Source organism: Xenopus laevis, chromosome 1L (genome assembly GCF_017654675.1).
Source record: "Xenopus laevis strain J_2021 chromosome 1L, Xenopus_laevis_v10.1, whole genome shotgun sequence".
Lineage (NCBI taxonomy): Eukaryota > Metazoa > Chordata > Amphibia > Anura > Pipidae > Xenopus > Xenopus laevis.
In genome coordinates, this window is record NC_054371.1 from 118,544,767 (window position 1) to 118,648,754 (window position 103,988).

At 37.7% G+C, this 103,988-nt stretch overlaps 1 protein-coding gene across 3 annotated transcripts; it reads right to left on the bottom strand.

Annotated features, from left to right (window-relative positions):
- Positions 1–5,280: 5,280 nt before the first annotated feature.
- frmpd1.L (FERM and PDZ domain containing 1 L homeolog) lies at positions 5,281–86,510 on the bottom strand. 3 transcript variants are annotated; one of them, XM_018256490.2, is made up of 16 exons: positions 86,106–86,510; positions 33,772–33,876; positions 28,297–28,451; positions 26,154–26,256; positions 24,652–24,697; positions 23,440–23,544; positions 22,212–22,307; positions 21,610–21,735; positions 19,009–19,128; positions 18,411–18,547; positions 16,536–16,662; positions 15,199–15,294; positions 13,694–13,876; positions 12,785–12,929; positions 9,693–10,577; positions 5,281–8,695 (listed from the first exon to the last, which is right to left on the bottom strand). In XM_018256490.2, the coding sequence occupies exons 2-16, from the start codon at positions 33,870–33,872 to the stop codon at positions 6,621–6,623; spliced, it is 4,500 nt and encodes a 1,499-aa protein (XP_018111979.1). In that variant the 5' UTR covers positions 33,873–33,876; positions 86,106–86,510; the 3' UTR covers positions 5,281–6,620. The 3 variants fall into 3 exon arrangements, with proteins under 3 accessions (XP_018111979.1, XP_018111971.1, XP_041418570.1); XM_018256482.2 differs by having other exon boundaries at positions 28,297–28,454; XM_041562636.1 differs by lacking the exons at positions 28,297–28,451; positions 33,772–33,876; positions 86,106–86,510 and having other exon boundaries at positions 23,440–23,519; positions 26,154–26,194.
- Between the last annotated feature and the right edge of the window lie 17,478 nt (positions 86,511–103,988).

Sequence of the window (103,988 nt, forward strand, 5' to 3'; positions counted from 1 at the left end):
AATAAATAATACAATTTTTCTTAAAGGGGACATATACCATAATTTCTTTAAATTGTGCCCTTTTATAGTAAATATCCTAAAATAGAAGGAATCGTTGCGTTTATTATACAGTTGAGATCAAGTTTCTTAAATAGAGTAATGGAAAGCACTCATGTTCAGCCCCCTTTCCTTTCTTCCAGTGTTACTTGCCTTAGTACTTCTGTGAGTGCTGCTGGCCCTTCACATTTCAATTCTCATACTGCATCCAGTGGGAGCAGGCAGCAGAGGAGGGAGCAGGCAGACTTAGGAGGTGCTCCTGAGCTTTGGCATGCTCATCTCCTGCTGACCTCCCCGCCCTGCACAGATCACACAAAGAAATTGAAACGTTCCAGCATGTCATGTGTGTTTAACCCATGCGCTGCCATCAACTTGCTTCATTTTTATGTGCAGTTCAATTAGTTACTGCATCTGTTATGTAACAGCACAATTTCTAAATATTATATACAGTGTCTGAGCATTAGTTCAACCTGCTTAATTGTTCTATGTTTCAAAGCAAACTTCAAGACTATACTTTTAGTGTGCAGTATACTGTTCCCATAAATGGACAGTGTATACATATTTTTTTGGTTGGTGGAGAGTTGCTTTACTTTTCTGTCAATTAAGTGACTAGTGTTTAACAGTTTAGTTATTAGTTAGTATTTTGTTATTTATTAATAATTAAACATAGAGTAATACAAGATGCAGGGAGTTACTGATGTTCTTTCGTTGTATACAAATAAAGACTAATGTTCAGAAACGATGTCAGGTCTTGACTGGGATTCACAGCCACCCACCAGCCCAATAATTAATGACAGTCTATGGCAATTTACAGCAGCCCCTCTGGCATTTGCCAGAACTCACAGGTTGCCAGTCCGGGCCTGAACTACAGGGCCAGAACTAGGGGTAGGCAGAGTAGGCACGTGCCTCTGTCGCCTACCCCAAGTCTGGTTCCCTTCTCTGCCTGACTCTCTGCATTTCTTCTCACTTTTTGCGCTTCTGCGCACACGCGCGAATTCACTTCAATTCACGCATGCGCACTATATCTCAAATGCGCGCATGCGAGCGCAGATTTGCGCATTCACACGCTAAACAGGTGCGGCGACTGCTGTACATTTTGCTGTACTTATATTTAGTATAATGAATAATACATATTTGCAGCTGTCATTGTGTTTCTTTTCAATGTTTCTTTTTTTGCCTGTGAATTTAGATGCAGTTATGTTTTTGCTCAATGTACTACACCACATTTGCAGATGGACCTGAGAAAGTGGCCTTAAAACTGTAGCAGTTACTATTGTTACTGATGTCTGGAGTTTGAAGAAGACATATGTAAAAAACAAGAATATACCAGTGCATTAAACTCTTTTAGATCAGGGCCGGAACTAGGGCTAGGGCAGAGTAGACACCTTATCTGCCTCTCCTACTCGCTAGTCCGCCCCCTGCTCGCTGCTCTGGTCGGCATGTGTAGTCCTTCCGCATCTTTGTTTCGCGTGCGCACGTCTTTTTCACGCATGCACGCTCGCGTTGTTACACACATGATTGCTCGCAGTTTACAAAACCTGCCTGGGCTTTAAATTACTAGCCTAATTTGGCTGGAAAACAGACAACATGGCAACCCTGGGGTAAAATACCCAGCATGCCATGCCAGCCCCGTTAGTCTAACTTGCGCCCCTTGTGGTCAGTGCAGGTACTACAGGCAGCACATTACTGAGTCCCTCTAATTGCCCTGTTGCACAGTACCCAGCCACTGTCTGGATAACCCAGAAAAACAAGCCCGGGCTGCTCACGGATTACGGGGAATTTACCACTTTCAGGTCGAGCACCCCATCCTTCGCCTCCTGCAACAGCGACACAAACTTACTAGTGAGCAGCCCAAGGCTCTTCTCGTGCCGGCTGGACGCTCCCGCTGCTTCCGCCATGGTATCCACCGACCGCAACTTAACTCGGGGCGGGCCCTTAAGCCCGCCCCCCAACTCGGAAAGTGATAACGAGGAAACTCGGTGAGACACGCGGCCCGCCCCCCTCCCTGACTCTCTCCTCCTCCAACACCACTAGCAGCAGCACGCCTTGCAGGGAGCGCGCACCGCGGGCACACACACTCCCTAGCCTGGGAGTCAGGGGCGGCAGCCAGGCAGCAGTCAGCAAGAGAGGGAAGGCGCAGGCGCAGGCGCAGCCATCAGCACGGAAGAGGCAAGGAAGAGGCACGCGCATCAAATAGGTAATTTTTTTTAACTGACCCGCGTATAAGCCGAGGCAGCATTTTTCATCTTATTTTGGGAGCTGAAAAACTCGGCTTATACGCGAGTATATACGGTAGGGTCTTTTTTTTTTATAAATATATATCCTATATGTTTTCTTTAAAGGAGAACTAAACCCACCTTTAGCCAAAAGTCTCCACTGGCCCCCCTCCCTGCACAGTCTTACCCCTGAATTGTGTCCCCTCTAGAAATACTGACCACACATGCAAAGTCAGCGCAGCGGAGCTCACAGGCACCATCTTCCGCCCTTCAGTATTCTTCCTAAAGTGAGCGACGTATTGTCATGTGTGCAGTTGGCACAATCTTCTGGGTTCATCACAACTGCGCATGCACCATAAGTAACGGAAATTGCAGAAGGGGGATACAATTCAGGGAGAGTGCAGGGGGAGGCAGGGAGAGGGCCACTGGGGACTTTTGGCTAAAGGGGGTTTAGTTCTCCTTTAATGCAGAATGTCTCTGAACTCATCAGCACAAAACAGAGAAAGCTGTCATTATAGAGTAAGTGCTATAGATGCTATAGGGACTACGGGGTTAAAAAAAACGATTCAAATACAGATTAGTGTGAACTTCCCATTTGAATTAGTTCTCCATTACAACTGTTTACTCCAAAATGGTTCTGGCAAGGAATCAACCTAGGAGGTGAAGTTTTGAACAGCCTGGAGCCTGACTAATATGTGAACCGTAGGACGTAACTAATCAAGAATCCACTTGTTTGGTCAGCTACTGTGACAGGTTACCTAGGAAGGCTTGCCCTATCAGTGGCGCTTCTAAATGTGCTGCCTACCTCACACATCCCTCCTCTTAACTCCAGTGCATGGGACAGGGTGGGGTTTGTGAAGACTTTTTATTAGGTGCTGATTTATTGGGAGTTGCATCCATTCAGCCACAAGATAAAGAATGAGGTTTGGCACTAATGTTGGAGCAATTCTATACAGACCTTGCTGGAGCAAAGTCGCCTTCTCCAAATGGTTGCCACAAAGTAAGAAGCACATAATTATCAAGAATGTAAGGTTTGTTTCTTTTTTTTCGTTTTTTTTTGCAATGACATTAGCCCAAAGCCCAAAAACTTTATTTCTCCTGTATGAAACTTTACATTTGGCAATACACATTTAGGCAGAAGGGTACATTGTATGAGGCTTTGTTCCTATATCTCAAAGCATGTCTTGCAATATTTGATTCCATCCTTCGTTTCTTAAATTCATTTTTAACTTGACATATACAGTAATTTAAAGGGCATAGGTTCCCAAACAAGCAGTAAATGAGGGGGGGGGGTTCTGTCAGGTCTGGATTTTGCCAAATGAGTATTTGCTGTCCTATATATTCTTGGATCTAAAGTAAAATGATTACATGGCAATGTTTTCATATATCTGTAACAATATTGTGAGGTAAGAGGGTCCTTGGAACAAAGGTGGCCCTACTGCTAATAATTAGGGATGCACCGAATCCACTATTTTGTATTCGGCCGAACCCCTGCAAAAGATTCAACACATGCAAATTAGAGGTGGGAAGGGGGAAAACATTTTTTACTTCGTTGTTTTGTGACAAAAAGTCACGTGATCCCCTCCCTGCCCCTAATTTGCATATGCAAATTAGGATTTGGTTCAGCCAGGCCAAATCCTGGATTTGGTGCATCCCTACTAATTATGTTCTTCTGGCCAGTATCACAAAGTACAATCTTACATACCTGTAAACTAATTTGTATTTACATTTCATCCAATGTCCAACTGTAAAAAAAGTTTGGGTCAGAATATGAATCGATTCTGCTGAAGATAACATCCTTTTCTCCATCAACTTTTGTAAAACAAAATCACTCACAACACTGATGCTTTCCATGAATTCATGATAAACATATGATGGGTCAAGGTATGAATATTAAATATTGCTAATGGCATGTAGGCACTGTAAGACCCAGGTTTTACATACTTCCTTCTTTTCATTCTTATCAACAGCTTTCTTCCATGTCTTTTTGCACAAAATATAAAATATATATTTTATTCATTCATTCATTCATTCATTCATTCATTCATTAGAATTACCCTGCAGTACTAAGAATATCATAATGCCCAGATTTAATGCAAAACTAAGGGCCACAAAAGTAACACTGATTTAAAGGGTCATATATGACCACAAGTGCAATATATATTTGGGACACAATTTGCCATGTTTTTAAAGAAGAATTTTTCCCCACAATTCCAGCAAAATTGCAGCCGCTTGGAGGAATTGAAGCTAATACAACCTAATACAATACAATACCTTATAATAGTTCTGTTTTTATGCAACTGAATCAATTCATAGTCACAATGTAATTTCCAGCATTCATCGCCACAACCGTACGCAGTGGCGTAACTAGATATTACTGGGCCCCACAGCAAATTATTTTTCAGGCCCCCAAAATGTTTAGAGGTTGACTTGTTTCTCCAATATTTATTGAAATTGTATATGAATTAGGGCCTCGTGGGGCCCCTATACCTCCTGGGCCCCCCTGCAGCCGCAGGGTCTGCTTCCTCTATAGTTACGCCCCTGACCGTACGTTATTCTATAGGCGCAAGAGCGTTTTGCAAATTGATGTGGCCCACTTTGGAAACTCCACCAACTTCATGGTGGTAGTAGCTAGAGTAAATGAGAGTTTTCCTCCATGAACTTTTCCCTTTGTGAATTCAAGAAAAATGTGAATTCTCACATATCCCTCTCTAAATATACATTTCATGCAATTTAACTTAAAAATGGCATAAAGTATTGCAAAGTGTAACGATTGTCCTTGATTTACTGATTTCTGATGATTACAGTACTGCATGGTCATTTATGATGACCCGGGATACAACTGCTAGTGCACTAAAGGGTTTAAATTCACCTACATGCCTTCTCCAGAAGAAAAACGTTTAAAAAGAAAACTAAGAAACATACAAAAACACAAGTTGGTAGTTAGCAAGCTGATGGCACTAAGTAAGACTCTTTTATGTAAAAGGTATATAATAACAAGAAGAATCATTTAGCAGACAACATTCAGGATATTTAACATGCTCCTGCCCTTTTATTATGCATCGTACTTCCATGCTCCATCGGAACAAGGTAACAACAATAAACGGAAGGCATGGCGTACCTTTTTAATTATATATAACAGCATATAAATATATAGAATTCCAAATATGATTGTTCCAGACACTTGAAAAGATTTTTTTTACCCTGGAGTCACAACTAACACATTTTATTTCATGTTTGATATAATAGTGCAACATCTTTTCGCTTGAATATGTTGAAAAAATACAAATGCATATTAGGCATATATTATAGTTTTATCTAATATATAGCAAAATACAATCATTCAGCTCTTGAATTTGCAAGATAAAACAAAAAAAGAAAACCTAGATCTTAGATGAAAATATACTGTAGATAATTATAGACAAGTATATTTTGTTGCCTAGTTCTTTGGTGGCTATATACAAATAAATATTTCTACTTTAGAGGAAGCTATATATAGGGCAAATGAAAAACACATACAGTGTCCATTATACTGGTGTAATCTTATAATTGTACATTGAGGGGGTTATTTACTAAACTCCGACTTTATCTGCTTTTTGCATTTTTATTTTTTAAAAAACTTGAATTTTTCAAGATTTATTATAACCTGATGCTGCAAAAAGACTTGCCAAGGTTGTGTCAGTATCCTATTTGGAAGTTTCCGTGGTCTGCTCTGGAATTAGCCATAAAATCTAACCATTTCGGGAAAAAATCAGAAAAATTTTGAGTTTTGGGGAAAAACCTAGATTTTATCTGGTTTTTACCCGAAGCGATTAAATCAAGCTTTTTTAATGATAAATAAGTAATAGGGTATGGGAGTTGGGTCAAGGTTTTTTATCTAAATAATGAGTTACATTCGGATTTTAGTACATAACCCCCTGAGTGTAGAGTAATATATTTGATGCCTCATTCATCTAAATCTCCATTCATCAAAGTATAAATAATCATAAGGCAATATTGATATCTTTGTGCTAAGTAATTCATACAGACTAAATATTTTTTTCAATCTGACATACACCATGAAACATTCATTTGGTCTCATCAAGACAACAAAAAACTAAACAGATGGACCAGTTGGAGAAATATATATCTATATATATCTATCTATATATATATATATATATATATATAGATAGATATATATTTATGCCCAGGCAGATGTGACAGTTTGGCGTTGAATCACCCTTAACCTGGACCCTTCTATTGTCTACCTAGCTACTGCCTTTAGTAACGGATGTGCAAATTTTAGTTTCAACTGAATTCTACTGTTTCCAAGTGCCTTTTTGGAGCAGACACATTCTGGGTAACAGCTCAATGTCTATGTGCATTTCATGGAGATATCACTGTTCTAAACTGCTGAGTTAAACAAAATACAGCTGCAGTAAGAGACGTGCACTGCCGAGACAGGAGTTTCAAATGTAAGTCTTGAGTATCACACTGTACAGCCTGTTTGGCAGCCTGAACAAACTGACGATAGGTACATATAAGATCCCGAAGGTTTGACTGGACATCATTTTGCCTTTTGTCGCACTGATTGCATCTTGAAAACTGTAGGCACATTTCTGTCATCTGAAGAAGGCTGAAAAAAGTTTCTGTCATGACTTTGCACATTTCTACTGATGACTGGTCCAATCTTAGAACCTTCTGAGAGACAGAGACCAGATTCCGAGAAACACTGCAAAGAGATGACTTTTGTTCTGTAAAAATAGCTTCACAATTATCTATTGAATGCACCCCTGTATTGTTTTGGTTTTCTTCTAAGATTTTTTGAAGGTCCAACACACTGTCTTGTAATTTGTCAAAACCAGTCAGAGCATCATATACTCTGTCTTTTAAATGGTTAAATGCTTCACGTTGTTCTGAATAGACAGTGCTGTTCCTGGTGCTGTCCCCTTCCACAAACTGTACATTATATGATGCAGGAGGTCTCGTCCTCGGTAATTCTGATACGGTTACTCCATTGGTAATGGTTTCATCATCTGTCTCAGTCTCTCCACCACGAAAACAACTTGTATAAGATAACTGGCAGCTGCAGTTTCCAACTTTAGGAACCACAGGCCTTTTCTCTGAATTTTCACGTTCATGACACCCGTTTTCCACAAAGGATGAATCATAACTTAAATAGTCATTGTGTTGGAAGTCTGTTGCACTTGATTTCGATATTGGTAAGTTGCTCTTTTTAGCAGTTCTGGTTTTCTCAGATTTTTGTGAGAAATTCCCATGCTGTTCCTCATCCTCATCATAACACAATTTGAGAGAATTCTGCTTTCCTGGTGATGTACAGGGTGGCATCAACAGAACTGAACAATTACCAGGTATATAAATATTTTCCATAGTAGGTGCTTCAGTGAATGTTGGTGATGATTCTCTGCCATTTAATTGACCTACTTCACAAAAAGCAGATTTATGTCTGTTGGATAAATCAGATAATACACTGGTCGCTTGGAAAGCATTTTGTGTTTCAGTATTTTGTGGCTGAAAATCACTTTCATCATTAGCTTTATTGTTCTGGTGTACTTTTAATCCATTTGTTTCAGATTTGTGTTCAGTGGGTATTGGAGAGACCAGTTTATTTTCCAATTTGGCAATGTACAATGACTGTCTGCCTATAGGATCTATATAAGGTTCTAAACTACAGTTTTTATCCTGACCTTCCTGTTGGTCTCCGTCTTCAAATATGTTTTTAAATGTAGTTGTAATCTCTGACTCAAAGCCTTCTCTACTATATAAAAAGCCCTTTGAAGTGCTAGTGTCAAAACTAAACCTTTCCAAGCAGAGATCATTTTGTCCACTGATATTTATTTTGTCCATCTGTATGGATATTTGGGAAGGACTAGCCCGATCATTGCCTTCCATTGTGTTCTCTGTAGGGGAATGCTCTTCATTACAACTATAAAGTGAATAGAGTTTTTCAGATTGTTTTATCTCGTCCATGTTTTCATCATATCTATAACGAAAAGCAGAAATGGAAGATACAACTGAATCAGTCACAGACTTGATTTCCATGGTGTCAGGCTCCATTTCCATTAAATTTGGAGAATGTGTTCTGTTTTTTGTTTTTGCTGTAGATTTATGCTGGGCAAGTGATTTTGTTTCTAGTAAAGCAGGTTCCCCTTCAGTATCCTTTAAGGAGGAAACAGTTGGAGAGTGTGACTCGATAGACACGTGAGACTCTTTTTCATAGCAACATACATGATCCATAGTTTCCAGTGAGCTGGAAGGTGATAAAGGAAATGTGACCTGAGAAGTATAGTCAGTCTGTAAGAAAGATCGCCTCTTTCTTAAAACTTTGTCAGCCTTTTTTGAAAATAGCTTCTTTTTGAGTTTCTCTGGTGCCTTTGAGTTTTTAAATCCTACATTGTCTGGATAAGGAAATTTACTCTCTTCCAAATTGGATTTTGAACCTAGATGGGTAAAGAACAATAACTATTAGGCACAGCATGAGAAAAAATGTATAACCTGTAAATACAACACTCATAATATCATCTTTCAACTTTTTTAATGATTGAAATTACACCTCTCTGTAGTAAAACATATAATTAATCAATGAAAATAAATATAATACATGGCTCTACATCTGATAGAATTAATAACCAATAATGAAACAGGGATTTGGTAATCAGACACATTTATCACTTGTCATTTATGATCTGGAGGGGCAAAAATTCAAGAGCACTAAGTGGCCTGCCTTAAGGCAGACGGTAAGGACAAGACCCCAATGCGGGCTTTGCACCCTGACGCTCCTACCTTGCACCTCAGTATGACATGACACGCAAAGGTAGGCACGGAGGATGCCTGCTTTCATCAATCTGTCCACCCCTTTAGAATGAAGCAAGGCCTAACGCAAGCGGCACGGAGTGCATAGGCATACAGCTATTTAAGAATTCTGAATGTGCACTATATTTTAAAATACTGAAAAGTATTTATTCATATTTTTATATTGTACCATTTTAGCTGTTTAAATATTTGTTGGTCTTTTCAACACAGTTTGTACATAAGGGCAGAAGCTGCCAAATGAAGGCTTATCCTGAAAGTGTGAGATGTGTGTGTTTTTGCCTTCCTAGATACTGCATTAAGTTCTGCCTAAAGGCCATTAAGAATTTAGAATTTAGCAAATGTATACAGTATGCCCTACAGCAATTCCATGCAGGGTGAGTACTGAGGCTCATTGTCCTAGAAGATGCACTTGTGATTTACAGACTATAATAGGAGGCACATGCACATTTACAACTCTGGTCTAAGGTTTTACTTTCCTTTAAACTGCATCCAATATGGCTTCATTAAACGTTAATGAGATGCACCAACTATGTAATTAATATATTATATGGTTTAAAGATGTGAAATAGGCATTTACAGAAAAATGAGTATGTACAGAAAACAAGTATATGTGTATCGTTATACCTGGAGATGTTTGTGTTGGAGTAAAACGATCTGTGGCATCAAAAAACTCTTCTTCTGAGCTACTGTCACCAAAACCAGGCGGTGGGTCTAAAATAAGAGTCTCTACCTCATTGTTCAGGCCAAGAATATACATGCGTCTCTTTGCTTCTGCTGTTTGATCTCTCACAGAATTGCTCTCTGGACTACTGGCAATATATTTGTCCACGCTGCTAGCTGGTGATACATTAGAGCATAGGCTGTAGTATTCCATTGAACTGTTTTCTATAAGTTGACATCCAACTGAAATGCCTTGTAGTACATTGTCTTCTTGGTATTCTGTGCCTCTGGGTGATCCAGAACGTTCCTTTGTATCGGCTTCACTATCTGCCCTGCTGTTTGAAAGCTGCAGAAAACAAAGCAGTGGATCAGATTCTATACTTCCATCACTACTAACTTTCACTTCTGAACATCCATTAAAGACACCATTATTGTCTATGGCCATATCTTTAAAACTGGGTGTGAAAAACTGGAAAAACTCTGGACGGCTTGAAGAACATGTTTCTAGATCATCTTCCTCCAAAGCGTCAATGGAATCACTTGACCAGCTAATTTTGTATCCTTGACTTTCTGTGTCAGCAGAGTCAGAAGCTTCAGAAATACTGTCTGTGTCATTATTTCCCCCATCACAACACCCTCTTTCTCCAACATCACAACTATCGATTTCTCTATCTTCTTTATATTCTTTAACATTTTCTCTTTCTTCTTCGTCTTCCTCCACATCCTCCTCTTCTTCATGTAGTGGTTTTATTCCATGGTATTTCAGAATGTGGAGATCAGATGACAGTTCTAGAGAGGAATCAAAATCTGAAGATTCGTCAGAGTCGCTGCAGACCCTTGATTCATAACCTTTAATGCAAATAAGAAAAAATAATGCAATAGTATCTTTATCATAGCTTAGTATGTACATGTGTTTGCAAAGTTGTGATGTTGACAAGTCATTTTAAACTAACCGTTAAATCTTCAGGACAATACCTTAGGCCAGTGCTGTTCAACTGGCAGACCAAGGGCCACATTCATTCTCTCCCTTGTGTGGCCCTCCACATGAAAGTCTGCCTGCTCTGACTGCTTACCATGTGTAAACTTTAAAAGGTATCAGTACTGAGATTAATTGGCCCCTGCATTGTTTATGCCTGAAATTCAGACAGCAAGGTTCACACCTGTAATCCATTCACACCTGTGACACCTCTATTGTTCACACCCCTAAAACCCTGTACTGTTCATATATCAAACCCAGAAAGAAAGTGCCTACATTGTTCACCTGTTCACATCGCATACAAACTGTTGGAGGGGCACCAGCATTGTGTCACTGTATGTAGCACAGTACTGTTCATCTTAGAGTGGTCCTGATAGGTTTCCCTGTATCCTGCTCTTTGTATGTACCATACTCTGCCTGTGAAATGCTCCTTGTGTGTGCCATATTCTGCCTGTCCTATGTTCCTTATGTTTGCCATACTCTGCCTGTCTTATGCTCCTTGTGTGTGCCATACTCTGCCTGTCCAATGCTCCTTGTGTGTGCCATACTCTGCCTGAACTATCCTCTTTGTGTGTGCCATACTCTGCCTGCCCTATATTCCTTGTGTGTGCCATACTCTGCCTGCCCTATGCTCCCTGTGTGTGCCATACTCTGCCTGCCCTATGCTCGCTGTGTGTGTCATAATCTGCCTACCCTATGTTCCTTGCGTGTCTTACTTTGCCTGCAGTGCCCAATGCTTTGGTTGCATGCCATACTCTGCCTGTCCTATTCTCCTTGGGTGTGCCATACTCTGCCTGCCCTTTACTACCAATGTGTGCAATGCTTTGCCTGTGGGAGATGAACCTGGTGGGGTTTGTTAGCATTTAGAAATACTTGTGTTTAATCATGTGGGTGCTGTACTATCAACAGGGGGGGTGAGGCATATGGATTTAAGGGCATGTATTAATACAACTTAATAAACTTGTTTCAAATATGAGTGATGAGGGATATCCTTGCAGTGAGCACCAACCATTGTTTTTATTGGTGTGCTACCTACCACCATTAATGTGGGCATGGTCATAAAAGTTATTATAGTTACATTGGTGTGGCTTAAAGTTGGTGTGGTTTAAAATCAGGGAGTGGGCAACATTGGCTTTCATTATCGGCCCTCCACCATGTAGGCCAGAAAAATTCTGGCCCTCGGTACCACAGAAGTTTTACAGCACTGCCTTAGACAAAATTGTAAAACCTTTACAGAACAAAATCATAGAGGGGCCAAGGGGCTTTAACGCCCAAAGCAAGTTCAGCAATCTTTGGGCAACCACACATTTACACCTTGTTGAGAAAAGCTAGTGATGGCCAAAGACCACCTGACACAGGAAGTATGACGAGAGACAAGGATCTGATATATTGATGAGCCTTTCTAACCATGCCCCCTTCCTTCCCAAAATATTTGTGCCGTAGACAGATGGCTACCCCTACTCTAACCCTGAAGCTAATGCCTTCAATTAATTACTGTTTGTATAATGCAGTGTGTGAGAATAAGGTTTACTTCATAAAGTCAAATCTATGAGACTTGGCATTTTTAATGGGCTGGGCTGAGTGATACAATGGCTCGACATGATGCAAATGTAAGATTGTACTTTGGTATTAATTAGTATTGAAAACTTTCACTCTGTGGGGTACAGTGATTTTGAATGGATTGTATGGCCACTTTACTGTACACTAAGTTGATTTTGTTTATTTCATCAACAAATTAAAGAAAGGCCTATGTTATAAAAGGTGAAAATGAAACTATGTTTTTATGTAAAAAGCTACAAAGTTTGCAGGTTTAATAGCCATTCATCAGGTAGCATTTACTGGTCACCTGTTTAAAAGCAAACATCTTACAATTTGCCATGGGTTACTTCACCTGTGCAAATGTTGTGCCTTTTATTACATATGGGGATTGCATTTTTTTTCAATCAAAATGTAAACAACTGTTGAACACTGCAGTGATCTTGGGTTCCTCAGACTTGGGTTCCTCAGACATGCCCCAAGTTTCCCTTGTTTCTTTCTGTGGCCTAAAACATATGAAATATATTCTACACCTCTATATTACCTTCTTCTGCAGACACTCGATGCAATTGGCTGCTTCCAGGCCATCGAAATATGATAGTAGAGGAATCGACAAACAACTTGCAATATCCAGAAATTAGACAAGCGATATCCTTAGCATTGTGTGATTCCAGCAGCAAAGTAAGGGGCTGCAAAATAAAGACATGTTTTAATCACTAGAGCAAACTACATCAGATTGGCTGATCAATTTTTGTTGCTAGCTAGCTGTAAGAAATACATATAGGACAGCGGGACCATGCTCTGTTTATCATAACATTATCAGTTCATAGATTTCCAATCGTTTTGTGTTTTATAAAGGCATTATATCTTTCTAGACAGCATTAATGAATGTCAAATACTCTTGCACTTTAACTGTTAAAATGCTGATATGTTGTGGTGGTCTACAAATTGTGCAATAGCAAGAGTAATTCCAGTGGCCCATGTATTATATTCCATTGTGATTCAAACCCACTGTTGAATGGCTTATTCAGAATTGATCTGCCAAACGTAAGACCACTTCCTAAAACAGAAAATATTATAATATTATAAACTATAACAACTTTGTCCATATAGCAAGTTGTCCAGGTGTAGGTTCCTTAGCAGTCACTTCTGACCAGCCCAATAGAGTTCCATAAACTCCAGAGTACTCCATCTCATACATAGATTCCAATCCCCAGCAACATGTCAGGCCTAGAATTGATGGAGGGCTCCTTCATTGGTCTGCACCATTAATAGTGTCTGTACCAATAGGCATTTTCATTTTTCCAGTGAGACAGAGTGCTGTGCATATATGGCATTTACTTGGCTCCACACGTGGGAAAATAGTCAGTTTGCGTGTGCCAGCTCATGTAATTCCAACTGAGGAGTGAAACAAATTATTTTTATTACTTTCATCTGCATTTATACTAATTACCTTGACATCTTGTAGGTAGACTTTTACCATGCTCACTTTCTCTGACTCAGGGTTTAGCTCAATTCGGCTGATGTTGGAAAACTCTGCTAAGCATGTCATGATGTTCAGTTTGTTGTTAATTATCTGACTGATGCCATACTTGGCTCCCACAAGTAGGGTGACATAAGATTCTCTGTCCTGCAGCTTCCAGAGAATAAACAAACAAAGCAGACAAGAAGGAATACAGGTGGTCATTGTTTCAAGAACAAGTTATAAACACATTGTAATGTACAGAGAAACTCTAAGCTATTTTTCACAAAAAGGACAGCATGAATCCTGATGACAAAAACTAAAATAAATGGAACATTTCAGTTATAAAACCAGAAGGGTCTATTCAATTAAATAGATATTGAACAAAATGACAGAGTTCATAATTAATTTGTCCCAGACCAGTCATTTTTTTATTTCTCAATATTTGAATTTAGCAAAGTTTTAAAAACTTTGTTTCTTAAAACAAGGAGTAATTTTCTTTTAAATATGTGTTCAGGGGAAAGTATAGGTTGCATGATAAACATGAGCGATGCAGTTGGTCACGCTATTTCAAATGTATATCCTTTATTGATGGGAAGCTGGGTTGCTGAGTACAGACTTAGATCCATTGGCATCAATCCCTGATCAACATTCACAAGAACATTCATCACTTGCTAGGGATTCAGCCAAATCCAAACCGTTTAAACTCTGGACAACTGATTATTTATATACAACCAATAGCTCCTTGTTAATGGAGAGGCTTACTAGTAATCCTAGTATTATCAGTATTAAGGGTAATATGGAAACCTTGAAAGAATAAACATAAAAAAATGATATGTCAAATTGCACTTTTGCAAATTTCATTTTTTTTTCCATTTCATAGTACAGCAATATTAGAACACTTATCTGTTTTTCTTCTGGAGAACTTTGATTGTACAGTTACAGTAAAAGAAAAGCAGGTGAAGTTGTTACAAAATTCCTAATATTGGCAGTTAATACATACTTAAATAGCTCTGGAGAGGACAAATGAATAATTAATGTAAATTGCAAAAGTGCTTAATAAACACCATTAGCAATTTTACATTACATTTTTTTTAAGGTTTACTTATTCTTTAAGGAAATTTGGTGATTACGGATCCAGTACAGAGGCCTTAGTCAAGATAATCCCTGAAATTTTAATTATATACACATCCAATCGCTTCACCCACTTGTAATTGCCCACATATAAAATCAATCAATGTTAAATGTACTGTTGACCTACAGTTTTTATTTCTTTTTATATTATTTATTATATATAATGAGCCTTTTGCAGATGATTTAGCATTCAGGCAAATCCAAAAATATTATATTTGGTGAATCTCAAATTGCTACCTTACAAGCTACGTTTTATTGGTTGTGGTATTATGCAATCTATTTTAGGATTTACTGCAGTATATAGAGAAAGTAACAGTACAAATATTATTTCAGCCTTTTCCCTTACTTCAACAAACATTTACCATCAAAGTTGCACTGAATATTTTTCCTCCATATGTCTTCAGATCTCCAAGTATCCTTAAATAGTTTAGCCTTACTTGCGAGGAAGATACTGGTTGCTATAAAAAATAAATTGCATTAATACTGTAAAATAAAAATTTACTTATTGTACTGAAATAGAAGAATATTAGAATTCATGGAGACATTTCATGACCACATGGCTAATGCTAAGGTTATGTAACCACTCATATTTTTAAGTGGGGGGGTACGTAAGTTACAAACAAAGGGGCAGAAAATGGAAAACCAGTAAACACAAATGCCACAGAATGTGGTGGTCGGCATTTTAGATTCCACAAATCAAGCATTTGATTTAGCCAAATCCTACTAGTTTTTGCAGGATTCAGATTGATGAGATTTATTTTTATTTCTATTAAGTCTTAATATAAAGAAAAAGAATAATGGATTTGAAAAGACAAAGAATAATTGATTTGATACATACCCAGTGGACATTTAAGAAATCAAAAACACTGAAATCCACTTTAGGTGCTGGTATGGTTTTTAAGATAACTTTTAAACAAATTATTTTAGGACCTGTTAATAATTGTATATTTCTCTGCTGTTTTGGAGTTGTTTTTCCACCTGTCAAAAATGGCAATTTATATAGTACCATCATACGAAAAGAACAACTATCCCTATTAAGGGACAATTATCATGTACTACAAGTTGTGTTGTTTATTATTAAATGCCGCAGCTTGATGTACATAGGGCAATTGTCCACAACCGTCAGAATGCTTTTCAAAGGAAAACCTAAAGACAGTTTCAGGTAATTTGACTAGATTTGTACATGTTCATCAAGTTAGATTTCATGTTAATCAACTTAGATTTTAAATAACAGATTCCGTTTGTAGGAGCAGGTGTGGTCATAACATTAAATAATTACTTTATATACTTTATAAGGAAGCAAAATGGATTAGGAATTAACATCCTTAACACCTTTATGTCTAAATAAATGACACCAGCTGAACGATTCACTTGCCGTAAGGATTTTTTCAATGAATGGAACGTTCAGAACATTGCTTGTTGGATTAATATGCACATAAAACTAAGAACGTAATCTATCTATTAGCTAGAATATTGCAGAATATTATAATATTATATTGCATAAAAAAACCACCTGCAAAATCAGTGTCTTACTTATTTACATGCATGCTACTGGCTAAAGTGGTGTGATATATGGGTTATAGTGAATAATGCATGGATTAGAAAACTGTCATTTGAAAACTATACGATAAAACACTTGACTATAAAGATCAGTATTTGAATAGAAAAAAGGTAATTTTCTGGAAAAAAATGTTCTTACTTTTTGTCTTGGCTCAAGAATGCACTGGTTTCGCTTCATATGGAAACTTATGGCTTTTTTTATGTCTTTTCCTCTCATACTGCGGAGCAGAGTTGGAGATAAAAAGTTATCTATTCCCCAGTCCTTCCTGTGGACAAAATATAAATTTTACACCTAGTGATGTCAATTTAGTACATCTGCATCATTAATAATCAGAAGCGGACTTCCCTGAACCCCAAGGTACATAATATTTGTGTATGTCCCCAAAAATTTGCATGTTACCACCACATCCTTCTATACATCTGTTAGTGAGGTCCAGGGTAGTGTTTTGGGTCAGTGACCCTTACTAGGTCTCCTCTAACCCCAACAGGGAGTTAGAGAGGGTCTAGTACACTGACAATTAATCTATACAGCCAAAAAGCAAAGAACCAAAATGCCAAAAAGTGAATTTCTATGTAGTAGCTGACAGTTGTATGGTGTGCCAAAACAGAAAAATATTGGGTAGATGATACCTTTTATTGGCTAACTTTTTTCAATATCAATATCAGATCCAATATAGTTTCTGACCACAGAATTGATGACTTTCAATGAGCTCCCAGTCACAACTTTAAAGGATAATGAAAGCTCCAATCCAATGTACAACTTAGCCGAAATGGCATGGGCCTGGTGCACTTGCGAGCTATCCTCATCCTCCCTTCTTTCATCAAAATCCAGTGGCCAACCTTTGCACAGTAGTGCAAAAAAGTTGGCTTTTTGTTGAAGTCCAGCCTTTAAAACGATACATGAACAAAATCATAGGAATGTGTCCGTATCAAAGAGGTGCTGCGCTCTAAATATATACATCCAAAAGCCCCCAAAGCCACCACTAGCCCCGCGAACCTTTGCAAAGCCGACCCTCCTACACTGCTAATGGATCTTCTGCAGTTGTTTCAGTCACGCTTGACTAGGGGCAGCGGAATCCTTGCATAGGCTAATTACAAATGAAAACAGGACTCCAGCCTATGGAAGGATCATGCTACCCCCAGCCCAGCGTGACCCAGCCCAGTACCCTAATTTTATTCTAGATTTACCCACAGAATTATTTGCGTTTTCAAATAATAATGATGAGAAAGGTTTTTCTAAGAAAAACAAATCTGCCCATTTTTGACATATATGTAAATATCAGCATGATTTAAGTCTATCATTCCATAAAATTAGACATAAATACAAAATTAAATTTACATTTTTGAGATTTGATATAAATTTAATGTGATAAATCAAGTAATATGCTATGGTCCATCATTCAATATTATGAAATGGAACAGAATCGGAAAATCAATGATCTATTGACATCAATATATAGGGCCTCTCTTTCCTGTATATTGTTACTTTAGCAATGCATCACACTGTCACAAGTTCATTCACATAATCTCGTTAATGTTCTTTGTTCTTTGTTATCAGAGTAGCTACATTTAAAAAAAGTCTAACTTTTCAATAAACCTAATACTGTAAAGTGAGATTTCTGGATGACAGGTTTCCAGATAAGGGATCCCATACCCTGTAATAGATTCACATGCAGCCCTCCAAATGTAGGAGCAGTGGTGTAACTAGATATGACTGGGCCCACAGCAAATAATTTTTTAGGCCACCAAAACGTCTAGAGGTTGACTTTTTTTTACCAATATTTATTAAAATTGTATATGAATTAAGGCATCATGGGGCCCCTATACCTCCTGGGCACCCCTGCAGCCACAGGGTCTGCTTCCTCTGTAGTTACATTGCTGTGTAGGAGGCAACTGGGGTTACAAATGTCACTAGGCAAGGAAGTTTTTCTATAACTTTTGATATGCATGGTGCTCTGCAGCCACAGATACTATAATTTCTATAACCATTTACATTTTTGAATCCAATACTTACTCTATGTATTTGAAAGATATCTTTTGTGGTTGGCCACATGTATGAATGCGCTCTTGGATATGCAGGGCAGCCAGACGCAGAGCTACACTACATTTCATTTCCACAGCAAATCTTTCATGAAGCACATCGCTGCAGCTCTGCAGTAAACAAAATGGTACCTGATCAGACAACCACTTCCAAACTCATTTTATTATAATTACTATTTATTTAGCCCATCATTTCCCACAGCACTTTACAGTGAAATAACAGGGTACATTCTACTGTAGTTCTTGATAATAATTACAAAGGTGTGCCATTAAGATGTGGAATTTGCTGAAAATTTCTTACAAATATCCATATTTTTGAATAAATGATTACATTATTTTTTGTTTTTATGCAACATTAATATTTTTAATCCATACTTTAAAATATATGCACAGCATTATATCAGAACTCAAGTCAAAACTGACTTTAAAATCAGAGGCACCAGTGAATACTGCTCTATTCCTACCCTATTGGCTGTATAGAAGAAACAATTCATATTGGTTCTTACAAACAAATGAAGTCAGTTGCCATAATCGTTCCTGCATACATTAATTGTAAAAAACAAACCTGTTACCTGTAAATAGAGGTATTCAAAGGCAACTGGATCCTCCTGCAATAGATTTAACGGGTCCTTGGGTACAAAACAGACTCTGAAGAGGCACCTGTAGTCATGAGATTCCTTTTTTTGCACCACCTAAAATGCACAAATGTTTTAACCTGGATGAATTCCTTCAGATAATAGTTGTGCCCATTATGTTATTATATTTCCCATACCCTCTATCTTGCACCCCAGAGTTCAGTCTTAATCAGGGAAGTGAGTGTTATTCAATACATTGTCTCTATGACTGTCTGCAAGCTAATGTTTTAAAAACAAAATTAATTTTTCCATAAAAACATTGCAGTTTTTAACAGAGAATAGATTTTGATATGAATTAGTATTCTTAATTCTGATGGTGCTGCAATATGTATTTTATTGGATGGTTTTGACATGTGATTTGTACTATGTGCTATTTATTCATATTTGGGGCTGGACAATATGACTATGACTAATGGCCTGATTGGCTTCAAACACATCAGGCATTTTTTTAGCCCAATTGTTCTGACTGTACAATATTTTAATGCTGCCAAAAATATAAGTTAAGTTTTACAAACTGGAGGTGCAGTTTTTAAAACTTACATAACACCAACACCCAGTGCTTATCACCCATTTAAATAAAACAAATGATAGCATTGCTTAGGTTGTGGATATATGTTTAGTTGGGAGGCCTATTTATCAAATTTGAATTGATGAATTTTTGAGTTGGAAAAAAGTCAAAAACTCAACAAACTCAAATGTGAGCTTATTTATGACATAACTGGAATTGAAAACTTGATTGACTATAAATGTGGGGGAAAAAAGCTTGATTGCAGCAAATTCACATTCTCCTTCGATGAGTCGATGAGCAAATTTAAAAAATCCCTTCCATTTTGTTGCCCCACTGACTTCTTCATGAATTTGTCAGCTTTTAGATGTTGGAAATCCCGACCCCCACATCACTACTCTGCATCATGAAGTGACTATGAATGCTGGATGTCTGATTGTCTTAGGTGTATTTTGTACACTATATATTAAATGTAGTTGTGAGCAATGCTATCTTCAGGGATATACATATTTTTACTATTTTCCACTATGCCTGTATTACACTAGTCTTGGTTATAGCGTGTGATGTCTAAATAAAACCATATATAGATTTGGATGGCTCCACAGTCAGGTTTTTATTGCATGTCAAGAGCAAACAGTGGTGCAGTTTAGATCTGATATCACACATATATCCCATTCACATATGATGGTGGTATGCAAATTGGTTGGAAATGCAGTTAAGAAATGCAATTTCTTACTATGTTCCATTTACAGGTGCCCCTTCCAAAATACATAAAAAGGACCACATCAAAGTGCCGATGCAGTCCTTGCATAACAGATTTTTAAAAGCTGTTTTATATATATATATATATGGATGATTTCTGTCCACATATCTTTCAGGGAGGACATTGGGTAGGCTCCATACATCTCAGATAAGCTTTTGACATTATCTGAAGGGGCCAAATTGGCAGCTTCAATCTGCGTCCGTATGGCTAGCTTTACTCTATTCACTCACATTTATCTTCATACATTGACCAATTTTTACAACCATTAGTGATCTACTTGTCACTATCTCTTCAGGACACCAGTTTGGTTCTTCAGGTCTTACGGACATGCTTGCAGGCAGTATTGGAAACAGACATTTTTGTAGTGTCTTTGTTCCCCATTTCAGAGGTATTGGAGCAGTTAATTTATCTTAGCTATGTAATGATCACGCCAAAAGGCATCAGCAATTGATTCTGGATAGAATAGCCTGTATTCATAATTATTTATCTGTTATATTCTGATGGTTTGAACTTTAGTCAGAAGGTTGGCCTGGAACTGGGAAGCATATTTGCTTGATTCTTTTGACAAGCTAAATACTTGATTTGGGGAACAGAAATGTATATTTTAAAAGCGATTGAAAGGTGGTTTCTAGCCTTGATACATAGATGATATACTCTTGATTTGAAAAGGTCAAAAGAGTGATTTCAGATCTGATATAGATGTTAAATTCTGATGAATTTAATTTTCCACATTTCGTCAATCATTTCCTCTCTCCACTCTATGGCAAGTAGAATACTCAGAGCATGCATCCACATCACAGAGTGTATTATAGGCCATATGGACAATTTTTGTCAACATGGCCAATTTCATATGACTGTAAGTATATAGAGTATAAGAGCATGATTGTTAAAAAATTGTAGGCATTTTACAGAAAGGAGTGATAGGTAGCAGTTACTTAGATCTAGGAATTAGAGAAGCAATTGAGATTCATGTAATTTGTAACACAGTTATTATGCAATGTCAAGTAAATGGATACACAATGGAGGTTTGTTACAACAGACCCAATTCTGTCATTGGTCCTACCAGGAACCCCAATTGGTTTATTTTAAAGCAACAACACTTAAAAGCCTTGTTGCCTTAGGTTTGAAATTGAATACTGCCTAAGAAAAGTAACAGTTAGATGTAATAATTGTAATTCATGCAAGTCATGACCATTGCTTATATAGACATGCAAATCAAGGCAAAATCATCAAATATAGAATTTCCAGTGTTATATCTGACAAATCTTACCTGTTCGATAAGTTCATCCTCGTGGAGAAGAAAAACCTTAGAGATGTTGTACTGCTCTTCCAAAGCTAGTGCAAAGTGCTCAATGCTATTGATTGAAAGCTTCTCTTTCAGGGTCAAGATGATATCCTAAATATATATATAAATATTTTATTGACAAGTTTATGGTAATATAATAATGAATAAAATTATAATTATAACAATATAATATTATTTTATCCCTTCTCCTTTTATATTTTAAGTGCTTTTGGGTAGGGACTCTTTATCTCTTGTATCCGTTATTAGTTGCTTTGTATGTAATTCTGTATGTTTAGTGTATACACCCATCTATTGTACTGTAGAATATGTTGTCACTATATATACATGGTATTAATAAAATAATAATTTAATATTATTTTATATTGTAAATAAAATAATTATAATGAAAATAATGAATAGATAAATTATATAATGTGACAACGAATTTGGTTTTGCCATTTCTCTTACAACCTGTTCTAGACAAATTATTTCTTCTTTGAATATTACTCAAAATGTATTTGTTATATAATTATAAACAACACTAGTTTAGAACATAAGTATTGAAGAGTTGAATGCAATAACTATACCTTTACTGTTGTTTTTTTCTCAAATTTAAATGCCTTTGTTTGCCCATTCTCTAAATAAACCTTGAGTACATTGGGCATGAAGAGAAGAGAGTTGCCCTGTAACAGAAACACATAAATGTTACATCCAGTAAAATACAACAGGAAGAATGGATGATTTTTGTTCCATTGCTCCAGTCTGTGAAATCCTTGGGGAAGAAGATAAGCAATTACACAGATTAGAGCTGCATCAGAAAACGAGGTAGCAGAGAATCAATTTTACTCCATAATTCAGCTTAGTTCAACGGCAAGCCGATCAAAATAAAAGCAGGCATCAATTTTCTTCAGAGAGATAAAGATAAGTCAGTCTGTATCTACAGACATGTGGCTGTGGAAATGTGATTACGAGATCCTGAGTGACACTGTACAAAGAACAAAATAAGAAAAATATTTCATATACAGCTACATCTAAATTAATATGTATGAAATAATCAGCAAACAATAGCCAGATACTTTAATAAGTGGTGCCATGTTTGCCCAAGTATAGTAACACATAACAACCAATGTTTATTTTCACAGCTGATCAGTAAATGCTACCTGCTGAATAGTATTATGGGTTTCTAGAGATTGACAGATTTGCACCATTTTTTTGGATTATCTATCAAATATAAACTCAATGGGCAATGTTTGTCCTACTTCAATAAGCAATTTCTTATTTGCTCAGATGTTTCCTTTCTTTAGTCTGACTTCTCAAGACATTCAAAATAACAACAGCTCCTATAGGTTGATATACAAAATGTTATATTACTCAGGACTGAATAATATAATATGTATTCTCTATAACAATGCAGGATGAATATAGCTGCCTTAAATAAGCATGTGGGGCAGCACAAATGAGTCAGTAGTCTTTTAGTTCAGCTGAATATTATTGCTATGCATGCTCATTTCAAACAGAAGCTGTAGTGTGAGTAGGTTTAATGGGGTATTAACAAACTTTCAATATTTCTGCAGTGTCATATACAGGACCCTAACATCTAGGGAAATTGACTTATTGCTTTTTAAATTGCTCAGAGCTAAAGGGGGCCAAAACACTAACTGGATTGTCTGTGTTGAATGGATAGCAACCTGCTGCTTGTGGTCAGAGTGATCTTATTTCGAATGTAAAGGGCCAAATTGGCAATCTTCCAACTGATATCTGATCTCTTATATATTTCTTGATCATGCCAGATTCTTAACTCTTCAAGACACCAACCTGGGTGTGACCATTTACAATTACTTCCTCTGCAAACCTCACTTTCACAGGATTGCTTCTCAGCCTTGCTCGTTTCTCCGCTGTAAGAAAGGATGATTTGGGGCTCTATAAGACAGAATAATAGCCATGTTCACAAACAGTGCAAAATAGTCTCTTATCTTGAGGCTTCTCTGACTATACCTTACTTTCAAAAGTGAAAGTGTCTCCAAATAGTTTTCAAATAGTACATTACAGAATTTGGAACTGGTCCATGGGTATTTTATGACCATGGTGCATTCGTTCTCCAGTCAAGACTTTGTTTGGACCATGCAGAGGTTATTACTTTAATGTGTCTTTTATGCACTTTATAGAATGTTTAGCTTTGGTTAGACTTGATTTGCTTCATGCTAAGATAAGCATATATAAAAACACAAACTGCACGATTTGTCTCCTATATAAAATGAATTGTTCAATGTTAAAAATAAAAATTGGGTAAATAAATAGCCTGTGCAAAATTAAAAATGTTTTCAATATAGTTAGTTAGACAAAAATGTAATCTATAAAAACTGGAGTAAGCGGATTTCTGATATAATAGCCAGAACCTAACTTGTGGCATTGTAGCTCTCTGATTAGTTACCAGGCAGTAACTAATCAGTGACTTTAGGGGAGGCCATATTGGCCATAATCATTTGCTTTTGAAACTGACATACATGCTGAGGATGAATAGCAAATTCACTGACTAACTGAGAGTTAGAGAGATGTAAAGCAGAAAGTTGGGTTCTGGCTATTACAGTATACATCATTTCACTCCAGCCTTTATAGATTACATTTTTTTCTGTAACGAACTATATTAGAAAATTTTATATTCTGCACAGTCTATATGTTTATCTGGTTTTTATTTTTACACTGAAAACCCTCTCTGCTGTAAAGATGGTGAATTAGACTGGGGAATCGGCGGGATACTTATTTCAAACTCATTTTCTCTTAGCCTACATTGCCACTTTCTTGGGGTGGCTATCCACAATATTACTTTTCATCTTCTGAAACTTACCTTTTGTGTATGCAATACCATTACAAGAAACTAAAGGGAAGCAGTCTAAAAAGGATAGTTTGCAAATTAAATATTTCATAGTGTTTTTTAGAGAAATGTGTGTATAATGACTTTTGAAGAGTGTGTGTGTGTGCCTTTCTCCATCCATTTCTCTCTCAGACCCAAAAAGTATTCATATTTACCGAGGTATTTCGAAGAACAGTCATGGTAATAGAGTCCACAGATTCCCTGTAAAATTAAATATAGATGCCATCAAATTGCTACATTATGCAAATATACAATAACAATATCTATGCTTCAATAAGTCTCTGTATAACAGATTTGTTTTTCACCTGCTATGGGTTTCGGATATTTTCATTCGGCTGCAGAATGCAGACACAGCATTTGCCATGATAGAACAACAACATTCTCATTTCAATTATTGTTTCTTGGATAAGCTAGAAAGATTATTGCCAGTGTCACATGTATTCAGGAATAGCATATTAAAATACTTTCAGTTAATTATAAATGAAGTAAAAAAATGCCGGAGAAAATGCTTCCACCCTATTAACCATTTTACTAGGACTGATTTTGGAGTGTTATGCTCTGGGCATCATGTGTGAATTAAGGGGAGCTAAATTTTGGAGGAGAAAATCGTTCGCCAAAGGTAATAAAAAAAATAAAAAAAAGGCAACAGAATGGGCAGTTTTAATGAATTGCAACCCAAAAAAATAAAAGCATTGTGACATGTTTAAGGCTGGTTCCCTTTTTTAACTTGAAGTAGATTAGAAGTGGGTAATATTGCATTAGTTGACTGGTTATTAGTATCAAGTTTTATTATGCTTGTTATTCCACATAAAATCCAATTGCATCTACAAAGCTATTACTCTGGTAATAGACACATTAGTATTAGTATATTAGTGTATTTCCTCAACTGATAAGTAACGGTGATTTTACAAATAGAGTGGCACAAGTTTATAGTATTTGATTGTGCTCTTTCCCTAAATCAAAACTATAATTTGCTCATCCCTTCTTTGCTTTTTCCTGAAGCTTTAAAATTCATGAATACCACATTTATTAAAAGCAATTTTAATAAAAAATGACAAGGTTTTTTAGAGTAAAGGTCCCCATAGACGCAAAGATTTTTCTTTGGTTATTATCGTGAAGTTAGTGGGAATCGAATGATCGTACTTCTTACTATTTTTCGTCTGACATCTGTCAGGTTAAGAAATTGTCACAGAGAAATCTATCGATGTTTGCAGGGCCAAGCAGGCAGCCACCCTCAGTTTTCCTGGCTTCAACTAGACAACATCGCTTGAAATGGTCTTTTTAGTTGATGGACAAATCATACATTTAAACGATCATTTCAAAATAATCTTGGTCTCACGATGACAAAAAGATCTTTTAAAAATCTTTACATCTATGGCCAGCTTTAGTCAATTCAAGGTCTACCGTCTTGGAAATTGATTGAATTATTGCTTTAATTCCTTCTATGAAACTTTGCAATTAAATGTTGAGCACCTAGAATAAGGAATGAGCACCCCAACACACTTCTAATGCGGGCGCATGTCATATAGGAACAGGAGACACAGCCATTTTTTTTGTAGTTTGCTCATGACGCAGCAAATGTGAAAGAGAAAATAAATAAATCTGCGCCCAGTCTCCATTCTTATAAATAGAAAAATAGAAAAAATACATGTATTACCTGACAATATTTGCCGCTTGCTCAGCAGGCATATTTTCCACATTTTCACCATTTATCCTGAGTATTTGATCACCTGGTAAAATTTTTCCTTCAGCTGGACTGCCTGCAGGATGTAAACAGTTGCATACATTATATAATTGAACAAAGAGAGGGAAGGGTTAAATAAACTGGTTTTTTTTTAACTATGCACAGCGCCTTTGTCAAATTGCCACAGGTACAATTATTTTCAAGTCAGTGACTAGTGCCTAGGAAATAACACTGCCTGTGTTTGGCAACATCTGTGCTCCTGCCCCCTACCTGTCCCATAATTTTTTGTGGCAGACAAACTTTAAGAAGCCGCATACTATTTGAGGTCCAATGGAGCCCAGTCCTTACCATTTACCCTATGGCAGGCAGTAAGCACAGGGCTGGCTTGTGCCCCCTTTTTTCAACCAGACCAAGGGAAGTATTGATCTGAAAAAAAAGATTTTGTTCCTATTCTTTCCTATTGACTCTTATTTTTATTCCATGGTCATTTCCTTTTCAACCTTCTACATTTTCTCTTCTGCTATTCTCTTTTTTTCCTACCACTTTCTGCCCTGTATTCTTTTCTCAAACTCATTTTGCCTTTTCTGTATTGTACTCTACACTTTTATGTGCTTCCCATTTTTCTGCTGTTGTTCACTCTTCCCTCCCCTTACTTTTTGACCACCTCTACCCTTTACTTTGTTCTTATGCTCTTCATTTTGGTGTTTTGTTTTTGTTGGATTATTCCCTTTGATGCTCCCTAGTGATAGTTTGCTGGAAAGCAGAGATTATCAGCACTAAGACCAGTGCAAAAAATTGGTGGAAAAAACACAGATGTAAGTCTGTTACCACTCACGAATGCAGTGTTGCCAAACACAGGAAGTGCTGTATTCATGCTGTATTCAGAGGAGCAAAGGTCAGGTCTATGCACTCCATTTTGGACCACAAAGATTTGTTTCTATGTGCTCTAAAAGCATATCAGGGTGCAAACTGAAGAAACATGGCAAATTATGTCTTTCCCACTATTGCGTCCTACTATTTGCCAACTACATTGGCAGTAATGTAAATAGAGGGGGTGGGTCCTGGCGCGGGAGGAGCAGCTGGGCCCCCGCCCCCCCTCCGTACACCCGGAATTCATCCAGAGTCAGTGGCGCGTGAGCTGCCGGGGGGCCCTGGGGGGTGCGGGCCCTGGCCCGATTGCACCCCCCTGCTCCCCTGAGAGTTACGCCACTGTACATTGGCCACTGTGCCTTTTGCATGCCTTTTCTTCCAACACAAAGCCAGATTGAAGCAGCCCTTGACACTTCTCTCACTGCAAAGTGACTGTGACTATTTTTGGATTCTGTGAGAATGAGGTTCATATGGGTTACTCCTCATTCCTATATTTATCAAAGAGTGAAGTTAGAGATTGCCACAGTCCACAGTGACATTCCGCCACTCTCCATTCATTTCTATGGGATTTTTAAAAGAGTTTATCAATGGGTGAAAGTGAAAGTTCACGCCTTTTTGAAAAACCCATAGAAATGAATGGAGAGTGGCGGGATTTCAGTTTTGAGGACTGTGGCTAACTTCCCTCTTTGAAAAATATACCCCCAAATCTTTAAAAATAGCTTCAGTCATTATAAATATAGGCCATAATGTCTATAAACAAGTACGTCATGTCAATGGTTTTTGCATCATGAATTGTCCTCTCAGGAACTTCTTGGAATCCTGCTATTATTTTCTGAGCCCCATATAAATATGGGGTCCTACATTTAGTCAGGAGACCTTTTAAAATATGACTGGAAGTCCTTTATGTATGTATGTAGGTATGTCAATGGCTAGTGTCCAGTGATAGATATATATAGTGTAACTGTTTCCATTACTTAAAGATATTTTTGCAGATTTTTTTTTTCAGTTATCGCTATAGTACTATTAAGGCATACATTAATGCTGGTTGTTTACAAGCTGCCCATTTTTCCTTGTTATAAGAATGTAAAAGGCTAATACAATGTTCTCCAGAGTTTTTTAATGTTGCATTTCCGCTATGTAACCCAGACACTTTTATCTACCACAATGAGAAATCTATTGATAAGTCAATAAATGGAGAAAGTAAAATATCCTAATGTAAATAGTTAGGTTAATATGGTTCTCTTACCTGTAGTGACAGCTGTGACGGTAAGGGGAGGGTTTCGAGATATGTCAAAGCCATAATTGCCGAGAAGCAGATCTTTCTCTATCACTACAGTAATCTTTAAGGAGCAGGAGGATTGATTGCGTATTGCAATTGGGCTATCCCCTGTAGAGTTCCTGCTGCTTTTCAGAAAAAAAACAAAAACAAAGAAACAGCATGGAAAAATCTTATAAACAGCAGAAGGTAGGAGCAAATTAATTGTTTAAGCAAGTCTTCAAAATATCATATATAACATATGCAATATATGTTTCCATGAAGGCAATGGAATTGTTGTTTTCAATAAATAAAAGAAGACTGATTTACTAAAATACATGGAAAATTGCACCAGTGCAGTTGCCAGTTTCTCTTGTTCCATAATTTTTTCTGCATACCTTAATTCTGCTAAAAATCATTTATAAAATAAATACATCTAATAAGATTGCTTTGCCTACACTAAGGGGCACATTTACAAAGCTCGAGTGAAGGATTCGAATTAAAAAAACTTCGAATTTCGAAGGTTTTTTTTGGCTACTTCGACCATCGAATGGGCTAGTTCGACCTTCGACTACTACTTCGACTTCGAATCGAACGATTCGAACTAAAAATCGTTCGACTATTCGACCATTCGATAATCGAAGTACTGTCTCTTTAAGAAAAACTTCGACCCCCTAGTTCGGCAGCTAAAAGCTACCGAACTCAATGTTAGCCTATGGGGAAGGTCCCCATAGGCTTGCCTGCGTTTTTTTGATCGAAGGATATTCCTTCGATCGTTGGATTAAAATCCTTCGAATCGTTCGATTCAAAGGATTTAATCGTTCGATCGAACGAATAATCCTTCGATCGTTCGATCGCAGGATTTGCGCTAAATCGTTCGACTTCGATATTCGAAGTCGAACGATTTTAGTTCCTGGTCGAATATCGAGGGTTAATTAACCCTCGATATTCGACCCTTAGTAAATCTGCCCCTAAGGATTAATAATGTCTTAGGAACGAGTACAAGCTAATGTTTTATTATTACAGACAAAAAGGAAATCATGTTTAAAAATTATTTGATTAAAATGGAGTCAATTGGTGATGGCCATCCTGTTATTCTGAGCTTTCTGGGTAACGGGTTTCAGTGTAACAAATCCTACACCTGTACACCTAGATTGAAATGTAGGACGCATCATTATTAAGACACATCATTATTTAAATTGGTATGCCAATGTGTTGATCGAGATTAAGGCATTCAATATTTCTTGTAAATTTTAAAATTGAGGAAAAATATGAATAGAAAGTTTTTCTGTGGTAAACTTTAATCTCACAGTTTGATAAATCTGACCTTTACTGTCAATGTCACTGGTCACACTTAGTGCCCCCTTATGTTTTCTGCACCTAAGTTTCCAGGTTGAAAAACAACAACAATATTCATACTTATCCACTTGCTTTATCCACTTGTGGGAGAGACTTTTATTCCTCTCTTAGTATGGGTTCGTTGAAAATTGCTTTGCAGAAAGGCAAAACAGCACAACTATAACTTATGAAAGCTACACAATGTTAAAGGTGGCTGTATATCACATATAATACACAAAAGCCATGAATATCTTGTAAATTATATCCTTATAAACGGTGAGTAGTGATGTCATCAGTTATAAACGGTGAGTAGTGATGTAATTTCTGTCACATGACTCACTAAAATTTGTGTATTATAATTAATAAAGTACCCCCAGTTGTAAAATATGAGGATATTAGAAGTTACCTCGGAGTTCCATGACCTGTATAAAAACACTCGGCCTTCGCCCTCGTGTTTTTATATGGTCATGAAACTCCTCGGTAACTAATAATATCCTTATATTTTACAAGAGGGGGTACTTTATTCACTATATTATTTATATGTGGGACTCCTTTTGCAAATGCAACTTCATAACACACAGGTAGTGTGACATTAACACTGGACAGGTGCAGACGTACCTTCTATTGTACCCAAAGAATAATGTGATGTCATTATACTTCTTGCATCTCATTGCCATCAGAGAAATGCATCATTCAGCACCGGACGTTCATTTAGAAACACACATACGATGCAAGAAACTGTTTTCCATTTTGTAAGTTACTGTAAGTGAAAGCCTCACCCCTAGGACACTTTCTTTTCTTTTTACATTGAACTTTCATCAATCCTGGCACATCTCTGTTCCTCAAAGATCAGAGAACTGGCTGCCTCGTATTCAGTTAAAGCATTATAAAAGTGATCAAAGCTAAAGCAAAGCAGCTCTATCTGAGGGTAAGTAACAAGAAAAGAAGCACAATTCAGCATGTTTCCATAATGTCCAAATAATTCAGATTAACTTCACCGGTATAGCTGAGAAATGGAAAATTTTACAAATATTGTTTATGGAGACCACTACGATATGATTCCTCTCTAGGGTTACTATAATGAATTTTGTGGCCCCATATATTCAGCAGGCCACCCGTGACTACATAAACTTTCTATAATTATATATTTTATATATATATATATATATATATATATATATATATATATATATATATATATACATATATATATATATATATATATATATATATATATATATATATATATATATATATATATATATACACAAAAGCTATGAATATCTTGTAAATTATATCCTTATAAACGGTGAGTTCTGATGTCATCAGTTATAAACAGTGAGTTCTGATGTCATTTCTGTCACATGACTCACTGAAATTTGTCTATTATAATAAATAAAGTACCCCCAGTTGCAAAATATGAGAATATTAGAAGTTACCTCGGAGTTTCATGATCTGTATAAAAACACTCAGCCTTCGGCCGTGTGTTTTAATATGGTCATGAAACTCTTCTGTAACTTATAATATCCTTATATTTTACAAGAGGGGGTACTTTATTCACTATATAATCAGGGGCACTGCTGCCATGTTGTGAGTCGAGAAACCCACCAGCAAGTTAACAGAGCGGCAAAAAGCTGCTCCTAGTAACTTTAAGAGCTGAAATCCAATTTCTAAATCAAAAATGTGGCTCTGCTAGTGCAGAAAGCGCATTTGTGCTCTCCACACTAGCATTGCGGCTCCCCTTTGGCCCGCTCCAGTGCTCTGAAAAGTAAGCACTAGGTGCAAGGGAGACGGCCTTTCTGATGCCACCTCCCACAGGACCCACAGAACGCCCTTGGCTATAATATTATTATAATATGTAAAATGTCAGTTGAGTTTTAATGCCAGAGTGGAAATAAAAGCTGTTACATGCTCAAAGGATATCTCTGAATTTTACTCTATGCCACCATTGCAAGGAGATCCCTAGGCAGTTGGGGTTGTTTAGCAAGCACCTGGTACCTGCAAAAAGGTTTCCTATCCAAGTCTAGCACTACTCTAGTACTGTCTTTGTTGTGAACCATTGCAACGAGAAACCGGGTTATGCACAGTCCCTTGGTGCCTATACTGAATGTATAAATACGGCCCTGCCCCCCCGTCAAAGAATGCCCTAGGTATTCCTCTGAATTGCAGGAATTATTGGGAGTTGTTCCTGTAACAATGTATTATTTAACACATTAAGGGGCACATTTACTTAGCTCGAGTGAAGGAATAGAATAAAAAATACTTCGAATTTCGAAGTATTTTTTTGGCTACTTTGACCATCGAATTGGCTACTTCGACCTTCCCCATAGGCTTTCCTAGCTTTTTTTGATCAAAGGAAAATCGTTCAAACGATGGATTAAAATCCTTAGAAACGTTGGTTTCGAAGGATTTAATCATTCGATCAAACAATTTTACCTTCGATCGTACGAACTAAGGAAATGCGGTAATTTCCTCGACTTCGATATACGAAGTCAACCGATTTTACTTCGACGGTCGAATATCGAGGGTTAATTAACCCTCGATATTCGACCCATAGTAAATGTGCCCCTAAAACATGGGCTTAATTTAGGGTCAGGTTTCATGTCACACTATGTGACCTGACTGAATCCAGACTCCTGGACTATTTATAACCCACCCTAATTCAATGGGGCAAATTCACTAACTTGCAGAAATTCACCAGCGACGGCTTCGCTCACATCAGCCAGGCGAAAATTTGTAGCGTTAATTTGGCAAGCAAACCGAAGTTGCGCTAGCGTTGGCTAATTTGCATATGGCGGGAAGTTACATTTCTATGGATGTATATGTTGCAGCAAATACATTACACTACGCAAGCCCAGGGAACCTTAATAAAAGGAAATAGAGTTGTTATATTGCCCTACACACAAGCCCAGTGTATAGTTTATGTGCCATATGTTAGGAAATGTAGGGGGGAAGCCGGGTACCCTAAAAAATATCACGATCTTTTGCAGCCTATCACCCTGAAAAACTGAAAAGTCGCCAGCGTTTTTTGGGACTTAGAAGAATTTTCAAATTTTTTTGATCGGCTGGTGTTAGAGTGCGAGTAAGTGCTAGAGTCTATCTCCTTCACTAGCGAATTTACGCCAGTGCCCGTTACTAAATCGGCAAAGTCCCGAAATGACGTCATGCTGGCGAATTTTTGCCAGCGTTAGTCACTTCACCCTTTAGTTAATTTGCCCCATTGTATTATATGTACAATCTCTATCTACTGTATCTGTAACTTCCTAAATTATTGCCCATGAATACCTTTCACTGATCTAAAAGTATATATGCTGTGCCTTTCTAGCTTTCATCTGTATTTTGCCTGACGAAGGAGCCTTGGTGCTCCGAAAGCTTGCAATGTATTTTTATTGTTAGCCAATATAGGTATCACTTCTACAATACTTTTTGTATTTGTTTTTTTTTTTTATTTGTTAATTTTACTACTGGCTAAAACGGTACCACCGTTTTTGTTTTGCATCTATGCTTTTATAATTCCATTTTCATCTATTTCAGTCTAGCTGTTCCCATAGACATACAACCTTCTCCCAGCACACAACTGTGAAAAGGGGTAGTTTATAAAGGTGGTTATTTTGAGTTTCACCACGATTTTACACTTTGTTACACATTTAGTACACAGCTATAAAAATACATATGCACATGTAGCATGGAGTTTATGTTGTGAGGAGCAGAATAATATAATTTTATTTTTATACAAAGCTTCATAAATATGCCACTAAGGGTCAGATTTAGCAAAAATCTAGTTTGCCATTTTTTCAGATTCAAGAAAAAAAGTCTTAAAAACTGTGAATACAAATTTATATGCATGAGTGTACAATTTCCCACCAAAAAGAACTGAAATATAACAAACGACACTAAAAATAGAAAAACTGTATTAGAATTAGTAAAATATGGCTCATTACCATTTAATGCTAACCACAATAAAATTATTTTACTTACATTAATATGTAAAAACAATGTAAGCCCAATAGAGTTCTCAGTGTAAACAGTTTGCCAGCATACAGGGGGCACCTTCGATAGTGCCATGACCAGCTGCTTTCCTTTCTAATAACAAAGGGCATTTAAATAAGCAGCTTATTCTAAGCTTACCATGATGTGTTATCTCTTGATCGTCGTAGCCATCTTACTACCATCTGTTCTATGCGATGTCCTTTTCTGGTCTGGAGTATGTTTGTTTCTAGATCTTCCATTTACCTAATGATATTTGGATACAAAAATCGAATGTCATTTTCATTGTATCCGACATATATATTCACTGCTTTTAGCTCACAGATGTTGTACAGTATATTCAAGCACTACTTCAGATATATATATATATATATATATATATATATATACAGTATATATATATATATATATATATATATACTACACACTTTCACTCAACAAGTATTTTTTGTTGTTTTATGTTGTTGTTTAAAAGTCTGATAATAATGCTTAAAAATTATTTATTAAGCTAAAAATTTTAACTACCCCTGTGCTGAATTAAATGTTCATCACACAAAACATTTAGGAATATATCTATCAAGCTGTGTAAAAAGTGGAGCGAAACATTACTGGTGATGTTGCTCATAGCAAGCAATGAGATCTTTGCTTTTGTTTTCTGTTGTAATCTAATTGCTGATTGGTTGCTCTGTGAAACATGCTTTACTCCACTTTTTACATGATAAATATACCCCTTAGAGTTATAAACTGCATGATAATGCCTGCGCAATATCCACCAGGTTTGAGTTATCAATACATTTCTAACTGTATTTATAACTATATTACATACCTTAGATCCCATATATGACTGTATTTATAACTCTATTGTACCGCTTACAGTCCATACACTGGCCAAAACTAGTGCTTACTGCACCAACCAGGTTATATAGGGGATGGTTCGCATCTCTATAAAAATTTGCTGCATGGCAGAAACCAGTAGGTAACACATGCTCTTGTGCACTCATTCCTTCCTGCCTTCCCTTCCGAATTGAGTGCTGCTATGCATATTAATGAATGGGAACCCCACAGCTAGCAGACCAGGCAGTAGCTCCAGGCTTATTTCAGTGCCCTGTTTCAATCAACGCAGTTCACTTGTGCTGAAAGAATAGGATGCACACATTACTTGCATGCCAAATACCGGAAATGACCCTGATAGCCTTAGAAAATATGCACAATTGATTTAATTTTGGTTAATTGCTTACAATTGCAGTAAGTGCACCGTCCCTTTAAAACCACAATGACGCTTGAATTCTGGGAAATAAAAGCTGTATTGTGGGAAAAAAAACATGGCAGTTTAAATTGTACTTTGCTCACTGCACTTGCGGATGTGCCTTCTAGGTTTTATTTTATTTAAGTCTTCTTTATCGGTGTTGAAGATCAATAATTTTTTTGTAACCTTCCCTTTAATGAAGCATTTTGGCAGTGTTTTTTATTTTTAAATGAACTGGATGACTACATCAGTAGAGGGACAGTCAAAATGTAAGTCTTGTAGGGGCTAAAATTATTACGGTAATGCCTTTTCCGCATGTTAACCAAATACACAGACTGAGGTTAAAAGTGGGCTCTTACAACTGGATAGACTCCTTTTTAAGGAGACATTTTGTGTAAAAATAAGAATGTACCAGTGTGTTATACTCATTTAGATATAGAAGAATTGTGCTTAATATAGTAGTGTTTCAGGCTGATTTATTGAATATTTCTGCAAAAACCCTAATAATCCCTCCCTTCTCTTTCACTTCCTGCTCCCTGAATTCCCAGGCTGTGCAGGGGAGCCAGCCGCTCTCAGCTCACTGCACTGTATGACAGGAACCAATCAGCAGCTAGCAGAACCTGATAGGGAACTGAAGCCTGTCTGTGCTTATGTGACTGCAGGGCTGTGATTGGCTGTCCCCCTCCTACTGTGTTTCTGGCAGGGACCGTTAAGACACTCGCACCCCTCATTTGAAACACAGACAAAGACCAGAGAACATCTATAGGGAGCTCCAATAAAGGGGATATTTTTAAAGATAATATTAATTTTTAGCACCATGTAAAAGCAACACCATATATTACACATAATTGCCTACAAAATTAGGTCTTTTTTTATTTTATTTATCCAATATGTCTCCTTTAAAAGCATATTAACTAACATTTTCTACTGGTCATATTAAATCATGCTGAATGTCTTAATAGTTTTTAGATTATTATAGTTTATAGTATTTAATACATGTGCTGGGTCAAATGATCCAAATGAGCAAAGATTTTGGGGGTGATGTTCTGTATCATTCTGAATGCATAACTACACATAAAACATCAGCCCACTTAATGCATTCACATTTCTAACAGACTTATAATATTGAAAGCCTCCAATGATTAGATATGACTTGTATAAGGGCAAACCAACAGCCATTGATTAAAACTGGGCAGAGACCTATTATTCAGGTAGGAAACTCCAATTGGAAAGATCCTTATCCTATCACTAAGCTGCATGGAAATGCCAAACACATGAGAAACACTTGTCTTTAAGATCCCTAACGATATCCCTAAAAACCATGCTGCATAAACTGATAAATCTAGGAGGCATTTACTGTATATAATTGTATATTCTCATTGGTTATGAAGTATTTTTAGATTTTTTTTTCTTTGTGCTATAATAAGTTTGACCCTTTAGATTTTCAGTTGGACAACATATACTGTATTCCCCTGTAATACAGACTTTGAAATAATTTCCCATATACTTATCTTAATTTATTTCTATGAATTGCTCATCTAACTATTTATAGGTTCAACTGTAAATGAAAGCCTGATCATAAGTTTACATTTCTAGTATTGTATTAGCTATGTCACATTTATTAAACATTATGAAGCAATTACTTAATTGCTTAAAGGAAAACTATACCCCCAAAATGAATACTTAAGCAACGGATAGTTTATATCAAATTGAATGACATTAAAGAATCTTACCAAACTGGAATATATATTTACATAAATATTGCCCTTTTACATCTCTTGCCTTGAACCACCATTTCGTGACTCTATCTGTGCTGCCTCAGAGATCACCTGACCAGAAATACTACAACACTAACTGTAACAGGAAGAAGTGAGGAAGCAAAAGACACAACTCTGTCTGTTAATTGGCTCATGTGACCTTACATGTGGTTTGTATGTGTACACAGTGAATCTTACGATCTCAGGGGGCGGCCCTTATTTTTTAAAATGGCAATTTTCTATTTATGATTACCCAATGGCACATACTACTAAAAAAGTATATTATTATGATAATGGTTCATTTACATGAAGCAGGGTTTTACACATGAGCTGTTTTACTCAGTATCTTTTAATAGAGACCTACATTATTTGGGGGGTATAGTTTTCCTTTAAGGCTGCATCACGGTGGTACAATAATAATGGATGGTGTGTTACATTTATTTTCTGCTTTTCTTTTTTGCATTTTTAGACTTCTAATACTAGAATTTTGGATTAACTGAGAGCCAGCAACACTAGGGTTACTCAGTGAAGTCAGTTCATAGAAAGTGCGTAGACATTAAGGTTGTTGACACTTTGACCTTCAAAGAAAGCTGCAGAGCTGAAAGCATGTTAGTAACAGTGTGAAAATGTCTGGATCAGCTAATATCTCAGGAACCACTAAAAAAAAAACCAAACAATTTATGTCAGTTGCAAAAGTGCTCTGTGTAACTTAACATGAATATATTGTGGGGAGTTTAGATCTACTCTAAAGTTCTTTGATACAGTTACAGTTTGATACAGTAAAGTGACAAGAATACATCACCTGGAGGGCATTCCACATCTCACTGTGATCACTGTCAAGAACCACCTTTGCTGTCTGAAGGGAAAATCTCTTGTCCTTTCTATGTGATAAATAATCCCCCTCTTTGTCTATAAGGTTGTCTAATATGCATGCGCCTTTTCTCCAGAGAAATGACCCCAACCTGTCTGTCTGTCTTTCCTCATGGTTTAAAGGACATGTAAACCCCTCTTCAAAAAAATCTGTGAACAGCCTCACTAAGTTCAGTTGTTCAAAGGTTAATAGTAAGGCTGCAGCATCCGCTTAATCACTTAGGATTCCTTCTCCTCCTCTAACCCACTCCCCCTCTCCCTTGGGAATTTACTTTGGCTGTTGGCTGCAGGGCATGCCCACTTCCAAGCTAAGGCAGTGAATCTTCTCAGCTCAGAATTCTAAACATGCCGATTCCAGTATAGCCACCAATAAAGAGATGTCATTGCTTGTTCCCATGGAGACTCTGTACTGTTTGGGTTGGGGATATGTGCCAAACTTGTGTACATGGTAGTTAAATTTAGGGTTTACATGTCCCTTCCTTTTGCCAGTTTAGTGCATATCTTCTGCACCCAGCTCATTAATATCATTCTGAAGAATTGTGGCCCAATACTGCATTGCATACTTAAAAAATGAAAAATGATCCTTCCATCGCTTAAATTGATGCCCAAATCACACAAGACGGCACTTTATTTGCTTTATTACCAAAGCCTACAGTTAAATAGTTATCCACAGAAATTCCCAAATCATTCTCTATTAAGGATGCCCCAACTCACTGCCATTTAATGTATAACTTGCAATTATTTTTTACCAAAGAGCATAACTTTACATTTATCAACATTGAACCTTTACATATTGCTGCTCTCCAATTTAGTCAAATCTCTCTGCAAAGCGGAAACATCTGCATGGAACTTAAATGACCCGTACACTTTGCACAATTTAGTATTATTAGCCAAAATAAAGACATAATTTACAATACCCACCTCAAGTTCATAAATAATCAAATTAAAATCCAAAAAGACCATGGAAAGACCCCAGTGGTACTCCATAACAACACTGGTTAATTTAGAAAATGTTCCTTTGGTCTCTTCGTAATCTATCCTTACGCCAGGGCCCCCTCAGGGACCCCCAGCAGTCCGCGCGCCGCTGTGCGGTGCATATTCCCGGACAGTTTCCAGGTGTACAGAGGGGGGCGGGGGCCCGGCTGCGCGTCCTGCTTCTGGCAACGTCTATATAGATCACATCCACTGCCACCCCAATGTTTAGGTTTCTGCTCATGTCTCTAACAAGGCAATTCAATCTGTCTGGCAAGATCTATTGCTCATAAAGCTATGCTGTCAAAAACTCATTATCTTGAGATTTAAAGTGTATTACTATATTCTCCCTTATTACCCAATCCAAAAATTTATAGTTTTTTAGGCTTAATAATTCTGAATACTGGAACCACATTAGCAATTTACCAATCTTGGCATCATGCCAGACATCAGAGAAACCTGTAAGATTAAGTGAAGTGGATCACAGAGCTGAGCTCTTTGAGTACCCTCCTAGGGTAAATACCATCTAGTCATGCACTTTGTTTACTGTGCTTTGTTGTTTTATTTTTTTTTTCTTCACTGCAATTTTATTTTTATAGGTTTGCCCAATTGTTTTTTGCATGTTTTAATTTCTTAGATACCCCCTTATACAGTTGTCTATGCAAAATAATCTCAAAGGAGACCATGTTATGATAACTATTCCCCAAATTATCACCCACACTATTGCTAGAAATACATTCTGTATAATTATTATATCAAAATCTAAAAGAATATCGTTCCTAGTAGGTTCCTGAACTACCTGAAATAAAAGGCATATAGCATATTAACAAAAGTGTTAACTTTTTCTCACTTGGCTACCCCATTAATCTAGTCAATGTTTATAATTGAAGTCAACTATAGCTATTATACATAAAATTAGTTTGACTATATCAAGATTCTACAAGGACCTTCCAACTAATATATTCAATGTGTCCCCGAGACACAAATAGTTATATAAAGCTATGTATGTATATACCTTTTTAAAGTCATCTTAGCCAAATTTTTAATGTTAATTGGACTGTAATAAAAAATACCTACCAAATACATAGCACCCCTGTAATCCCGAATATCCAAGGATACATACATTAAGGATACATACAGTATATTACTTGAACAATATGTCTCTTAAATCCGGTGCATTTGTTTATGTTTCCCATAAGCTTAACCCTTTAAGTGCCAGATCACTGTACTGACGGTTTTCTCTGGTGCCTCCAATCCTCTGGACATGGATCTACAGCCTACATACCCCAGGTTAGTGTTACACACGCACAAAATACACAATCACACACTTTTTACACTATTACACAATTAGGGGCTGATTCACTATGGGTGGAATATCGAGGGTTAATTAACCCTCGATATTCGACTAGGAATTGAAATCCTTCGACTTCGAATATCGAAGTCGAAGGATTTAGCGCAGAAAATTATTCCTTCGATCGAACGATTAAATCCTTTGAATTGAACGATTCGAAGGATTTTAATCCAACGATCGAAGGAATATCCTTCGATCAAAAAAACTCCTTCGGTAGCTTTTATCTGCCGAACTAGGGGGTCGAAGTTTTTTTAAAGAGACAGTACTTCGACTATCGAATGGTCGAATAGTCGAACGATTTTTAGTTCGACTCCTTCGATTCGAAGTCGTTGTCGAATGTCGAAGTAGCCCATTCGATGGTCGAAGTAGCCCAAAAAAACCTTCGAAATTCGAAGTTTTTTTACTTAGAATCCTTCACTCGAATTTAGTGAATCAGCCCCCAACACACGCACATACATTTCTGGGGGGGGTTCACACATTCTCACCACTCACATATACTTACTTGAATTCAAAAAGACAAAGGAAATTAAGTCAAAGTTTTTTTTTTGGCCGAATAGATCTGTTTTCGATCGTATAAATCCGTATGAATCGAAGTAATATCGCATTTGAATCAGAGTTTTCCCCAAAAAAACTTTTTCAAAATGTCCACCAATTGATTCCAAATAGGTTCTAGGAGGTCCCCCATAGGCTAAAACAGCAATTCGGCAGGTTTTAGATGGCGAATGGTCAAAGTTGAATTTTTAAAGAGACAGTACATGAGAAATTTCAATATTCAAATTTTTTTCAAATTGAATTTGGACTATTCCCTAGTCGAAGTACACAAAAAATAGCTTGAAATTCCAATTCAAAATTATTTTGTCATGTGTGCCACATCAAACTGTTCAGTAAACCCCTGGCATTCATATTTAAGACCATATTTGTACCGTATGTTATGTGGGAGATAAGATGCTAGAAATGGAAGCTTTGCTGTGATTTCCAGGTATGAAAAAAATGACAATTTTGGAAAAGCACTGCGACTCAGTAGTTTTGAGTAGAAAGACATGGTTACCGATTTCCAAAAATATATGGTTTTTGGGGGGGTCAATATATTTTTTGCTTTACCCCACAAAAAGACAGTAAATGTGGTGATTTTTCAGATGACCTCCAGGACAATTTGTATGTGCTAACTTTATTGTGGGGTCCATAAATGGCAGATACTTTGTTAACCCTATGCAATATGGGTCTCAAACTGTTCAGTGGACCCCTGGCATTCATATTTAGATGCCTTTTCTTGGTACCTAATGATATGTGGGAGATACACACTTGCAAAATGAAAGTTTTGAGGTGATTTTTCTGAATTTTCATAAATTGTTATAGAAAGTGTTATAGAAATCTTCAGTTCAGAAAAGCTTTGATGTTTGGTACTTTGGAGTAAAAAGATATGGTTACCCATTTTAGATTCAGCAGAATGTGCCCTTTTCAAAAATATATGTTTTTGGGGGTTCAACATATCGTTTTTTATCTTTCTACCACACAAAAAATGCACTAAATGTGTTGATACTTTGGTAATGCTATGCACAATGGGCATCAAACTGTTCAGTGGACCCCTAGCATTCATATTTAGGATGCTTTTTCTTGGTACCTAATGCTATCTGGGAGATACAGACTTCCAAAATGAAAGTTTTGAGGTGATTTTTCAGAATTTTCAGAATTTTTTATGGAAATTCAGGATTTTTTGGCTGTGGAATGTAACGTAAGCCATTTTCTGGGCAGTGCTTTAAACTGCTGGGCGTTTTTGATCTATAGAAGTCAGAAATCTCCATAAATCTATACATATGTTGCATTGGCATGTTTGAGATACTTGAGACTTTCCAAATCAGTTGAAATTTTGTGCATAAGATAAAATATTTTTCTGGGTTTGTGAACTTTATGGTATATTTAGAGCTCTAAATCTTGTTCCAGGAGTGGAAATACAAAATCAAAATTTAGAAATCTCAGTGTATAGTTTTCCTAGATAAACTAAAAATCCCCCACAGATAATGACCCTAAAATGAGAGAGCACAAAATGTTTAAAAAACAGCTGGCTCTGAGTGCAAATGAAAAGGGAAAGTCTGTTGGCAATTAAAGGGTTAAACCAAAGAGATAATCTTTTCATCTCCCTTGTTTTAAAAATATAAGAAAACAATATCAAGAACAATAACAAAAATGTTCCAAATCACACACCGGCCTTTCACTTTTAGGCAAAAACCATATTTACATTTCTGTTGCTTAAAATAGCAGCACTCCTGTGGTCTGCTGTGCATATGAATATTTAATGCTATCTTAGAAATGGGATCTGGCAACGAATGCATTTGTCGACTGGTGGAGAGGTTTGTAGGCTGTGGTTTGATAATTGTCACTCGGTAATAGTAATTTAAGAACAACATGTACTCTGAGATGTTGTTTATTCAACCTTTCTAAGGGTGGCAGCACATCATGGTGGCAATTACTTGGAGAAACATTTCAGCACAATAATAATATTTGGCAAATGGCTTTGAAAAGCCCAAACAAGCTAGAGCAATGTATATATATATATATTTAAAAAATGTAAAAATCAAAGGGCCAATGACAGGCCCCTGCGGTCAGTTGCATAACTAGAGGGCAGATTGAAAATTCAAATTTTTGTTATGGTCAAAACTGTCAAATTTGACTAGGGAATTATCCAAGCTCGATTTGAGTTTTTTTTAAAAATTCGAATTTGATTTTCGAGATTTATCATACTCTGGCCCTTTAAGAACTCAAATTCAACCATTCACCACCTAAAACCTGCCAGATTCCTGTATAAATCAATGGGAGAGGTGACTAATTTGGAGATGTTTGCAGCCTTCCTGACATTCGAGTTTTTTTCTTTAAAAAAAAACTCGAATCGATTTTGGTCAAATTCAAATCGAATTTGATTCGAGTTTTCGGCTTGGTAAAATTTGTCTGAGTTTTTGTTTTGTTTTGTTTTTTAATAAATTACCCCTAATCAAATTTTGAGTATAAGTGAATTCAGTTAAAAAAACACATGAATTCGAAATTCAGCCCTTGATAAATCTGCCTCCCTATTTTACTGGTCCCCACCAAATTAAATTTAGGACCCTCGAAACATTGGTAAGTTGACCCATTTTGCCAAGATATATTGAAATGACTTGTTATTCAGGGCCTTACTAAGCCCCAAACACTGCTGCCCCCCTCCTGCAACCACAGGGTCTGCTTCCTCTGTAGTTACTCCCCTGCCTGCGGTACTTCACTAACAACAATGGTCCAAGTAGCAAATTTTTCATTTCTCGCCATTCTTTGTAATCTATCCAACAGCCAGTTTCAGATCCAAGTAAAATAGTATGTTCCAAGGGCCAATATTTATTAACTTAATCAATAAACTGTGCAGTACTGTATCAAATGCTTAATCCAACTCTAAGTAGATGACATCCACTGCAATGCCCATCTTCTAGGTTTCTGCTAATCACCTCATCAAAGGCATTTAGAATTTGTTTGGCAAGATCTATTGCATAAAATCATCTACTTAATGAAGCTCTGTTAAGGAAAAAGCTATTTCATAGATGCATACTGATCAATACATGCGCTATGGGGGGGGGAGTATAATAAAAGTTATTAACGGTGTATTTACAGTGTGAAAATGTATTAATTTAGACAAACTTTGCGTAAATTAAATACACATTGAAACTATGTATTGACCTCATTCCCCAGTTTTAATTATCGAGTCTGGTTTTGAGAAGCTGTTTGGGAGTTGTCACTGAGGGTCTCCTTTAAGATACAATTTCGTGCATGGTTTTGGTGTTCGTTGATATTTATGCAACTTTGGTGCTAGTGTCACACAGCTAATACATTCTGATGTTTCTTTCCAGACAAATTATTTTGCACATAGAGAGGTGCAAAAATATTTTTTTAATGTAGCCATTTACTAGAGGGTGTCAAAAACACAACAAAATAAAGCAGTGCAGAAAATATTTTACAAGGATGATTGTATACTCAGAAACTTGATCATTCCAATGTAAAGTAGTAAGTAGTATAAACCTTTTTATATTTGTGTCTATGTTGTCTCAATCTTTGGAAAAATACATTACATTCACTTATACTGACTTCATCCTAGTTAGAAAATTATGTTTGTAACGTATAACTAATGCTTCCTCCACTCTCATGGCTACTACAATGATGAAAATATTATCGGAACTGTTTATTCAGATGTAGAATTTAGTGATGGGCGAATTATGGGCGTTTTGCTTCGCCAAAAAACGTGCGAAATTCGTGAAACGGCGAAAAATTCACGAAACGGCGCCGGCGTCTCGTTTTTGACGCCTGGCATCTGTTTTAGATGCCGGCGAATTTTGCAGCGAATTCACGCCTGGCTAATAAATTCACCCATCACTAGTAGAATTTAGTTTTCTGAATGCTTTTAGCATATGCAGATTGCATGCCTTTCTTTCATAATATTGGCAACACTCTAAAATAGCTAAGGGCCATATTTATCAAGGATCGAATTTCGAAGTATAAAAACTTCGAAATTCGACCATCGAATTTGAGCCTCAGATAGGTTCTAGGAGGTCCTCCATAGGCTAAACAGCAATTCGGCAGTTTTAAGTAAAGTGTCGAAGTTTTTTAAAGATGGTCGATGGTCGAACTACCCAAAAATTACTTCGAAATTCGATGTTTTTTAATTCAAAAATTCACTTCGACCTTTGATAAATCTGCCCCTAAGTGTCCTGTACAATTCTGTCAATCACACTTGGCAGTTGGTGAGATGCTTCCATAGTCCCCAGTAGTTTTTTCATGTGTAATCGGCTTATGAAAGGATCACACCACTGCCAGCCCAGTGTGACCCAAGGAAAAAGTGCTGTGTCAGCAGATCCTTGTACTAACTGCAGATACTGCTGGGCTGGGGGCAACATCAGAGCATTTATAAGCAAAAATGTGTAGATACCTAAGATCCCCAACAATACTAACATGTTCCTTTTTTTAAAGGAACATGTCAGTATCTTTTTACATATGACACCCGAGATTTTTCACATTTATTAAAATTCTTAAATCTGTCCATTCCAATTTTATTTTATCTCTGAGAAAAAGAAAAAAATGTGATTGAGAAAAACATATTTAATTGTTTAGCATAAACTAACCATTGCTTTCTATTGCATCTTGACAGGTTTTAGAGAGTTTTTGAAGTTTTTTTTTTTAAAGTTTTACATTTTATAAATTTTGAAAAAAGTTTATATAGCAGTCATGTGCATTCCCAGATCAATTGGAGCTACTGTGCAGGTAAACAGTTCAGGTAATCTGGCTGAAAGCAAATTGTTGTTATTGGTTACTATCGCTTATTGCACTTGTGCAAATGTAGTACTTTTCTTAAAATATGGTTCTCTCTTTTTTTCTCCTTTGACCTTGTCAAGTACAATTTCCTTTTTTTTTGTCCTAAGTATTTATAAGTTAATTTTCTTCTTTAAATTCTTCCCAAATTGTGACAGGTTCCCATATGATTTGATTTTATTTACAAACCCAACTTGATAGTTCTCAAGTAAGTAAACATGCTTCAAAAATGTCTAGGCTAGGGCCAATCTAAGCCCCTAGCATGAGCAGTATCCTTCGTTCAACTGGAACCCTTGTGTCACTCAGGGGGCAAACACACTTGGCGGATTTCGGTTAGGAAATGTGAGACTTTGCATTTCTTGCCAAAATTATGGAAATTTAGGGGCTGAAGGTATATGCTTCAAACAAAGTCGGACTCCGTTTGTTTACCATAACTAATACTGCTGCAAAGTTTCCACTACAATGGCCAATACTAAGCAACTTTTCATTTGGTCTTCATTATTTATTTTTTATAGTTTTTGAATTATATGGGCTTTTCTTCTGACTTTTTTCAGCTTTCATATAGGGGTCACTAATCCACATCTAGAAACAAATGCACTGTAAGGCTACAAATGTATTGTTATTACTACTTTGTATTATTCATCTTTCTAGTTAGTCCTTCTCCTATTCATATTCCAGTCTTTCATTCAATTCAGTGCATGGTTGCTACGGTAAATCAGATCGTAACAACCAGATTGCTAAAACTGCAAAAAGGAATAACTCAAAAAACACAAATAGTACAAAATTAAAACCAAAATGCAAATTGTCTCAGAATAGCACCCTCTACATCATACTCATACTTAAACCTCTTGAACCTTAACAAACAAAAAAACTAAATTCGCTCCATCACAGAGCACCTATCATAGTAAAATTATTTTCCCCACTGGAAGTCCAGGCTAATAGAACTCAAAGTCCAGTTGGAGGAAACAAAACATTTTAAATACTTTTTCACAAAAAGCCAGCATTATGCTGTCCACACTGAGACGGCAGTCATATTGGGTACACAGATAACAAGCAAGTCCCCTGGCTCACCCATTATGTGCATGTATGTGACATAGGTTTGGTAGACCCATCCCATGTCACGTGCATATGCGTAACTGTGCAAACTGCTCCATGCATGTCCCCTAACATTGCTGTCAGTACGGGAGTTCCCTCCCATTGCCACCAAGGTCATTTTTGTGCAAAAATAGTATCGCTTCTCACAACTGGAGTTGAAGCTCTATAAGCCCACACCTCCAGTGTTACTATATTGGGAGCCCTTTAAGCTACAATGGGCCTGTAGCCTGTAGTTAGGGTCTACTAGGCTGGACACTCCTGGAGTTCAATGGTCACTTTGTGCCTTATCACTTTCTCAGCTGCTGGTATAATCTGTATGGTTATGTGCTATATGTGATTATTAAATAAATATAATTTTTTGAAGTTATGGCCTTTAGACTAGAGGATTTTAGTATAAAAACAAAAAGTAAAGAGATGGGTTAATATTTCAACAAATAAATATCTAACATTTAAGGACCTGTTAAATCAGTTTTCTTGGCAAGACTAAAAACATAATGTCACATAAAATATCAATCAATAAATATTGATGATCAAAACAATGTGGAGGCCTCTGCAGTCAAGTGTGAATTCCAATTCAGTTGAGCAGACATCAAAAGGTTAAATTGTTTTCTGCTGATCAAATTGATGATAAAATGTCCTGACATTCTCAGAGTTGGCACAACTTTTCTTCAGCATCAAGAATCACAAACTAACAATGTAGGAAATTTCCCTACCTGACCTGTAATTATTTTTCTCTAGAAAGCAAAAAGAAGTCAAATTCTAATTGACCATTTTTAAAGGACAAGGACAGTTAAACTAAGTAAGTAGGCTATGTTTTGGGCTTCTGTACCAGCCCCAGCCAACCACAGCCCTTTAGCAGTAAAGACTTGTGCCTCCAAAGATACCCCAGTAGCTCCCTGTCTTCTTTTCTGCTGATTCACTGCACATGCTTTGTACTGCTGTCACTGAGCTTAGGGACCCATTCACAATATACAGTACACATAGAATATAAATGTCATAATATAAGCCTTGTAGCATCAGCTTATATTACAGACAAACCTCATTTTAGGGTTTAGTTCGCTTTTAAGGATCTGCATGATTGTATACTGTAGGAGGTCATAGGTACTCTCATAACAGAGTAACAGAAACACCATATTTATAATGGTAAATTTATCATTTGTTATTTGGATCTACATACTTCTGAATCCTCTTGTCATGTCATGACTCATATTACCATTGCCTTATGGGGACATATATATATATTTAGTTAGATGTTGTTGGACTTAAACTTCCAGCATACTTTTACATATTATTAAGGCTTAAAGCATACTGGGAGCTGTAGTCAAACAGCATGAGGGTTGTATTCTTAAAGCAATACTGCTTGATACAGCTTTACATCAATATTCCGAAAATCCTCCAATGAAAACCCAGCCTAATGTATGTAAATCTGGTCTTTGTTCCTGCAACTGGAGCTGGATACATTAAATACACTAGCTGGGAATCTGAAAAAGCAAGTATGGAGGGCACAGGGAGATCTTTCCTGTGTATCAACACCATTAGCATGGTGCACCTCTAGGGCTTCATATTGTAAAAATAATATTAATACTAATATTTATGAAACACAATAAAAATATCCTGCACTATATATTATTAATGATATAGTGCTGAAACGTTTACTGCTTTACAGCTTCTGCTTTACAGAAAATGCTCATCATTTGCATGAGTTCCTGCCCTAGACTAGAGCCACAGCTAAATAAAATACACAACTATTATATCTAATAGGTAGTAGTCTGGTGATGACATCTGTAGTTCAACATTAAATGAGTATAACAAACACAATTATATTTTCCAGGCTACATTGTGCAGCAGTAACACAATCTAATTTAGAATGATTATACTGTACCTTGTATAGCAGGAGACAGGAGACAGAGGCATTTCATACAACAATCTCCTTTTAAGCATGAAAATGTCTTCTCTTTGTACTTTTATAATAACCAAAATATTAACCAAATATTTATTATACAGTGCTACCAATCCTGCATGGGTACAGTTTCATATTAAGTTATTTTTTTCAAAAAACTATTGCCTTAAGGCGCTTTTCATTCATTTTTGGGGGCAGTTGCTTTGCCAAATATATAGAAAGGGGTGGAGCTTTCAACAAAAAAGGTGGGGTCTGGTGGGGTTCTCTTAGCCACATGCTGTATATAAACCATAGTTTATGGAACCTATTGAGAGTGTTGCTGAACAGAAGTCCCTGCAGAGGATAGTCAGGATGGCAGAGGATTATAGGAAATTATCTCCCACCTATTTCACAACTTTATAGAAAGCATGTCATCTATTGTGCAAATAGCAAAGTGGAGGATATACAGTATATTTCATCCATCTCATGCATTGTTCTCTCCATCTGGAAGAAGGTTTTGCAGCATCTGAATAGCAACAGACAATGAGAAAGTTCGAATTTTTGAGTTGGATTTCTGGTCAAAACTCACAAATTATAATTGGGAATAATCTAAACTCAAATTTGAATTCGAGATTTATGATACCTCGACCCTGGGAACAGCTGAAATTTGATAGTACACCACCTAAAACCTGCAGAGTTTGTGTAGAAAACTGGGCCGGAACTAGGGGTAGGCAGAGTAGGCACCCGCCTAGGGTGCCATCATGGGTTGGGGGCGCTCTTTTGATAGTAACTTAATAGTAATAACTTAATAGTTTTTTAATTTTATAAACTGCCTGTTCTTTCCCGTGAGTCGTACTGCGGGCAGAAGCACTTCCCACCTCCCTCTTGGCAGCTGCTGGCACAGGTACATATTTGTGGGCAATATCTTGGCTGCTACTTGCACAGGTAAACAGATGATATGGGGCAATATGATGGATATTTGGCTGCTGCTGGCACAGCTACATGTTTGAGGGCAATATGATGGATTTTTGCCTGCTGCTGGCACGAATACATATTTGGGGGTGATTTTGTGGATATTTTGGTTGCTGCTGGCACAGGTACAGATTGGGGGCAATATGAGGGATTGGCTGCTGCTGGCTCACGTACAAATTAGGGGCAATATGATAGATTTTATTTGGCTGCTGCTGGCAAAGGTGCAGATTGGGGGATGTTTTGGTTTATGCTGGCACAGGTATAGATTGGGATCTTGGGAGCAATCTGAGGGATTGACTGCCATTGGCACAGATACATGAGGCAACACAATGACTGCTGGCACAGGTACAGGGGCAATATGAATGGTATGGTGGGAAATGGTAATGCAGGACCGGGTGGGGGGCACTGATTGAAGCCCTTGCCTAGGATGCCACAATACCTTGGCCCGGCCCTGGTAGAAGATGTTTGAAGATGTTAACATCCTTCCTGACATTTGAGGTTTTTTTCAGAGAATTTGAATTCGATTCGAGTTTTCGGGCCAGTAATATTCATAGTTTTTTTTCTTAAACTATTCTGATACTATTGAAGGTCATTTAAGGTCATACGAGGTAAAAAAAAACTCTATAATTTGACCTTTGATAAATATACAGTGGTGTGAAAAACTATTTGCCCCCTTCCTGATTTCTTATTCTTTTGCATGTTTGTCACACTTAAATGTTTCTGCTCATCAAAAACTGTTAACTATTAGTCAAAGATAACATAATTGAACACAAAATGCAGTTTTTAAATGAAGGTTTACGTTATTAAGGGAGAAAAAAACTCCAAATCTACATGGGCCTGAGTGAAAAAGTGATTGCCCCCCTTGTTAAAAAATAACTTAACTGTGGTTTATCACACCTGAGTTCAATTTCAAAGGTTATAAAGCCATTTCTAAAGCTTTGGGACTCCAGCGAACCACAGTGAGAGCCATTATCCACAAATGGCAAAAACATGGGACAGTGGTGAACCTTCCCAGGAGTGGCCGGCCGACCAAAATTACCCCAAGAGCGCAGAGACAACTCATCCGAGAGGCCACAAAAGACCCCAGGACAACATCTAAAGAACTGCAGGCCTCACTTGTCTCAATTAAGGTCAGGGTTCACGACTCCACCATAAGAAAGAGACTGGGCAAAAACGGCCTGCACGGGGTAGGCAACAGAGCAGGTACGTGCCTGGCGCCCCCTCAGCTTTGCGCCCTAGGCACGTGCCTACTCTGCCTACCCCTAGTTCCGGCCCTGCCCCTGATTTAGCCATGCTCGTTAATGGCATATCGGGGAAAGATCTTTGCGTCTATGGCCACCTTTAGAGTTTTAATCTATGTTTATATTGTTTTTTTTTCTTTTATATTTTATTTTTGCACCATGAGGGGCCTAGGTAAGATATGATTTCAATATGCTGTAATGGGTGTATAACTGTATTGACAAGAAAGTTTGTTAATGTCTTAATTTTCATAATTATAAGATATTTGTTCCCATTTGATTGACTGGCTTTCAATCTAGCTTTATACTTCAAAACAATGCTTATCACACTGTGATCCCAGAAATACAGAATTACACAGATTTATCCCAGTCCTTTAATAGGTATTACTGTCAACAAAGCAATGAAACACACATTGGCTCTTAAGATACCGAGTTTCCTTTATTGTCACATATTATATAGTACTATAAGAAATTCAATCCTGAAGAACACATGGCTTAACTTCTCTTAGTATCGCTAATAGGATTATAATCTATTTAAATACTCAATATTGCTTCAGCCATTTATCTGGATAACTGCAGATGGCCTCATTTTTAATTCCTGGCTAACACAAAACAAGTTGCCCTTTTTTTCGTAAAAATTCAGCCTGTGATCTTTTGCATAGCTAACGATTCCACAAGCATAGATGCAGTTCATTTTCATTTAAATGAAACCCAAGCAGTTCCTAATAAAAGGTTCAGGCTTAGAACTGTGCAAATGGAGAAGAAAGATAAGTGGGGTGGGAAGTGTTTTAGAGTGCTGCTGCTCTCCTGCTTTTCACTTAATTACATGGAATATTTAATATAATCAAACAAGGAAGAAATCCAGAATAATGGCTCTTGTTGATCCAGCTTTGTTTTGCAACACAACAAATTAAAAATTTAATATCTACTACAATAAAATATTTCACAAAATTACATTATTGTATAAGCAATTGCCTACCAATATTAATCATTCTTTATAAATATATATTTATACATAAATACATGTGTATATAATGTCCTTATTGTAAAAGGATAATATCATTTACCAAAGGGCTCCTTAACTATACATAGTCACGAGCAGTGCATTATTTTTTTAATACACAATATAAGCTTCAAACTGAAACACTGTCACTTGCACTACTTCTCATGTTGTAAACATTTACTATTAAGGCAGTACAAATGCATTTTTTTTTGCAACTGCATTTTTAATTCTACTTATGTTTATAGGAAATAGTCACTGTTATAGTTTTACAAGGAACATTATACTTCCATAGCAGCGTTGTTCCCGAAGGTCCCTTTGCTTTTCATGGTGGGCAGTGCAAATATACAGTAGTGTGAAAAACAGAGGAACTTCAAGTCCAAGAATCCATCACTTGGAAAAAAGTGAGGAAGGGGTTGAATGACCTGTGGAGTCGGAAGCAATTTTGGGTACCTGGAGTTGGCAAAAATGTATTGACTCCAACTCCTAATGAATTGTTAAGATAAAAGTCATAATAAAGTACTTCTCTGCTGTAAGTCCAGTGCAATTCATTTCTTATCTTTTGTTTTAACTTTAGGTTTAAGGAATGCTTGTAGTTCCTTTAATAAATACAATTAAAAGCCACAATGACATTAGTTAAAAATTCTGACTTGAACAGTTATCCATTCATGGGGGCAGTGACAGGCTTGGGTGGCCAATAGGGTAGTGTGTCTACTTCCTATTTTTTGTTTTTTTTCCCCAGAAGAAAACACCATCTTCATAAAGCTTTAAAATTGCGGAGCCTTGTAAGTTGTGTTCTTGCAATCAACTTGGAAATTAGTATATTAAAAAACAGAGGCGTTGGAGTCGGAGGTACCATAAACTGAGGAGTTTTTAATTAACCCACCTCAGACATTTACACCCTAAGGGGCCTTTAAAACTTTAGTTAAGAGGTGAGTAAAATATTCACAGAAACCTTATCCACATAGTTTTTCTATTTTACTTTAACTGTCTAAAGTAGGAAGCTCAATTAAGTAAGCAAGAACCAGTATTAATTGCCTTTCTTACTGCAATCTTGTCGACTACATGGAACAAAGGAAAGTGGGGGATTCAATGGCAGCCCCTGATAGAGTTTTTCCCTTTCTGAATATGAACAGTTAAGAAAAAAACTTACCTAAAACAACGCAGCAATGTATACACTAACAGCATTCCTTTTCAATACTGTTGTGTCCACCCAGATCAGACCAGTCCTTTTTATATTAACCTTCATTCTTCTCATGGGGTTTGTAGCAGTGTTGACAAGTGTACAGGCCTAAGATAGCATATTTTACCAGTGAAAGCTGTCACACTGCATCACTGTGTTGTGTTAAGGGTGCCGCATATACTGTAAATATTTCACAACTTAATGCCAGGCATTTCCCTAGCATATGCCACAAAGCTGGTTGACAGGTTTGCAATCAATAGCCATGGTTAGCATCCCATGCAAGTATACTATGATCTCCTTGTCACTCTCTGCCAATAGCCCCTGTACCAATAATGCTAGGTGTGTATGGAGTGTGCCATTCAGCTGTACCGGCTCCACAAAGAAGAGGTGTGTGTAAGGGCAGATTAGATCATATTTTCATGATACAATGTACAGTAAATTGACAAAAAAACTTAAATACCCATTTTGCCCTTAAATGTCCCAGATATCTTTCCTTAAATGATTGCATATGTTTCTTCTCTCATGTCAACAGATTTTCCATCACTTGTAAGATGTTGAGGACTGATGTCAAAACTTTTGTTTTATTATTATTAATAATGAATTGAGATAATACAGGTATTGGATGCTTTATCCAGAAATCCATTATCTAGTATTGTATTTTAAGCAAATCATTCTAATTTTTAAGAAATCGTGATCATTTTCTTTCTCTGTAATAATTAAACAGTTCATTGTACTTGATGGTAACTAAGCTACGTGAATCCATTGTAGTGGAAAATATTTAATATGACACACCAACTCATTTTAGTGTAATCTGAGCCCCAACAAAACTGTAAATGTAATCCAAAAGTAAATAAGGAGAGCTGTAATATGAGGCTCTCATTCAATTACCCCAATTGCAACTTTATCATTTATTTTTAAGTCTTATTTGAATAAATATTCACCATGGCAGCGTTTGATGAAGTTGTAGTTAATCATGAAACGTGTTGCTAGTCACACACAATGCTCCATATTTTTGCTTTCATCGTGGTTTTAAATAGATCTAGTAAAAGTGGATTTTTACTGAATGAATGAACACTGTGCCTGATTCTGCCAAGTTTTTCCACATCATTGTTGCTTTCTACCCCTATTTGCTTGAAAGTGTGACATTCGCAGTGGATAAAAAGTAAAGATACTGTATACTTTATTAGGACATTTTGAGTATTCATATGTGGCATATGACTCAACTGCAACCAATTCAACACATGAATTGTGCCTGAAAGGGCGGTAGAATTCCAGGAAACTGCTGCAGGGAAAGTGAAGGCACTCTTATAGCTCCAATCATATTAGAATGCTAGGATTGTAGTCAAACAATATTTTGGCTTTAGCAAAACTGATATAGAAGGGATATATCCACTTTCATTCACTTAGTGGTTGACTATACTTTCATTAGTGAGTTCTCTTTTTCATTTTTAATTCATAGCCACTTACTAAAGGAAATGGATCTTCTAAGGTGGTCCAAAAAAAGTTAGTATAAATTCCTAATGAGTTGATTACCTTCAGAAACATCCTGGAGTCCCAGGGGTTATATAATAAAAGGAACTTAGTTTTCCCAAGAGCAATAACTCACAGCAACTGATCAGCAGGTAGAATTTATTGGTCACCAGAAAAAAAACATCTAATTGGTTGAGTTACTGCAACTGGGAAAACGTAGTGCCTTTTATTACATATGGGGTATTCTATGATTTCCCCTTTAGATGAAAACCAAAGCAATTGGTAATGTTTTTCTATTTCTTAGAAAATGTTGCCCACAAATAATCGTTAAAAATCCCCAGTGGTTTTTATGTTCCTTTGTGTCCCTTTTGCTTTACTACCCCATGACACCCAACATCCCATTCACAGAACCCCTTTTGCTGTAACCAACACAGTATTAAAAGAACTCTGTTCTTCGAGAGACATTTTTAACCACTATTCAGTCTTAATTTCTAACACCCTACAAGTCTGACACGGAAGCCCTAAATATAAAACTGCCACCATTAGTTTTTAAATTCATCAAATTGTGCTGCTAAACTTACCCTTTAAAAATATGTCTCAAGTTATAAATATGTACAGTGGGCCCAATCACAGGAGCAGAGCCGAAATGCTGCTGAGTCAGCAGGAGGGGAATTACTGCCAGTGAATGGAACTCTCCCCCCCCCCACACACACACAATTTGGATGTTGGTGCTATGAAGGCAGGCCTAACGAACACTGAATTGTTGATTTTAACTTTATCACTGTGAGAAGCCAATTGGAGCGATTGTTTTGCTAGTAGAGCAATAGCTAATGCACTGTGGTAATATAAATGGGTGAAGATCCATTAAAAATGTATGCAATAATGGACTGTCATTCGTCTTGTTTTTGTACACATAGTGAAGGAAGAATGTTATTTCAGCAGTTAACAAAAAAGTAAATTCAGCTAGAAAATAAGTTTGTATATCTCCTGGGCTTCAGATTTTTTTTTTTTATAATTGAGTAGACCAGGCATTAGTGCCCATACTTGCTTTTAGAGGTACTTTTCAACCTAAAAGGACATTTATGTGGATACATTTACAATTCACCATTTTTCTTCATAACTTGAAAGAGTCCATAAAAACTATTGCTAGACAGTGGCTTGCCTAAATGTGGATGCACTACGATTCTTACCAGAATGCACATTAATGCATCCCAACTGGTCATGTTTTATAGTTCACATACTCCTGGACAGAAATCAACACCAGAGACCCTGGGCACAAGATGTGGTCACCATCCCCATGGTGCTGAGTTCTAAACCTGTGTACTGGGGAAGTGGGCAGCTTCTGGGGGAGTAATTGAAGTGGTTGATCTAAATTACAGACACCCACCCCTAGCCCTAGAACCCCCTAGGTCCCATGCACTGTATCATTTATCCCATACTTCTACTGGGATCAGGTGGTGTAGGCCCCATAATTTAAGGTTTATGGAATACCATTAGTTGGCACTAAGGACAAAAAATTACAATTAAGGGCAGTGACCGACAGGGAGATATTTCACCCGCAATTAATGTGCTACTGTGAGCAACAAATCTCCAGAAAATTCGTCTCCGTTGGAGGAATTGCTGGTGGTAAAACAAACATATAGCGAAGTCACACAAAGTTGCCTCTGGAGGAAACTTTGGGCGACTTTGATATACGATGGTTTTATCGCCAACAATCGCAACAAATCTCCCCATCGGCCACTGCCTTCAAATGCACAGAAAGCAATAATGCAGATCCATTTGCAACACGTGTATTAAACAGGTACCAATATGTTCTCAATGTGCCGGTCCCCATTCCCCCAGTTTCTTGTAGAAGCAGCCGAGTCTCTTGCTTTTATAATTTTCCCTGAAAATAAATTGTAAAACTTCACTTTCAATGCTGAAAATCCTCCCATGGTTCGCAGGAGTCTTGTATATTTACATAAAGGCTTGGATATTACTGGGAGCATGGTTGGGGTATTTTCGCTAACTACAACTTAGGCATGCTTTTTACACCCAGTTCCCCGCAGGTATCTGAAACTTCCCTTGAAGCCTGCCTCCATAGGCAGAACTTAAAAAACCACAGTCGTGGTTCTATACCCTGCTATGGAAAGCCAACCCCGATCTATTGGCTAAGATTAAAGGGAAGTGGCAGAGTGAAATATCAGACCTAGAGGATGAAATGTGGCAGAAACGGGACGTGCAGCCAGGCCCCCCGCCCTCCTCCGTACATCCGGAACTGGCCAGGAATATGCGGCGCGCGGACTGCCGGGGGCCCTGAGGGGGTGCGGGCCCTGGCCCGCTCGCACCCCCTGCTCCCCCGGTAGTTCCGCCCCTGAAATGTGGGTAGATGCCTTAAAGCAAGTTCCAGATATTACAATGTCAGTCAGGGACAAGTTTATCCAAATTAACCGGGTTTACCTAACACTTCACAGGCTGGCTAAACTGTACCTCCAAGTACCAAATACCTGCTCCAAATGCAATCTAGCAATGGCCGGTTGTCAGGGGGCCTATCGGCTCCCAAAGGGAGTAGTCTGGACCGAGGAGGAAGCCCAAAAAGGGTTAAAGTCAGAGTATGCAGTACAAATAGGAATCAGGCACAATCGTTAGTAAAAGTCCAGGCAAGAGTTCAAACAGGCAGGCAGATACGGATCAGAGTCAGGATCGAAGCAGGGATCAAAACCAGGAATCAGACGGACAATAATACACCCAGGTACTCACAGGATTGAAGACTTATAATTGAGCAGGGTTTCAGAGTCCAGGGTGCCCTTTTATTACAAAATCCCAGCACCAGTGATGACATCATCATGCAGCAACGCAGCACCCATGTGTTCAGCATGGGCGCCGCCAGCTTGGATTTTCATTGCGACCGCCGGGAAGGTAAGCAGCGCCGTTGGGTGTTTCCGGCAGTCCTGACAGTACCCCCTCCCCCACGGGGGGCCACTGGACCACCAAGTCTTGGCTTATGGGGAAACTGTTTGTAGAATGATTTCACCAAGTGAGGGGCATGGACATCAGAGTGCTTTTCCCATGAACATTCTTCAGGACAGAAGCCCTTCCAATGGATCAGGAATCTCTGTAGAATCTCAAGTCTAGGATCTTTTCCACTTCATATTCTTGTTGGCCATCCACGGAGAAAGCTGAAGGGGGAGACTGATCAGAAGAGAAGCGATTGGAAATTGTTGGTTTCACCAGGGAGACATGAAACACGTTGGGAATTCGCATCTCAGGGGGAAGCTGAAGTCGAACGGCCACAGGATTGACAATCTCCACAATGGAGAATGGACCAATAGATTTTGGACCCAAGCAAAGCAAATGTTCCTAGTGGATAACTATACCTTGTCACCAATCTTGTATGAGGGAGAGGATCTCCGTCTTCGATCCGCAAAAGTCTTATGCACAAGAGCACTCTTTTCCAAACTTGATTTGGTGCAGCCCAAATAGCAGACATATGGGCTGCCTGATCATCTGCAGCAGGAACGTCAGACAAAACAAAGTCTTGTGGAAAGGCTTGAGGATGCTGTCCGTACACAGTCATAAATGGAGACCTTCCAGTGGATGTGTGGCAAGCATTATTATGAGCGCATTCTGCCCACGGGAGGAGATCAGACCAATCATCCTGGCAATGGGAAACATGATTCCTCAAGAATTGCTCCAAGGCTTGATTCACCCGCTCCGCTGCCACATTGGTTTGGGGATGATAGGCAGAGGAGAACTGAAGAGTGATACCTAAGTCTTTACATAAGGAGCGCCAGAACTTAGCTGTGAATTGAGATCCCCTGACTATCCCGCAATGGGATGAAATGTGCCATCTTGCTGAAGCGGTCAATAACTAAACAGAACACAGTGTTCCGTCTTGAGGGTGGAAGCTCTACAATGAAGTCCATTGCTAAATGAGTCCGTGGATGAGAGGGGATGGGTAGAGGTTGTAATAACCCGCTAGGGCGAGTATGGCTAGCCTTGGAAGTGGCACAAATAGTACAGGCAGTAACAAAGTCTTTGACATCTTTACGGATAGTCGGCCACCAGACTAGGCGTAGTAATAGCTCAAGAGTCTTTTCAGGACCAGGATGTCCAGCTTGCTTGGAACAATGAGTCTGTTGTAGGATGGGCAGGCGAAGCTCAGAGGGTACAAATGCCATTCCAATGGGGGTCTCGGTAGGAGCGGAAGACTAGCCAGCCAAGATTTGTTCAGCAAATTGAGGAAACAGAGATGCAATAATTTTGGCAGGAGGAATAATTGGTTCTTGCCTTTCAGGAAGACGATCCACCGGAGTGAAGCTTCGGGATAGAGCATCAGCTTTCCGATTCTTGGAGCCAGGGCGATAAGTCAAAACGAAGTTGAAGTGAGTAAAGAAGAGAGCCCACCTTGCCTGTCGGGGATTCAACCTCTTGAGAGATTGTATGAACTCTAATTTGTTATGGTCAGTATAAATAGTGACCGGAATCGAAGATCCTTCAAGAAAAATCTTTGTATTGCCTTGGTGCTTAAAGGAAGGGGCCACTCCTGAATTGTGGACACTTTGGCAGGATCCATCTCGAAACCCTCTGGAGAGATGATATAGCCAAGGAAAGGAATCTTGGCCACTTCGAAGACGCACTTTTCAATCTTGGCAAAGAGGGTGTTCTTCCTCAAACGAGAGACTACCTCCTTCACCTGGGAGCGATGACTTTCCAAGTTCTTGGAGAAGATTAAGATGTCATCGAGGTACACAACCACGAATCTCCCTAAGAGATCCTGGAAGATGTCGTTCACGAACTCTTCATGAATGTGGATTAGGTTGTATGCCCCGCGTAGATCCAACTTAGTGAAGATCTTTGCCCCTTTCAGTTGTTCAAATAGTTCTGCGATCAGAGGCAAAGGGTATTGATTCTTAACTGTTATCTTGTTAGGACCACGGTAATCTATGCAGGGACGCCGACCACCGTCCTTCTTCTCCACGAAGAAGAAGCCAGCTCCTGCCGGAGAGGTAGAAGGTCGAATAAATCCACGCTGGAGATTCTCCTGGATATAGTCTTTCATGGCGGAGGTCTCTGCAGGAGAGAGGGGATAGGTGCGACCCCTGGGAGGCATGGCTCCAGGAAGGAGATCAACGGGACAGTCGTAGTGACGATGAGGAGGGAGGAACTCTGCAGACTTTTTACAGAAGACGTTGGAGAATTCGTTGTAGCAGGAAGGCAGGGCTTTCAGATCTGTCGAAGAGATAGTCACCCGGTGGAGGGGATTAGCGGGAAGACAATGTTCTTGACAGAATGGACTCCAATGAGAGATCTGCCCCGAAGACCAATCAATGGAGGAGTTATGTAGACTAAGTCAGGGTAGACCCAAGACGACAGGAACAGAAGGGCAGGAAATAATCAGGAACGATAACTTTTCTTTATGTAAAGTCCCAACCTGCACATGCAATTCCCCTGTCGTCATGGAAATAATCTCGGACGTCAATGGTCTGTCATCAATTGCTGTAACCCGTAGGGGAGTAGTGAATGGATACAGGGGAACATCCATATATTTGGCAAAGAGAGTGTCCATGAAATTCCCGGCAGCCCCTGAATAGATGAAGGCAGAGCCAACAATAGTCTTAGTGGCCAGACAAATCTGTAAAGGCAGAAGAAACCTGTAAGAGTTCTCTTGAGACTTTGGATTAGTGCCACCCACATATGTCTTCCCAGGTTTAACTTGAAGAAGAGGACCCTTTGGCTTCACAGGACAAGATTTGGCAAAATGAGACTGACCACCACAATACAGACATAGTCCTGCCAAACGCCTCCGGAGCTTCTCCTGCTCAGAGAGACGTGCCCTTCCGATCTGCATGGGTTCCTCCGGAGGAATAACAGAAGACTGCTGGGGTGACGGAGGCAACAGGGGTCTTTGGAAGCGGGGAGCCAACGTAGGTTCTCTTGATCTCTTGATACGGTCCTTATCTGCTTGATACGGTCCTTATCTGTTCTCTTTGCCGAGTGTCCACCTTGACAGCCAAAGCAATAAGGTCTTCTACCAGTGTAGGTAATTCACGGGAGACCAGGTCGTCTTTAAGGCGGATAGAAAGCCCATGTAGAAGGCAGCATGATAGGCTTCATTTGTTCCAACCAGTCTCTGCAGCAAGCGTACGGAATTCAATAGCATATTCAGCAACGCTACGACTTCCCTGGTGAATCTGAAACAGCCGTGAAGAAGCGGTCGCAACCTGACCAGGAGCGTCAAACACAGTCCGGAACTCCTGGAGGAAAGCCTTGGCATCATCAATTAAAGGAGACTCCTTCTCCCAGTGCGGAGATACCCATTCGAGCGCTTTCCCAGCCAGACGAGTAATTACAAATCCCACCTTGGCTCGCTCGGACTCAAATTGAGTGGGTTGCAGAGCAAACTGGATCTGGCACTGGTTCACAAAACCATAATATGCTTGGGGATCTCCACTGTAGAGAGGAGGTGCCGGAATACGTGGACCCGTGGTGGAAGAATGTGGAGCCGCGACTGCAGCAACTGGAACTGGAGTTCCAGCGGCTATGTTTTGTCCAGTTATTGTTGTATGTAAAGAAAGCCATACTGTGAACTTGGAAATCCACATCTGCTCCAGCATTCACCCTGTGGAAAAAACTAATTAATGATGTGTTACCCAAACAAAAATTGGTTTACTTGTCAAGAGGATGCCCTACAATGTTCAATGCAATTTGGGACACTTGGCTGAATGTTCAGACTGTATAAATAGATATGACTTGCAAAGCTTTTTTAGCTTTATTCTCTCTGTCTCTCTGTTCTACTCTTCCTTTCACCTAACCTACTTTTGTTGTAACATTAAAGCATTAAAGAAAATCTTGTAAAAAAAATCAGAACTGGTGATTTAATGGTAAATACACAGCCTTAAAGGCAAACTGTCATGTATTTTTTAAAATGCTACATTGGCTGTAGCGGATATTAGGGATGTAGCGAACTGCCGATTTGGTGTTCGCGAACGCCGTTCGCGAACACCGGCAAAAAATGCGAACGTTCGCGAACAGTTCGCGAACTTCGAACACCCGCTAAAATCGTTCGATTCGAACGATCGAAGGATTTTAATCGTTCGATCGAAGGATTTTCATTCGAATCGAACGATCGAAGCCATTCGATCGAATGCTTTTCATTCGATCGAATGCTTACAATCGTTCGAACGAATGGAAATCGTTCGATTTTTAGCGGTCGAAGGAATTCGAATGGTCGAACGGTCGAACGCGAACTCAAAATGCGAACGTTCCCAAACGTTCGCGAACATTCGGCGGACGCGAACGGTCGAAGTTCGCGCAAACTAGTTCGCGGGCGAACAGTTCGCTACATCCCTAGTGGATATTTTGTAAAATTGTATTGTGTTCTCAAACGTGCTTTACTGCTCAGTGTGACTAGTGTGCCAGAAATAAATCATAGTAGAACTGTAACCACAGAATCACAAATGACACTTAAAGGTACTTTAATTATGTTTTTATATGCTGCATCCAAAACCTTTATATCCCTGTGATCATTTTACTCTGCAGTGTATGTGTGCACATATCTTTTTCTATATTTAATAGTCAGAAAAGTACTGTAATTATTGTCTACAACTCTCTAATTAACCCAGTAATGTTTCTTAAAGGGGACCCCTCAAATCCAATTCTGTTGTGCTAATTGGGCAAAATAACAATGTATACTTGTACTATATAAATTATTTAATTATTGTTTCCTTTCTTCTTTTGGAATCCACAATCACTATATGCAGGCAGGAGTCATTTTGTGGATGCAATCTTTGCATCATCCCAAAATCTTGTGTCAGAAAGGATGACCTGATTCACAGTTATACACAGTGAGTTGAGATGGGGGAATGTGAGAATGGCAGTGACATCAAAGAAACGCAGAACTGAAAGTGACTCTTGTGCGGAGAAGGCAATATTAATACGTTTATGATTAATATGGATTTTTTCTAAAAAGAATTTGGGTTTCATGGTTTATTTGAAAAGGACTTTTATTATGAAGCTTTTTATGTCTGTGTGACAGGTCCTCTTTAACACCAGTTACTTGGCTCCAAAAAACAGCATTTGATAAGCAGTCGAAACAAAGAAGATATTTATTTATGTGCATATTATTGGTAAATACTGCATTTAGGGGGGTATTTACTAAATCTCAAATATTTACTTTTTTTTACTAAGACAAAGTCGACAAGTCTCAACAAAAATTAGTATTTTTAAATTGGAGTATTTTTGGATTTGGATTTTGGGTATAATAAATCTCTAAAAATCTGATTTTTTTACTTTTGATATGCAAAAGAACTATGTGAAACAGGTGCAACTACATTTAACTAAAGTTCATTAAAGATTGTACCATGGAAATTAAAAAAATCACCTATATCCATAATATTCATCATCCACAGCCAATGTCATTTATCAAGGCCAATAAGTAAAATTATATTAAATGCACTGCCAGTTTATTAAATCACAAATGGGCTCATTGAGAATGAAGAGGCAAGGTACAATTTGCTAAAAAATTTGTTTAAAGTGCCATGTTTTGGCACTTTCCCTACTGGAAGCTGCTCATAGTGTCATTTAAAAAAAATATCACAGTATAAATTACTCAACAGAGGCATATTTAGACTTAAAAGAAAAACAGACCTGAGTGATGTGAGTTCAGAGGCTGCTTTTCTATACTTTAGAAATAGGCTTTGCTATAAAATACTTGGAAAGAAAATGGATCACATAAACAGAGATGATACATTACAACAAATAACTGGGAGCTGCTATTCTGCATTATGTTCTGCAATAAAAAATACAGTAAGCCGAGAATGAAGTCTGCTGAAGAAATCGTAACAGAGAAAGATGAAGCAGAGGAGGAAAGGTATATGGCAAATGAAGTGTGACATTAATTGTAAATAAAACCGATTAGATATAATATAAAAAGCCATAAGAGATCATCTGACACCCAGAAGAACCACAGAAATTCCTGACTATTAAAAATAGAAGAAGATATGTGCACACATACGCTGCAGAGTAAAATGATCATTTTAGAAAAAACACAGGGTTATGAAGCTTCTAGATGCAGTTTATAAAAACATTATTAAAGAACCTTTAAGTGTCACTTGTGATTCTGTGGTTACAGTTCTACTATGATTTATTTATTTTTTCCATTTTTTTTAACCCCCTCAGTTTGCTGCCTGACCAGGGCCAGAACTAGGGGTAGGCAGAAGAGGCGCCTGCCTAGGGTTCAAAAGTGGTAAGGCGTTGGGCAGGTACTTTAAGAGCCTTCTGCCTACCCCTAGTCCAGATTCTATTGCTCCCTCTGCAACCCCCTTCTTGACACTACGTGCACCCCTCACATGCACGTTGAGCACACACAGGGGGTAAAGTGGCCAGTGGGTTGCCTAAGGTGCTCAGTTGACTTGTGCCAACTCTGAGCCTGACACTTGGTGGTGTTGCTCACTGTGTGTGTGTAGGATGGGGTAGGGGGTAAACTTCTAAGGCAGTGTCATATATTCAAATATAACCCTCACACAAACTTCAACTTCCAAGTTAAGAATCTGATCTTTGAAGGGACAGTCAAGCTTTGACATTCCAGATACTGTAGGACTCACTGATTTCTGCATTAGTTACATTTGGGGTTGTATGTGGAAAGTTGAAGTTCTGTGACATCTAGAGAGCCCATCTGTAAAATAAGAGGACATGTTTATCAGTAATGATAGACTCGGTCCATTCCAGACTGAAGACAAATTAATGAGGACATTGTCAGGGCCCGAAGGCGCAGTTTGCAGTTGCGGACCAAGGAGGAAGCGTTGCAAATATAAACACAGTTTGTGGTACAAAAGGGGTCAAGAAGAAGAGTCATCAATCCAGGCAAAAGGTCAGTTCAGGCAGCGAAGTTTTGTAATCGGGATACAGGCAATGTCAAGACCAGAAGTTCAGAATAACAATAGTCACACCTAGGAACACAACAGAGTTGAACCTATAATCCGGCAATGGCTGAAATCCTCTGGCGTCCTTTTTTTAACGCCAAAACCTTCATGATGATGTTATTCGTCATGCACTGACGTTGTGCTTTGATGATGCTTTTTTTGATGCTGGCGTCCTGATGTTTTGACGCTGGTGTCCAGACTGGAAAGGATGCCACCATGACCGGAGGTGAGAGCTCCGGTGAGTGCTCCTTACAGACATAAAATTTCCACCACAGTGTTTCTCTAGCTAATTGATATTTCTGCTAGTGCCAAACACCCTAATAGCAATCACTCCTCCTGATGTTTCACTGTAGATAGTAAGCTCTTTTGTGCAGAGCCCTCTAAACTAATTTTTATTCTGTGTCTGTTGAGATATGTATTAATGTGTGTGCTCTCATACAGATCCCATAGTAATGTGATGCTGATACAGTGTCATGTGATATGATCTTTGTCTAAAGAATGCTGCAGGCTCATGTGAGATTGAGCTACCGGTTATACCATCTCTTAAGCAAAATGGAAACAGTGTCCCTTGTCTTTTTAATTAATGTAAATTACAGTTGTTCCTGCCGTTAGGGGTTAAACTCTTAAGTTTAGGAGTAAAAAAAGCATTGTGGGTGCCCTGGAGCTACTGTGATTCATCCGTATAGACTGGCAAGTCTTGCACATTGGCCCTTTGTGCAAGAATATGCAAGTGCAAGGAGCGACTGGGATGCAAGTACCTTTATTGATATTTAAGCAACTACTGTACCAAAAGTCACACTTAAAATACAAACTCTTAAGTATTCCCAATTTTCCAAATGGGATCATATCAATCACATCAGTGTATGTATTTATGGCCTATAATTTAAGTGCTTAGTCGGCAAATGGTTTACAATAAATTCCTGGACATTGTGGAGATACAAATATAAATAGGCAGGATAAAATTAGAGGATTCTGTTGTATCATCAGGGCTACTGGCCCTGGAGGACTTTGATATAAAATTCAAAGCTGTGCTGTTGCAACATTTCTAAGTAAGGGTTATTATATGCCCTTTTATAAATATAGCCAAAAGTGTTTGCGCACACAAATGAAAGGAAATCAGTGTGAATCTGCAGAATCCATTTGTTTTTAATTGGAAGAATGTGTATAAGATGAATCGAAATTGACATATGTGAGTGGAGTTTAAAACATATGAATTAAATAGCAAATAGTGCCATTACGCTTTTGTAAAGTGCCTTTGTCTGCCAACTCACAACTAATTTAATCAAGCCTAAAGGCATGAACAACAGTAATCACATTATTGGTGTTATTCCTGGACAGTCATCTGTCCGATATATGTAATAGCCAGGGTGTCTTTTTGTTTATTTGTCCGGGTTTAACCATGCCCCTTTCTGTATTGTTTCTTCTAACCTTATGGACAAGCAAGCAGGCATAGCACAGCTTTAGATCTCCCAATGTTGCAGAACTGTAATTCCCACATTCCTATATCACAGGAGATGTTTAATATAGTGAAAAAGTACCCCTCTTGTAAAATATAAGGATATTATAAGTTACAGAGGAGTTCATTATTCATTATTTTTTTTTATTTATAGTTTTTCAATTATTTGCCTTCTTCTTCTGTCTCTTTCCAGCTTTTAAATGGGGGTCACTGATCCTATCTAAAAGCAAATGCTATATTCCACTATGGTATTCAAATAAATGCATGTTTGCTAAGGTCATTTGGACCCTAGCAACCAGATTGCTGAAACTGCAAACTGGAGAGTTGCTGAATAAAAAGCTGAATAATTCAAAAAACCTCAAATAATAAAAAATAAAAGCGACTTGCAAATTGTCTCAGAATATCACTCTCTATGTCATACTAAAACTTAAATCAAAGGTGAACAACCTCTTTAATCCATGGGTCAGAATAAAAAAAGTTCCCATACTTTTATGAGGGACTCCCTTATGTTCCCATTAAATGATGTGAAGTTTTGTCATACAATAGTAAATACTGTATTAAATGAAATGAGGTTCATAACTGCTTTTAAACTAATTATTGGCTCACAAAGCTGACATTTTGGGGCAAATTCACTAAAGGGCGAATTATAGCCTCTGAAAGCTTCGCCACACTTCTCGCAACTTCGTCAGGCGCAAATTCACTACCACTACACTTATTCACTAAAATGAGAAGTTGCGTCTCTGCAGCCAAAAGTTGACAAAGCCAGTGCCAGCATTTCATAGCGAACTTTCGCTAATGTTTATTTCTGCTTAGTGAAACTTCGTTAGTACATTTACGCTTAGGTACATTTTAATAGGGCGGGTACATATATGTTGTATAGACGTCTTTATTAGAGATGTTGGTGCAAATGCTTGAAGTGGCCACTTATTATTACAAATGTCCAAGAAAGCAAAATAAAGACTAAAGAGATCCTCTAATGCCCTAGACATGAGCTCACCCTAAAACAAATGTGGCATGCCCCTCCAATGGTTAAAAAAATGTTAAAACAAAACATTTGCAACTTTTAAAGACAATCCTGCTTTAAAATATTTAAAAATCCCAGGGTTTTTTTTTTTTTATTACTCTGCAGCATACAGGATATGATGTCACTGACATAAGATTGAGGAGGGTGTAGCTTCATCTTATCAGTTCGCCAGGTCTAAGCTGGGGAAGGAAACTCTGACGAAAGGGAAAACGTAATGGAAAATTCACACTTTAGTAACGATCGTTCGACTGGTGAATTGGGAGCAAACTTTGTTAGCAATGTACTCTTTTGCTAGCCAATTATCCTCTACATCTGTTAGTAAATTGGCAATGTGCCTGTGGATTGTTTTTCTGGCGAATTTTTGCTAGCAGCGGCCACTTCGCCTTTTAGTAAATCTGCCCATTGACTTAATTTGGGTCCCCTGTGAGAAAAGTTAAGAAACTCTTTCCTGCCAACACTTTATTCTGGCATGCAAACCATCTGGTCACTGTCTTTGGTCCTGTTATTTATACACAACTAGGGTAGGCTGTAGGGGAGCCTAATACTTCTCTATCCAGAGTTGCCTATCAAACTAATTATATTCGTCCAGATTGCTTCTTCTGGCTGGATAATGTCCAGTCTTCTTACAGGCCTTCACAGACTTTGCTCCGCACCTAACAAGTCAGTCTTCCAGCATATGACCAGTTTTACAACATTGTATACAGTATGTACCTCAATGCATCTCAGAGGCTCTTTCTCATGCGCTGTCATGAGTAGCCAAACAAACAGTTGTCACTGTAAAGACTGGGTTCACAGAAATAAATCTCATATTAAATGTATATTCCATCCATTCACAATAAATGTACAGTTGCTTTTTCGCAGCAATTACACTTTTTGCATTTAGAGAATAATGGGCCTCTGTACTCTATTTTCTTTCCATTACTCTAACATCTCATTGCAAAGTGCTACTGTACATATGAAATTATTGGCTAAGAGCTGCAATAACATAAGAGAGAGTATTTTGTCAGTAACATGAAATGCACTTGTACAGCGCATAATCCCGGGGGTGTCTGTATAGAAGTTGTTTTAGTTAGGTTTTACTGGGTACCACTTATTTGCGGCCTATCATTAAGTCATTATGCGTTCCATTTAGCTGTGATGGGTGACTGGAAAAGACTGCTAAGAGCAAAAATGTCAGGAGCTATTAAGAATGACATGGCTTTAAACCCACAGCCAATGAAAAGCTTTCTCTAGATATTATATTGTTACTTATATCTTCTGCATTCAAGCAAAAAGCTGGTAAATGCATTTGCTATTTTCAATTTTAAAATGACTATTTAGCACAGACATCACATAACTTTTCTATGCATTGTGTCTATCTGTGCGTTCCTTTTAATAACCACATGAAAGCATTTATTTGCAAAGCAAAAGAAAATCCTGGTCGAAAAATGCATGTTCCTCCTCACAAACAAGGTTTTAAAAAAGAGCCAAGGCAATTGCTAATCAGATCCCAAAATACAGACTCTGTCCTTAATGTAACTTGTCAGTGTAGTGCAGGATTTTCCCTAGGACCACTGACTCCTGCTCAACGCAAGCATTGCCCACAGAAATGATAGCCAGGGCAAACAGGAGATACAGTGTGTCCATGAGGGCGGCGGAGAGGGCCAGGATGCTAGCGCAGAGAACAGCGCTCTCTGCACTAGAAGAGCCGAATTTCCGTTTTGAAAACTGGAAATTCGGCTCTTAAAGTACCAGGAGCGGCAACAGACTTGTACAAAGGATACCTTCAACCCACAACAACTGCTGCCAGCTGTTAAGCATGAGGGTTCCTGGTGTGTACAGACATTAGATGCAATGATGTACCTTCACAGTTGTAGCCAAGGAACAAGAGGCCATTTAACCCTATGATGCAGACACTCTTCCATCGTGATGTTTCCATTGTCCAAGATGAAGAACAAAGTGATTGTGGTTCAATCATACTCAGTTAGAGCTTGTATGGCTGTAGATTCCAGATATATGTATATATTGACAATATCAATGGGTGACTGTCACTAGTGTCACAACCTTCGTACCATTGCTGTCTGTGAATTAAGATGGCCATGGACACAAAGATGAAGTTGTATGAAACGAAAGTTCATACGATTTTCAGACCATGTGTGGATTGTCTCAACATTTTTCGTGCCATGCCAATTGGTTGTGTAGCTGATCAGACAGATTAGAAGATTTCTGTTGGCTAATGATAATATCTCTGCATGTATTACATATCTAACAATATCAATGGGTGACTGTTACTCTCTCGGCCATAGTTTTCATACAATTGCTGTCTGTGAATTAAGATGGCCATAGACAATCAGATTTCATCATATTCAACAATCTTACGACATGCAATTTACCATTCAGATTAAATAAAGTAGTAAAAAACAATAATGTTCTGGCCGAAAATAGTACATACCTTAGTTTCGTACAACTTTATCTTTGCGTCTATGGCCCGCTTTAATGCCCATTACATTGTCTAATTTGTACTTTTTACTACTGTAATCTGACTGGTTAGTTATAGATTGGGAGATTGCAACTCATGAAGTGTGTAGGCATTCTGGATACTTACATGCTGATAAACACCTTTCAGGGAATGTAATAAAAGTTGCAAAGAGCAAAACAATTAGCACAAATATGAATAAAAAGTCTTATTTCGCAATGTAATACTCTTCCCTAAACTGTTTTTACATTGCGAATTTTAATTGCGCATTGAAGTGCTTGAAGGAGTCTTAATCTGTTGGAGCAAACATAACAACTTTTTCAGTAAGAAGTTTTATTACATTCACTGCGCACTGGCACTAACTATAACATTCGCAAACCTTCTTCAACTGTCGGAAGTGGTCGCTAAACAGTTTCCGGGTTCGCAAAAGCTATATTAAATTCGCACAAAGGTAAATTTTTTCGCACAGAGGCATAACTTTTTGCGAATATTTTTTCCGTTTCCGACTTTTATTAAATTCCCCAAATGTTGTTTACTGGGAATACTGAATTGTGAACTAAACTAACTAAATTACTATAAGCAAAATGATTACCTTATAAGTTTATAAAATGTTTTTCCTTTTTTTGCATTTTACGTTTGCGTTTTCTAGTGCCCAACTTCTGCTCCTATAATGAAACTATAATGGTGGTGAATAATAAATATTTATATATTAGGCACATGAAGACAGAACCTTTATGATTTCCTGATTAGAAAGTTATTTGCTGCTGCTCTGAGTTGCTACTAACTTACACTAAATACATATGTGTATGGAGACAATGTAGTATGAAGGATGATCTGGTTGAGGGCTGAAGAACACATGAGCATGCAGATTAATTAAGGATGGCATAGGTATAAGTTGTAGCTAGATAAACAGTTTAAAAGAAGCTTATGACCTACGTCATAGCCCTGTCATTGATCCATCTTTAGCTGTCTACCAAAATCTCTGGTAGTAACAAGCCAAGGGCAAGAATTTGTGGAGAAAGTATTCCAGTATCAACAAGGAATATGATATTAATATTATAGATATAGATTATGTGCATGTGCAAGGGTGGCACTTCATTTATTGCTGATCCTCATGTTATACTCTGGTCAAACGTTTAAAAGTTATAGGTAAATGCTATTTGTAAGTTGTTTCTGTCGGCCTCTTTCTATTGCCTTCTCAGTTTGCCAGACTGCAAAACACAAAAGGTGAGGTACAACATAGCTAGCTCTTATACCCAGTGTCCAAACCTCAGGACAAACGCTCATAAAATGGAATGAATCCTACACCACATATCACACACTGCTAAATAAATAAATATTTGCAAAATTTGCCATAAGTGAGATAAAAACAGGGGATATATGCAAAATACAAAATACTGTACTAGCATTTACATGGCAGCCACCAGGAAAAGGTATTATTTATTCAAAGGCGAGCAATAGAATTCCTGTAATCAGTTATTGCTTGCTAGCTTTCCAATTGCCAAAATGAAAACAGATTATATGTATATTAGGTGCAGCATTAGCTGATTCTTGGTACTGAATTGTTGACAGCAGCAACACATGCATTTTTAATGCCCCACAAAGCTTTCTTGATTTTTTTCTAGAAGCAAAATGTAGAAAAATAATCAGGATAGCATGTTTCAAAACATCATAATAATTTCCAAAGCACTGCAGTGTCTTTATAGCGCTAATCATTGATGCTGATAATGGGGTATACATGGTGTGTGGCCATTAGAGCATAATTCAATCTAATAACCCTTCATTCTCAATTAAATACTGGCTAGCAAAGGATACAGGGATGACATATGGTATGTTTGTATACTTGGTATTATAGGCAGACTTGATATTGCTTGCTTCTGCTGGAGCTTACAGTCACAAAAACTGTTGTAATTTTTATTCCTGTATTTTTGTGGAAAGTGAGGGAGGTAAGTGGAGTACCAAAAAGAAACCCACACAGACACAGCAATAAACATATATACAAACTAAACTCCATAATAAACATTTGTGTTGTTCTTATGCTTGTTTATGTCATTTTAAAAGTATGTTTCAAAACAAGATCCTCTAGTCACTGACACTAATGTTAAATATCTGGTAAACTTTGTTCTAAAAAGTCAATTTATTTTTGAAGTTTTAAAATTACAGACACCTTTTCACTGGTTGCACATGAAAAAGTATTTCCTGGCCTAAATGTATGTGGTGGTAGTGGTGGGTTGACAGATCAAAAATCTTAATAAAAGCAGGAAATATTTAATTTAGGTAAGCTTGGCCTCATCTCTAACAGAAAGCTAGATAATGTTAATAATAACTTGGATTTTATTTATCCTATGTACAATTATTTTTGTTTATTTATTCCAAATTTATCTCATATTTTATTTAAAAAAAAAACATGACCAAACTCCCATGCCTGATTTTATTTATTAATTAAAAATACTCAATTTAATTTAATCGAGGAAAAACTCGATAACTCGAGTGAAAACCAGAATTGATTGCATTTTTCTTTTTACCCAAAATTGCTCAAATCTTTCTTGATTTTTTCCGGAATCACTCAATTGTTTTGAGATTTTAGCATTGAGATTTTAATAAATAACCCCCAAAAGTTAATAGCGGCTATAGTACAGGTATGGGACCTGTTATCCTGAATCCTAGGGACCTGGAGTTTTTTTTGAATAAGGGGTCTGTAAATTGGATCCCCATACAAATCTACTAAAAAATGATTAATACTTTAATTAACCTCAATAGGATTGTTTTGCCTCCAACAAGGACTAATTATATCTTAGTTGAATCAAGTACAAGGTACTGTACTGTTTTATTATAAGATAGAAATAGGAAATAATTTTTAAAAATTTAAATTATTTTATTAAAATGCAGTCTATGGGAAAAGGCCTATCTGTAATTCAGAGCTTTTTGGATAACCGATACAATAACTGTGGTTTTCTTCATAAGGAAAATCATATAACAATTGGAGAAGCTGAAAAGGTTATGTTTATGCTATAAAGCGAAATTCCTGGACATAAGCCTGGTGAGAAGGTGGGATTTCTTGTGATAGTCTATAAAGGTTCCCGTGCAAATACTAAGGTTTTTTTTTTACTATATAATGAACCGGCCAGAAGATGGGATGCTACCTTATTCATAATATGGTATTTCTTCCTGAAGAACTAATTCACCCAATTAACTGCATGTTTTTATTTTTAACCCATAGTTTTTAATATTAATTATAATATAAGAAATTCTACAGGGAAATGTATGTATCTTCTAATTTCCTGAAATTAACACTTTGATATAAACAAATACTGCAAAGGCTCCAGGCATCAATATAGCTATCCCTTTCAGCATGCTTATCGATCGATACGCAATAATCCTTGTAGCAGATTGCCTACATAGACATTTTTAGTTTGCAGAGTGGCCTAAAGAATTTTATAGCAGGAGAAATGAGAAACCACGCTACTGCCTAGACAAGCACAAAAAAAATACAAGTTTATAAAACGAATAGGATGAGGAATACTGACCAATCTGCTCTTTCCTATTATAATCCAGATCAGAAGAAAGAAGGAAGTGGGTGGACACCCCAAGCCAAAATCCTGCATCTGGAGCAGATCTGGGAGCGGGATATGAGTTCTACAAAATGCTGGTTTGAACACTGGACACTGGGGATGGGGACTCATGCATATACTTTTTTGGATATGTTTGTAACACTTTGATAAAAATACTGATGGTATTGCTTTACACTAGATCATTGCAAGCCTCTTACCCATTATTAAACCTCTTATTTTTTTAAGAAAGTGGGTCTTATTTACGTGTTAAAGCTCTATACAGAGAACACTTACAGCTTGTCACTGTATTGACTAGCATCATTCTTTCCTTTGTGGTTTTTAATGGTAATGTATAAGCAAGGCACTCTAGGCACAAAGGACCTCTAAATCACAAGCAAGCACAGAGGTTAATGAGATCGCCTAAGCCCCACCCATGTGATGCTCATAATGACGCAAATGCAACTCACTGTTGTAACAGAAGCACAGCAGTTTTGGCACCTTGTCTGCTAGTGGTAAATTACGTTTAATGCCAGGAAATACAGTAGATACTCTTTTGTTACATTTACCATCAAACAGTGGGCCAGATTCAATTCAGTGAGAAAAAGTTATCTCCTGGTTTATCATGTGAAAACTCATGAACAAGATTCAATTAGAGGAGAAAAAACTTTTCTCCAAATTCAGTTCCAGTTTTTCCCATAGACTTCATGAGAGTCTTCACGTGACAAACCGTGAGATTATTTTTTTTGCGTTGAACTGTATCTCAAATTAAATTTTGACCTTGTTTTTTTTCATGTGATAAACCTTAATCTCACTGAATTGAATCTTGTCTTTAATATACTGAGTACATACCATAGTATAATACAGTATGAGATATAAATAAGCCTACAAACAGCATCAGACTGGAGTGTGCGAGGTCTAATGGGGCTGATACCCCAGGGTCCCCCACACCACCTCTGGGGATCCCGCCACCCGCTAGATCACCCATTAACAGCCCCTTCCCTTCCCCTCGCTGCTCGCACTATATACTTTTATACTACACTTTTGCCTTGATCGGGGAGGGCAGTAGGGGAATGACAGCAGACGGCAGGCAGGGATGGGGTATGGGTCAGTGGGCCCACCGGGTTTTTTCCCAGTGACCCGCAGGCCCAATCTGACCCTGGCTACAAAATCACATATCAATTTGCTGCAGCACATCTGTCAATAAATGTGGTGGAAAATTTGAAGTTAATGCAAACCTTTATGAAATTTGTGAATGAATGTAGAATTTATAGAGTATGCATCTGCTTCAAACTGGTATCGGGCAGGCACACTAGTGATTCCACCCTTGCATGTTTCCTAGAGGTAAGTGGGCAGAGGGAAAATCTGTAAGTTGGATGAAAAGAAAGAAAAAGAAACAACTATGTAAAAGAAGCTATACCTGGATAAGCCTTAATTGAATCCTAATACAAAATATTATATTATATATGTGCACAATACGCATACCAGCAATATATACAGCACACCTTATACCACAGATGATGTAGATAAAGTGGAGAAATTAATGTCAATGAATGAATAAATTCAAGGAAGCCCCAAAAACCCGAAGAACATTATCTCCAAACATAGCAGCACTTATGCCAATTGATCAGGCTGGACATAAACCCATAAGTCATTTTCATAGTCACTATTGATAGAGTTCACTGGAGTCCACAAGTCCCAAAGTAATTTTCCCAATGCACATTTTTACATTTCAGGCTTCCTCAGGAGCACATCTGTGAATGGCACATCTGGTGGGGTACTATATATTACTGGGATATGTAAAAATTGTGATAGCGATATGCCCTTCGTTGTGCACATATAATTGTAATACTGCTAAATAATGCATACCTCCCAATTGTCCTGTTTTCAGAGGGACAGCCCTGCTTTTGACAGCGCAACCCGCAACCCGAGCCAGCCACGAGGTTCAGATAAGATACTTTTGTAACAATTTTGGGATAAGCATATAAGTAATTGTAACAATTTAGATAACAGGTCACTTGGGAGAAGTTGGACACAGCATATAGGGCAATTCACCTTCTTTAGCAAAACTGTAATAACAAAAAAACACAGAAATATGTTCAAAAATGAGCATGGTAATTAGTGGGTGGGGTCACAAAAATGGGTGTTGTCAAAAATTTTGTTGTACTACATGCAGCAAATTTTTTGTCCCTCTTTTTATTCCCAAAATTTTGGGAGGTATGATACTGTGTGCAATGTTGGGTATATCTACTTAGTACCCAGGTACTTAGATCTGTGTTTATCCCAAGGATACTGTGAATTAGGGCTATATGATATATAGTGACTTTTGACCAACGATGGAGTCCATAATTTGCCGTGTGTGGTTCATTTTAAATGTATGTGTGTTTTTACCTGGATTTTTTTTGTATTAGGGTTCAATTTAAGGTTTTTTTATATTTTCTGTGCTTCTTTCTTTCTCTTTATCCATGTAATATATTGCCCCTGGGAAGTCCCTACTGTATTAGGGTTATTTTAGGACAAGGCATCAGGGATTTTGGGTGCCCAGGGTCGAAAAAATCCGGTGGGCCCTGCCGACCCAGACCTGCTCCCCGTCATGGGTGCTGCATCCTTACCTCCACCTTGGCCCTGATCGCAGCTGCAACAAGATAAAATAAGTTGTGGGGGCAGAGGCAGAGTGGGGTTGCAGCTGGGCCCAGAGGTAGAGGTGGGGGACCTGGGGGGGTTGTGCCGGTCCCTGAGGAGGCAGCCCCTGTGGGCCCCAGACTCCCCATTCTGACACTGTGGGTGCCTCTTTGTCGTTTGACCTGTAAAATACATGTCATACTTCTCTGTACCTTGCCCTTTCCCTGTGAAGAAATATACATTTAAAACAATATACAATTAAAACAAAGGAAATGTTTTATTCAGATGTTATTTTCATTTATTGGACATTTTCATTGCATTGCATTGTAGAGTAAGCAGTGTGGCAGCTACCCCTCATAAATATAAATAAGATGATCAGCAAGACTTTCTTTGCAAAATAACTTATGTTTAAAGTGATAGTAGCAATTTAAAAGGATGGTTCACTTTCAGTATGTTATAGAATGGTAAATTTTAATCAACTATTCAATCAGTCTTCATTATTTATATTTTATAGTTTCTTAATAATTTCCCTTTTTCTTCTGACTCTTTCCAGCTTTCAAATGGGGGTCACTGACTGCATCTTGAAAAAAAACCAAAAGCTCTGCAAGGCTGCAAATTTTATTGTTATTGCTACTTTTTAGAACTCATCTTTCTATTCCAGTCTTTTATTCAAATCAATGCATGGTTGCTAGGGTAATTTGGACCCTAGCAACCAAATTGACTGAAATTGCGAACTGGAGCGCTGCTGAATAAAAAGATAAATAACTCAAAAACTACAAATAATAAGTAACGAAAACCAATTCCAAATTGTCTCGGAATATCACTCTCTGCATCATATTAAAAGTTAACTGAAAGCAGGCCCTTTAAAAATACGGTACATCCTTGAGCTCTGTCCTTGAGCACTGTTGATCAATGCCATGTCCTCTGCTCAAGGCAGCAATGTCTACAGCAGAGACGAGGCAGCCCAGGGGAACCAAGTGATTTTGCAAATAAATTGTATTACAGGTCAAGGTAAGTTTAATTATGTAGCAGAACATTCTGTCAGTGTCTTGTCAATATCGTTTTAGTAAAGACTGGAGTAAATATAATCATTAATTAAAAATGTACTGGCCCATGTAATACTATTACTCCTAAGAGAAAATATTCTAAACTCCTTTTGTCACATTCTGGCCCAGTTTATGTCCTAAATGTTATGTAAGAGAAAGCCAAATAACAGAATGCAAGATAACTCCTTTATACATATCCCTGGTATGAGTGATTGTTTGTTTATTCTATGCAATCACTTGATATTGTAAGCTTTTGCAACCACAGAACACTGAAACTGCCGGAAAAGAGTTACTATGCACAATTGCTGTCACTAAGCAACATAATTTGCTCCAGACACTCCAGATAGCCGAGAACCTTTTGTTGAAGCTGCTAATGAATGTAACTTCACATATTTATATTCCATGTCGTGTATGTGTTAAATATAGGGAATGCTTTATAGCCTTGTACTAAAATAATCTTTGTGTAGTTGATTAACTGCCATGGGTGTTTTAATGCAATAATGTACACAATACAGTCAGAGGCCTTATTAATGAAGTATACGACACGGTGCAAAGTGTAAAAGACCTTGGTTTCTTTGCACTTTGCCCCAAGAAAGGATAGCAAAGACTTGTTATTTGATTTTAATCAAATAACTGAAAATGTCAAAATTTCCTTTTTCTCTGTAATAACAAAACAATATCCTGTACTTGATCCCAACTAAGATATAATTAATTCTTATTGGAGGCAAAACAATTCTATTGGGTTTATTTAATATTTAAATAGTTTTTTAGTAGACTTAAGGTATGTCGATAAATTACAGAAAGACCCCATATCTGAAAAACTCCTGGTTCCAAGCTTTTTGGATAACAGGTCCCATACCTGTATTTTTTTAAATAAAAAAGTCAGACCAAACTAGAATCTAGATTTGACCTTATATATATTAATAAAAAAACACTATTTAATTGCATTGGAAAAAACTTGATAAAATCGGGCAAAAACTCAAATTGTGTGTTATCTTTTGGATTTTTTCCCCGAATTGCTAGATTTTTTTCAGGCTTTTTCTCGAAAAGCCAGAATTTTTCTGATTTTTGCCCAGATTTTTGGTTTAATTCCAGCCCAGACCACAGAAAGTTCCAAATAGGATAGGGATCTGTCTCATTGACTTATTTACAACCTCGGCAGGTCTGAGATGCTGAATTTTCTGACTTTTTGCAGCCTTGGGGTATAATAAATCTTGTAAAAATTTGAGGATTTTTTTTCCACTAAAAATTTGGATTTTCTAGTAAAAAAAACCAAATTTTTTTCTAGTTTCTAGCATTCGGGCGTTAATAAATTACCCCCCTAAAAGTCAGATTTCCTTTCTTTAAATCTTCTAGAGTCGAGGTATAGTTGGGTGGCAGTAGACCGAAAAGCACTTCCAGGTAAGTGGGCAGTAGGTAGCCGTCCAATGGCATGCCCCCTAACTTCCGCCATCATGTACATGTGAAAATTAAGGAGCGTTGATAGACACAAAGGGCCAGATTCTATTCAGTGAATAAAAGGTATATCACTTTTTAAGATGCAATTCAATTCAGAAAAACTTATCTCATGGTTTATCATGTGAAAATATGGGAAAAAATGGGAACTGAATTAGGAGAAAAGTTTTTTTTCTCCTCAAATTGGATCATGTCTACGAGTTTTCATGTGATAAACCATGAGAACTTTTTTTCACTGAATTAAATTTGGCCCAACTTCAATAGAGTTTTTACATGATAAACAGTGAGAAGTTTTTCTGCATTGAATTGCATCTCCAATTGAATCTCATACATGACTTTTCACATGATAAACCTTATACTCACTGAATTGAATCTGGCCCAAAGTGTGAAAATATTGCTGAGAAAATTGTTGCTTGGACATGAATGACCTTTGTTAAATACTTACACATACAAATAACTGTAAGAAAAACACATTTAGTGCCATATACTTTTACGTGCCAGAGGCTCTTTCATCTGCTGTGCAAATTCTACAGTAATTGCAGGGTTAAGCATCCATTATAATTTAGTGGATTTTTTTTATAATTAAGCAATATGCTGAGAATAACATAACACAGTGAAATGTTCCAATTGCATAGCTATTTTCTTTTCCTTTAAGTCAGCTGTAACTGTGTGACCCTGTGATGTCCTTAAATGTAGAGCACTCAGTACATACTTATCAAAAAGACACTTTCCTTCATCTTGGTCCAAAAGCTGATCTCAATTTTATATCATTTAGACACCAAAGGCTCTTCAACTTATTCTGAAGTCACAATCATATATTACCGAGACAATCAGAGAATGTGATCTCTTGGGTTGCTAATTGGTTTTACATAAAACTTATGACATATTAAGAGGATAATACTGAAATATGACATTTTCAAGGATTTTCTGGAGCCGAAAGATAGAGGTTGACAGATCTGCTACCAAATAAGCTTGTAAATGTGCAGACTCAGTATCTCTGTTTTTTTACATTTAGATGGGGGTATTGCACAAATAAGTGATGTGTTTATAGGAAGTACTGTTTTCTGCATGAACTTGTAACATAAAAATGTTAGAGTGCATACGAGCATTTATATGTGAAAAATGCATTTGCCTTTAAAATGTCTGTATATTTAAGCATACATAAACAATGCTGACCTGAACTGAGGTCAAGTCCATTGTACATACAGGAAAAAGACTGCATCTACAAAGTGCACAACCTCCAAACCCAGAATAAAGCCCCGTATTTGTCTATGTGCACGGTATACGTACTCATAGCATTTTTTTTTACTTTCTTTAAAAGCATTAGTTATCAATGGTATAATTCCACAATAAATGACACCAACTATCTCTTCAAATACAGAGCATTATTTTTCTCATACCATTGTGTGCGGTAAGTCACAATAAGACTGTAAAATGATTCACCAGGCTTAGACTGGCAATCTGTTGATTCTGGCAAGTGCCAGATGAACTGCTTTAAGATGCCACATGTGATGATACTGTCAAACTGAAACTCTTGTGGTCATACATTTCCCCACTTGCAAATTAAGTTAATAAAGGAGATTGATGCTCATGTGATAAGGTGGTAATTACAATTCAGAAACATTTTTGTGATTGAAAACTGGCATGGAAGGATTATATCTCCATTAAAAAATATTAATAGTTTATTGTCTTTATCTATCCTCTGCCTAAAAAGTCTTTATTTTGAAGTATGGTGTGGCCTTGTGATCAAGACTAATCGCCTGGCAATAGGTATAGTAAACGAACAGCAAAGAGATACAAAGTAGTACCTGAAATCAGAATGTGGCACAGGTATTTCACTGCACTGAACACTGTTCTGCAAGAAAGCCTTAAAGGGGTTGTTGTCCTTTATATTGACTTTTAATATGATGTAGAGACTGATATTCTGAGACAATTTACAAATGGTCTTCATTTTTTATAATTTGCTTTTTTTTAACTATTTAGATGTTTTTCAGCAGCTCTCCAGTTTGAATTTCAGCGGCCATCTGGTTGCTAGGATCCAATTTAACCTAGTAAAATACAGGAATATGAATATGGGAGGGCCTTAATAGAGGTATGTAATAAAAAGTAAAAAAATAACCAGGCCCAGATTTCTGAAAAGGCCACCAAGGCCCAGCGGGGCCGGGCGCCCAAGGCAACCTGGCCGGCAAGCCCCGCCTCCATGAGTGAGCGATGGAGAGTGAAAAGACGGAGGTGGAGGGGGGGGACAGCAATGGAGGGAAGGGAGAGCGACAAGAGAGGGTTTGGTGTCAAGAGGGAAAAGGTAAGACTAGGACTAGGGCTAGGTAGAAGACAGTTTTAGAGGTAGCTGCCCATCGCCCCCCAAATATTGCACCCTAGGCACTTCTGCCTACCCCTAGTTCAAGCCCTGAGGCCCAGGCCTAGGGCCGCAGCATTTTAGGTGGCGGCATGCTGACCAACCATACCGCATTTGTTAAAAAACACTGGGGATGTGCAGGAGATACAACAATTTTTTAAATTTCCCGTGTTTCAATACCCATAGATGACCATTTGCATGAATAAAGGGGAAGGTACAGGGGTAGGGTTGCCACCTGTCCAGTTTAAACTAGGACAGCCCGTTTATTTGAAGGGCTGTTTGGGTCAAAATTGGCTGGCCGGTTTTCCAAATTAGGAAAACCAGGAAGGATTTCCTGAGATTGAAATGGCGATTGGGCAATTGCCAATCACCACGTCATAGACCCGCCCCCATCATCACAGCCCCACCCCTGTATTGCCACGGTCACTATATCAGGTCCCACTATATCAGGGAAAAGGTGGCAACTCTAGATAGGGGCGACGAACGGCAGTGTGCCTAGGGGCGCCAGCTATGTAAATCCGGCCCTGATAATAGCAATAAAATTGTAGCCACAAAGAGCAATAGATTTTTAGCTGCTAAGGTCAGTGCCCCCCATTTGAAAGCTGGAAAGAATCAGAAGAGGAAGGTCAATAATACAAAAACTGTAAAAAAAAATATGAAGACCTAATGACAACTTGCAAAGAATAGGTCATTCTATAACATACTAAAATTTAAGGGGAACTGTCCCTTTTATTGTGACTTTAATAATACATATTATTGGTATTATTAGTTTGTATTTTAAAATACAAAAAGGAAAGGTTGTGGGAGCACTCCATGGCTAAATAAAAATGTACTAAAAATGTGCTACTGATCTGGCTAAATTAACTACAGACATAGAGAAAAAGAAAAAAGAATGAGCAATGCACATTCCCTGGTCCCCTGTGACATAAGTAATTTATGCAGATTTTAAAATAGTGATAAGTGCAAAGAAACATCTGTTGTGTCACAATCTGCCCTGCAGCATCAGAGAGCCATTCACCAGTCATAAGACACCACCTTTTCATACCTTCTGACATAAGAACCAACAAGCTTATAGCGATTAAATACCCCGTGGGCATTCACTGTAGTGGCTGGTCATAACGATAAGAATTCCAACTGAAAGCCAGATGGAAACAGTATTTTCCCTCAGACTGCTAACAGTATCAGGAAAATCCCACCATCTGCTCCTTTGCAGAACTGTTACATCAACAGTTTGTATGAAACGAGGATCAATGGATAATACTATTGTTACATAAAAATACATTAACCTATATGGGGGCACATCATTCTGAACTAACAATTAATGGACAGCATATACATTATATCAAAACGCCTCAGTACACTGTACACACAGACTAGGTCAATGCACAGTGTACCTTGAGGATAGCCAAAGAGCAGCCCAGATGTAATATTGATGCAATCAACCACCTTTGCTCTAATGTGAATATCCAGACAGCATGAATGATTCTGGGTACTCTGGACAGATTTAGGTACCATAAGTCTAGTGAACTAGGCATCATGTATAGATTACACCTTGACTATAAATTTGATTTTATGTGGCCTTGCCTTGCCATACATGCACTAGTCTCAGCTACAGACCATTTATTTTCAGTTTGCATGAGCAATTCATTCAAGTAACAATTCAGCAAAGGAGTAGATAGTGGTATTTCCCTGATACTAAAGCCAGTGACACAGACAAAAGTTTTATTTGACTTCACTTTCCCTTCTCTTTAGTGATAGTAGTGCTATACATTATCCCTACAGTTTCTGCGTGACAGTGCATTAACTGGGGTCATGGAATACTAGCAGTGCAGTGGCCCATAGTAACTGCTATAATAGGATACATGGGAAGATCTGTGTGGAGGAAGGCAGCATCATCATCTCACATCAGAGTGTGAGTAAAAAAGGAAAATTTGAATATTTAGTGAATATTTCGGTACTTATATATAAATGTACAGGTATGGGACCTGTTAACCAGAATGCTCAGGTTGCTACTGGATCTCCATACTTTTAAAGGGGTTATTTACTAAACTCTGAATGCAAAAATCACGAAATGTATTTATTTTATATATATATATATATATATATATATATATATATATATATATATATATATATATATATATATATATATATATAAATTCGGACTTTGAAAAAATCATGAATTTTTCGGAATTTATTAAACCCCAAGGATGGAAAAGTCAGAATCAGAAAATCCGGCATCTCAGACCTGTCGAGATTGCATAGAAGTCAATGGGAGAAGTCCCAATGATTTTTTGATGTGTGCTGGGTTTTCAGAGTTATCAGCAAAAAAAAACATAAGAAATCAAAGAAAATCGCGAAAATCAGATTAACAATCAGAAAAAAAAAATCTGATTTTTCACTATTTTTTCCCGCAAATAAAATTCTCAGGAAAGTGTATTAATAAATAAGCCGAAAAAACGTGCGGATTTGGTCTGAGTTTTTTTCAGAAAATATTGAGGTAAATTCAGATTTTGCGAAATAACCCCCTAAGTCTACTAAAAATATATTTAAATGTTATATAAACCCAATAGGATTGTTTTGATTCCAACAAGGTGTAATTATCTTAGTTGGGATCAAGTACAAGATACTGTTTTATTATTACAGAGGAAAAGGGAAAATATTTTGACATTTTGAATTATTTGATTAAAATGGAGTCTATGGAAGATGACCTTCCCGTAATTCTGAACAGGATTCTAAATAATGGATCCTATACCTGTATACCAAGATAATAAATATATCCATGGATACTGTACATAAAAGACAAATAATAAGCGGTCCATTAAAATATGCAGTTAAAATTTCACCAATTTTATTTTGGTAAAACACACCCTTTATGCAGTAGTTGATGTTATTTTTAAGTACAGTCTTCCAGAATGCTTTCCGACATGGTCAGATTGAAAGAGCATTAAATATTTATAAAGAATATTCTCTCTCAGTTTTAAGGACAATTTACTGTAAGGGGAACAACTGCAAGTGTATAATATTCAATAAATACAATTATAGCCGTTTTCTATATTCTATTCTATAGATTGTCTGTCAGATATCTGTTTAATAATAGTTTAGTTATACATATAAATAAAATCTTGTTATTGACATTTAATGCCCATTTGTCTGTCAGCAAATATCATTTAAAAGCCAGAATAGTGACCTGAGCAGTCTTGAGTGTATTCCTTAAACAAATTAAATATGATATGGCACAGATACGCCAGCCAATAAAGTATCTGCTGGCAAGTGGTTCAGTAAAAAAATAAATAAGCCCCACACATTTGTTTTGTTTTTTTTCTAAACCTTCTATATTTTATTGGCAAAGGCTGAATTTGACAAATTATCCATTTTAAGTATCTCCGTGGCCTGCAGGATAAAACCACTAAATAAACAGCAAAAATTCTCTGCTCAATGTGGCTTTCACTTCTATTGCTGCTTTTACCAGAATTGTGAAGTATCACACCAAACTCCCCTTTCAAATACAAGATGTGGTTGTACATTTAAAAAAAAAGTTATTTGACATAAAAGGTTTCCTATTGATCTAAACATGCAAAGGTGTAGCTGCTGTATTGTTCTGCAATGTGTCAAAATGTCATATAATTTTTGATTCATCTCAACACCTAATCAGCACACACTATTACTCTGTGCTCCTCATTTATTTGTTTGGACACTGTGCACAATGGGCAAGCAGGCTTCATCATTGCAGCTGTTACAACAGACACAGAAGCAGCTGCTGGCGGTCCAGGAACATACAGCAGATAATCTTACCCAAGATTTGGGTAGTAGGGTCCTAAAACTGTGTTACCTAGATAATTTTAGTTTCCAATAACAACTATTATTAGAATAATAATGATCCAGCCTTGGATTAAATGTGAAATAAAGCCCCACAAATGCCCACAGTTGATCAATATCATCATAATGAATTATAGTAGTGCTCATTGTTATCTCTGGGACAGAGGTTTGGAGTCCTATTCCCCAGCATAATAGTCACCTCTCCAAGATTTACATGCTCTCCATGTCTTTTTCTCAAGATTGACCACAGTGGTTGCTCTGGTCAATAGTGATCCTATTAAAACGAAATAGATCTACTGCTATTGTGGAGCCCACTGCTCATGAATTCCTATTATGTAGTCTTTGTAAACTGGTGACTGCAAGGCCAGACAGCAAATTGTCAGGCTCAGAAATGATACTGGAGGAGTGAAATAATTATCCTGAAGGTAAGATTGAGGCACACAGAAATATAGATCAATAGATGTCATCAAACTTCAAAACATTAACTATAAATATATATATTTTTAATCTACATAGATTCCAAAAAGATCTACTACAGCAGTATTTACTTTTAAGTAATTAAACAACATATACTGAGCAAGGTACCTGGTCTGGCTGCCTCATGCTACCTGCTGAGAGCCTTTCTCCTACCAAAGCCAAAACTTACAGTTTTGTGACTATATTAAATGCAATTCCCACCTGCCTATGTTAACCAAGTGATGCTACTGCACGCCGCATATAGAAGTCAATATATTTGCCCTCTCTTTTGATAATGTCTCACAGGATAGAGTGAAATCATGTTTATGTGAGAATAACAAGATCACAGGGCAGGCAGTATGGTACATTTCAATATTTAGAGATTATATATTTTTATTGTATTGCTGATACTGTTTGCAGATTGACATTACTCTTAAGACATTCAGTTCAGGTCTTAAATTATATGTGCAATTTTCACCCCCAAATTGTCATATCTAAATAAAATTGCACAATACCATCATTCTGAGCTGGTTGTGTGTATGCTGAAGTTTTTCTGGATATCTACTGGATATCTAGGGCCAATGCAGATTCCTATGGCCGAAGGCACATAGACAAAATAGAATATGCGAGCTTAGCCCCCCGGAATATAAATGATCATAAGGAAATAGTTGCCACCTAACCCTAACATTCAGTAAAAGTAATGGGACTCTTTATCCCAGGAAATGTATGAAAACGGGAATTCAGCAGGTTCTTAAACTGACCAACTGCACAGAATTATTCAACTGTTTCCATGATCAGAAAAGCTCAAACTACCCTAGTCCTCTTTTCAGAGAAAGTCATATGTGACGCACAGCCCAGTAGCAAAATGTACCTGAAAATTATTTTCAAATGTTAGCAATTTTGCATGGGTCGAAAGCAATCCGCGATCCCTACAGATCCACCAGCAATGCACCATTCAACCCAAAATCCAAAGTATTTGTTTATAGTATGTGTAAAAGGGTTCTGCAGCCAGCCCACTGGAGAAACCCTATGACATCTAGATGTAGAAGTAACATAATTTAAAGAACAGTAAATACAACATTCTGTCAACTGCCTTCGCTGATAATAATATACTTATATGATAATCTGCTTTGGAAACTTGTATACAAATGCATCTTCCAGCTGCTCGGTGTATCTGTATCTTTTAATGATAAAGATAAAGCATGAGCAAAGCACATTTTTTCATTCCACTTCCTATTTGTTACTGATCACACTGCAATTACCTAGACAGGGTATAGCAAATCAGCAATTCACATGGCATCAGACAGTCTGCCTCTTTCATACTTGGGAGCTCAGTTCTGCAGAATCACAGACTGGCATTACCTGAGATAACAATGAATGGCAAATCAGTAATTATAATTAATTGTTTGTGGGCTCTTCCAGGGTTAAAATAGCCCAGAGAACACAGTTTCTCTCTCTCTCAATCAATCTGTTTATAATTCTATCTCTTTGTATTGCCATTATTATCTCAATAATTATCTGTCAGGTAAGCTATAGAAGGAGACTGCCACTAGGCAATTAATCGATAGCGACTGGGCACATGGCAACATTGCAGAACATAGAGATGAGTTTATGAAACGGTAAATGACCACAATGAGAATAAACTGGCAGCTGCTCTCATTCAACCCCTGTGAAGAATGGCAAGACAGATGTCTGGACTCCATTATTGTAAGCATTCTGGTTAATTTATAAAGCAGAACACTCTCCATAAGTCTGTGCTCTGTGTAAAATACAAAAAAAGGCAGACACATTACGCAAGCGGAAGAAAGGGTCAGAAGAGCTTGCAATTTAGATGCCCCCACAGTTTTCCTATATATTTAATTTCAAAGTATTAAAAAGTAAATAACAGGCATCCAGTATTTTTGTAACAGAAACAATATATATCAAAATACACCATGATAATCACTTTAAGCAGTTACTACAGTTACACTAGCAGCACACCTACCTTTCTGATGAGCTGGTGGGTTCCCCACAATACTATCCACACCATGCTCTGCCCTGATCTGGGCACACAGTTCCTAGTGAGGGCAGCTGCTAGCCATTCTTTGCCTTGATCCACACTGGTTCCAACTGACTTAGAAGGCAGGTGATAAGGACACAAAGGATAACTGTAAGTAGATGGAAGGGCGATATTCAGCTGCCTTGGTCCCTTTCTGAAATCTGCAGCTGGCATTCACAGTGAGTTGGTGCAGCCGGCTTTCAGAGAGAGAGAGTTGCTGTAGCCGGCATTCAGAGACAGAGAGTTGGTGCTTCACCCGGAGCTCTCCCTGCTGCTAATTAAAGATGCTCGAGAAGAATGTCTCTGTAACTCCACCCTGAGATCTATCCTTCCTCTGAGCATGTTCTGTCTGGGAGGCTGCAGCTCTTCCAAAATCCGTCAGGCTCCACCCGCACTCCACCTCCATGAGTTAATGCTTTGCATATATCTATAAAGAATAAATTGAAGCTCAGTGAAAAAAAAGGTGGATGTGAGCCAGATTTGTTTTAGTGTCTGAGGTTGACGGATAAATCTAAAATGCTGATTAAATGCAATCTAGGAAGGCAGGTACAGTACACTGGTGATGTGTATACTGCCTAGGAAGATAAACCCTATCTTGTCTTGTTTATCATCAGTATTGGTAGTATCTAAATTCTAAACCCTTCAGATTGGAAACTGCTGTAACAAGGGTAATTCGATCCTGTAAAATCTGCTCCATCCAGTTCAGATTCTGCCTTTGTTCTTTACAGGATTAGCAATAAATCGGAGAAGACTAAGTACTGGTAGATTTCTTTTTAGGTTCATTAGGGGAAGCATGCTGGCCAGTATGAAGAGATTTCATTCATTATTCAAGGGAAACTACAACACACATTTGCCCCCCCATATGAAGCATAATCTTTTAATATACATTCATGTTTATTTAAACATTTGAATGCATTTTCAAATCTTAAAAAAAAAATAGTGGTTATGGGGGTCCTATAAAGTTATTATCTGCTGTGTTTTATAAAAACCTTAAATTTGAAGGTAAGAAACAGTGTAAAAGCAGCTTTTTTAATTTAATTACACAGTATATATATATATATATATATATATATATATATATATATATATATATATATATATATACATATATATATATATATATATATATATATATATATATATATATATATATATATACATATATATATATATATATATATAGACAAATACTCAACCCAAATATAAATTTTCATCTGATTCATTAAGAATTCTATTGCTTCATTATACATTTTACAAAGGGACTAGGTTTTACCTGCAACTTACTTGCTGCTTTCAAAGTAAAACTCCCAACCTTGGCTGCCCTTTTATTAGACACCAGTGGGATCACCTGACTTTAGTTAGGAAGAGTGGGAGCTACAACATGGAGCTGGTCACTGCTCCTGTATAACTATAACAAACAAGGGAAAGTTATGCTCACCACTAATTTTTAAAACCATTAGTCCAATGAGGCTGTGACCACAAAATACATATAGACAAATGCAAGAGTCCTCTGCACTCAACCAATTATCAATATATTTAAGACAGACATTTTGTGCATAGTGCTACTGAAAAATGCCTTACCCTTTAAACAAAACAGGGATTTGGGTTTTATTGGCAACCTGGAAGCGGTGTTGTAGCGAGCATCTCTGCGGAACACCACGACAGTTGCATGAGTCCCATGCCCGACCCGGGTACTTGTGGAGAGAGGGATGCCTGCCATGGTGAGTGCCAACAATGGGCCACCTGTAATTTATTGGCAGCGGGAACTCCACCAAGGGGTTTGGCGAGGCAGTGACATCCTATAACTGTTAATTACCATAAATAATAAGTGCTGACCAAGGGCTGACCAAGGGCGATTAATGACTCACTGGTAGTTATAATGCCACCGAATGGGAGGGCTAGGTGATGGTGGTATTTGACATCTGCTACCATCTTTACATATGTTGTGTAAGCTTCAATGAACTTAACTTTTTTATAACCGCCCCGCTGATGGTGTACACTAGATGGGCGTACACCTAGAACACAGGTGTGTATATACGCTGATTGACTTTACTACAGGACTTGAACACTGGGTGGGGGGTTTGCATTTTTATTTAATTTTTATTTTTATTCTCTTTTCATTCACTTTTTGCACCCTTGTTTTTCATCATTGTATGAGATCGTTTTTTATTGACATGGAATCTGTACAACACAGATGATACACTAATTGATGTTCATGGGATGATAAGGGAATGGTTATAGATTCATTATAAGGCTGATCAAAGACACTAAGGGGCACATTTACTATTGGTCGAACATCGAGGGTTAATTAACCCTCGAAGTTAAATCCTTCGACTTCGAATATCAAAATCGAAGGACTTAACGCAATTCGTTCGATCGAACGATCGAAGGAAAAATTGTTCGATTGAACAATTAAATCCTTCGAATCGAACGATTCCAAGGATTTTAATCCATCGATCGAACGATTTTCCTTCGATCAAAAAATGCTTAGAAAGCTTATGGGGACCTTCCCCATAGGCTAACATTGGTGTTCGGTAGGTTTTAGGTGGCGAAGTAGGTGGTCGAAGTTCTTTTTAAAGAGACAGTACTTCGACTATCGAATGGTCGAATGGTCGAATAGTCAAACGATTTTTAGTTCGAATCGTTCGATTCGAAGTCGTAGTCGAAGGTCGAAGTAGCCAATTCGATGGTCGAAGTAGGCAAAAAAAACCTTTGAAATTCGAAGTTTTTTTCCTTCTAATCCTTCACTCGAGCTAAGTAAATGTGTCCCTAGGTAATTAATGTTGGAGGAGGACAGATAACACATAGGGATTCCAATTTATAATTAATGAAGTATGTGGGTTTATATATAGGGGTGCGCAATGAGGAGTGTCACAAGATGGGTGTACATGGGTTGAAACAAGCATGATTCACACTAGTAGTGCACCGTAGTGGGCAGCGTTGTTAGAGCAGCAACCATGTGGCAAAGGATAGTACAACTGGAATGATGCAGTCAATACACAGTTTAGAGGACCATTGGGAGGTCCATTGAGGGTTACGTATGGTTATGGTTGTAGCGTTTGGGGGTAATAAGTGCTGAATTAGGAAGCGTTCAAGTCAGGACCTTTTAGACATCCTCAAAGAATGCTACATCAGTGACACTGGAAACAAAGTTACAAATGAGAGCATAAGTAGTCATCATATTGTTACAAAATAGTGATAAAGGAACAGTGTCTCGATATATTGGTTTTAAATTTGTTTTAACATTGTTTCTAATTAAAATATATTGTTAGATTTAATTGTAATGCATACCTTATAATGAAGTGTAATGAATCTGTGGTTTTCTATCATAAAGTGAGTCGCTCTGCTTCTGACGAATAGTATACGTCAGAGCTACCATTGTTTCCCGCCAGATTGTTTGCATATAAAACATATTTATTGTAGAATGAATACTTTGAGAAAGGTCTCGGAGAGGCCGAAAAGTTAGTTATCTGTTCTAATAAATATTTTTAATTTAACTTAAGACCTGTGAGTGCGGATTCCTTTGGATCATTATCTCGTGGACTATATATATATATATATATATATATATATATATATATATATATATATATATATATATATATATATATATATATATATATATAGATATATATATAGATATATATATATATATATATATATATATATACATACAATTAACAAAAAAAGGCCGCACTCCAAGGACCTTATAAGTGGAAAAAAATAAAGTGATTTATTTCAACGTTTCGGCTCTTCTACTTGGGCCGTCATCAGGAAGAGCCAAAACGTTGAAATAAATCACTTTTGGGGGGAAATTTACTTAGCTCGAGTGAATGAATAGAAGAAACAATACTTCGAATTTCGAACTGTTTTTTTGGCTACTTCGACCATCGAATTGGCTACTTCGACCTTCGACTACGACTTCGACTTTGAATCGAACGATTCGAACTAAAAATCGTTCGACCATTCAATAGTCGAAGTACTGTCTCTTCAAAAAAAACTTTGACCCCCTACTTCGCCAAGCAAAACCTTAATGTTAGCCTATGGGGAAGGTCCCCATAGGCTTTCTAACAAATTTCCGGTCGAAGGAAAATCGTTCGATCGATGGATTAAATCGATTAAATCGATTTTTCCAACGAATTGCGGTAAATCCTTAGACTTCGATATTCGAAGTCGAAGGATTTAACTTCGATAGTGGAATATCGAAGGTTAATTAACCCTCGATATTCGACCCTAAGTAAATGTGCCCCTTGATGTCCTTGGAGTGCGGTCTTTTCTCCCATCACATCGACGTCGTTCTTTTTGGGGAGCAGATGTAGGGCCCGCAGCAGTGCAACATCAGCGTCGGCAGCAGCAGAGCAGAGTGGGAGGCAGCGGGGAAAGTGAGGTGCACTCAGGCACTGGCAGGCTCGAAGCACGTAGGGAACCCCACTACAAACCCTGCTCCACCAGCCAGCACTCGAGAGCGGAGCCTCAACCTCCTTCACAGCTGTCACTAGAATAGCCAGGGAGAAGAAATCGAGCACTGCAGGATGGATGGTCGCCATATCCCCTGTTTTGAAGAGGACAGGAAGTGAAGTTTCAGTAAGTTATTTCTAAATAAAGGCTTTGAAATTTACAAGTTTAATTTGTCAAGGTGTTTATTTTTCGTTGTATACTGTATTGTATGCAAGCTATTTGTTGACCTGCAACCGGGCAGTTGAAATGTAAGGGGCCGATTCACTAACTTCGAGTGAAGGATATGAAGTAAAAAAAAATTGAATTTCGAAGTGTTTTTTGGGCTACTTCGACCATCGAATGGGCTACTTCGACCTTCGACTACGACTTCGAATCGACGGTCCCCATAGGCTTTCCTAAGTTTTTTTGGTCGAAGGATAATCCTTCGATCGTTGGATTAAAATCCTTCGAATCGTTCGATTCGAAGGATTTTATCGTTCGATCGCATTTGCACAATATTTGAGATTCGAAGTCGAAGGATTTTAATTCCCAGTCGAATATCGAGGGTTAATTAACCCTCGATATTTGACCCTTGGTGAATCGGCCCCTAAGTGTTGTGAGTGCACCAGGTCGGACTGATATATATATAGATATATAAAATGATATATTATATGCATTCTTACTGTAGGTGGAATATAAAGTGTGCAGCAGTAATACACTTTGCTAAAATTCCAGGAAGTTATCTACAGGAGAACACGGTTAAGGGATGCACCAAATCCACCAAATCCAAATCGCAAGGATGTTTATGTGACGGAAAGTTATACGATTTCAAAAATTTGATTTGGCAAGGTGCATGGCAGAAAGGCAGAATCCTGGCTGAATCCTGAACCGAATCCTGGATCCCGTGCATCCCTAATATGTATGCAAGTTTAATTGTAGCATTAGAGGGCTATCAAAGGTCAAGTTGTGTTTTCCACAAAAACTTTTGAGGTTTCAATGGTATTTTAAAAACAAAAATAGATTTTTCTGGTTAATAAAAACTCGAATCTTTTGAAATGTATTATACCCCGAAGCTGAAAATACCTCAAAAACCTGTTGAGGTCATGTAGAAGTCAATGGCTGAAGTCCCTTGAACCATCTGAAGATGTTAATAGCCTTCATGATGTTCAAGTTTTTTTCGGTGGGTTTCACTCAAAAACATGATCAATTTGAGAGATTCAAGTTTTTTTTTCTATTTGAGCTTTTCACCCCTAATACACTGTTTTTTACATTCGAGTTTTTTCTTAAATTAGAGACCATTTGAGTTGTGTATAAAAAACCTCATAAAACTCCTTTGATTAAAAAAACCTTTAATGTCTCATAAAACTTAATGTAACTGCACAGAAAACACAGCTTGAGAGATTGTCCAGTTCAATAAATACAATATATATAATTTACATGGGAAGCACAGTGGTACGATTGTTAGCACTGCTGGAGGACTGGATAGCAGGAGGATCACACTAGGCATACAAGATACAGACAGGAGAAGGAAAGACAGGGCAAGGTGCAAGGTAAGGTCAAGTCAAAGAAGGTCAGGATTGGAGCAATGAGTAGAGCAAGATTCAGAATAGCAAGGAAAGCAGGGCAAGGTCAAAGCAGGACTGGAACCGGAGTATGAACAGGTGAGGTTTAAAGCAGATCTGGAAGGGGAAGGCAAGGTAGATCAAGGCAAGATAAACAAGACAAGGTTACAGTGAGGCAGGACTAGGCAGGGAAGGGTTCCGACAAGACAAGGCAGAATAGGAAGGAGGCTAGAGCAGGAACCTTAAGGTAGGGGCGATGCCACAGTGCTAGTGTAGGTAGTCAATGCTCAGGCAAGGAGTGTGAGGAGGGCTGGCTTCAAATAGGGCAGAGTCAGTCCTGATTGACTGACCCCAACCACCAATAAGGCTGCTGCTGGGCTAGCGCTGCAAAGGCCAGGTAACATATAGTAAGCAACCCTGCAGGCTGCTCACCTGACCCGTTGGTTAAAGTGCAGAGCCAGAAACCCAAAGGTTCCTTGCTGAATTCCCTGCAGAGCCTGATAGAAAGCATACAGTTTATCAGCTCTAGGCTAGAAGGACAATTGATGTATTCTAACCTTCTCCAGGACTTTACCTATCCTACATGCCAAACTCTAATAGGTACAGCTTTTCACCCATTCCATTTTGCCAGCCAGACCTCATTTGGTGTGATTGAAAATTCAGATTTGTCCGGGTATAATCCATTACCCACTATGTTTTTACTACATCAGTGATCAGTGAGCAGTTTTTTAGTCTAAACACCCTATTGTGAAGATGCCCCCACTAACCATATATTACTGAAAAGTACACACATATAATTAAGCTTTTCAAAGACATAATTATTGCTTTTCTACATGTAGAATTGTGGCCTTAGTCTTTTGTAGAAGCCACCGCTTTGGTCTGAAATAAAGGCAAAAATGGATACAAAGTTTGTTAGTTTCCAAGGCAACTATCAAAAATCTACTAAATATCAATCTGCAAATTCCCCTGAATAAAGTAATACCCCATATGTATGGGTAAAAAAAGATACAAAGTTAGATCTCTCCCAAAGTATTCTCCTGGAGGATTTTGGGATTGTTCTCTGGATCTGCAAAGTGCTTTGCGGTACTATTACAAATTAACCCCAAAATGTATTTTACTCTGTTTAGTGAAGAGTCTTTGATTTGCGTTCCATGTCTCCTACACTTTTCAGCAATGACAAATTCTCCACCACTTTACAAAGATATTTGCCAACAAAATCCATAGTAAATTTGGCCCATAAATTAGGCAAGTATCAAAAGAAGTTAGGAATTTAGGTGGCAAAAATATAGATTGGGGCAACAGCAACAGGGATAACTAAACATATTGTTTCAACCACCACTTTTCAGAAACCTATAAAATCTGAATGCCCATATCAAGAACCTGCCAAGATACTGCCCCACAGCCTTTTCCCTGCCTGCTTCTTTTATGCAGCCAGAGAATATGTCATGTGTGCCATTACACTTACAAAATATAAATAAATAGCCCCAAAACATTTTTGTGGGATTTGATTATTTAGTATGGAGGTAAAGAATAGTTTGTTCTACACAGTATTTTTGCCATGTGTCCAAGGATCTAATATTTTTTTCTGCCTATCACTTCCCACTAAGTATGGATTTTGCAGTGTCAGGGAGAGATGGATTGTGTTGTAAAAGACTGAATTCAGCACTACAGGTTTCATCCAAATTTCATTAGCACAGTATTTGGTTAGAGTCAGATTTAGTAGCGAAGAAACTAAATAAAACTAAAAAGTATATTGAATTCTACTGCAAAGTTTTAATTCTCAAATGGAAATGTAGTAAATATTTTGTTGTAAATAATCTGGTTCGCATGTGCCCAAAAAAGGGGGAGTATACACTCACTTTTACACTACTATTTTTCTGTAAATATTAAGTTAATTAACTATATTTAACTGTATATTCAAATTGATATAAATGTTAGATTGTAAGCTCTTTTGGGCAGGGTCCTCTTTACCTCTGTAAATCTGTATGTTCAATGTATATACCCATTAATTGGACAGTACTGCAAAATATGTTGACACGTTATAAATATGTGATTATAATAATTATAGTAAAAATAATAATGTATATGAGTGGAACGGTCATGAGTTTTCACTTTTTTTGAGTTTACCAATCAATAACTATTGAACTAAGGATCTCTCAGATGTGGATGTGTGCTTGTTTTCTCTCCAACTGAAGTCACACCAAATTTTAAGGAGCACATTTATTATTGATCAAGCAGTGAAATCAGAAGGATTCCCAGCAGTTCCATCTATTTTGCTATTTAGCAAATCTACACATCAGTGAAGATGTCATTAGATTGTCATTCTGCTCTATGGGGTAATATCATTGGTGCAAATTCAGGGAGAAATTATTCAGACTGGAATTTATTTGTCCAATTTGCCACAGAGGGGAACAATCCTTCCTGGCTCCAAGATGGGAATGGACCACTCTCTGGATCAATTTTGCACTGAGAGCTATTTTCAAAAACTAGGTATTTTCTTACTTGCTTACAAGGCATTCAAACCCTTCTTGAAACTATTGAATGCAGTGATCCCCAATCAGTGGCTTGAGAGCAACATGTTGCTCATCAGCCCATTGGATCTTGTGCCCAGTGGCCTCAAAGCAGGTACTTATTTTTGAAGAGGGATTAAGAGGGAACTTCTAGTTGGAATGGGTGCCCTCGTGTCTGTTGGAAGGACCTAGTGGCAAATAAACCATTAGAGAGTTTATTATGTGTTTATATATATATATATATCGATTTATAAAGAATTATATCATATCTCCCCTTAAACTCCTACTCTCCAGCTTTGACAACATTCCATTTGGCCATTCCTTATTTATAAATGAGACTTTCCATTCCCTTTAGCAGGTTAGCTGCCTTTCCTTGGGCTCTCTCCAGTTTGAGCGCTGGATGCGCAGCATATTCTAGATGGGGTTTGCCAGTGCTATGTAATGGAAAAAGAATAAACCTCTCCTCCCACAAATCTATGCCCCTTTTAATAAACAGTAGCTCAAAACCTTGTTTGCCCTTGAAGCTGCTGCCAGGCAGTACTTGCTACAGTCAGGTAGGACCCCTAGGATGTGCAGTGGGATGGAGTTGGCATGTATGGAAATGTTTTTTCAGCTTTGTGTGTATGAGGCGCAAGATTGTGAACATTCAGCAGATTCAGCAGATGATTTTATATGCCAGATTAGGGTGGCCCTACCATAATCATCCTGTTCTTAAAAGATTATGATGCACAGCATATTTTGTCCTTTTTACCTGACTCATAGGTTCTGCTGATTTTACAGACTTAACTGATAACATCTCATTGATTCATGGTCCCTGAGTTCTTGTCTATTGGTGCTTCTTCAGCTTTAATTCTGGTTTAAACACACTCATTCCTGAGGCACTGATGCAGCTGCACTGGCTCTTTCTTCCTTCTTTTGTAAGGCTTGGTTTTCTAGCATCTTGTTCCTCTTATTTCTGTGCCAGGGTTAAGTTTATTTTCAGGAGTTTTATTTTCCAGCATCTTATTCTAATGGGCAACCACATTGCCTCTTACATCTAATAAGGCATACTTCATTTTTTGGCCTCTCCAGAGCATTACAGTATCTGCCTGCAAGGTAATAATTCTACAAATAGTACCAACAACACAGTTCCTATTTAGTAACTATTAACTGCCACTTGTGCAATATTATATTGTTTTGTTACATTCTCATATAAATTCTGCATGTAGAAGTTACATTTTACCTGCAAGGTAGCACAGTTATATTTTTTATTAATAATTTGAAAATCCAGTGGCAATGGCACTCTTGTACAGTACATCACCTGCTATATAGGCAAGTGGTGAATTACCAAACTGTAAAAGATTTGTAGAAGTCGTATGGTATGGGTAGATATTGCAGCTTACGTTAAAGGGATACTGTCATGGGAAAACATGTTTTTTTCAAAATGCATCAGTAATTCTGCACTGGAATCCAATTCTCAAAAGAGCAAACAGATTTTTTTATATTTAATTTTGAAATCTGACATGAGACTAGACATATTGTCAGTTTCCCAGCTGCCCCCAGTCATGTGACTTGTGCCTGTACTTTAGGATGGAACTACTTTCTGGCAGGCTGTTATCTCTCCTACTTAATGTAACTGAATCAGTCTCAGTGGGACTTGGCTTTTACTATTGAGTACTGTTCTTAGGTCTACCAGAGAGCTGTTATCTTGTGTTAGGGAGCTGATATCTGGTTACCTTCCTATTGCTCTGTTGTTAGGCTGCTTGGGGGGGAAAGGGAGGGGGTAGATATCACTCCAACTTGCAGTACAGCAGTAAAGAGTGACTGCAGTTTATCAGAGCACAAGTCACGTGACTATAACTGACTGACTGAATGACAATATGTCTAGCCCCATGTCAGATTTCAAAATTGAATATAAAAAAATCTGTTTGCTCTTTTGAAAAAGGGATTTGAGTGCAGAATTATGCTGGAGCAGCACTTTTAACTGATGTGTTTTAAAAAAACATGTTTTCCCATGACAGTATCCATTTAACTAAGAAACTTATCATTGGTGAATGCTACAAGTCACCCAATATAAGTGAGGAGAATATCCCCAGCTAATTTTACAGATTGAAGAAGCATCACAACTAGGTCAAGTTGTTGTTATGGGTGACTTCAATTATCTATTATCCTTTAGACTAGAGGAACAGAACTTTCATTTGAGGCAGTGTAGGGGATACTTGACAGTGAGGACAGTAAGGTTGTGGAATGCACTGCCGGGTGATGTTGAGATGGCTGATTCTATTAATGATTTAGGGTTTGTAGTTAGCATATGTATTGATAAATATAGTTTGGATATGTGATTGTAAAGATAGATGCAAATATGTATTTGTGTCTATCTATATATGCAATGGAAGAGTTGAAATTCTCCCTTCATTTACTGCTGTGGATAGGAATTGTCAGATGGTCCCTAACTGCTGAGCCGGGAAACAATCCTACTTATGAACAGCAGGGGGAGCCCCCGCCTTACTTACCAGCCATGCAGAACTCAAGCAGCTTTGTTTATGACAATCCCTAAGCAGCCCAGACCACACTGAGCATGTGCACAGATTAAGTCTTGCAAATATGTTTAACAAAGTTACAAGATGGTGACCCCCTGTAGCCAACTTTGAAAGCATAAATTATTTGTTTGATTAGGCTTGTGGTGCAGTAAGTTCATGTTTATATTTAGTATACAAAATACAGCATTTCTAGCCTTATTCTATTTTAGACTTTACATGCCCTTTAACTATGTACAGGACCGCCATCAGAAATCACAGGGCCCCATACGACAAAATTTCCTGGGCCCCCTGGGCTGCGCCCACCACAAGCCCCACCTACAGGTCTGCCCTCCCCACCCCACAGGTCCGCTGCCCACCACACAGTAAAAAAAAAAATTTTGGTGGCTAGGGTTCCCACATAATAAATAAATAAAAAGATATTGGTGGTCAGGGCCTCCCATAAAGAATATCTGTGGCCAGGGCCCCCCCATTAAAAAATATTGGTGGTCAGGGCCCCCCCCCACATTATAAGAAAATTGGTGGCCAGGGCCCCATAAACGTCCATACCTTCCCGAAGTCAGCAGCTCTCAGAAAGATGGGGGGCCACGGATAATCAAGTAAGTGTGGCGTGGCCGGGCCCCCCTTACCCTCAGGCCCCCTATAACTCTCCCCCCTGTCCCCCCTGATGGCTGCCCTGACTATGTACATCATCAGCTGGTTAAGAGGGATTGATTTCCCATTTGTTTAAGTGAGAGTTTGTGTTCCCTTCTGTTATTTGCTGACCTGTTTTCCATTTTAAGCCTTAGATTTGCTACTAGCCTCAGTCACAGATCCTGAATTTTGTATATACATGGCATTGCCCGCATCCTGAATATTTTATGCAAGTGCTGTTCTTGTTCCCATATTCTAAATATTGCATGCAAGTGTTATTCTGCTTATCATAACCTAAATACTTAATGTGAGTGCTGCACTTCTCATGACATATGCTCAGGCATCATTACTGCTTCCCTGACTGTACTGCCACAGAGCGTGAACAGGATTAGGTTAAAAATCCAGGATTGCAACCTACCTCTGATACACTGTCACAGTTCCTGCATAACCCAAGTTGCCCATAGCATTTCCACCTACTGTATTCATGTCTGTATAAAACATACAGCCAATTTAGAAACCATATAATAATGTACTCTACTTGAATCTTAATCCATTTGTCTGCCTGTCTGCCCAATCCACACAGCATGTCCGCACCTAATAATGTACACAGCATACACTCTCCCTTATCCAACTTTTGAGTCTGTTGACTGACCTGGAAGCTGGTTTCCAACAAACAGACTTCACCCCCAGGTGGTGCCACAGCATCAATTGGACTAAAACTGAAAAGACGTGGAAACCCCCTCTTCATGATAATAACACTATGGTACACAATCATATTAACACTATGGTACACAATTATGACCATGGGCTACACTGCAGTATTACTCTTGATGAAATCTGCTGAACTACCAGAACTGGGTATACCCTGCATTACGCAAAGCCCACAAGGTCAGCACTGCAAAGGCTATGGGCAAATAAGATGGTCTCCAACAAGGCACAAGCATTGTTTACAAGAATTAGGACAATTATTTTTTTTTTCAATAATCTTTATTGAAATTTGACAACATTAGTGCTTTATAAGTGGTATGAAATGTCATTTTTCTACAATCATACATTATTTTTCTTTTTTACTTATAGAACACTGTACCATCATCCTTGTACCATCATGCATAAAAAGGGAACCATATAGTAAAATGCAAAGAGAAAGAACAATAAAGCACAAAAAAACAAAAAAGAGAATATAAACAGTGATTGAAGTGAACAGACTTAAATCTTTACACAACAATAAAGTTTTACGATCCTTTATTCTGAGTTATATTTTCCCCATATGCCTTATAGGCCTTAACCTTGCTGTCCCTAGACTATTACAAACTGCAATTCGCTTTCACCCAGCTTGCCCACTACCTATACCGTCCGTTATGCCCCAATTGGGACAATGATGTAATGGAACATATTCTACTTCATCTGGCAACATAATGTTGAACTAATCCCATGTTTGCCCTTCTAGTTGGAAACCACAAATTCTCTCCTACCTAAGTTAATGGACACTAGTATTTGTAGTCATTTACCTACCAATACACTTAACTAGCATCTTACCCAATATTACTCCATTCTCACATGGTGAGTACCTCCAATTATCTCTTCCCTTTTCCCTTCTCTCCCCCCTCCCTTTTTTGTCTTCCCTTCTCTTCTTCCCCAGGGGTGTTTGGCAAGTTTGTAATCAAAACACATGTTGTTAAACACATATTAGTCCCTAACAACACATATCAAACCATTTCATGATGAAATGTATTTAAGTATCAGAGCAAACAGCAAGAACCATTGTCAGGCTAACAGGTTTTACAGGGACAGTATGGCTATAAATATTACACATACATGTACATGAAGAAACAAGCATCATGGGGCTTATATGATATGATTATACATTAATAACATTTATCTTACATGTTGTTGCATGAAAATACTTAGATACAAGTATATTAATGCTAAACAGCATTAATACAAAAAATGTGCCATTCCTTTGTATAATAGTCCTCAAAATTAAAGGGGTAGATTACCTTTTTGTTTTTGTTTTTTAAGTATCTCATAGAATGTCCTTTCCTAGCACCATATTAAATCGGTCTTCATTTGTTATATTTTTCAGTTTCTTCGTTATTTGCCACTGACTTTTTCTTCTTTCCAGGTTTTTGATGGGCTACAATTTTATTGTTATTGTTACATTTTATTTGTTTTCCTTCTTTTCTGGGCCCTTGTCCCATTTTCTAGTCTCTCTTTGAAACCACTGTATTAAAAAACATGGAAAAATAAAAAAAAGACAAATGGCATATTGTCTTAGAATATCACTTTTTACTAAAAGTGTATTTAAAGGTGGAATACCCCTTTACCTGTAAATATTTGTTGTGTCACAGCACAGGAGATACAGGATATACCCTAAGTATAAGCTATTTTATATTCCCATCTAGTTGTCTTCAAACAGATAAAGCTTTTTTCATTTTCCTCTACTTAGGGCAAGTTGAAGGGAAAAGACTGTGCTTCTTTAAAGGGATACTGTCATAGGAAAAACAAAAAATTCAAAACGCATCAGTAAATAGTGCTGCTCCAGCAAAATTCTGCACTGAAATCTGTAACAGATATTTTTATATTTAATTTTGAAATCTGATATGGGCTAGACTGTCAGTTTCCCAGCTGTCCCCAGTCATGTGACTTGTGCTCTGATAAACTTCAGTCACTCTTTACTGCTGTACTGCAAGTTGGAGTATCACCCCCTCCCTTCTCCCCTCCCCATTAGCCTGACAACAGAACAGTGGGAAGGTCACCAGATAACAGCTCCTTGACACAAGATAACAGCTGCCTGGTAGATCTAAGAACAATACTCAGTAGTAAAATACAGGTCCCACTGCAACACATTTAGTTACATTGAATTGGAGAAACAACAGCCTGCCAGAAAGCAGTTCCATCCTAAAGTGCTGGCTCTTTCTGAAAGCACATGACCAGGCAAAATGACCTGAGATCTCTGCCTACACACCAATATTACTGACTAATTAGTCTGATTGAAACCAGTAATGGTAGATACACTGGAGGAAAACATACTATGCTCTAGGGATGAACCGAAGTGAAAGAATCGGCCGTATACCGAACTGAATCTGGACCCTAATTTGCATATGCAAATCAGTGTGGGGGAGGGAAAAAGAGAGCTTCAGACATCTATAATTAATCCTTATTGGAGCAAAACAAGTATTTTGGGTTTATTTAATATTTAAATTATTTTTAGTAGACAAGATATGAAGATCCAAATCAAGCATCCCAAGCATTCTGGATAACAGGTCCCATACCCGTATTGCAGTTTTCTCAAATCTGTACTGCTTGAAAGCAAACGTGATCATGTGTCCCCCGTAGCCCACTTTATTTTTCAGGGCTTTCTGCATTATTTATCTTTACTGGGGTAAAGGGGTGAAAAGAAAATTTATGCAGAGGCAAACTATCCTCTCTATCTTGACAGTAGATGGGAGAGTAATTGTATTCAAATGTCCATAAGGCCACCACATATGGTGAGGAAGAGAATAAAGTCAAGGGTGGAAGCCAGTAGTGACCCCACCTCCATAGCCCAGGGGGCATGGTAATTAGCCTGGGGAAAACTCAATGGCTTAGGCATGCTCAGATGAATCTGTCTGATCAGTGGTCGGGCTAGATCAGGATTTTTATTTGCCATATCATGAAGAGTTGGGGCTAGTTATCCTTAATTTATAAAATGTGTGGCCTCAGCAACTTTTCTGCTAGTGATACAATTCCATAGAGTCAAAAGTAGTAAAACAAATTCTAATGCATGGAGTGTGCATGGAGTTAATCTTCTTAATTTACCAAGTGGAAAAAGAAGAGTTGTACTGGCTCCAGACATATAACTAATGGATGAGGTCTTCATGGTATTGCTTTTAATTGTCATCCAGCAGAAAATACAGGCAGCCCAAACTCTTCTCTCTGCTTGTCACCACTTGCCATAATAATCTTTGGGAAACTGCCTGAAGCATACATAGTGGCAAAACTTAATTTAGAGTGCAGGTCATCTGTTTCTACTATGTGCGCATCAGACACAAGATTTCCCATGGATAAAAGGGAAACAGTGACAGACAGGGAGGCATATCTTGATTGTTTTCTGCCTAAAAGTGGCAGTTTAAAGCCCAGTCTGATATTATTCTTACAGAGTCAGTTGTTATGATGAATGAAGACTTCTATAATTTAGAGATGATTTAACTTGGTTGCCACTGGAAATGTTTAGATATCTTCAGGTGCCATGGAGGCATCCATATGTAATAAACATGCATAAAACAAGTACACATATAATGAAATTAAAATATATTTATTAAAATAAATATTAGTATCTTTTATATAGTGCCAAACGTTTCTGCAATGCTTTACAGAAATCATATACCGCACTAATTCTCCCTGTCCAATTCAGTTGGGGTTCCTCAACTCTACAGTGACTTTTATTGATCTATTCGATATCAATATATTTAGGGAAACAGCTGTCTGGGTTCCAGTTACATCTCTATTGAGATATTGAATGCTGTTGATTTACATAACCCTTAAGCCCTAGGCATTAAGACTGAACGGATAAATGACAGTTGAAATAAGAAGAATTGGCTTGGCAAGGGTACAAGACTTCAGGCTTACTTGTTTCTTCCCATATTAGTCAGATATTCAAAACACATTATTAAAATTTTGCCAGTCACTGAACAGCACAGTAATGAACTGGACAAATGAACACAGCAAACTGAAGAGATATACACTGCTAGTTGATGATAATATAACAGCAAATTTGCTATCATCTTCATTTAAAAAACCTTTTTGAGGCATTTGGGAGATGCCTGGGTCCTATAAATATAAAACAAATATTTTGATTGATTTCTCATTACTAGAGTTATATAGCTCGCTGTACTTTCCTTAGAAGCATAGCCATATATTATCTTTCCTGAATAGACAAGGCAAACATAATGGGCATAAACATCGGACATAATGGATTCCTAAGTTTGCTAAGAAATGTCAGCATATTCAACTCTTATGCTCTGTGTTTGAGTGGATGTATACAATGAATAGTGCACAATGACAACACATTACTAACCTTTAAATATTTATTACATTTATTGTTTAGGACATATACAAGGCAACAGAAGCAATACTGACATAATTATGTTTGTTGCTCTGCAATAGAACATTACATAACCGGAGCAGAAAAGAGGTTTGGAGCAGCAAGATAAAACAGTTGTTCCAGTAAAGTTGTTCCTTGACTTTTACTATTTCCCTTCTTGTCTTCTGGCTGTGGATTTACAAGAAAGCTGCACAGATAAATCATAATTTTAATTGTATAATATATTCCACCCCACCTTAGATAAGTGAGTTGCCAATGTTGGCCTTGTACTTTATGCCTGAACAGGACATTAACACAAGACGTTTGTGAATGTTCCATTGATGTGCATGCTCTAAATCCACACATTTTGGACATTGCAACACTTTAATCCCAACTGGGAACTCAATGAATTCCAACTCTCATGAAGTATTAGATTACCAGTTGCAGATAATTCAGAGTTATACAATTGTACAATTTGCAAGCCTCGGTAACCACAGCACTGATACATGTTAGGTCAACTACTAAGAGCATGATATACTGCTGACTAGGAATTTATTCTTCCTTAATTATTTAAGGGAGAAGTATGTTTCCTGCAAATAGAATATCAATTACTCCTTTCCTTGGGTACATTTGGTACTAAAACACAGGTATACAGGTATGGATTCCGTTATCCAAAAAGCTCAGAATTACAGGAAGGCCGTCAAATGTTATGATATAATGAATCCTTATTGGAGGAAAAACAATCCTATTGGGTTAATTAATGTTTAAATGATACATTTTAGTAAACATAAGGTATGGAAATCCAAATTATGGAACCATCCCATATCGTGAAAACCCTAGATCCCAAGCATTTTGGATAAAAGGTCCCATACCTGTATGTATATTTTGCTATGAAAAAGCAAATTTTATTGTGTTGTTTTGTATTGTTTCAGGGGCGCAGGCCAAGCTGAATAAAAACCTCGTCCCCGGGGCCAGATTTACATAGCGGGCATCCCTAGGCCCACTGCTGTTCATCGCCCCTGTCTCCTCCCCTTTATTTGTGCAAATTTTCATCATCAGGACTGGAGCAATGGGGATAGGGGCATGGGAAATTTAAAAAATTATTATAT

What these genes read in the sequence shown, in the direction of transcription:
- frmpd1.L (XM_018256482.2), bottom strand. Translation starts at nt 33,872, where the DNA reads ATGGAAGATCTAGAAACAAACATACTCCAGACCAGAAAAGGACATCGC. An exon ending in TCTACCTACAAGATGTCAAG is followed by an intron (nt 12,930 to 13,693) that starts GTAATTAGTATA and finishes TTTATTTTGCAG; the next exon opens with CCCCTTACTTTGCTGCTGGA. An exon ending in TCCAACACAAACATCTCCAG is followed by an intron (nt 8,696 to 9,692) that starts GTATAACGATAC and finishes TTACCCATCTAG; the next exon opens with GTTCAAAATCCAATTTGGAA.